Here is a 137854-nt window from a genome sequence, read left to right on the forward strand (position 1 = left end):
AAACACCCCGCACCAAGCACCCCCCCCCCCAACCCTGGGCCCCGGGGGCTGCAGATGGCATCTGCCAACTTCCACTTCCTGCGGCCATGGGCTGATCACGGACCTGGCCACCATTCTTTTCAGACAACAGCAACTTCAGAACTGTCTGAGGAAGGGCAGCCGTGTGTCAAGTGGTCATCATATTTATAACCATTTAGAAAAACCCAACTGTGGGAAATTCTTTACCACAATCACTGAAATGTCATGAGACAATGTTTTAGTGCAAAAAAGGGAAGCCCTTGAAAAAGGGCCATGACATTCAACGACCCTAAAAACCTGCTAGAATAAAAACCACAGCCAAGCCAAGGTATCCTCTTATCCACAAGATAAATACTCAGAAACCTAAGCATATACGTTCTTTTTTACAGGCAAAAGGAAAGAAACCATTATTTGTACAGTTGATCCTGGAAAATACATGAAGTTTGTATGATGCTGTCTTTTAAATGCCGTCTTTTAAAGGATAAAAAAAGGGACTCACTGAGGTCAGGGAATATGCTCAGGTCACAGCCCTGGTGAAGGCTTTGGGCAGGACTCAAATATCTAGGCCGCTGGAATCTGGTCCGTAGCCCTCTCCCAGACCTACTACGTGTCCCCTCTTGCTGGAGCTGAGTGGCCCACCCACACTTCCCCATACTTACCCTCGGGAGAAAACCGTCACCTGGCTGGTTCCACTGAGTCAGAGAAGCTGCGACAAACAGAGGGGTGTGGGACACCTCAAAGACTGCTGCAGCATGAAATAAACACGGACACCATTTTGTAATCAATGATTTTTTTATCTTTGAAAATGGAAGCAAGTGTTTGGACAGAATACTATGGCCGCTCTATAAGAGCCGATCTAGGAGTAATTCACTGGTTCTCCTCTGGGATAGCACGGCTTTAAAAAAAAAGAAGACAAAACAGGAAAAATAATCCACGATGCTTCAGGCGAGATGGAGCCTGGCGGGGCATCCATTCATTAAATAAGTCACAACGCTCACCAAGATCAGGATGGCCTCTCCTGCCCCCTCCTCTCTGAGCCACATTTCCTATGGTGTTGCACCACCATCAGCAACAACTTTGTTTAATTAATTTGACAACAGAACCTTAAAACATTTCTGAATCTTAAAAATGAAGGTCCTCAGCAGATTACAATGACAAAGAAACATGTACAGGTCTGAATACAAGTCACTGTAATTACTGTTTTATGTCCCGTTATCCATTTCAATATTAAAAATGCACACATACACATACACAAAACCACACCGAACATTCAGATGCCCTGAAATTATGGAGACAGCGATCCCAGTATCAGTTAAGAACACGGTACCTTTTCTATGCAGACATCACCCCCAGCTTGGCTGTGCATCTCAACCCACTGGCCACACTCTGCCCCATCCCAGTTCCCCGTGTTAGATGCTTCCAGCCAGGCCCATCCCCCCATCAGCACAAGCACGTGCAAACAAGTTCCCGTCATGGTCCCAATGGCACTAGACGTCGCACGTTCAATCACTGACACTTACTCCTTGCAAAACAGAGGCTCCTTAAATCTTGTTTCTCAAACATGCAGTATGACAAAATGGAAATGAGTTCTAGCTGGCCCTGGAATGGACAGGTGATCAGAGCTCAGGCTCCGGCTCCCCTGAGGCTGGGGAGCCTCTGTGCTTTGACAAAGCCTGGGTGCGAGCTGGAGGCAGAGCAGGTTAGTGTGCGTGGAAGGTGCAAAGGGACACATCTGTACACATTAAAGCTACAGCAGAGATCTGCGCTCCTGGTCTGGCTCCATTCTAGACCATTCTCTGTAGCCTCAGTCTTCAATAGCACCCTCTGGCCTCACCTTAGCCGAATGCAGTTAGGGCTGAAAGGCAGGAAGGAAAGAGGAATGGCTGGGGGAGCCCTGAGAGAGGTGGCTGCCTGGGTGAGGAAGAGGGAAGGCAGGAGCCTGGGTGGTGCAGGGAGAGCCACTTCTTCCTCCAGCACAGCACGGGGACAGCATGGGACATGCAGGAAAGCAGAGGATCACGCGGGGCCGACACTCCCCTCCGAGTTCCCTTGTTTTTAGTCCCTCACTGCACTTGGGAGCTAGGCAAGCTGCTGAAATGGGCAAGAAGGAACACTCCACAGTACGTGTGTCTTCTTGTCCCCGGCACCCTTGTCAAGTATTGACTGAAACCTGATGTTTAGTGATGAATGCAACCGAGTCTGCGTATACAACAGAACTGCAGGAGCACATGCTAGTTTAGGTTAGAGTATAATCATCTGAAGCACAGGACACCCAAGAAGCAAAACTCCATCCTGGTACAACCACCCAATTCCTACAAAAGGGAAAGGAAGGAAGGGAAGGGTACGGTGAGCATTTCTGATCAGAAGACTCAATGAAATGGGGGAGGGGGGGGATACGAATCCACGTGATTTTTCAAGTCTCCTTGTGCACAGTCATTACGATGACCAGGTTTGTGCTGCAAATGAGCCAGCACAATGTGGCTACTGCTCTGATTGTTCTCAGATGAATGTTTATACAAAATAACATCTTATTTTCATTTAGATTATAAACATACACAGTGCTGTCCCTTTCGAATTAAGGAGAAAAAAAACAACAAAAAAAACCCCACACACAAATACTGCAAAGTAGCAAAATACAAAGGAAAAATAAAAGCTACTTTTGGTTTTGGCAACATTAAAAAAAGAAATATAAAAAGCAATGTGGCATTGGTCCCTATTTGTTAAAAAAAGGTACTTGGGCACGACACTGAATTAGAATTGGTTGGTTTTCTAAAATTCAGAGTATCTTGGATTTTAAAAGTAGCACTTTTGTCTTAAAAGTTCAACAAGTCACATATAACACTTAAAACATCAAAAAAGCTTTCTGATAAAAAGCTCTGCTTTTAAATCACATTTTGTTTCTGCAAATTTGGGAGCCGAATTGCGTTCTGACTGGAATGTGGCCTATCGCTGGTGGACAAACCTGAAATGAATGTCTCCAAATGGCAGTGCCTCCCTCTCGCCCTCCCTGGGACCACACCAACAACCAGCTACCAAGCCCGAGTTCTTGCTCCCATTTTGGGGGTGGGGGGGACCTTCAGGCGGCTATCTTCGCCATCTGCTGTTCTAACTTGGAAATACGCTCATCTTGATTGAAGATTGTGTCTTTTATAGATTTAATCTCTTTTAAAATCTCATCCAACTTGGCTTCATTTTGCTAAGGAAACAAAAAGAGGAGGAAGGAGAGTCTTACAAATAGTGTGTGTCATCTTCACTGAAAGCCCCCCTGTCCACATCTGGGACAGCACTGGCCAGTGCCCAGGACCGGAAGGAGCTTTCTAGAGGCCCAGGCCCGAGCCAGCCACACACACCCTCAACCTCCTGCGGTCCTTACCACGCTGGTCGTGTCTGCAGTCTTCTTAGGGACGCTGATCAGGTCACACTTCTTGTTTGCAGGGGGCTTGCTATCCAGAATGTTCTTCTTGACCACCTTGAGGTCCCTGTTTTTGCCTGGGATATAGCCGTGCTTCAAGGAGATGAGGACTGGATCTGCGTTCTTCCCCTCAAACCACTCTTCTGCCTCCAGCGCTGCTTCGGGCCCCGCTGTGTCAGGATACAGGTCATCTTGGAAAAGGTCCGACTACAAGAGACAGTTTTGGGAAACCCTCAGGTGAAGAATCACAAAGGTTGGGGATCTGAGACACAGAGTACTTCGAAAACTGGGCACTTACCTTCCTGGGAACAGTCATGATAATAGGCTCACACTTTCTCTCATGAAGTTTGAAGAATCTTCAAAAAGGAAATAAAGGCAAAGTTGCATTAAGTAAAATAGGAGGCCAAGTAACAGGCTCAATAGCAACCACTTTTCTACAATGCTATAAGGGATCTGAAATGCTCCTCCCGCCACCGCAGCTGCCCCACCCTGAGGAGTGGGCAGAACTTAGCATTCCCAGTTTACAGGTGGGAAAGCAGAAGCCGCGAGCAGCTACACTAGGAAAAGGTGCTTGGGAGACAAGACCCAGGAGTAGATCTATGCAGGAAGGTGACAGTCAAATCCCAACTATCTGGGGGCAGACCCACTGTGGTAGAAATGGTAACACCACCAACAATGATTCATTTGTGTAAAGTTACCAGGTCAACAGACAGGAGAGAACGAACAATTACCTATCAGTATCTATGACTTAGATGACAGGTCTTCTGCCAACCTGAGGTGGTAAAACATTTATAAGTATAAAAATGATTGTTTAAAGGGAAAACAATACATTCCTAGGAATTAAAATTTTGGCATCCAAGCAAACCACAATATACTTAACATTTAAAAATTTAAAATCATCCCAAACGTGGAAAGCAGGAAACCTCTCCAGCCAGTAGAGTGGAGAAAGAGATGACCTGGGTTTGACTTCCAGCTCAACTACTGCACAGCCTGAGTGTGTGCCCACCTCACCCAGCCTCAAGTTCCTCATCCTTCCAGTGGAGGTAAAACAACACCTGCCTCACAGGGTTGCTCTGAGAGGTAGGAGGTGACCATGCAACGGGCTATGCAGAGCCTGACATATATGATAAGTGCTCAAGAAACAATAACTAGGAGGGGTCCTGAACGATCTCATGGCCTTTAAAACTTTTAGGCGACAATGAAATAAATGTGTTCCCAAATACTGAATGTAATATTAAATTCAAATTCAATATATTTTGAAGCACGTTTCGATTGGTGTGGTTTCAACCACAATCTTAAATTAGCTGAGACAGCTTTCTTCATTACTCCAGCTATAGAGTTAAATGTATTTAAAAACAAAACAAACAAACAAAAAACCCCATACTGGCTGATATAACAAAGGGCTTAAAATTTTATTTTTAAAGATGTGTTGATTATTTGACAAGTGAGTGACCAGAACAGCATACTTAGACAAATGTCCACAGAAACAGAGCGTCACATAACGTGGGCCAGGACCTTAGCCTGACAACACAGTGCTACTTGTTCTGTTGTTTAAAATGGCCAGTGGTGAGTCTCCTGAGTATCTTATGTTGACTAGTATGAGAAAAGAGTCTTCTCCCTAGGAAGCCCACTAGCATTATATATATATATATATTTGTAAACGTATCTTTATTGATTTCAGAGAGAGGAAAGGAAGGGGGAGAGAAAGAGAGAGAAACATCAATGATGAGAGAGTCATTGATCGGCTGCCTAGCCCGCAACCTGGGCATGTGCCCTGACCAGGAATCAAACCCCAATCTCCTGGATCCTAGGTCAATGCATAACCACTGAGCCACGCCTGGCCAGGCCCCACTAGCATATTATGGAATAGAATTTTTTAAAAATCCAGAGTAGTACAGAGAGGCAGGAGTTCTATAACACTTCCCAAATCAAGCCACGCCAACTCAAGACTCCACTGTAGGTCTCTGGTTTCCCTAGTTTAGGATCCGTGGGGTCCACAATCCACTTTGGAACCTAGTTCATCCCCTCAAAGGGTAGGAAAAGCATTCCTTATTTCCATCCCAGGGACAGGCTCTCCCCTGCTTGCCTCCCAGGGGAGGCTGGCCACAGCCTCAGCCTGAATACAAGAGATGATGGTTTCGCTCTTCAAATATGAGTCCAATACACACAGGCTGCACTTCAAGTTATAAAATCTGAAGAACAGAGAGGGGCACAGGTAGAGTAAATGATTTTGAAAGGTACCTCCCTGCTCTAAACTCCATGTCTCTAAGTGCGGGCAGGAAATGAGACACTATTCTATACCACACACAAGGGTAGAAAGACCCGGGCAGCACAGAATTACGTGGTGGTGTGTTCCTCTTGTAGAACATAGTCAGTATAAACAATTTCAATACTTTACAATGCTGCTTCTTTACCTGGCAATCTCACACTTGTTAACATCCAGTCCCCTCTTGGGCATGTAACCCATCCCTCTCTGAGGCTCCTTGCTGCTGAACGTGTTGAGGTAGTGGACATACGGGGATTCATCAGTGATCTCAAAATAGCGGATACTGCTGTCACCCTACAAGAGATCGGAGACAAGTTTGTGTTTACTATTAAGTGAAATATCTGAGTTAAGTGGGTGTCTCTTTCCCCTATAAATCCAGCATTAATTAGGACTCCAATACAGTGGCTGATTTTTCTTCCTCTTAAGAGGCCTGCCTAAAGCACATGATGGTTTCTCCTCCTGGCAGAGTAAGCCCTCACCAATCAAACACTAGCATGCCCTTTAAAGTCTCCTCGGCCCCCCCTGAAGCCTAGACACCAAGTCAGAGTCAGAGTCGGTCAGAGTCAGGGCAAAAATGTTACTGCCTCTGCCAAACAACTGCACTGCAATTCAACCTCAAGGACAAATGAAAGACCAGGAGGACTGTTGAGAAGGCAACTATTGATCTGAGTTATTTGTTCATTGGCATACAGCAGTGTCCTTCAGAGACCTGAGAGCACCAACACCAGACAATCTACATAACAATAAAAACAAAGACTTCCCTCATTAAGAGGCTGTAGTTTTAGTGACATCCTTGAATGCCACAAGGTTTGCTATCTCATTGCAATGTATAAATGCTGTAATAATCTTGCTTAGAATGGTCAGATTTTTTTGGAGATCTGAAACATATGCTAGTCTAAGTATAAATAATTGCCATGCAGTTATACCAACCTGAACAATGAAGGCAATAGGCAATTCTGCCTCATAGAAGATATAAATATAGGCATATATATATATCAGTGGGGACACACATGTGCACACGTATGAACACATAAATAGCTAGGCAGTATCAGACCCTCACAAACCTCTATCTTCACAATTTCCCTTTGTTTCAATCATATAAATAAAAATCTAAAGCAATGGAAAAGAGGCTAAACACATACTACTTGTTTTCTGCATACTAAAGATAATTTTCCACCTAGCGTTAACAACCTCTGAGTAACATTTCCTTTGGTCTGTTTTGATGCACTCCATGGCAGCTGTTAACATCAGAAGCAAAATGACTTTCAAGGAAACAGACAAGATCTCAGTTTCTAAGCGACTGACCTATAAAATGTAAAGCAGCCCTGCAGTGGTTCAGTGAACCACGAGGAGAAGTAAAACAGCATCCGGGCTTTGCCCAGAGAGGGGCATCCTACCAGATCCGAGGGACAACGTTACTCTACTTTTAGTAATTCATTTATTTCAACTACACAAATTTCTAAGGAAAAGTGAACCTACAAAAGAATAATACTGAGGTTACCACCTACTAAAATGAAATAATAATAATAGAGCCACCAGAAGTTTAGTTAGGCAGAGATTGATAGGTAGGAGGAGAGTCTTTTTATTTCAGTGTGGGGCCTTCCTATAACAACTGTCACCTCATGAAACTTGAATCAGGCCACATGGTTTCCAGCCCAGGGCCCTACCAATGAACTCCAGGAACAAGAACCTTCTGGAGAGTCCCTGAGGCCCTAAAGGCTCACATCCCCAAAACACCATCCTCCTTGGGAGTGCATGGCATGCAGCAGTAAGTACTAAATACCAGTCTAGAATTGCCCAGCAGACTTCAGCATGACAGGTGGAGAACTGGTCATTCATCCCCGATACCAATTAAGAGAAATCTGCAATCACCAACCACATAGCACCACCATGTAAAAGTCAATCAATAATAAATTTAAAACAAACAAAAGATCAAAAAACCAAAAACTTAAATGAAAAAATAAAACAAAACACCAGCATGTACTCTTTATCTCTCTGGAGTGCCAGAGCAGATTTTCCTGCCACATCTGCCCCAACCCTAGCCCAATCCCGCCTTCCATGAAAAGTACCGAACCCAGTATGTTATTACCACACAACTGGCAAGTTAGAAACAGTCCAGTCTCACCCCAAACATAACAAAATCATCCGTCCTTATTTTAGCTTAAGACACAGCACATGTCAAATTAATTAAAATGACACAATGCACTGTCTATCTACTAAATCTCTGAAGGATATACTTTCCTCCCACAGGATTAAATTTAATATTAAACATCAAAATGACTGCTTACCTTTCCACATAAGTAAATGATACTGGTGTCAGGGTCATAGAAAGGTAGCAACACCCCATTGCTAGTGTCCATTTCATGAAGAGCAATTGGTTCCTGCATATTTTTCTGAAAAAAAATTATACACACACACACTTTAAGGATAAATTTTTGTAACCTTACTATGCATTCTTTTATCCCTAATGAAGTTAGCCATCTCCCTACAATAATGAAAATTTGAACAATGCACATATAACACTCATACATGTAAACACCACTAGGGATACTAAAATGGCACCCAATTGACTGAAAATCATGTTGATTTGACCACTTAATTAATCACACATGTGTGATTCTATGACAAAGATGAGAGAGTGCCCTTCCCCTTTGTGACTTTTCTCTTTAAAAAGTACTTTTTTCCTATTATAAAATAAATATAAGTTCTTTAAAAAGTTACAAGGAACAACATAAAGATCATGCCATATGCCATCATCCTACAGCCCACTGTGGCAGAAACCATGACCATTTTGGTCTATTTCTTCCCAACACATGTACACATACAAATTGGGATCATACCATATGTGCAGGTTAGTATTTTTTCCACCTATGTGATTATAAACATTTCCCCAAGCATGACTACTCTGATTTAGACATTTGATCATATTCTTTATAAAATATAACTAAGTTTAGAAATCATTTCCCAAGTCTGGATTGCTCACGCATTCTTTTATAAAAATACAGTAAACACAGACTCTTGAGAGTACCACAAATACATATTTGGAAGACATTTAGCACTGAGTCTCTAGTGAGAATGAGAACTTCACATCCAATTTAAGACAAGTGGGAGTTCAGAAAACCATACTAAGAACCCCGTAATCTATGTAGCAACCCAAGACCCATTCGGAAAAGGGGGAGAGCTTGGGTGTAAGCTGGCGGGCAGGCGGGAAGGCGCGTACCGGGTTCCAGAGGGCCAGCTGCCGCTCACTCATGCGGCTGAAGCCCGTGGTGAAGACGTTGCCGTCAGCCAGGAAGATGGCTCTCATGGGCCGCGCGCCTTCATGCGCCTTCTCCTTCTCCTGCAGGCGGGAGCGGGGCACATCACACACATTCCAACTGCAAAAAGGGGGCCCACACCCCCAACCCGGCCACACCCCGCGTGCCGTGCATGTTAACCAGGTGTGTGTGTGTGTGTGTGTGTGTGTGTGTGAGATTAATAACCACCTCCTCTCCCCAGACAAGGAAACAAAGTGACACTACATGATTTGGTCAAGTTCCCTCAGCTCAGGTTAGCAAGTGTCACTCCTTCCACCATGCCCTGCTGCCAACCCAAGTCCATGCACTGCAAAAACAAGACACCTGGGAGGGCTCTGCCAGCTGTTTCTCTCCCAAGAGGATGATAACCTAAAGGAGAGTAGCCTGCTACATCTTTGTGAGACACTTTAACAGTCATTTTTGGAGCAGGGTGGAAATCAATTAATCAATTTTCAGTACTAAGCCAGGAATGCAGTTAACTTGGGTAGCTGATCTAGACTTGTCAACTCTTAAAGACTCTAGCAAACTGACAAAAACTTTGTTTCTTTGTGAAAATGGGTCACCAAGTGGGAGATAAGACTTGGGTAAAGCTGGAAATGCACAGCTCTGAAGAGAAGCTGGCTGGGAGGCAGTCAGAGCCTGTCCTGCCTTCTCCTGCACACAGCCGGGGCTCTGGCCAGAGGCATGGTCCGTCAGGAGACGCAGACCGCTCACTCCCTGGGGACTGAAGAATACTCACAGCAACGACCTCTGGTCCCCTGGGGTCGATCACTCTCACTTTCTTGTCTTTGGAAGCCGTGCAGATCAAGCTGCCGTTCCGGTTCCAGCTGACATTGTAAATCATGTCTGAATGCATGTCGTCCAATGTTATCAGGGCTTCCCCTGTGCCCACGTTCCAGATGATGATGGCATTGTCACAGCCTATGGGCAAACACAACCACGCCCCAGGTATTAGAAATACCTGGACAACGACACATTTGTTGCACTGAAAGGAAGGTGCTGACAAGAGGCCCTACTTACTGGGGGTTAAAAACTGAAGTGACAAAGAAAAAAGACATTTGCATAAGAGAAATCAATGTTAAAGTAAAAATACAGCTTGTTAAGTTTTGGTTCGTATGAAACAAACAAAAACAACCACCAAACCAAACAAAGAACTACAAGAAAATAAAATCCTATGTTTTTGTTTGTTTGTATGAATCCTCACCCGAGGATGTTTTCATTACTTTAGAGAGAGGAAGGGAGAGAGAGAGAAACATCCGTCAGTTGCCTCACATACACACCCCAAATGGGAACTGACCCCGCAACCTAGGTGTGTGCCCTGACAGGGAACTGAACCCGCAACCTCCTGGTGTATGGAATGATGCTCCAACCAACTGAGCCGCCCGGTCGAGGCCTACGTTTTCTTTTCCTTAAACATTTTTTTATTGATTTCTTAGAGAGAGGGGAAGGGAGGAAAAAGAGAGAGAAACATCCATGAGGAACATCAACCACCCCTATCAGGGATGAAGCCCACAACCCAGGCACACGCCCTGAGGGGAACTGAACTAGCAACCTATGGTGCATGAGACAATGCCCAACCAACCGAGCCACACCGCCAGAGCAAGGCCTATGTTTTTTTAAAAGTTAACCGGGCTGGTGGACCCCAAGTAATTGTCAATTTTCTTTTCTAGTAAAACAAGCATCAGAATGAATATAGCTCACTTCTTTTCCAGTGGAGCTAAAAATAAAGACCTTTAAAAAAACTGTTTAGGACACTCAACAAAGATGGTAGATGGCAGGCTATGCAAATCAACGATGCTGTACTATATGGTCTTGGATTAAAGTGCAGCTGATTACGGTAAGTGGAAAGGAAATGCAAGGACTGGCCTAACTGGCTCACAACAGATCTTTATCTTTAAAGGGGGAGAAAAAATAGGCCAAGACTGGCCTGATTTGAGAAGCCCAAGTTGTTATCACGTAGGCATGTGGATTCAGAAACTGTCCCCAAAGAGGCCACACTGTTGACTCGGCCACAACTGATCAAAACCCTTCCTTTGAGGGTCTGCCCCAAGTCCCCAAGTCTCCTTTAAAAAGAACATCATTTGTTGCTTCCAGAACATAATTTCAAGTATAAAAAAAAATAAAGGAGTGGACAGATATTCTGAAAGTGGATTCTTGCCAATAAGCCAATTTTGCAAGCATTTCAGAAGACTTAGTCACTAATATCCAGAACACCTAAGTACCTAAGAGTGAGAAGTAGGAAATGGGTGGAAAAACTGCACAACAGAAGAAAAGTTGGAGAGGAACTCTGGGCTGGAGACTTGACCCTTCCTCTGCCTCGTTTATCACAGGCAAATAGGTAACTTCAGCCACTGAGGATGGGTCGTATAGTCTTAAAATATGCAAAACACGGCAACCAAGCAGGGGGTATGCAGGAGGCAGCCAATCAATGACTCATCATTGATGTTTCTCTCTCCTTCTTCCTTCCTCTCTCTGAAATCAATAAAGATATATTTAAAAATAATAAAATAAATAAAAATAAAAAACCAGAATCCTATGTAATGTCTTTTTTGAAGAGTAATCAGTTCTTGACTTCAATAGGTTCCTGGCATTAAACTTTTTATTTAACTCACTATATCATAAATGTCCTTTATTCCCAGCTAAAAACTGAACTTACCTCCCCCTCGTCCTTTCCACTGGTGAAGAGAAAGATCTTTAAAATTCTAGGACTAACATTAGTATTCCTTTTCTCAGGAATTAAGGTATAATTTACATACAACACAATGCACTCATTTGAAGAATACACTCATAGAGTTTTGACAAATATATATATTCATGTAGCCACCATCACAATCAAGATATAGAACATTCCTGCCCGGCCCTCATGACTCAGCAATTGAGGATCGACCTTTGATCAGGAGATCAAGGTTTGATTCCTGGTTGTGGGCTCAGTCCCCAGTGGGGGCATGCAGGAGACAGCCAATCAACAACTCTCTCACCATTGATGCTTCTATCTCTCTCTCTCCCTCTCCCTTCCTCTCTCTGAAATCAATAAAAAAATTAAAAAAAAAAAAAAGATATAGGACATTCCTATCACTCCGCGAAGCTTCTTTTTGCCCTTTCTATTGCTTCTATAAAAGAAGATAAAATCTCAAATTTTAAACAAAGGAACTGAGTTTTTTAAGATGAAACTTGGAATTTAAAGTGGTTTAACAATGAGAAATCAGAAACAGCATCAATGTCCAGAAATAAGGGGCTGCTTTAAACAACTGAGGTTTAAATAGTCCAGACAATGGATTATTAATGGAGTCATTAAAAATATCATAGGGAGAATGGCCCATGAAAAAGAGCACACGTGCAAAGCCTCTGAGCCCATCGTCATGTTTAAAATCCTTGATGTGTGTGCACAGAAACATCTTCTGGAAAGAGACACCAAAATGGTAATGATGTTCCCTCCGGAAGGTCGGATTTCAAGTGATTTTTCTTTTCCTCCTTTTGTTCATATGTAACCTCCATAATACACACGTACTACTTGTATAAGGAGACCAAAATGAAAGTATTCCTTAACAGGATCGCCCTAAAGGTGGCCACAACACCAGAGCTGGGGCCCAGGGCTCCTGGTTCCCATCTTCTGTGTTCCTCTTACTACATTAAGGATAACTGAAACTCGCCCATGGAGGGCCCCAGCAGGAACCATGAATCTGCTGAAATTATAGGCCAACAGGTAAGCATCTGTTCATTTTTCTAAGCAGGAAGTCTTTATCTCCCACCAGACTGTCAAAGTAGCCTTAACACATGTGCACATATGGGTTGGGGAACCACTGCATCTCAGCACCTCATCATGGATTCCTAATGATCTGCTTCAAAACTGTTTAGCACACAGTCAAATGCATTTGCTGCTCCCCTCCACAAAAAGGGCTGCAAGAAGCAATGACGAGAGGAAAAGAGAAGACTGCTTAGCTCCTACCTGCACTAAGAAGCACGTTGCGGGCTGTTGGGTGCCAGGCCACAATGCCAACTCTCTTTGAGTGGCCTTCTAAAATCACCACAGGTTCAGTCAGGGAAAGGGTGAGTCCATTTTCTGGAATCTGCCATACCTGTTGGGAAAGGAAGAGAAAGACGACCCATCTTTCATTGTCACATTTACTGTGATCATCCAGTCTGAATACTTGTTCTGCATAAACAGAACATACAATGGTCTTTGGATAAAATGCAGAATAATACGAAACAACTGTGAACAGTTGTTTTTAAAATGTAATAAGGATTAAAGATCAAAATACCCACAAGGCCTGCAAAATGTTACCTCCCCATTTGCAGCACTGAGGTGAGATCCCCTAGCCAAGTCCAAGGCTTCTGAGGAAAGAGCAACTCCACCCACCAACGGCTCTTTGGGGATGGTGCATTTTCAAAAACATCATATTTTCTATAACTTTACATTTGGAAAATAAAAATATACCTAATAGTTTTGTAATATGTACCATAGAAAATAAATCTTACAAAAGTAAAATAAAGAGAACCTCATCAAAATCAAAAACTTTTGTGTTTCAAAGGATACTATCAAGAAAGTAAAAGACCAGCCAGAGATGGGAGAAAGTCATCTGCAAGTCATACATCTGATAAGGGCCTTTTATCTAGAACATACAGAGAACTTCTACAACTCAATAAAAGGAAAATAATCCCAATTTTTTGAATGGGCAAGGAATCTAGACAAGCATTTCAAGGAAGGTATTCAAATGTCGAAAGAACACAAGAAAAGCTGCTCGATATGTTTAATCATTAGGGAAGTGGGAACCAAAACCACAGTAACACATCACCTCACATCCACCAGGAGGCTGGAATGGAAAAGACAGATAACAAGGGCTGGCGAGGATGTGGATGAACCAGAAAGTCCTCAGACACCGGGGCGGAAGGTCGCAGGCTGCAGCACTGCACAGACAGCCTCGGAGCTCCTCAAATGACAGAGCATAATTACCACGCAGCCCTGCAATGCTGCTCCTAGGTCTCTACCCAAAGGAGACGAAAATATATGCCCATGCAAAACTTGTACATGGATGTTCACAGCAGCGGCATCTGTAACAGCCAAAAGGCAAAAGCAATCCAAATGTCCAGCAACTGACAAAAGCATAAACAAAATGCAATGCCTCTTCAGGCAATGGAATACTATTTAGCCATAAAAAGGAACGAAGTACTGATACACGCTACAACATGGACAGAGCTTCTAAGTATTATGCTAAAGTAAAAGATGCCAGTCACAAAAGACCACATATGGTAGGATTCCACGTATATGAAAGGTCCGGAACAGGAGAAGCTATAGAGAAGAAAGTAGACTGGTGGTGGTTTAAGCTAAGGAGTTGGGGGGACGGTGATAGCGCAAAGGTATGGGGTTTCTTTTGAAGGTGGTGAAAATATTCTAAAATTGTCTATGGTTGTACATATCTGCAAATATACTAAAAGACATTGAATTGTACACTTTAAATGGGTGAACTATATGTAAATTATATCTCAATAAAGCTGTTTTAAAGTTCCTCTTGCTGGGTGAAAACTCAGAAGATTTGCCATATCCTAACTGGGGACATGCCTGAGCAGCAGGGAGAGAAAGGCACAGAAAAGCATCAGAATGTGAGAAACAAGAAACTTTATGTTTAACAATGGGAGGCCTGGGTTTCCAAAGACTTACGAACCACCCTCCGAGAAGAAAGGGTCTGAGTCACAGATAAGCTGAATGGCGCCAACAGCCCTGTAGAAAACCAGATATTAATACTTAAGTTTGTGAAAGGGCTCAAATTTAAAGTAACTGTCTTCTTACATATGAAGATTAAAATAAGTAATCTAGCAGCAAAAAAGATTTTAAGGAACTAGTTCATGAAAAATTTAGAACTTGCCAATAAAAAGTCATGCTCAACAGTGCAACAAGTGAGAAACGGAATTTTCCTTTGTTGGGGATTTTTAAGAAGGAGACAAATGACTATCTGTTTTGAATTGCTTAGTGGAAGTCAGAGATCTGGATTTGAGGAGTGTTTAGGGTTCAACTCAGTTCTGTTGTCCTGAGAGAAATTAGAACAAAAAGTTTGCCATCCTAAAGAGTGGGAAAAAGTCACGAGTTAGGCCACCATTCATTTTTACAGCTAAATTCTGCCCCAGCTAAATACAACCCCTTATGCAAATCATGGCGAAATAAATATGGCTTTTGAAGGCCCAAGTTTAGGATGTCACCTATTTCTGCTGAACACTCATCATTCAGCAAAATTTAAACAAGGCAGGTACAGACACACATAGCAGGCAAACGAAACCTGCCTTGTCTCTCTCTGTCCCTCACCCAGACCACAGCCTCTCCCGTGGGAGACTGTGGGTTTCCGCTCCCCTTCCCCACCTGCCCAGCACTACATAATGCTTTCATCCTGACATGCACTATTTTTATTAAAGGGCTTATGATTAGTAAAACAGCTCCAAATTCAACTTGGCTATCTGAATATAAAGGGGAGCTAAAAATTTGAACAGAGAACAGAAAATGACTACTAATTTGACCAAAGTGTGAAGTCAACAGAGAAACAAATGAAATGAGACTTGAGTGACTCAACAGGAAATGCATCCTGACAACTGAAAGAGTGGTGATACCACCTGCTATCTCCAGATGGCACCATAACCAAGGGCTGCTGGGTTTTCTTGCAAGGATTGCAAAACCTCTGTGCCTGAGTGAACACGATGAAATAAACAGTGCGTTTTCCAAGTCCCTAAATGAAGGGAAGTGATGGGAGGCTGTGGCGAGAATCGGCATTTCCAGCTTAAATATTAGGGCATAAGCGGAGCTTATCAGGGAAAGTCACCTTTCCCTTTCTCTAGCTTCTTCATCCATCTTCTCTCCTTGGATTGTGAAGAAATTTTAATGATGAAGCAAAACATTTATTATATAATTTGCAGAATAAAGAAACTCCATTTCTTCTATATGTCACTTCTGGGAGATTCAATGGTTCCTTCAACTAGGTTTATGCAGTTAATATAGGTACCTAACCCATTTTACTACCTCACACATTCATGCAACACATTTCTTTCTTTCTTTTTCCATTAAAAGGGACTCTTATCCTTTGCGACAGCATGGATGGAATGGAGAGTATTATGCTAAGCAAAATAAGCCAGTCAGAGAAAGACAAATACCATACGATCTCACTAATATGTGGCATCTAATGAACAAAATAACCTGATGAACAAAACAGATCCAGAGGCCTGAACACCTGGAACAGACTGACAAATGTCAGGGGGGATGGGGGTGAGAAGGACTGAATAAAGGGAGGTGAAGGGATTAGCTAAAGACCATATATGCATAGCGCATGGACACAGACAACAGTGTGGGGAGGGCCAATGGAAAGGGGGTCTGAGTGGAGGTGGGCAACACATTTCTTGAGTAGCCACCATGAGGCAGTCCACTACCAGGTAATGTGGGAAGGGATGAGGAAAGAGGAGACTTCCAGGGGACTGAAAACCAAAGACGGCAAAGGCAAGGGGTGTGACGCAGAGGGTTAGGGCGTGGGCTCTGGGGCCAAAGAGATCCCGGTTCAAATCCTGCCCAGGCCGCTTACTGTGAGGGTCCTGGGCAAACAACTCAGCACCACTGTGCACAGAGGCAACAGCAGTGCCTACACTTCCTCGGGCTGCTGTAAGTATTCAATGGGTTAATAAGGCCCTTAGAACAGTGCCTGGCATACAATCAGTGCCCCAAAAATGTAGAGACAGTATAGAGGAGTGGTTAAGAACACAGGCTCCAGAACTAGAACAGACTGTTCAAGTCCTGATTCGGCTACATATCAGCTGTATGACCATGGGGACCCTCACTAACCTGTCTGGGCCTTAAGTCTCCTCACCTATTAAATGGGAGTAATAATAAACCTGCCCTCACTGGGTTGTTTTGAGGACCAATGTGGTAATATGACCCTAAAGCGTTTAGAACAACCCGGCTGGGTGTGGCTCAGGGGTTGAGGATCACAGGAGGTCAGGGCACATGCCCAGGCTGCAGGCTCAATCCCCAGTGGGGGGCATGCAGGAGGCAGCAGATCAATGACTCTCTCATCATTGATGTTTCTCTCTCTCTCTCTCTCTCCCCCCCCTTCCTCTCTGTGAAATCAATAAAGATAAATTTTTAAAAAATAAAGCGTTCAGAATGATGCACGTGTTATTACAAGGAAACCAGTGTATGTAACCAAGGCTACGCTGGTATAAGCCAAGTGCTGAACGAAAATACAAGTGTCATGAGGTATATCCAGGAAGGCTCCATAGGGAGATGACCTGACAATAAAAGGAGTTAGGTGACAGGAGGAAGGAAAGAAGGAAGGGGATGATGAAGGAAGGAAATCAAGTACCCAGTTTCCAAATAAAACGCACAGACGCATAGAGCAATTTTCTAAAAAGTGAATGCACCAAGGAGGCTGGCTGAGTGGCTGACAGGAAAAAGGCCAGAGTAACAGCACAGGCATGAGGATTTACAGTGGGAGGGGAAGGTGACTGGAAAAGCCTGTAAAACTAAATGAAAAGACCATGGAACCTTTGCCTCCACTGGTAAAGGTGGTGGTGGTCTCCACTGTGGACTGTGGAAAGAGCCTGCAGAGCGGTCAGTCTCTCCACACGAGGCATGCACCCCCTTGGTTGGTGCCCGCTGGCCCTACTCAAAGGCCTGTCACTATGCACTCTCTGCCCTCTTAGGACTGTCTGCTGATCCGGGCACTGGCCTTGCAGTTTGGCCTGAAGAGGTCTTGCTGTCCGCAGCACCAGGACAACAAAGCAAAAATGCCACTTGGTACATCGTCAGGATTTGTGTGCACGATCTGGGACACAGCCTGGCATGGAAGGGTGCTGGCCTAAATGTCAGCAGATATACGGCTCTGTCAGAGCTGGGACACTAACTGGCCATGTTTCATTAAAAAGGGAACTTCGCTTCTTAGAGCCCCGATTTCCTTGTTTGACACTGGGGACAGCATCAGCTCTGCTTCCTCACGGGTTACTGGAAGGGTCAAGTGAGCTAAAACATTTTGCATACCCAAGCACTACCTTAATATGAAATACTCAAATAGGGTGACCTTTGACAAAACTGTCACTCCCTGGGCCTGTGTTTCCCGAGTTGTAAAATGGGAGAGATTTCCGCCTGACTTTGCTGGTGCAATGATTCACTGTAATCATGCATGTAAAGGCTTAAAAACAGTGCTTGGCAAGAAACAGTCCCTACTATATGTTCATGATTATTTTTCTTGCTGTTACTATGACCACCGTGAATTTTTAAGTCTGAACATCATAATTTCTTAGAATGAGTCTTATCTTCAAGTTAATTCAGCACTGTGCCCAACAGTCTAATTTATATCCAAAATACCACGTGTATGAAGGCTCAAGTTCACCTAGGCCACTTAGCACAGATGAGGACAACTCTGATCTCTAGGCAGGTCCCTTAGCTTTGCTCTGCTCCAGGGATACAGGCTCTAATACCCAGCAGCTTTTTCAAAACCATGTAATGGGTAGAGAGGAAAAGGTATCACACATCCCCCACTGTGCCAAGTGGGCATCTCAGCCCAGCAGGGACTGGCAGCTCTATCCCCCTCCATTTGGCTTTTCATTTTTGTTTTTTAAATAATAATGTGTGTTCCTGAAATTTTCTATTTGGACGACACATTACTATGGCAGTGTTTTGTTTTGTTTTGAAAGAAAGGGAAAAACACAATCAGTCCCAAGGGCTTCCAGATGAAAAAGTGAATCAACCAGTGAAAACCCATCGTGGTTCTGGAAAAAACAACTTTAAGCACATGTTCAGGAACTGCTGTGTCACCGGCATCTCCTTCACATGTGAAATTCTGAGTACGGAAAAGGGGCAGCTCAAGAAAACACTTCCCACAATCAACACGGAAAATTAAGAAAGAGGTTTCTCACAAGTAGTAATTTTATTTTATTTTATTTGCAAGTAATAATTTTAAAGTGCAGTTTGCTTGATGGCTTTATTTCTCAAACACGGTGCAAATTTAAAGTGGACACAAAGTGTTTCCAGACACTGCTCCCCAACGTTAAACACCCATCATGAACTTGCTACTGGGCTAGGCACTAGAGTTACAGCCATAAAAAGGGCTATTTCTCCCAAAGGCCCTATTTTTTAAATGCTAAGGAAACCAATTCCAAAGGGAAAATGAAGGAAAAGATGATCTTAAGAGACAGGAAGAGACTTACAGATTCTGTAGCAGCTGCAGAGCAGCATAATCCCCTACAGATCCACTAACCCCACGGGGCAGGAGGCACAGTCACGACATTCATAAATGAACCATGACATTAAAACAACATTAGTTTTGGGAAAATCAAGAGCTGGGAGCTGGGGTCTGATTTGCCAAGGCTATAATACCTACTGGCAAATGGCCCAGATGTAATCTGTACAAAAAGGAAATGACATGAAGCCCTGCTGAAGCACTGAGAGGGACAGGATCCTGAGGAACGCGCTCTCACCACCAACTACAGCAGCACTTCCATTTTTACTTGAGGACAAAAACTGTATGAGGAAAATTTACAACAGAAGCAAAAATGTGTAAAATAGGGAGTTTGTTTTTGTGTGAGGCTAATTTGGGAGAATGGAAAAGTGTCCCTTTAAACTTGATTATTGGGACTATTCAGACCACCTAGCTGCAGACAGATAAGACACTTACTCTGCCTTCAATCTTCCCTTCTCCCAGACTCTGCAAGAAACAATTATGCAACTGTGCTGAATTAGCCATTTTTAAAATTCGTGTTTGATTACTACCCTGCAGGTAAGGGACAATGTTGAATCAATACCATCCACAAAACTCAAGTTGGCTGCTCTTTGTATTATTTAAAGCACAGTTCTTTTCTTGGAGCTAAAATTTTCCCAAGTACAATACCAGTAGCCAGATTCTCGAAAACTCTCTATGAGAAGATACTGGAGAAAAAACCCTCACAGTACCAAAAATATGGAAAACCGAGGAGTGAAGCACAGTTTCCAGGAGGAAGGTTCATGAAATTGCACTTGCTGGGATAGAACATCACTTGAAATAGCAGTTGCATTGAAAGCAGTACCTTACATGCATCTGAGATTAGTGTGTGCATACTGTCAAAGAGCCGATGAGCTAGATCAGGATGGTCTAGTCATCCTTGGAGTCCTTGAGAACCAGGGTTCTTAGTGTGGAAGAAAGGCTAAAGAGATATGATATTAAAGAGCTTACATAAAAACTCTATAGCCCTGAATTTTAATTGGAAATATTAAAATGAAGTCATAAGAATTACATCTTTAAACATATATGTATATTCTGGCTCCATTTACTACAGTCTTTTAAAAAAATTTTTTTGTTTTTCAATTGCAGTTGACATTCAATATTAGTTTCAGGTGTACAGCATGGTGGTTAGACATTTATATAACTTATGAAGTGAGCCCCCCTCCCCATCAGTCTAGTACACAACTGACATCATACATAGTTATTACAATGTCTTAAAAACAATGATCACCATGTAACAATGAGCATCCCTAGCACCCAGACTGTGACCTAGAAATACCATTTTCTATTAAAAGAAACCAAAGTTTCTGAGAGAAATGGCTAATTTGAGGCGTGGGGCAAAAGATGCCCAGGATGAGCCCAGGACATCTTAGCATCCCAAACAGTAAGGGAGTGATCAAGACCAGGCAGGGTAGTCCCTTTGTAATAAACCACTGAACTCATTTAACTCACTTCACTGGACTCACTAAACTTTAGTGTGTTTTATAATAAAAATATGTTTTTTAAAGGGGCAACATGACCAATAATCTGGAGGCAGAAAGAGATGCATCAAACCTGCTTCTTCCAGAGAGGTCAAGACTCTCAGTCAGTTTAAGATTTTGGCATTAGGTCGAAATACTGTTCCTCTGCCTAACCAAAATGCGTCTGCGGCCATGAAAATGACCAATTTAGCAAGGCACATTAAACGGAACAATTCCTTTTAACAACAGCATATTTCTTTAATACACTCTGGCTGCCAACATTATGAGATCACAGGAGGAGTTATCCTCAGCCAAACGTCCATGAGGAAAAATGAGTAGATGTTTCAATGACACAGTTTAGGAATTAACTTGTTTACGTAAAATATTTTAATTAATAAAGGCTTCCAAACGATGTTTCTAAGTCTGGTTCAGTCCCCAGGAAATGGAGAGGGAAATAAAAGCAGCGGTCCCCTTGGCTCCTCACCTGACGAATGAGGGACTGCCTGCAACTTAATGACTACACCTGCTTCAGCACTTGTTTTGGGTCTCCCCATCTGCGCCAGCTTAACCTTTTCTACACATGTTGGACTAAGATTAAAAATTGATCCAAACCAGTAATTACTAAGACTAAGAAGAACATGATCAAGAAGAAGCAGCATTACATTAAAAAGTACCCCAGCCCTGGCCGGGTGGCTCAGTTGGTTGGAGCATCTTCCCATGCACCAAAGGGTCGTGGGTTCAATTCTCAGTCAGGGCACATACCTAAGTTGTAGGTTTAATCCCCAGTGGTTGGGGGCACATTCAGGAGGCAACCAATTGATGTTTCTCTCTCACATCAGTGTTTCTCTCCTCCCTCCCCTCTCTCTCAAATCAATAAAAACACATACACCAAAAAAAATTAAAAAAAAAAAAAGGTTACCCCAAAGCCTGATTTCATATGTAACCTACTTTTGGAATCCAAATGAGGGACTATAAAGAAGTTACTTTAAAAATCTTTCAAAATGTTTGTACAGTTGCACAAAAAGGACTTTCTTAACCAGGGTCCATGAGACAGAACACATCTTCTGACATTAGCTTGGAAAGAAGTACTTGCAAAAACTCTTTACTATCTCTCAGTTCTGTCACATATTCCATTTTATCTGTATAACCTTTGGGATCTTATTTCACTGCAAAGTACAATTCTTAGCAGTGTTTTCTTTCTTTTTTAAGGGGAGAGGACGGGGCACATCATCCAATGGCATTCACAGAATTACTGGAAAGTCATTTCAGCTTCTCTAAAATCTTCCCACAGAACTGTCAAGCACATACAAACACACACTCATACAAAAGAAGAAAAAAGAAACATAGTACTTTCATGTCATTAAATCTTGTATAACCCAATGGGCAATCAAAACTGCTACAATTTTGTGCTTTTCAAGCCTCCACACACACACACAAACACTCTCTCTCTCTCTCTTTCTGGAAGCAGGAGGTGAGTCTCACTGGTCTGTGTGCATGCTACTTCCTGGGAGCTTACCATAACCGTGCAGTCCTCTGAACCGCTGGCAATGACCTGATCGTTATGTGGGCACCAATCTATGTCAAGCACTGGTCCTGTGTGGCCACATACCGTAGGGTAGGATTTGTCGATTCGACCAGTCTGAAAGTAGGGAGAAACAAATTTACTATGTAACATCAATACCAGAGTTTGTTTTCTTAGACCCATTCCTCCTTTATCACCTCCACCCAAAACTCTCAATGGTCTACACAGGATGACCTGCATATCAGTGTCAACTAGTAAGAACTGTTAATTTTCATTTCTAAAAATAGTTACTACTAAGGACACTCCACCAAATTAAAGATCCAAATTTCTAGTACCACAAAGAATTTAATCAACTGCATTAATAGACATAGCAAGAGAGAATACAAGTCTTTTACCAAAGTATTTTTCTATGATAGCCAAATTATAAATTATACATGTATTTCTGCTATAAAAAAGAAACATGGTATTATTCAAAATGCAAAATATAACTTTTAATATAATAAGTTAATATTCTTGAATACACAAAATAAGTTCTGGAAATGAAAGCACTGTGAGCAAGCAAAGTTAAGGTAATAAAAAGAAACGCTTTGACTATTGCTTAGGGACTAAAGGACATACTATGTTTTAATGTCTGTCTCTCAGCCGTCTTCAATCAACAGAAATGCCAGCCAGACAGCATAATTAAATTAACATCAGCTTAGATCTCATCCATTATCCAGTTCCACATCTCATTAAAAATACTATTTTTAATGTTGGTCATAAGTAGCCAATCACAATTTGTTCATAGTACACATTTAAATCAAACAAGCTGACTTGGCTTAGACCATTTTTTGTGTTAACCAGGACAAATGCTGTTTTAACAACAGGTGTACAAAAGGTACTTCCTTTTCAAACAGGTTAATGCCAGTCCATGCTGAGGCTCTACCTGTCCTAACAGCAGGTCAACAACAAAAAGGAATCACTGAAACACAAAACTGAACTCCTTTTTTGTTATTGTTGCACTCTTGTTATGGCAAGAAATCACAACACTGGGGCAGGATTCTTGGCAATATTTCAAGATCAATAAATTCTATGATTTCTCCACTTTGACGTAGCTACGGAAATCTCCAGAGAAGCAGTATGCTAAAGTGCAAAGGCCATCAGCTCCAGAGTCAAACAACTATGGTTCCAATGCAGGTTGTACTGCTTAAACAGTGGGTGGCCTTAGGCAAGTCACGAAATTTCTCTGAACTTCAGATCATCATCTGTAAAATGAGTAACAATAATACTTATTTCCTAGGATTACTGTGAGGATTAAATAAGAGAATGTTTTTAGATAAATCATAACTTAGTATTACAATTATCTGTACAAGGGATGTAAAATCTAAGTATAGTACCTAGAATAAAGTAAATACTTAATAAAAAAAAAACTACTGTCACTTACTATTAGTTCTTCAAGCATAGTATGTTAATTTACTCCATTCTTAAGAATTAAAAATATTTGCTACCTGTGCATTTTTAGGGGCCAAACAGTGTGCTGAGTGTTGCAGATATAGAAGTGAACAGGACAGCCCTATCCCGGCTAAGCATGGAGTGCAGGGAGAGGAGAGAAGACATTTAAACCAACAATTAAAGTGCATCATGAGACATGCCCCACCAGAACAGGAACAAGGGTGGCAGGAACACAGAAGGGCAAGGGCATTCAGGCTTGTGGGGGTCATGGTCTTTGGGGTTGTTTCCTGCAGAGAAAAGTTAGTTCTAAGTTGAGTTGCAAAGATGAATGGGCCTGTCTACAGACCTATGGCCTGAGTTATTTTACATGTTTTCCCCTTTTTCTTGCAAAACTAATTAACTCTACTTCGGCTCTCCTGAATTACATCCCCCAAAAGGGGAGATAAAAGAAAACGCCAATGAACAAACACAATATTATACAGAATCTAGGTGTTGTAAGAGAAGCCACATGGGTCATTTACAGGCAGCAAAGCACCAATGGTTCAGAACCAGACTGTCTGGGCTGGAGTTATGGCCAAAACAACAGTGAACAAAATACCTGGTAAATGTAAATAGGCATTGACTATAAAACAGTAGTAATAACGACTAATTGAGATACAGATAAAACAAGGCAGACTAAAATATTAGGCAATAACATGTAAGATAGAAAGAGATACGACCAGAGTTCAAAGGTTTCAGGGTCTTTCTCTAAAGAAAGGCAGAAAAATTGACTAGTTTTAGACTTTGAGCCATGTAAGCATGGAAATTAAGGGTAAACGCTAAAGGGAAAGAAAATTTTAAATTCATATATAAGTGGACCCATGCAATTCAAGCCTGTGTTGTTCAAGGGTCAACTATTTTCAATCTGAGGTTAAGAATCCGAGTATGTGGTGGGCCAACTAGTAGTTATGGGCAAATGTTTTTTTACTGCAAGGGAGGTTGGATCAACAGTACATAATTTCCAAAAGGTGTGCAGAGTGGGAGGGAGGTTGGTGAAATAAAACAACATATTCAATCCAAAGGAAAGAGGAAAAAAAATTTTAAAGGCAAGAAAAAGCGTGAAAACTAGAAAGCACAAAATAAGATGATAGAAATAAAACTAACTATAAATCATGAATTGTGGTAAATACAAATGGCTTAAATTTACCAGCTAGGGTGTCTCAGATTAGATTAAAACCAGTTACAAGACACATGTTTAAAATGATGACACCAAAGGCAACTAAAGGAGAGGCTATAAAAATATATACTAGATAGTTATACTAGAACAAACAGACTTTAAGATAAAATACATTATTAAGAATTAATGTCACATTTTAACATTTAAATAAACAATTTACAGGGAAGGTATAATCACTATGAACTTTAAACTCATCTGACTACATAGCTTTCAAATTTATTAAAGCACAGAAATAGACAGGGCTTGCCTTAAGGAAAAGATTCTTTTACTAGGGAAGTTATAGGCCTCAGGCTCGACTACCCACTATGACCTGTGCAGTTAGGAATTATGATCAGATCACCCTGTGAGGTTATCTTTAGTTAGATTTATTACAGAGCCCCTTTTTGTCCACAAGAACTACAAGAAGGAATGACAATGCTATAATCTTAAGAGATTTTAATAAATGTTTAGGAGATCAGGCAGACAGACGAAATTAGTATAAATATAAAAGACAAAAGTAACAAGCTTGATCTAATGCATATACACAACCTTATAGCCAACATTTAAAACACACATTTGTTTCAAGCAAACATTAAACATTTTTTAAATGATTAGGACACCACAAAGCAAATCTCGAAAAATACCAAGGAATCAATATCCTATAAAGCATGTTCTGAGTACAATGCAATACAATTAAAAACAGAAAAATATAAACCAAAACTCACCAATGCATCTAAAAAATTTTTAATTTACTAAATAATTCACATAGAAAATTATAATGCCCAATAGAAATTTAAACTGATCAATAAATACATGACTGCGATATGGTGATTTATAAGATAGTTTGGTCTTCACCTATAGTTCCTCTTCACAGCTCCCAAAACCCTTAAAATTTCCGGTGTTGAAAGTAATAAAGGTGCCTTTTGCTATGCTAATGAGGTGACTTTTGGATCCCATCCAAGGGTGGGGGCGAGTCTTCGGGAGATCCAACCATGTGATTAGAGGTTTGGAACTTTCAGTCCCATCCCCTTACCTCTGGGGAGGGCAGAGGGACTAGAGATTGAGTTCAACTGCCAATGGCCAATGACTTAGTCAATCATAATATGTAATAAGCCTCCATAAAAACCCAGGAAGACAGATGGCTGGTGTCTTAGGGAGCACTTCCCATGCCACTATGCCGGCCCCAAGCTCCACGGGATAGAAGCCCTTTGATGGGACCTCACCCTATGTATCTCTTCATCTGGCTGCTGATTCTTATTCTTTAATATCCTTTGTAATAAATCAGTAATCTGGCGAGTAAAGGAGTTTTCCTGTGTTCTGTGAGCCATTCTAGCAAATTAATCAAGCCCTTGGAACATCCAATTTGTGAGTCAGAAGCACAGGTACTAGTGACTAGCATCTGAAGCATGTGTTGGGGGAGGGGACAGTCTTCTAGGACTGAACCTTTAACCTGCAGAATGTGATGCTATCTCTGGGAAGACAGTGTGGGAATTGGAATGAATTCTCCAACACCCAGCTGGTGTCTGAGAATTGCTCGCTGGTGTGGAGAAGCTTCCATGCACACAGAGAAATTGAGTCTGGGAACCCTTTTCAATGACATATTAAAAGATGGGATATAGCTAAAACAGATCTTAGGGAAAATTTTATAGCCTTAAATGCATATATGAGAAAAGACTGAAAATTAATGAGTTAAGCACCTAACAGGAGAAGTTAGAAAATAAACAGAGTAAACCCAAAGAACATAAAATTATGAGAAGAAATTAACATGAAAGAAAATAAATAATAAACTAAATCAACAAAATTAGATATGGAAGACAGAAGGCTTATACAAACACCAAAAATTTAAAAAGGGACATAATACAAATATGGTAGAAATTTAAATGATATGAAAACACTGGAAATAACATTTGATAATAAATTTGAAAAGTCCAGATGAATTAAGCAATCTCCTAGATAAAAATCTAACTTATCAAAATTTTTTCAATAAAGAGAAAACCTAAATAGACCTATAACCATATAAGAACCAGTTAAGTATCATTCCAGACAGCCCCATAAGTCAAAAGCAGTCATTAAATACCAAAAATCACTAGGCCCAGGTGGTTTCACAGGTGAACTTTACCAAACATGCAAACAAATGGTCCCAGAAAATAGAAAAAAAATAGGAGCACCATTAAACTCATCACATAAGGAATGTACATCTTGATACGAAGGATGGTATAAAGAGAAACATAAGTCTATGAGACTTACAAATATTGATGCAAACTTCCCTAAAAAAAAAAAAAAGTAAGCCAAATTCAGCAGTGTGGGCTGTTCTCAAAACCCATAAGCAAGTGGAAAGACAAGCTACAGAGAGAAGATATGTATGCAACATGCAGTCCTGACAAAGTCAACAGCACCCTAGCAGAATCATGGGCAAGTGATTTGAGTGGAGAATCCACAGGGAAGGAAACCTGAACAGCCAACAGACGTATGAAAAGATAATCTCATTGTAATCAGGGAACTGCAAATTAAAACAATGAGGTAACATTTTATACCTATTAAAACTGGCAACAATTTAGAAGTCTAAATACAAGTGCTGGCAAGCATGTTGGGAAAGAGGAACTCATAAAAACTGATCACCGGAGAGACTATCCTACTCCAATGCCCTTTTGAGAGCAATCTGGAAATAGCTGGAGGTGAGGATGCCACCCCTCAGCAGTCCCGCTTCTAGGTGGTCTGTGAGAGGAAAGCCCCATATTCTGCACAAGGAGGATATTAATTGCAGCACTGTTGGGAATCGTGGAAAAAAAAAGACACACAAAACCAGAAGCAATTTAACTATCCTTCAGTATAGGAATAAATACCTTATAAAAATTTAACACAAAAAATAATAGTCTGTTTAGATATAAACACATGTAATAGAAGTACAAAAATATGATACATACCCACTTTGAGGAAACGATTACCTCTGGGGGAGGGAGAAGTAAAGGAGAATGGTATTTTAGCTACATCTGTTATACTTTATTGTTTTTCAAAAAAAAGATATGAAACAGACATGGCAAAACATCTGTTTCATCTTGTGGGTGAGTACACGAGTGTCCTATTATTTTATCTTTTGTTTGGTTTCCAAATTTAAAAAAAATAATAATACAATAAAGTTGAGAAACACATCAATGTCTTGTTACTAACTTAAACAATCTTTACTCTCAAGGAAAACAGTTTTCTATCTAAATTGTTTTATTTTATCCCAGGGTCTTTTCAGTCTTAGGCTTTCCCCAGCAAACCACGTCTGGCATCCTTAATGGCAAAGTACTGAATTCTGAACTTTCAAGGACACCAAATAATTTTTTTCAATTTGAGCTAAGAAGAGCTTTTGCTCAAACATAAAACAATGCTGAGGTTGATCTGGAAGTGCTAATACGAGTTCTTCTTAATTACATACTGAGAAGCTTTACTAAATGACTTTTTTAGGTTAAAATTAAGCAACCCTGGCTAAAAGTTAATAGCTATTAACCAGTATTTGTCAGTCAAATAAGATTTTTAATAATAATAATAAAGCATTTCTGCCAGTCTCAACAGCCCTGACAAGGCTACAGTATTAAAGCTCTAAAGAGTCCAATGTTTTTGTAGGAATTTGAATGTCATTTAAAGGGCAACTACCATATATTTCCCTCCTTTCTGTGAAAAACAAATAACAATAACAACTAACACTTCTAGAGTGTTTGTGTTACACGTTAGGAGCTGTTTAAAAGCCCTTATATCTTCACTCTCACAAGTACCTTTATGATATAGGTACTTTTTTAACCCCATTTTCTAAATAGAGAAACTGAGGTATAGGAAAAGTCAAGAGGCAGAGATCTAAAATATCACTAGATTTCTATAGGGAAAGAATTTCCACTAAGCCATGGGAATGTGAAAAAGGCATAAAAGTAATGCTGAAATTACCGGTAGCTGCTTATCAGAAACAAGGAGTTAATAAAAAATTATATCCTACAAACAGCTGCTGCCTCTGGTTGTGACATCATCATAAATCCTTACAACAAATAAAACAGGGAAAGTAGCATCATATCGCAGCACAACAGAAAGGGAACTGACTAAATGTCTGATAGTGATAAAGGAACAAAAAAAGATGAAAATGTGAGAAAACTGACATTTTAAATGCATACCGATCGTTTTACATACAGGATGTTGACAACACTCAGCCACGTATCAACTATCTCCATCTTTTCTTACCCATAAAAAAAATCAATTAAATAAAAAAAAAAGCACAACATAGTTCACCCAATGAGTATACATTATTAAAAGGGTGAAGCTGGACAATTATAAACAGCTGAGAGCTCAAGTACATGGAGACTGAAGGAAACCATACAATAATGGCCTTATATGGTAAAGAGGACACATCATTTCTGAAAGACATTTTGCGCCGAGATCTAAATAAGAATGCATTTCTCATTCATATCCAAGACACATCCTCATTTATCATCCAGTGAATAAACTAAGGAATCCATGTCTATTTGCTCGACTGTGAGGGACCATTCAGAAAGACATCCACTGAAGTCATGGTAACAGCTTACCTGCACCTCTGAGCAGCAAATCTAAATGAATGCTGAGACTGGAAGGAAGATTTATAAGAATTTAATGCCTGCCTTTAAGTGTCTTTCCTCCCCCAACTAAATGGTGATTTATTTTAAGAATTACTCATCAATTTTCCACAGCTTATCTACAGAATAATTTCATTTACTAACAAATCAGTCCCCTCTTTCATTAGGGATGTGTCACCTCAGCTGCATCTCCAGAATAGTACCACTTTTCTAGTATAGAATTGAACATTTAACTGAGAATAGTCACTCAGCCATTTAGACCTGCCACTTTAAACAAGGTTTATTTATTGATTATTTATTAGTCCCAATCACATGCCATAGAGGACCTTTTATTGTACTTCTTTAAGCTAAAATTCCAAATGGTAAGAAATACCATCAAGTCAACTCAAATGGTAAGAATGACCAACACACCAAGGTCCCCAAAAGCTCTTGCCCAGACTCCAATTCAAAATTTGTGGGACATTAGTGAAATAGGTCAGGGCACTAGCTTACCGACATTATCTAAAAGATCCAGTGGCCCGCCAGGGGCCAAGCAACATGAGCCCCAGGGAAAATTCCGCCTTCAGAGTGTGTGTACAGCTGGCACAAGAGAGGTGTGACAGCACAGTTTCCATGTGGCTGGCCCGAGCTGAAGCTGATGGCTTTGACTTGTTCCAGCCAGCAACCCTCACAGTGGCAGAAAACCTCCTATATACCAGCACTATCATTCGCTTTAGGTTTGGGGAAAGTCCTCAAACATTTCAAAGCAGAAAAAACAACAACAACTCAGCAGAGCTCCTGGAGACTGACGCTTCAACTAAACTCACAGTTAGGCAACACTTTCCACCAATGGGCATTTTTTTTAAGGGGGAAAGAGAGTGTAAAATAAAAATGTAAGCATCAGTTAATACATAACTTTATCTAACTGCTCTAAGGAGGAATGTCTGTAATTTTAAATAACTACAAAAACACTCCTCCTTAAGCATACAATATTCAACATAAGTCTCATGAAATATATCTAGTTGTAAGGATATTTGCCATCAATTTCAATGGAAAACCACCACTGCTTCCTCTTACGTGTAACAGTGCGTCTTATTTCTCACACCTTATTTCAAAATAGAATCAATACTTAAGAAGTGTATTCATCCTACATGCTGAAGCCAGTACTACACAATCAACACATTGTAAATACATACTAACAAACACATACATAAATCTCACAGATATGTTTCTGTAAAGAAGTTCCACTCTGGGATGTGGTTTTAAAGGAACTAATGGTGTATTACAAGGTGTACCCACAGATATTACAACGTTATCAAACTCTCAAAATTCAAAGCTAGATGCTTCCAATATGACCTATGTATTATATAAAAGATCATTCAGAATGATTATTTCTTAATATAAGAGTGGCCCTCACATGATAAATTGTTTTTGATCCACACTTTAGCTTTCTTCAGTATTAGGCTGAAGATGCTAACAAACTGGTACTAAGGAAAATCAACCTAATAACTACTGGTTCCTTCAAAATATAACATGTTAAAGTCACACAACACTACCCAGCCAGCTTACGCTAACTAACATGTTTTCATAAAGCTAATAAACTCCCTTGGTGATAAAGGTGACACACATTAATTTTATCAGTCAAATCAAATAATTCCCTTTAAGATGCTCAAGGTATTCCACATACCATTTCTTTCTAGCTTACATTCTGGAGTTCAATCATAAACCCCAAGCCCTTCTAGGGTGCTGAGTCCTGATTGCTTTCTATATGGTCTCCCTTATCTAGTCCAGCACAGGCAGCTTTCCAGTACTTTTCCAACTTCTAATCTACAGTCATCTTATTATCCAGCCATTTTATAATCCATTATTATAATCTGTGCTTACTATCCAGACTGGTTATACCACCCTCTGATGTAAGGGCCTAAACAGCCCTGCCCCAACCTGATGCAAGGAACAAAGTATAAAGATTTTCCAAACTGTTCATCCCCACTTTATATTCATGAAAGTTTTTGTTTTAGGAAAAAATGCCAATGAAAATCATTTTATGTGCCCAAATTTCAAAAACATTATCATACTGTCCCTAAATTAAAAGATCTTTTCAAAGGCATTGATAATAACTCATTACTGGCCTTGAAGTTATAAAGTAAGAATTTCTAAACTCCCAGTAAGGAGAATGGTAAATCAAACATGTGCTCGGAAGCAAAGGAAAAGTTTCCAGCCCAGGCATAAGGGCTCCATTCACACTGTGCAGAGTTCAAAGGAGTCAAAAAGGATGTCTATTGAAGTGGGTTTTCCTTTTTATTCAACTTCCTTTTTTTGGTAACAGTATTATTTATGTGGATACGTGTTCTGTTGAAAACTCTTAAGGCCTTGTTGTCCCACAGGGAGGAGATATAGTGACTGTGGTGGTCAGACAGGGGATAAGTAGCCCAGACGAGACCGGGCTTCTGCAGCAGACCATAAAGACTGATGCACGCAATATATGACTTGTTGACAGGTTGGTCACTGGAAGCAACAGCTCACAGCCCAGGAATAAAACATTCTGAGGAGGTTTTACTTTAAATGAACCAGAAATACCAACCTAAGAGAGAAAGTGCTCTGAAATAAAACACACAGATTGGGTTACCCAGACCTATAAGTGTAAGGTAAGCTAAGCACTAAAGCGGCCAGGGAGGGGCAGTGTGGTTCTGCAGAGACTTCACCTGCCTGTGAGTGAAAAAAGAGTCTTTATGGGCACAGTGAAAATGCCAAGCAAATCATTTTGCCATCAAGGGTCCTCTTTACAATTGGCTTCAGTGTCGAACAGACCATTTTTTAAAACCTGAGGGAAGTTACTCTAAAACTATGGATATTTTATTATCAGGAAGCAAAAAAGTGGAAGAGTTAACATCCTGAATCACACCTAAAGTCACAATAGCGACCAGAGAAGCTATACTTCCTAACTTCCTGGCTTTTATTAATAAAAAATGTATGAAGTGAAAAACCTCATCATTGCAGACAAATAATTTCATATGATACTTCTGGTCTGAGAACAAACAAAAACTAGAAGCCCAAGATGAGGTAGAACCAAGTTAAAATAAAATTCAGCTTCAAAGCAAAAGCTGAAATGCAAAAGATCAATGTAAGTACAAATATAGGAAATTAAAACGAAGCATCCGGTGTCAAATTAGAAAGGGGAGTAACTGGTTACCTCGCCCCTTGCACTGAGCAAATGATACTGGAGATAATCTCCCTGGGACCCTCTGAGAATGATGAAGGGCTGCAGGGCTGCTCCCCCTTCCATTCCCAGCTCTGCACTGGTTTGCCCACAAGCCTCAGAATAAAAATCCACCCTCCTTGAAATGGGGATGAAAGACAGAAAAAAAATTACAACTATTTTAGGTAAAAGCTTTGGGCTCCAGGACCAAGGCAGTTCACATCTTGTGGCGGTTATAAACAAGCAAGAGGACAGGAGTTGAGACCCAATTCAGTAGCCTGTATCATTTACTCAAGACTTAAAGCTCAGCCAGAAAAGAAACCCAAGTCACCACTCCTCTGAGAGTGCCAACACGTGCTCCATCACTTGTCCTCCCAGCTCAGCCTTCCCTGTACTCAACTCAGGTCCCACCCCTAACCAGCACTGATCTTCAACTTGGTACAAACAGAAAATTTGCTACCTATGATTATAAGGTGCTTCTGGACAAATCGGGACTAGAGAAATCTGTCCATAAAACCTGAGTCTATTTTAGAGTAGTCTGTACTCAAGAACCTTTTCTTCACTGCTTTCCCAGACTTGGGCTATCATGGTTATACGCTGAGGGCTTCTGCTAGCAGCACTCGCCTGTGTGCTCAGAACAGACTCGGGCTCCAAATAACCAGGAAAGAGTTAAACGTTCTTTGCACTTGACTCAGTGGCTTCCCTTCACCACACACTCCCAGATCCCACCATTCTCTGAGCCTCTGTGCAGCCAATCAAAGCAAAGGAAGGAAATTATCCTGGCTGGCTGACAGCCCCAGAGCTCTGATGGCCATATATGGTAAAAACCACTGTCAGAGCCCTGTCAAGCCTGCAGGCCGGCTGCTGTGGACATATCAGTGAACTGCAGCAGCTCTAGGAGCTGGCCAAGGAAACGCACAAAGGACAGGCGGCTGCTCATCTCCAGGGGAGGAGGGAGGGGAAGGGAGGGCGAAAGCCGTCATCTGCCAGGGCATAGTCTGAGTCACAGTCACTCACTGTAATCAAAAATAGCCTTAGGGTACATTGTGAGGTTCCTTCTGCCAAGACTTTGTACTCCATTGTTAAGCGAGGTTGAGTAGAGTATCCCCCACCCCACCCCTCCACAGCAAGACTATGGAAAACAGTCACTGGGAGAACATGAAAAGGCCCTTCTGTGGCACTTCATGTGATAATGAGGCTGTGCGAGGTTCACTCGTGTGGCTGGCAGCTCGTGACATAATTTGGAAGTCATTGTTCTGCACCTGGTGCCCTCCCCCTGCATCCTCCAACAGTCCCCAACACACACAAACACACCCCCAGCCTCCCAGCCTTTCAGGGCCCCCATACAATTGACAGTTTAAGGTGCTCAGGGCATTAGACAGTATCTATTTCAGGAGGCAGTGAACAGGCATTCCAGGACACATCAGGACACTGACAATGAATCCCCTGCCCATAACACAAAAGCCACCATGGGCAAAAAAATCCACATCTGTACAAAGGGCTACTTGCATTGCTACCCTTGTCCAAATGGAGTACTGCTATTTGTAGGAATGGAAATTGCCTGTCAGCAGTGTAGAGTAAGGGGGGGAGGAAAGGATGCAGCCAATGCAAATCCAGCAGGTGCTGGTTAAAAGCACCATCAGGGAGACTGCCACTCCTTTTGAACTAGTCCATGAAAAAAGACACCTATCAGCATAGCGCCTGGCACTTAAAGCAGCCCTCAAAAATGTGAACTGCTGCAATTTCATCATTGTCGCTGTTTCTGAACAAGGCATGGTATAGACAAAGTACTTTCCAAACCTAAAGACAATTTTCCAAGCTGACAGAATCAAAGCCCTGACAAGCCAGTGTTTTTGTTATTAAGTCTCTAATCCTAGAGAACGATGTAAAGGATTAAGTGTCAATTAGACGGCAGTTTCTATACCCCCTCATCCTCCCACAAAAAAAATCGAAAGACCCACAGCTCTGGGCAATCACTCAATCTGAGCTTCAATTTCTGCAACTGAAGAACAGAGGTATGACAGCAGTCCTACAATGTGCAAAAACAGACTCCTTTTAGGTAGGGGACCCTCCAAGCATATGATGTCATTTTGGAGTCTCATTTTTAAGACTATGGCACGAAGTCACCGCCTTTTCCTGAAGCTGATACAGAGGAAACATGCAATGTTGTTCCAGTTACAACAATAATCCAAAAAATGTTCAACATTGCTTATTCTGGTTCTCCTCCATAAAATGATCACGGAAAAACACCAATTTTGCACTATTTACAATGAAAGAGAAGGGGGGAAAGAGCCAAGAACTGTGACTTTTCTATCAAAAAGCTAACCGTCAGCCCTCTTAATCCCCCTCCAATTAAATACCCCATTTCTCCAATACTAGCGAAGTCCATCTGAAGTCCCAGAGACCCAGGGATCTGAAGGAGGAATGTGCCCCCCTTATTCTGTGCCCTCCCAGGACAGAGTAGTTCTTCTAATTCACTTCAGTGAGCTGGCTGGGCTCCTCTTCTGTTTCACCGCTAGCTCCTACACACAGGAAAACCTGGATTCCAACAGAATCCCTCTGTGATGTCTTCCTTGACTTCTGAGCCTCAGCTGGAACTCACCTCCCATCGCTGTGTCAGGGCACTTTATGCACACACAGCCCCCATTGGAGAAATCAAGGTCAACTCTTACCAAAGCTTGTTAAGAGCAAGAACCCAACACAGGTCATGGCACAGAGCAGGCTCTCAATTGTCTAATGAATGAGTATGTGAATGAATGTGTGGTTTTTTAAAGTACTATTTCAGATTTCACTAAAACCTTACAATTAGCTCTTTATATATGCTCTGGTACTATTACAGACAATATTTTTAAAAATAATCTTTACATGTAATAAGTTCACTGTAAAGCATTTTGAAAAAAGTACAGGTAAAGCATCTTTACACCCACCATCAATGTTAACTTTCCAGACTGCTTCAAATGTAACTTGAAGTTACGTATAAGATAGTGACTATGACCTTACAACACACTTTTTAGGTTACATGACAGTATCATGGAACATGAGGATCTTGCCATGTAACATAACTTTCTCTTGCTACTGCACAGAATCCCCCAATTATTCATAAGATTTAAGAATGTTATGTATCTATATGTATTTATACATCTACATAGATTTTTTTTTTAAAGTAAGTGAAAAGAGTGCTTAAAACTATGAAATGGCTTTTTAGGTCATTGTGAAGTACTCATTTATTTATGCATTATGTGACTAACATGAATCAAGCACCAGATTCTGAGAATACATTTATGAGTTATAAATTGCTGCTTAACCCTAAAACTCAGCTACTTAAAACAGTAATCACTTATTACCTCAGTTTCTCAGGGTCAGGAGTTCAAAAGCCACACTTATCTGGGTGGTTCTGGCTGTGGGTTCTCATGAGTCAAGGTGTCAGCCAGGGCTGCAGGATCCACTTTCAAGATGGTTCACTCATGTTTGTTAAGTTGGCGTTGGCTGTTGGTGAGAAGTCCTACAGACCCCTTCACAGAGCTGCTTGGAACACGGAGGCCCCAAAAGAGACGAAGTGGAAGTCAATATGCTTTATGACCAAGCCTCAGTCACACTGCACCAACTCCACCATGTCCTGGTGGTTATACAGTCAGCTCTATTCAGCGTGGGAGGGCACCACACAGAGCATGAACACAAGGAGGTAAGGATCACTGGAGGCCATCTGAAAGGCTGTTCCCACAACAGATTGAAGCCAGATTTTGGAGAACCTGTTATCAAGAGCTACCACTCAAACAGCCATCCAGTGTGCATCCTCCATCCAACTGAATGTCAGAGATCAAGAGCACATAATTCTAACCGCCCCCCCTAACTGTTAAGTAATGAAGAAAATAATTATGATACAATGTGATAATGAGGTCTGTGGTACCAGTAGCATAGACAAGAAGCTAAGAGAACCCAAAGAATGATTTCCAGTCCCAGCAAATTAGAGGTAACGTGAATTAGATAGTGACAGTTAGAAGAGACACTCAGAATACTGACTGAAATGAATCAAGATTTCTTCCTTGATAAATATGGCAGAAAAACACTCTAAAGCAGCCCCTGTCAACCCAAGTTCTATGAGGGAAGTAAGTCCTAATGCCCTAAGGCAGCTACTGTAGGTAATGAATTAATTTCTTTCCTATGCATCTAGAAGGCATAGCCATGCCCCATCCTTGAGAGAACTAAGAAATATTCATTGAAGTGATTTTCCGTAGGGCTGAATTTTTTCACAAAACCCTAGTTGAGAAAGAGCACAAAATGAATTGAAAAGATAGTTCACAGACATAAATACAGCAAGATCGCAAATATTCCCAGACACAGTTTCTAAAACAAATGGCAGAAATGTAACTGTACATAAGGTACTATAAAGCTATGCCAAAGGAGCCAGAAGCAGAGAGGAGATAGTGGCCCAAAAGGCTAACAGAGACTTGGCCACACCCATCCCCCTGGGCCCAGAGCAGAGCTGCTCCCCAAGGCAATGAAAGGGAGGCTGAAATCGCCTGCACTGCCATAGGAGTGGGCAGGAGAGGAAGAGAGAGAGTGATTAGGCAAGACAGTAGCCCTGCAATTTGCACCCTCCACCCAAGTGAGTATTATGAAATCAAGAGCAGAGGATTCTAACCAACCCCCCTCGCCCTTATTTGCTGAAGTTAGGGTTTAGTTTCCCTGCTATCTGACGTTTTGATGCATGTGTGCACGTGTACCTAACCACAAACACTGGTGTGTCTGAATGTCCCACATGGTTCACAACTCGGATGAGAATGCTTCAGTCTCACATCACGAGTGTGGCTACTCCACACAGGAGAGGCTTGTTCATGCCCACATGGTAGAGTGCACAAGGGACTGGAACTGGCACAAGGCAGCTTATGCATCTGGGGGGGGGGATCTCTATAGCCAAAACCACAAAGCCAACTTCTGTTCAGCAAGATTGCTATTTTTCTGCCTCTGAAAGACCAAAGAATAAGAAAATGTACTAAGCCACACCTTGAAAAGTGCTGACAGAATGGCATGCCATAGCTTGAAGAAAGCATTACAAAAGAGAACCTGAATGAATCACGTGTGCCAATCTAAATCACCCCACCTCAAGGCTGAGTACTTTCCATACTCCTCTGGCAGTGACCTCTTCAATTCCCACTCTGTAATAAAACCTTCCTAACAAATACCTCATCAGCCATATAGTTAAACATACATTCATTCCTAAGCTTACCTCTTGCTGGGTGTGTTTTTATGTATTTGTCCCTACTACTCACTCCATTTTTAATTTACGTCCTGGAAGACAGAGACCATGAATCTCCCAGAACCTAACCACAAGCCTCATGAGGCTGCAATAATAAACCCTATTTACTACTAACACTAACTAGCTTTGAAGAGAAATTCATGGCAGACAATATTTTTAAATAGGAGCCTTTCTGAAAGTGTCACAATACATCTTAAGATCAATACATGCATATTTAATATTAATATGCACAGAAAGCCCCCACAGCATCACCAAAACCAACCTGCCTGTCTATAGCTTAAAATAAATAAAAAAAGTAGGGGGGAAATATTACCAGAAGTCTGAGATAGTTATTGAAAACAATACCCCTAATTGAAAAATAAAATAAAATAAATAAACATACCCATCTAAAGTTAATGTTTATAGTAATCCCAGATGGCTATCAACACATACTGGAGCCCAATACACAACTAGAGCATCATTTCCTGCGATCTTGATTTCAAGCATCACTTCATATTATATGTGTGAATTTGGTTTTTCTTTACTTTTAAATAAAAGCAGCCCCTTATTATAAAACTATTTCAAAGTTGCTAAAATACTGAAGTTGTAGCAGTCTCTTTTCCAGGGCAGAGCTCTGCATTAGAATTAATGGGTTCCCCATCTACTTGGGGTCCCCACCATATTTATCATTCAAGGCTGCTAAGAGAAGACAAACACCTCAGTACCAGCAATCTTCTGGAGGAAATCAGGAAACTGGCCACAATGAAAACTAGATGCAAATGTTCCTAGAGGGCAGAGATGCTGGCAACGAGGAGACACTCAGTTTGGAGGCGGTCAACAAACTTGAACACGTCTAAATAGTCAGAGACAACAAAAAACTCAGTATTGTATAAAAATCCATAAAAATGTAAAACTTATGACCCTTATTCAAGTATTCATTATTATATCAAAATTATAAGGTAGAAAGGTATCAAGAGGGCAATCAGCAGATAGAAAGGTAGTAGGTTTCAACAATGTGGAACATAGTTCTATTTTCCAGCAGCTAGTGATGCCCAGCTGAGGTAATAACTAGTCAGGGAGACTGGGTCTTAGGAAGAAAAGAAAAGGGAGTGTCACCTGACACTTCAGGGCTTATAGGCTAAGCCCTGCCACCATAGCAGATCCTTCCAAGAGCTGAGAACCATAGGAGAGGCACTTCTGAGATTATCTAGAATTTCCAAGGCAGAAAATCACTTTTATATAACCCCTTCATGTTACAGACAGAGAAATGGAAGAGCAGAAAGACGGAGTGGCATATCCATGTCCCAGTACAAGTTAGTGACTAAGCCAGGAATGAACCCCCCCACTTCAACTCCCCAATTCCTAGACCCATGTTCTTTCCTCTATACCATACTGACCCCAAGGGTGAAATACACACTTTAATACACAAAAATCCACATAGTACATGTAAACCCATAGACTGTAAAAGTCAATAACCCCAAGTATTGACCTTAGTTCCAATGGCTATCACTGGGCTTAGTTTACACCAATGTCACCTCCTTCAAAACTAATATTTAAGGAGCAAAGCCACACAGATAGTATTATAGCCTGGAAATAAAGACCCTTGAGGCTCCTCCAAAAACCAACACTTCATCAAAACATGATTTTTTTTTTTTTAACCCTCACCTGAGGATATATTTACTGATTTTAAAGAAAGAAAGGGAGAGAAAGGCACATCAATGCAAGAGAGAAACATAGATCGGCTGCCTCCCAGATGCGCCCGACCAGGGACTGAACCTGCAACTAGCTAAACCTGTAACCTTCTGGTGCACGGGACAACGCTCCAACCGAGTTACCAGGCCAGGGCCAAATATCATCATTTTTAAAACAATCTATTCTATCCTAATCTCTATACAGCTGGTTAAAGAACAAAATACTAAAATCTATTTATTAAGTGTAGGCCACTTAATGCAAGTGAAAACCAAACTGTAAGATCCAGTTAGCTTAGGTACTGTATACAGGCCTCATAAATATGAAAATCACAGTTCCCATGGTCTGTAAAAGCAAAGGACTCACGGAGCCTTTTGAGGATATGGAACTTGAAGAGAACTGTCTGAATGCAAAGGAAGATTAGTCATTTAAAAGTTTACTCTGGGCTTCTTAATTGGCTTGTTCTATTTCTTCGAAGCAAAAAAAAGTCTTAAATTTATCGCTTAGTCTATAAAAGATGAAATAAAATCTCTTAACTCCCAAACAGATCATGGTACACCAATGCCTTATCTTGGTTGACAAAGCTGAACCGTCTCCTCAACTGGTCACCTTAAAACTCACCACTAAAAAGTCAGGTTTGCCTGGCCGGGTGTGGCTCAGCGGTTGAGCATTCACCTAGGATCCAGATCGCGGTTCAATTCCCAGTCAGGGCACATGCCCAGGTTGTAGGCTCAATACCCAGTCGGGACCGTGCAGGAGGCAGCCAATCAATGACTCTCATCATTGATGCCTCTCTTTCTCCCCTCTCCCTTCCTCTCTCTGAAATCAATAAAGACATATATATATTTTAAAAAAAAAAGGGTCAGGTTTCCTGATGCTCCTTGCTACTGGTGAACAAATAAACTTAAAAGTTGTGGAGACCCACTATAACTGGTATTAAATTCAAACTCCTACTCCAAAATCAGTTATAAGATTGTCATGTATTATTTGCCACTAAAACAGCAATGTTCTCCACAGAAATAAAAGTATTCAAGTAGAAATTTAAGTTTAATGAAAAAATTGTCCTTTAAAATATCAATGACTCTGTCAATAAGAAGATACATTTGAAAACACCTATCAAATGTGTTCCCCAAAGGCATCCATCCCATTTCTATAGTGAAATGGTCCTATTGTGTAATACCACATCAATTCAGTCACTAAAGTAAAAATCAGATGTTAAAATAAAACAAGTTAGTCATAAGCATCTGAGAGGGGGGAAAAAAGTACAAGAGAATTGGAAGTTTTCCCAGTGAGAGCTTTTCCTAAGGAAAAAACACCGAAATGGGAAACAATACTTTGACAGAAAACCACTTTATTGTAAGCATTTTCAGAATCACATGGTCTATAATGATGAGACGGACCCCTCAGAGGCATGGCTCAGACCCAGGGAGACCCACTGTTCTCAGCAGGGTGGAAACAGCTGTAACGTGACCCAGCACCTGCATCCTTACCAGCACTGAGCCTTTATCACTAGAGCTCAGGACTCACCAAAAGCTAACTAGCAAATGACTCTCTCCAGGCTCTCTCTCATCATAGCAACACCCCACCACCGCCACCACCAATTATTTGTGATTCTGAAATTTCCTGTTAAAACAAGTACAGATTTTTATCTACAATATTCGAGACGAGTCAGAAAAATCACGAATCTCCTATCTTCTCCTCAGTACCAGCGACAGCTCCCAGCATGGAGAAGGGAGTACTGGGAACTCCCTGAGGTAGGTCACATGAAGCCCCTTTCTGTAAAGATCCTTTCTTTCTACCACTTGTTAACACTGTTTAGATCCTATGCTGAAACTTACTATTATCCAGGCTTGAAATCTGCATTGTTGGGGACCTTTTCTTGAGCTCTCATCCCACTTATCATTCAAAAAACCAACAAGTCTCAGTCCTCATGACTTCACACAAACAAAGATGATCTTACAAATTTCTGCCCATTTAAAAACAAATGTTTTTAAACTACACAGTTTGTGAAAAGTAGATGACTACTAACCAAATCATAAACCTCCTTGCCTGCCCATGCTCAGAGCATCATTATAATAATCTTTTTCATCCACAGAGAGCACGCCCAGAACAGAGGTCACCATTCTGTTTAATGATTCTCTATTAGAGAAAAACTGATGTGGCTGTAAACTGCAAGGAATGAAATCTCAATTACATCAGAGTCTAATGGTCTGGGGTGTTTAATAGAAAGCAAAGTCAGCTTACTTACCTTGTGCAAAGGGAGCACAAGGAACGCGCCTCCCCCACTCGCTTCTATGATTATGGCAACAAATCTGGGATTAACAGCACAAAAGGAACTATCCCAGGTCACTCGAGAAACCCGGATGTCATCATAACACTGGTCATTTTTCACAGCTTGTCCAAATACATGCCGAAATTTGCTCTGTCGTACCACTCGCCTCATTTTGTCTGTAGAAGAACAAAAATTATGTTAAAATCATGCACGCAACTGAAAATTTTACTTTTACAAATGCAAAGTTCAAGTAGAAAAAACCAGAATGGTATGGCATTTTGTCTCCTCTCCTAAAAAGTAGCCAAAGGGCAAATTCAAAATTTCTTTAGCAGCAGATACCCAGAGAAAACTGGAAAATGCGTCAGGGAAAGAATTACAAAGAAATGAAAAATTCCTAATTCAAGATCCAGAAACTGCTCATCAGTTTTAATTTCAGGAAATGTATCAAGGTAAAGAATGAAGAAAAATTAGCCTTTCAGGATTGGGTGGAAACAGAAAGATAAGTAACTCCAATCCTCCCCTTTTGTAGATAAGAAAACTCCAAAGTTAAGTTATGTGGTAGATTTGAAGCTCAAGAAACCCTACTCCCCCTAAAAGCTATGATATTGTGGCTTTTTCCTCAGTCTGCCAAGGTAATTTTTCAGTCTTAAGCATTTTCCCCAGACATCAGCACTCTGCTGTCTGAGAACTCTGCCCGCTCACAAGTGTTTCCACAAGACCAACTATGTGTAGTGGAGAATTCAAGAAATATAAGCAACCGCCCTTGTCTTCAAGAGCCTTCCAACACAGGCATAATAATCAGAGCAATTCGGAACCAAACTCCTGGTGTTGAGTGCTATCAGGGATCTGACTAAGGCAGCTGATAGGTGAAAAGCCAGGTCTCGGAAAAGAGTAGCAAGGATTTAAATGGAGAGTGATGTGATAAAATGACGTTTAGGGTGACAAGAGCTCTGACAGTGGCATACTAGACATTTTAGACAGGAAGGAGCTAAAAGCAAAGTGCTAGGCTAAGCGCTGTGACAATAAACCAGGCCTGGAAAGGCCTGGAATAACTGTGGCAGTAGCAGTTGGACAGCGGAAAGGCAAACCTCAGGGAGAGGAAAGGGAAACCAGGATGGATTTTCACATCAGAGTTGATCATTCACCTGGAGGAGGGGTAGTATTCCTGGGCTTCCTCATAGGTCATTTAGACTCCAAATTCCACTGGGTTGTCTGATAGACACATGCACTGAAAGCTTCCTGCTTTAAGATCACCAGGCCCCACCTGGTGAGGTTTCCTAGACTGCATCCAATGTAATTATCCTACCTGCTAATGTGCAACATTCTGTTCACATTGGCTAGGATAGAAGGGGCCTGGAGAAAACATAAGTGGAACTGGAATATGGTCAAACCTTGACAACTCAGCTGAAAATCAGTCATCCTGACCCCCATGTACAGAGGAGGGCTAACACCTGTTCACTCATGCCAAATGGGACACATGGTGGGCTGTTGCTAATTCCTTCCCTCTAATTCCCTTTCTCATGGCTCTGGGCCCACTGCTAAATGCAGAGGGCGAGGATTTATTTTTACCAGAGCCTCTTTCTACCCTTCCATGGCATGTGCAAAAGTTGCCTCTCTCCAAACCTGGGGCATGTGGCTGGGCTGAGGCAACAGACCCTTGGCAAGCAGTTGAGAACCCACGTTCCTCCACCCAGCTGTTGCCAGACCTTTCCAGCTCACTACCAGGACCATACATTTAGAGTACTTGGTAGAGGAGATGGCCAATTATTTCCTTCCACTTGGCCAGGGTACTTCATTTGTGAAACAGTGTGAATAATTCTCAAGCATGAAGCGATAAAGAGCTTCCATGAGGTGGTGAAAGCCAGAAGAAAAGCACATCCATACAAAAGCCAATGTACAGCCAGCTGGTTTCAGGATCCAATTCCCTACACAATCATCTGTACAAGTTAGCAGAAACTCAAATCCCCACCAGTACCTTCCAGCAAGTGTTTCAAAAGTAAGTTAACACAGAACAAAGAATTGCACCATATGTCAGAGTTAATATCCTTCATATATAAAGTTTTTACAAATTCAAAACATAAAAATCCCAATAGAAAATTACACAAAGGCCATGAAGAGGTAATTTACAAAAGAAATACAAATGGCATTTATCTCCACTCCTTCCTGAAATCCTAATAAAATGACAGTCAAGGAATAAAAGCAGGTATAAACACCAGAAGACAAAAGAAAGAACACTGGAAAGGAGCCTAAGAAGAGAGCAAATGTGACAACAAAAGCTGACTGAAGTGTGAATGTTCTCCGCTCAGCTGAGTGTCCCAGGAGGAGAGGCTCAGAAAAGAACACCAAGGCCCACTGGAAACCCCAGAGCACTCAGAAGAGAAATTGTGAGTCTCCAAAGACAGGGATGTGGGAGAGGGGCTGCAAAGAAAACTGAAACCTAAATCAGCAGCAGCTAAACGCCCAGATCACCTTCTCCACTGCAGCACAATCAGAGGACTTCCCCGCACCCACTCCAGCAGAAGCCAGGCTGCATGTCCTGGGCAGGACGATGTGTAGCTCAGGTGAGCACAGGTATGAACAGGTGCCACACTGACAACGTGGTTCTGTACAGTGGAGCCTCCCTTGTTGCTGGGGCTCACAGAACACTGGCCGCCAGGTCTAGATACCACCCACCCCATTTTGTAGGAGATCAGGTCTCACCACCCACTGTGAGGCCCACCACTCAACCATTCCCTCCGCTCACACTGGCATGAGGCGGCTTTGTGTGCCTCCCTTTTAAATGTGAATGGACATTTGAGGAGGGCCTCTAACTTGAGAAATAAGAGACAACTTTTCCTCTTCACTCAGATAAGCTAGATATCATGTAAGCTCACCAACAATATAAACATTAATAAATATTAATATACATATTGAAATTCTTCAAATGTGTTCATTGAAAGATATTACACAAATCTGCTGGCTGACTTACATACTAAAACACTTTTAAAAGCTATTTCTGTATTACACAGAGTGACAACTTATTTTCATCCTAATTACATGGAGTCAGAACGATATGCAGGTTCTTTTGCTACAACTATGGATTAGAGTGTTAGCTACAGAGCAGAGACAGTGAGAAAAGTCAGTGCTTCCACAGTGCTGCGCTGACTGAGCCAGGCATGTCCACATGGAGCTTGAAGGGCATCGTGAACCCATTCACATACAAGGTTCAACCTGATCTGGGCTCAGCTGTCCACATGTGGCACAGCTGCTTTTGCTATACGTAACAAAGAAAAGCAATTAAGAGGGCAGGCTCCAGAGTCAAACAGCCTTGTGAGTGAGAAGCACAGCTGTACCATTTACTCCTGGCCATGGTTCAGTAGGGCAAGTCAATGAATCTCCTTAAGTATCAGATTCTCTATCTGAAAATGGGTACAATACATACAAGGTTGAAGGATCATTAAATGAGCACTTGGTGATGGGAGTGTAGCAGGAGATTATGTTAGTGCACCTTGTATGGTCTGACACACATATCTAATCACACAAAGTGTCTGCTCTTGCTATCACCCTAGGACTTTACATAAGGTAATCCAGATGCAAATCCTAGCTCTGCGTCGTATTAGTAAATTACTTAACCTTTCTGAGCCTCAGTTTCCTGAAGTCTATCAAACATTTAAAGAATACCAACTCTTTACAAAATTTTCCAGAGAATAGAAGAGGAAGAAATGCTTCTAAACTAATTTTATGAGGTCAGTATCACTGATACCAATATCAGACAAAGACATGACCAAAAAAAAAAAACAGACAAATATGTCTTATGAATATAGACACAAAAATTCTCAACAAAATACTAGCAGACCAAATCTAGCAATACATAAAATACACTCTACAACATGACCAAGTGGGACTTACCCTGGGAATGCAAGGTTGGTTCAACATTTGAAAATCAATGTAACATATATCAATCGAATAAAAAACAAAAATCACATAATCATCTCACACAGAAAGAAAAGCATTTGATAAAATCCAACACTCTAGCATGATAAAAACAACGAACTAGGAACAGAAGGAAACTTCCTCAAACTGATTTTTAAAAACCACAGCTAACAATATCCAATGGTGAAAGATGCTTTCTCCCTAAGATCAGGAACCAGACAAGATGTCCACTTTTGCCATTTCTGTTCAGCAATGTACTACAGGTTCTAGCCTGGGTAATTAGGCAAGAAAAAACAAAACAGAAAAACAAATAAAAGTCACTCAGACTGGAAAGGAAGAAGTAAAACTGTCTCCAAATGCAGATGACATTATCTTACATATAGAAAATCCACCAGCAAAAAGACTACGACTCGCTTTATTGCCACACTCACCTTATTGTATTGGTAAACCTGCAATACCTCTGAGATATGCTTGTACTAAAAACTGCAAAACTTTACAGCTGAAAGAAATTAAAGACACAATTAAATGTAAAGACATCTTGTGTTCATGGATCAGAAGACTTAACATTAAAATGACAATACTTAAACTGAGCTACAGATTCAATGCAATCCCTATCAGAATCCCAGCTAACTCTTTCATGAAAACTGATAAACTGATTCTAAAATTCATATGGAACTGCAAGGGACTCAAGAGTAGCCAAAACAACCTTGAAAGACAAGAACAAATTAGGATGATTCATACTTCCTGATTATAAAACTTACTACAAAGCAATGGAAATCAAGACACTGAGGTATTAGAACAAGAACAGGCATATATATATCAATGGAATAGAATTGGAAGTCCAGAAATAAATTCAGGTATCTTTAGTGAAGTGACTTTTGACAAGGTACCAAAACCATTCAGTGGGGAAAGATTAGTCTTTCTAACAAATGGTACTGGGATCACTAGATAACCACATACAAAATAAGTTGGACCCTGACTTCACACCATATAAAATAATTAACTCAAAGTGCACCAAAGACATAACTATTAACAGCTATAAAAACATAGGAGTAAATCTTCATGACCTTAGATCTGGAACTGCCAAGTCAAGTTATACACAGAAAATTTATTTCATAGACCATACATAAGAAATGTGTTGGGTGTTAGGAGGAAAAAATATATACAAGACAGGGTGTTCATAACACTCAAAACACCTGAGCAAATGTTACCACATTTTCTCTATTCTATCTACTTCCATCAATCTCAAAAAAATGACCACAATTTTGACGTTTCCTTGTTTATTGAGAAGTTATCTGTTTAAAGATCCCAGCAGATGTACTTCTATGGTTCATATGAAAGGAAACACATCCTGCTAGGAACACATATAGGAAAACCCCTACTAGTAGCAAAATCCTGCTCGGCGCATTTGCTGAGACCATTCCAGAGCACCAATTACTCAAGTGCTCACTAGACACAAGGTTCCCTAGCCAGGACCATAGGAAAACTCCAGAATATCCCAATGGGAGAAGAACACGTTCCCCCCAAGCTGCTGCTTTCATGGCAGGCACTTTTTAATGTGAAAGAGATTAGATACATTATTTAATAGAACATGGCAAGTAAACTAACCAATGGGGCAACAAATGTGCTAAACTCAGCTATTTAAATGGCAATCCAGCCCGGCTGGGGGTGGCTCAGCAGTTGAGCATCGACCTAGGATCCAGGAGATCAAGGTTCGATTCCCAATGACTCTCTCATCATTGATATTTCTGTCTGTCTCTCTCTCCCTCTCCTTTCCTGTCTCTGAAATCAATAAAGATATATTTAAAAATACTAATAAAAAATAATAAATGGCAATCCATACAGCAAAAAATTCCTTTTAACAAGTTAGAAATGTAAGCCTACACAGAATACACATTCACAAAAGAGCAGACACTCAAAGCAAATATGGGAGGTACTATGATTAAATACAAAAATTCAACATTCATCATTTCTGGATGTGATTTGTCTGAGCTTTACTGAATTTTCTTAAACAAAACCTACAAGTGACATTTGAAGAATTCACCTTAACAAGTCATTTTCGCTGCATCCATTTCCTTAATTAACAGATTCATACAACACATTCCAAGAAAAAAAATGCCTAATTTACCTACTTTAATAGAAGTTGTCTTAAAAAGGAAAAAAAAAAGACCACAATGCAGTTTCTGGTAAAAACACAGCAGAAAAGTCAGACATGCAACAGACCTCATATACAACAGCTATGGCTGAAAAGGATTTGCACTCCATTGATGACATTGAGGTGTTGGGGGAAAAATGTTTTTTCTTAGAAAACTGCTGACCACTTAAGACAACTGACTGCAAGTATTGAACAGCCTTGACGTTGTTTCAATTTATCATGACACCAAGAATGGTAAGAACAAATGGGGGGGAGGGGGGGAAAGACAAGTTTAAAAAAAAGAAGGCGGAAAATTCCAAAGAGTATCATCCCATTATGCATCCAGGTAATAGGTAAGATGCCAATAATGAGACATACCAATTATAAATGCCCTTTGTTTCAACTTAATAACCCAATACCTTTTTTTTTTTAAATGTTTCTAGGAACAAAAGACAAGCAAATGCAAGTAAGATCTACCATAAAGCATCCAGGCTGAGTCCTCACAGAAGCCTGGAGTGGAAAGGGTTCTAAAACTCATCAATTCAAGACCTTTCATTTTCAGCCCAGAGACATTATGTGACTTGCCAAAGATAAAGGACTTCTGAGAGAGACACAATGATCTCGAACCACAAAGTAAAGGACAGTTCAATTTCCCACCCTCTGAACTTTCATAGTTTTTCAATGATAAACTCCCTGTCATACCTACAATTTGGCGTTCCCACATCAGCCAAGAGTGCCACTCAGAGCTCTTTCATGGGGGTGCTGCCTCAACAATTCACGGTTCTGCTCAGCCTGTTTGTGCAATTTTTAAACATGAAATTGCATTTTGCTCACAAAAAACATGGAAAAATCAAAACACAGAAGCTGGCTGTAAGTATTCAAATATACTGAGACAAACAACAGAGAGCATTAGGCAGGCCAAACCTACTCTGATTGAAAACCCTTAGGCCTATGTACTCAACTATCCAAAACAACAACATGAAAGGACATGCATAAAACTCTGGAAATATATAATCAATGACAGTTTCTAAAAGGAGAGGTAGAATGATGATGTTTATACTTTTTAAAGCTTTCTAAGAAGAGAACCCCAACTTCTACATTTTACAATTTTATACTCATTTTAGGAACTTGTTACAAAGAAAAGCTGGGGACCACCTGACATCAACGTAAACACTGAATAGAATGTGAAGCTATGAAAAATGACCGCTAAAAATGAAGTCTGACAAGAAATGAAATGAGCTATATACATATATCCAATTACCATGATATACACTTTAAACACCTCAATAAAGCTGAAATTTTAAAAAAATTAAATGAGCAGGACTGAAGAAACCTCCATCACAGAGACAGAGGTAGACACTATCTGCCCAGAGAACACTGTGGAACTGTGTATATTCATCTGAGATTGCAGTCATCTCCGTAAAGTGCACCACAGGAGACTAGACTCAGAAGCTGAACTCCGCCTCTCTCTTCAAAGAGACAAATTAATCCCAAGAGTTCTCATACCAACTGCAGAACTTTTACAGACATGACTGACACAGTAATCTCACTTAAAAATTAATGATGAATGTGTTTCAAAATACTCTCTATACTGATGACCTACTTTTCTTATCAATGACTGGTAAAAAGCACACTGTATATGACTGTTCAAACTTGCTAAGTCTGTTTCCACTACTTAATCAGATGGAGTTTCTCTTGGAATAAAAGTTTAATACTTTGGCAATAGTCTTATACCAGGAAATGAAATTACTGGACTCCCAGGTCTTTTTGTTGTTGTTGTTTTAAGGCATTTTTATAAAGACACTCATAAGGCTAATCATAGGCAAAACTAGCAAAGTCAAAAGCAAAGTAACTTCACCTGAAGAATTTCAGTCTTCCCTTTTTAATACCTTATACTGTGGGCAAACTGATTAAATAAACACATACTCTTGACAACGCTTCAAGGGAATGGTAAGGTACAGTAGGAAAAACTCTGGCTTGAATGTCAGACACAAGTTTGTCCTGACACAAACACCTACCCACTGAATCACTTTGGTCCCATGATTGTTGGTTTCTCTATAAAATGGGAGAACTAAAATATAAATAACTTCTAAGCCCAAAGACCTATAGGGCATGCTTCTTTCACTGGGATCCAATCCACATCCCCCTGATAAAACACACAATTCACTGAGAACCGAATTAGCTACTAGCACCCATAGGGTTATACATATAACATGTACACTCATCTGTGAATGCTGAAGAGGTCTTTAATCCCAATCATTCATTACTCATTTACTGAACATTCAATTATTTGAGCTTTGACCGCGTACCTGGCATTATACTCTACACTGAAGACACAATGGGGAGCAAGAAGGCCTGGCCCTTGCTCTCACAGAGCTCACAGTCTACTGGAGGAGACATACCATAGTCAAATATTCACACAAACATTCATGTGTGGCTGGGACAAATGTTGGAACGATAAAGTACATGGGGAGAGAATCAATAATCTGGGAAAAGAACCACTACTGTGAGTGCCAAAGAGCCTTCTCTTTACAAGTAGGTGTCTGAAAAAGAGTAAAAACATAGGTGAAATATTTAAATTACTTATTGTACCTTTTCAGATTAATAACTAGATCTGTGGCCTAAAAATTAAGGAAGTTTGCCAAGCAAGATGCCTGGAGCTTAAAGGTAAACATATTGAGCATGCTGTTTGAAAATGAAACTAACACTGTTTAAAATAAAAATCTCCCTATGTTTCCAGAATTTTCAGACATCCTACAGAAACAGGAAAGTATACCTCTTAAAATGTTACTGCAACTTAGGACAAATCATTTTGTCTGTCTGATCCTTTTTGATAACATCACAAACTATTTCCTTATCAACAAATCTTTCTTTTAAAGGGGGAAAAATACCAAGAAACCACAGAATATCGGTATCTACAACACAATGCAAGAAACTGTAAGAATGTAATTCACTGGGGAAAATGTAGTTACAACCAAATAAATACTTTTTGTAATATCTAAAACTACCAGAAAGCCCTGGCTAGTATGGCTCAGTTGGTAGGAGTCGTCCTGTGCACTGAAAGGTTGCCAGTTCGACTCCCAGTTAGGGCACATGCACGGGTTGCGGGCTTAATCCCCGATGGGGGGCATGCAGGAGGCAGCTGATCGATGTGTCCCTCTCACATCAATGTTTCTCTCTCTCCCTCTCTTCCCTCTTTTCTCTCTAAAAATCAATAAAAATTAAAATAAAATAATAAAAACTACCAGAAATAAAGCATACACACAAACACACAATTACAAAAACAATTCTTTTTTTGTGATCACTTATCACAACATCAATCACTAACATGATTTAAACCAAAACCTGTCATTTTTGAAATTTTAATAAGTGCACAAATAAATTCCTCAATGATGAGACCATTCAGCAACTGAAACGGTGCACAAGTAATCCATCCTATTTTAACTTACTCAGTTCTTTTCAATTTCTCAAGTCAAAATCAATCCAATCATACTGAATCCTTGGAGCTCCAGGAGCCACCCAAATGACCTGAGACCTGCCCTTTGATTCCTCTGGTGTTGGCCCTAGAGCCCCCTCAGGACAAACCATCAAGTGGGACAATGACACTTTCCAGTCCGTCAAGGCATTAAAAGATGAGAAACTGAAGAGGAGGAGAAAGATGGTAAAGGGAAACTCCGCTGTTCAATGGCTACTTTAACTTTAAATTCTCATCTTGATAAAAAGTATGGTTCTCCCCCTATCTACTTTGACAAAAACTCTCAGGATGAAAGCATGCTTCCACTAGGATGTGGCTTCACTGATTCTTTCTAAAGTCAAAGTTGCTAACTGGACTATAATATCAAAGCCCTAAGAAACTCCATGCTACCAACATTTTCAATTTATTCAAGAAGTCAGTTAAGTAAATTTGCAATTAAGCAACAAAATGTAACATCACTCAGTTTTTCATCAGAATTCACGCTTTAAATAATCAGAACTCCAAAATTTGCTTTGCAAATAAAACGCTTCAATAAAGAAATGTGTACATACACATTTTGCTAATATCTATTTATAATGAAAATTATGATGTTAGCTTACCACAAAAAAATTTAATAAGCAAATGTTTACAATTAGCAGTCCTACACCATCGAAAACTTTGTTTTTATTCCCTTCATCTTCTAGGAAAATGGAAGACTGACAATCTCTACCACAACTGGATCATGTAAAACTGAAATTTAATTATTCAACTAACATTTACTGAGCACTGACTGTGTGCCAAGCACTGTTCTAGGAGCTGGAAATACAGCAGTGAACAAAACACACCCTGCTCCCAAGATCCAGAATCCCATTATCACCATGTTTAACACTTTCAAATGCTGTGCTGTGAATGAAACAGATTTCTTCAGTGGAGGCTGAGAACTGACTCACCACTTGTAATACTGAATCTACACCAAAAGATGCCATCTGAGTTCCAAATAACTGAGTTAGTCTTTGGATCATAACCCAATCCTGGGTTGGGGGCTGAATGTACACACCGCCTCCAAAACAGAAACTGCATCTAGGTTCTTCAACTGTACACTTTTAGAAAACCACATGGTTCACAACTATCCTTTGCAGGTAAGATGCATCATTTGTTCCACTTGACAGTGTAACTCAGCCCAGTGCACGCAAGATATCTCTATATTGCGTAAGATCAAACCAGGTAAAAAAAAGCCCACTAAACTTCCAATTTACCTTCTCCTATAGTAGCACTGTAAAGCAACAGTGGCCCACATAAGAGAAAGAGCCTAAGGGAAGATTACTTCTACAACAGACAACACACATCTTATTAACTGTCACCCCTAAAGAGCCATGGCTAGCACTCGCTGGCTCCAAGCTCTCTCTTGCTTGCCAAGAAAAACTAAGATGACAATGTTACGCTAAAGACACTACTAACCACAAAATTAATTCACCATCTAGCTTGTAAAGTGACTAGTCTCCTAATAAATCCTCTGCTTAATGGAGATGATAGCTCAAGTTTATATGTGTTTCTCAGTCACCACTCAGGCAGCATTTGAGTTTTTATATTAATAAATCAGCCTCAATTCTTTAAGTTCCTAAGAATGAAAGGAATTAGAATCTTTAACTAGAAAAGAATGCTTGACCATTATGAAAAGGAATTTAAGTGTCTTTCATATGAAGTAAGTAAATAATAGTGATTAAACATTTGTCTTAAGGAAGGGGTGCTTGTGAATTTTGTCAAGAACCCCCACAGTGTCAGTAGAAAATACACCCCCAAAGGTTTCCCTCTCCCAACACTTCCTTTCCCAAGTGTGCTATGGCCTTTCACGAAACTGAAAACCCACGGCTTTGTTAAGCCAGGATAAAGATCTCAGCAGCTGTCAGAACATGTGGACACACATCTGATTCCACAATGGGTCAAAAAGGCTCTTACCCCAAACTGCCACGTGCCTGGATTCCCAGTCTGTCTTGGTCCCACAGAGACAGAATGACCACACTGTAAAGCAATGATCAACTTCAGCTAATCCTGAGGGATTTTCATTATGTCTGTTACAATCGGTGCAGTTTATTTAGTAATGGACCTATGTTGTTCCTGTCAAACTTCGTGCTTGCATATACAAATGACCTCATGATGCCAATTATTCTGGCAACACACAATGCAGTGGCTTCTCTGCAATATTAATTGGTCTCTGAAACAGTTTAGATAAGTCCTTACAACCACCGCTTACTAATAGTAAGATTATAAGACTGAAGAAAGGGAAAGCCAATATCAAGTTCACACTGTAAAAAAAAACAAAAATAAAAAAAAGGTTTTTAATCCACACTATACTATAAACCCAAATTACCAACTATAAAAACAAATTCACACTGCTCATGGAAACAAGGTAGAGGGAGGCTCGGGGAGAGGGGAAGGGACAGTTAAGTTCCTGATCTTGAGCAAGTTTCTCAAGCTTCTGTGACCAGAGTCCCTTTAACTGTAAGACCAGATAGGTACTTCCCACTCTAGCTGTGATTCAGAGTCACCAAGGAGCTCGAGCCCAGGCAGCTATATCTATAAAGGTCTACAGATGATCGTCACAGAGCTTCAAGAACCTCTAGACCTGAGAAATAATCTCCCAACCCCTCTAAAATGATATATTTTTTAAAAGATGGTTGAGATACTGGTACTAAAATATAATTCGTTACTCATATTTTAAAAAAAGAAAAAAAAAAAAGAAATGTAGATAACTGCATGAACAAAGGGGGAAAATAAACATGTTGTACTGTGAAATTATTGCCTTCAGTCCTACAAAATACAAGCTTCCTACTCCCATTTATATTCCAGTTTCTCTCTCTCTGTGCATCAATTTGATTTAATTTTTCTTTACTGTGGCAAACAGGAGAACTGCCTTTGTTATTAATGTAAGATTCAAATGACAGGCTTAATTTAACATCTAATGAAACTACTACAGTGGCCTTTTCCCCACACAGAATATTACACTTTATCGCAATGCTGTCATTTACATTATAACTAGATGAGTATCTCATACACTGTAGTGCAATCTCCTTTCACACCCTAAGATGCATGGTTTGCCAGGAACTAAAGTTTTTCCCTTAAAATAGATAGACAAACACAGACATACTGAACACAAGCACAGGCCTGAATAAGAGAGGCTTGTCTGTACAGACATTTCCAATTCAGATAGATGGCAAAACACTACGTCATTTTTACCACCTTCCTTCCTATCCTAAAATTAGACACTTTTTTCCCCTCTTAAGTGATTCAACGTTGATTCAAGGTCTAAAATGCTGAGGTGGGAGTGGGAAGCCATACACAAATAGCTTAACATCAGAAATAAAATGTATGAAACCCACTCTATTAGACGCTCCACAGTTCCATTCACTAACAGACATTTATGAGTGAAGCGCGAGGGAACACAAGTTTATTCAGTGCTGCTCATTCTTAGGCACTTTACACACTTTTCCTCATTTAATGTTGACAATGACCCAGCAAGATAGCCATTAACATCCCCATATTGCAAAAGAGGAAACTAAGGCTCAGGGAGGTGAGGTAACTGGCAGAGTCCCAGTTAACTAAGAAATGGAGCCCAGCCCTGGCCTGCGTGGCTCAGTTGGTTGGGCATCTTCCCGTGCACAGGAAGGTCGACTGTTCCATTCCAACTGGGTCAGAGCACATGCCCAGGTGGTGAGCTTGAGCCCCAGTAGGGGGCCTGCAGGAGGCAGCTAAAGGATGTCCCAAATCACTGTTTCCCTCTCTCCACTCCATTCCTTTCTCCATAAAAATCAATGTAAAAAATATTTTTTCAAAAGGGAGGGAGGGAGGGAAGAGTAAAACCCAGCTCAGTCTGGTTCTGAAGGCCTGTACTCCTCGTTGCCTCAGTTTCTCTAAATACAAAACTCTCTTAGAGCAAGAAACTATATAAGGTATTTTTCTTCTCTTCTTTACTACCTTGCCACAATCCAACTACTTCAATGAACCTAAAGCAGAAAATATACCCCAAATGGCCAACTAGTTTCTCCTAATTCTCAGGAAGAAATTAAGTATTTTTAATTAAAGTAATAAAAGTGAACATAACACAAAATATATCTAAAGACTACTACTTGAGTCAGATGCTCTGGGAGAAGCGAGAGTATGAACAAAAGAATGAAAAGGAGGAAAGTACGTGTCCTTACAACCCAGTTTACACAACCTTTATCAGGCTGCAGGGGTAGTTCCAGCAGACAACTCGATACCATCAGGGCTGGCCTGCAGTGTTTGGTGTGGCTGAACGTACCAAACTAAATGTGTCCCCTGGCCATCTGCCCTACTGAGAACAGGCTGTGGGCCAGTCATTTCTGTTCATTAGAGGGAAAGAACCTGGACGATAATGTTTTGCCCTCAGGAAAATGTTTCAAACACTCAGTTTTACAACCTGAGCAAACTAGACTTGGATGCCAGAAAGGCAGAGGGGAATTACCTCTGCCCTTTGTGTTGCTCTAACACAGGCAACAAAGCCATGAATAAGAACCAGCGAAACCCACTGGCCGCGAGATCTTTCCAGTTAACTTTATTCAATAATCATTCGCTCAGCGCATACCCAGCAGGCCCTGGAGACTGAGCTGTGAGCAAGAGAATCTGGTCTGCCTTCCACATGAACCTCTCTCGCGCGTTCCACCTTCTATGAGAAGGCACCTCTCAAGACTGTAAGCTGGAGTTCAGGTCTAGATCCTTATAGAAGACAGGAGTGATGAACGTATGATGCACGAGGGCAGGGGCAATGTCTGCCTGTGAGAACAAGTAAGGTTTCACAGAGGATCCCAAAGGATAAGTGGGATTTGGCAAGTGGAAAGGCGGCAGAATAGTAAGCGCTTCCCAAGAAGATCTGAAGGCTGGGATGTTTCAGGGAGTAGCAGCAGGGATAAAAACCTAAGGGGAGTAGTGAGGGATAAGGCAGGCTGAAAGCACAGATGCCTCAACCCATAGCCACAATAAGAAGTCTGAACTTTAATCATAGACAAAGGGGCGAGAGATGACTAAAGGACTTAAACAGCAGAATGACACTGTTCCCTGATGTACTCTTTCTAGGACTAATTCAAATCTTTCCCTAACCCTTTCACCTTTGGCTTTTAATTTAAATAATCAAAACATTGATAAGAATATGATTTAAGGTCTAAATAATTCCTAACTGCATTAGTATCAATTTTGAGTCCATTATGCATAAATTGGACTTCACCAAAATTAAAAACTTTTGTGCTTCAAAGGACACCATTAAGAAGGTGAAAAGAAATGTTACATTGCTCTGGCCGGTGTGGCTCAGTTGGCTGGGGACAGTCCTGTATGCTGAAAGGTTGCCAGTTTGATTCCCAGTAAGGGCACATGCCCCAGTTGCTGGCTTAATCCGTGCAGGAGGCAGCCGATACATCAATCTCACATCAATGTTTCTCTCTCTCTCCCTCTCCCTTCCTCTCTCTCTAAAAATCAATTTTTTTAATCTTGAAAAGATAACCCAATTTTAAAATGAGGAAAGCATCTGAATAGACATATCGCAAAAAAATATATAGGAATGCCCACTAATCACATAAGGTGCTGGACACATCATAAGGCTGGAGCCATCAGGGAAATGCAAATCAAAACCACAATGAGTCCACAGGGTGTGGCTCAGCAGGTGAGCATTGACCTATGGTCCAGGAGACCACAGTTCAATTCCCAGTCAAGGCATATGCTTGGGTTGTGGGCTCAATCCTCAGTAGGGGATATGCAGGAGGCAGCAGATCAATGGCTCTCTCATCACTGATGTTTCTATCTCTTTCTCTCCCTCCCTCTCTCTGAAATCAATAAAGATATATTTAAAAAAAAAAAAAAAAAAGCACAAAAAAGAACAATGAGATACCACTTCGCACCCAGGAGGATGGCCAAAACCAAAAAGTCAGAGAATAACAAGTGTTAGCAAGGATGTAGAAAAACTGAAGCCTTTATATACTGCTGGTGAGATTGTAAAACGGTGTAGCTGCTTTGGAAAACAGTCTGGCAGTTCCTCTAACAGTTAAACATAGAGTGGCCAACATGACACAGCAATTCCCAAGAAAAATGAAAACGTATGTCCATACAGAAACCTGTAAATGAATGTTCATAGCAACATTATTCGTAATAACCAAAAAAGGGGAATCACCCAATGTCCATCAGCTGATGAATGGATAAACAAAATACGGTATATCCATACAGTGTAATGTCATTCAATCACAGAAAAAAAGTGAAGTACTGATAGATGCTACTACACAGATAAACCTTGAAAACATTATGCTTAATAAAAGACAGACACAAAAGACCCCACATCATATGATTCCACTTATATGAAATGTCCAAAATAAGCAAATCCAGAGACAAAAAGTAGATTAGTGGTTGCCTAGAGGAGGGAAGGGAGGAGAATAAGGCAGGGGGACTGCTAATGGGTATGGGGCTTCTTTTTGGGCTGATGAAAATATTCTACAATTGTAGTGATGAATGCACAACTCTGTGAGTATTCTAAAAACCAATGAATTGTACACTTTAAATGGGTGAATTGTATGGTATATGAATTATATCTCAACAAGCGGTTATAAAACAAAAAAGATTCCATTATGCACTGTTAAAATACAAAATAAGGTCTCAAAGAGGAGTATATAATCTTGTTCACTCACTTTAAAGGATCTGAACTAGGGCAATGAAAACCCAGAGAGATTCTATTACTTAACATTCTAGGTACTAGGTCATACTGAAATATTCATGACGATTTCCATGTTTTAATACAGAAAGGGCATCTTAAGTTTAAAAAGACATACAAGTGTCAGAAAAAAGTTCATAACTCAGGATAACACAAGGAACTCATCAAATGGATATAAAGCACTTGAATTTGTACCCTAAATATGGAAGAGGTACCCAAATTTACTACTGTTTTACCTCTGAAATAGAAGTCAAAGATAAAACAGCCCAGTTAATAGTATGTTTCTATAACACCAGTTTGAGGCAAATCAAAGTATTTAGAAATAATTTGCCACCATAAAAAATTGAATCTCCCATTCCCAGTTACATAACTAAGAACTGATCATTTATCCCCTTGAACATTCCATTCCATAGGCATGAGTGATGCTCCTCCTCCTGTTTGAAGTGGGTCCCAAAAGTGGCAGATGCATTAAGCATTAAACTTAAATAAGAAAAATAACCCAACAGTGTCTTAAAACTGTTATTTCTAGCCCTGGCCAGTGTGGCTCAGTTGACCGGGTTCGATTCCCAGTCAGGGCACATACTCAGGTTGCAGGTTCCATCCCCCAGTTGGGGTTCATGCAGGAGTCGACCAATCATCGATGGATCCATGTTTCCCTCTCTCTCTCTCTCTCTCAAATCAGTAAAAACATAGCCTCAGAAAAGGATTAAAAAATACATAAATAAAGAAGTAAATAAAAAGTGCTATTTCTCAACCCTAAATCTAATCCTAAACTATATATAAAGTAATAGACATAAATGCTGATTTGTGCAATCTGCAGGTAAACTAACAAATGATCATGAAAAATCCAATGCTGTGTGCAGTGATATCTCATTCATGTCTATTAAAATTCATCATGCTTTACTGTACCTTCCACAAATAATCAAAAACAAATACACACAGGGCGCATTCCAGATTTGTCCAAAACGTGTGTACCCGACCTTTATACCAATCTTTGTTCAATCCTCAGTACACAGGACTATCGCCTACCACAAAATACTGCCTGCCCTTCAAGACCTACATAAAACACAATTTCCAGTTTTATTCTACTTTCCCCCCTATTTATTTATGCAATCTCTCGGACCCAAAGGTTACTATATCCAAACACTTGCGACTCTGAAATTTACCTCCAAGCCAAAAAAATTAGTTTCCTTAAATTACTTTTCTGAAATACACAGAATTAAGTCCAAAATATATTTTTCCAATTCCTTCAGTTTTACAGGGAATGCAGAAAAAGAAGTACTATAAACATATATCTATTTGCCTTCACAACTGAACAGGCGGTACAAAGCAACTGCTTACACTTAATGACGTCTCTGACTATTCTAGCAGGCCCTGGTGTCAGGAGAGAGTTCTGCCAGATAAGGACAATGAAATGCATTATTATACAGAATGACTAAGATCCCAACAAGTGCAGTTTTAGAATATAAAGCCCGGCAGGAAGGCCCAGTAAGAGAGCCTAATATTTTGTGATGACTATTTCCAAAAGCGCTATATTCGCCGCCCGGGACCAATTTAAATAAACACGCACTATGTTCAATTCTTTCTCAATGTCTTAGAGGTAAGAAGGGCCTTTTTATCTTGCTGTCCTGGAGGAGACGAACAACTTGCAATTTGCTTCTCACACCAAATCCCACGTTTGCAACATGTAGAGCGAGGACTTCAGACACCACAAAACAAGGGCAGCCTACATTAAGGCCAAATATAGGATGTGATTCTAAACGGCCGCGCAGTAAAGCCCTACGTTTCCTTTTCCAGCCATCAAAAACCCTTTGAACACTCCCAAAAAAGGATGGCAGGGCCAGCGCCTCTCTCCGAGAGGAAGCCCCTTTCTTCTCAGCTCCCCGCAGCCGGCCACTTCCCCCAACGCATTCAGATCGTCTGAGCGGCCGAGAGCCGAGGTGCGGGCGCCGGTGCAGACGGGCGGGAGACCTCGGTTCCTGCGCTTCCACCCTCCACGGCTGACCTCATCCTCGGTCACCTAAGCGCAGCGGAGCCCCACCTGCACCTCGCTCCTTTCCACCGCGTCCCTCGCCAGTGGCTCTAGCTGCTCCGCTATTGGGGGCGCACAGCTCGGAATCACCCCGTTCACTCAGACGCTCCAGGCCCCCGACCCTGCAGCATTCCCGCTTCATTCTTCCTCTCTGCCCCCCTCCCCCCCCCCGCCACCCCGCCGCCAGTCCCAGCCCTCGGCTCCCACCTCTGGGCTCATCCTCTTCCCAAACCGCCCCCACCCACATTACTCCAGCTCTGGCCTGTTCCGCCCTTCCCGACCCCTAACCCAGATCTTCAGAGCCCAGAGCTAGCCTCTCACCCCAAGCCAGGCAACCCCCAGGCCGGAGAGTCACCCCCGCCCCTCTCAGGCTGGGCCCGGCTCGCCCCGGCCACACTGGAACCCGGACCCTGCCTACCCCCCACCCGCTCGCTCCCAAGGGCCGCTCGAAGTCCGCCTCCAGCCCCGGAGCCCCCGGGCTCTGCGCCCTAGCCTCCAGCAGGCCCTCCCCACCCAAGACCCCACCCAACCAGACGGGTGCCTGACCCCCGACAACCTTCCTCCGCCAGCCCAGTCCCCACTCGGCCCGCGGCTCCTCACCCGGCCAGGTGGGCTCCGGCCCCCAAAAAGCCTCCCCTAGACTGTCTCCTCCCCACAGGGACCAGGGTTCACTCTCCCCAGGCCAAGCGATTCTGTCCCCAACTCCCTCTTCCCAGGCCCCGAGCCTCGGGCAGCAGCCCCGACCCCAACGCCCTGCACACTGGCCAGGGCGAGCCCCCGGCCCAGAGACCCGCACCCCGCGCGCACGCCCCAGCCCACCCCCCCTACGCCCGGCCCTTCCCCACGCCCCGCCGGCTCCTGTCAGCCGACGCCGCACGCGCTGAGAGAACAGGTCCGCCCGCCTCGCTCCCAAGCGGCCCCGCCGAGCGCGCGCTGCTCACCAGGACCGAGGTGCCTGAGGCGCCGCCGCCGCCGAAGTCCCCGCTGCACAGCCCGGCGAAGCTTCCAACCGCTGTCGCCTGCCGCCTGGCACTGAGCGCCGCGCGGGGGAGGGGCACGGGCAGCCGCCACGGCCCCCGCCGCCGCACGCAGGCTCCGCCCCCGCGACGGGCCGCGCCCAACCAGAGTCGCCGGGCTGCGGCGAGCCACGCCCACTTCCGGCTGGGAAGTGCGCTTCCCACCGTCCGAGCCGCGCCGGGCTCTCCCTAACGCCCCCTCCGGTCGCGCCGAGCGATGCAGGTGAGCCCGCGGAGCACCACCGCCCACTGGTTATCTCAGCGCCCAGAGCGCCACACCCACGGGCGCCCCCGAGCCACGCCCACCGCTCCTCATAACCCGGGGCGGTGTTCTTAGAGTCCGCCCACTGACCTGCTGGGCTCCGCGGGGGCTACATCCCCGCCCCTCAGAGAGTCCCCGGGGAGCCCCTTAAAACCGGAACGGCAGCTCCCCTGAGCCCCGCCCACTACCCGTCCCAGCCCTCGGCCGCCCTCCTGGCTCCGAGCCCGGCCCCCGCCCACTGCTTCGGGACTGACCTATCGGCACCACAAAGCCCCGCCTCGCCCTGGAAGCCCCGCCCACAGCTAGCCACCCTATTCGCCGCATCCACCTCAAGCCCCGCCCACTCACCTGAATGCCGGAGCCTCCAAGCCCCGCCCCAAACCCTGGAATCCCCGCCTCTGGTTTCCGAAGCCCCGCCTCCGCTCCCGACATCCCCTCCCCCCCACCTCTGGGGACTCCCGGGGCTCTGGCCCTCCCCCCACTTCCATTGTCTTATTCCTAGTACCGGGCGGCTGACCCTGGGCTGAGCCACGCCCCTGTGCCCCTCCACCGGCCCAGGGAGGGCGCGTCTTGACCCCATTTCGCAGGTGAGAAAATAAAGGATGCACGGACCCTCCCTTCCTTTTCCTGGACCAAGCCCCCCACCCGTTTGCTCAATAACTAGACGGCCCCGGCCTAAAAGTCCCTCTTCCGCTGTCAGACTGTCCTGGGGCAGTTTCCTTCACCTCTATATGCCTGAATTTCCTTATCTTTAGCGTAATCAAGTTGTCCTATAAATAATAGCCAGAGTCCCTTTCTAAAAATGCCAAGTTCTGAAGAATCAGGATTTGGGGACATGGGCAAAGCTGAGGGGCAGGGCTATTTACTTCCCAAAGCAAGGCATCTTTGCAATTGCACAAGGGGATTTTTCCTTGTAAGCATCAGCCTCAGAAACGTGCGCTGTGTAAATCAATGTCCACCTGGACCAGAACAGCTCTGGCAGCAAATTATTTATCCCTCCTAAGCGTCAGTTTCTTTATCAGTGAAACAGCGAGTCTGTGGTACCAGCCCCTCCCTGAAGGATTCCGAGAGCTCGCTGGGAGCGATGCACTTAGCAGGGTGCCTGACTCGCAGTCAGCCTTCTTTCCAGGGTACCTGCTGCTCCACCGCAGGGCTTCAAGAAGGAGGGATGCATTTCTTTCTGCCACTGACCACAGGAGAGGAGGGACCGAGCACCCTCCCCGCATAGCAAGACTTGGCTGCTCACTCCACTTAAACGAGATGAAGGTGGCCGTGCGCCTAGTGCAGCGCCTGGCATTTGGTGGTGCACAAAAATGATGGGCCGTTATCAGGATGCCTGTCTTTAAATGGAGCGAGGGCACTGATGGCAGGTGAGTTCCGAGTGGTTCTAGGAAAACAAAGATTGATAAAAGCACCCTGAGATGGAACTGGAAACCAAACCGGCTTACTCTTTGAAAACAGATTACTGCTAACATTTTCCATCGCTTATACGAGCCGGGCATTTTCTGTGTGATTTAAATGCAAAATCTTCTGATATCCCCTCAGCAATACAATGGCTCCAAAGCAATTCTTAATACCCATCTATATAGGTGAGGAAAATGAGAAGTTAAACTACTTGTCCAAGGTCATGAGCTTGAACCCCGGAGGGGAGCTAATGATAGAACTGACATTCCTTTAATTGCAGAGTCTTCACTCTTAGCCAGCTAGTCATTACATTAAACAACCTCTATGGTAGCATAGACTTTGGATTCTGAGAGACTTGGCTCTAAATTCACTCTTCATTACTTACTAGTTGTGTCACCTTGAGCAAGTGACTTACCTCTGAGCCCTACTCTAGGTAGTGTTGCTCATTCAAATGCTTACCTCATCGAGTGGTTTTGAAGATTGAACAGTTTGGATTCCATGAATTAAGACATGGCAAAGCATCCAGCATAGTGCCCAGCACAAAGTAGGTGTTTAAAGTTTAAAACATATTGATTCCCTCCTCCCAGTTCTTTAAATGATGAAATTAGAAGTAAAATTTTCCATGACACCAATTCCCCCCAATGACATCACCATAGAACAGCCACAGAATACGCTGTGAAAGAAAGATCCCAAGGCCTTTGCCTTCCATCTGCCTGTTTCAGCTCCTAGTTTTATCCCTGGTTTGAGGGAGGTAATTCTTACGCAGGAAGCATCTAAAGCCAGAAGCTGCCACCTCACCACCCCACCTCACACCTGCTCCAAACATGGTCAGCCAAGAGCTGCTGTTCCCAGAAGCAGCAGGAAAATTGCAAAACCCTGTCCTTGCTGGGAGAGAACCTCCATCATCTCACTGTTCTTGAAGCCATAGCAACCCCTTTATGGGCCCTGAGGAAACCTTGGCTCTGTCCAAGCTGGCCCTGAATGGAGGGATTCAGGTCCAGGTAAGATACCGTATTTGAGAGTCTTTCCCTGCTCCCAAAAGGTGGCGATTTCCAAGAGGCCTAAGATAGATGCTAGATGGCGATGAATCTAATGATCAGGAAAAACAAGAGTGATTCCAAACCACTCATGTATGAGGAAGAAAGAATTGTGGGACGTGCATTCGGAGGCTCCTAAGCAAATCATTTTTCCAGTTTCTCTTAGTAGCAAATGGGGGACATTATTCTTAGGTTGCCAGGGCAACCTGGAAGCTCAGCGAATTACCCTGTGGAAACATTAACAAATAATAATGATATTAAAGAAATGAGAGTAGGATCCCCTGGAGTAATCTCAGTAGACAAGACCCCTCAGTGAGTGACAGAAGAAGACAAAACTTGGAGAACATTAACATTCACTCTACATGGATAAATCTTGATTGTCACTGCTTTCTGCAAATAAAAGCTGAAAATGGTAGACTGGCTACAGAAGGATGTATTTTTTAATTAAATTTTTTATTTTGAGAGAATTGTAGATTCACATGCAGGTGTAAGAAATAATACAAAGAGACCACATGTACCCCTTACCCAGTTTCCCCCTATGGTAGCATCTTGCAAAACCATAGTACAATATAACAACCCAGGTATTGACCTTGATACAGTCAAGATACAGAACTTTTCCATCACCACAAGGACTCCTCACATTGCCCCTTTAGAGACACAACTATTTCCCTCCTGCCCTGACCCCTTCCTTTATCCTTAGCAAACATTCATCTGCTCTCAATTTCTATAATTTCGTTATTTCATTAGTGACAAGTCATAGAGTATGCAACCTGTTGGTACTGGCTTTTTTCACTCAGTATAAATCTTTAGAGATGTGTCCAGATTGTTGCATGTATGAATAGTTTGTTCCTTATTATTGCTAAGTAGTATTCCAAGGTATGGATGTATCCGTTTGTTTAACCCATTGAAGGAAACCTGGGTTGATTCCAGTCTGGAGCAGTTTATTATTTTTAAAAAGTTGCTATAAACATTATAAACATTCATGTACAGGTTTTTGTGTGAACACAAGTTTTAATTTCTCTGTGAAAAATGCCCAGGAGTGTAATTGCTGGGTCATTATGGTAGTTGTGTGTTTAGTATTTTAAGGAACTGCCAAACTACTCTCCAGCATAACTGTATCATTTCACATCCCCACCCACTAGCAAGCTATGAGTGATCCAGTTTCTCTGCATTTTCACCAGCATTTCGTGCTGTCACTATTTTTCATTTTAGCCATTCTAATAGGTATATAGAATGCCCTTCTCTGGTAATTTTCTTTGCTCTAAAATATACTTTATCTAATATTAACATAGCCATTCCTGCATTCTTTTTATTTTTTTTTATTTATTTATTTATTTATTTATTTATTTATTTATTTATTTATTTATTTATTTTTAATATATCTTTATTGATTTCAGAGAGAGGAAGGAAGAAGGAGAGAGAGAGATAGAAGCATCAGCGATGAGAGAGTCATTAATCGGCTGCCTCCTGCACGTCCCCTACTAGGGACTGAGCCCAAAACCCAGGCATGTGCCCTGACCGGGAATCTAACCACAATCTCCTAAATCGTAGGTCAGTGCTCAACCACTGAGCCACACTGGCTGGGCCCTGTGTTCTTTTTTATTAAAATCTGCATGATATATCTTTTTCCATCCTTTTACTATCATCCTACCTATATCAGCATATTTGAAGTAAGATAACATACTTGATTGGTTCACGATTTTTAATGCACTCCGCCAATCTCTGCCTTTTAATTGGTATGTTTAGACCTCTTACATTTAAGGTAATTGTTGATACGTTAGAGCTTAAGTCTGCCATTTTGTTTTGTGCTTTATGTTCTTTCCGTTTTTCATTTGTTTTCTGCTTTCTGCTTACTTGTGGGTTACTTGAAAACGTTCTGGAATTCTATTTTGAGTTACCTACAGTGTTTTTGAGTGTATCTCTTTGTATAGCTTTTGTTGTGGCTGCTCTAAGTATTACATTATAGATGTGGAGAAGTCTGTATCTATAGATACATTCACAGTCTACTGGCATCATTTTACCACTTTAACTGTAGTGTAGAGCTCTTACCTCCCTTCTTGTTCTTCACCGTCTTCCATTTGTAACATACTTGTCTTAAAGATTTCCTCTATAAACATCTAGACAGTGATATACTGTTTGCTTTGCGTGTCAGTCATTAGCATCCTCAGATGTCCTCCGACACCGCACTAGAGCAAAGAGAGAGGAGCATGTCATTTCTGTCGGGCGGGGGTGGAAATCCAGACTCCTCCTGTGGTTTCCACTGGCACCAGTGGGGGAGGGCCTCACGACCACGGGTGGGGACTGAAGTCCCTGCTGCCCACTCAGCCTTCTCTGACACCACCTCATGGTGCTGTGGGAGTATCCATGAGAAAGTTTGCATGTGGCACACTTTGGCTCAGGGCCCTCCACATGCTGGGGGCTGAGATTATGTGTGTGAGAGCTCCTGCCACAGATCCTTAATGCAACCACGACTGTAATGGAGCTGGTACGTACTAAGCTCTTACCGATCACCTGGCCCAGTATTACCAACTTGCCAGGCACTAACTCACTGAGTCTTCCTACTAAGCTGATGAAAAATAATATGGCTTTTAAATCCCCATTTTGCAGAGGAGGAAACTGAGATTGCTTACCCAGCGAGATCTGATACAAACTCAAAAGACCTCAGAAGAGATATTCTACTTGTGCTCAGTAATTCCATTCTCAGACATTTATCCTAAGGCAATGCTCATGGTCACATGCAGAGATACAGTCAATTCTTACTATTTGCTGTAGTTATATCCTGTCAATCACCAGGAACACTGAATTAGCCAATACTGAATCACTGCTCCTGGAGGAAACACAGGGTCAGTTAGTTTCCTGGAAGCCAGTGATTCATTCACATTGAACTCATGGCCAAGAGAACCATAACTCCTGCCTGAGTGGAACTTATCTAACCCATGCATTTTCTCCCTGAGTCACACCGCAGCCTCCTTGTGCTTGGGAACACTAGACAGCACTACACTTGGGGGCCATTTTAAATAGCAAAATCATGCCCCAAAAAAGCACATGAATGCTAAAAATACGGCACTAAATATGCTGCGAAAGGACACTTGCTACAGGGAGAGAGCTGAGGCGAGCGGGCCGAGCCTTGCCTTGTTTGACCTCAGCTGGCAATGTGCAAATCGGGTGACTCAAATTTTCGCTACTCTGTGCATGTGCATGCACATGCCCACAAAGGACTGCAAAAACACCGCAAGCGTCGCTTTGGGCGGTACAAATACAATTTTACGAGTAAGTGAATTCCTGAAGGAGTCCACAAATTTACAAATATAGCTTCAAGTGTGGGTGTGTAAGGATGCTTTTCACACCACCGTTTCCTAAGGAAACAGCCCCGATGGAAGCCACAAGAAATACATTCTAGCGCAGTAATTGCAGAGAATGCTATCATGGAGAGAGCCCATGAGGACACCCCGAGGCTCGGCACTGGCGAGAATGGACCGCAGCCCAAAAGTCTGCACCTCATGCTGGGGGCAAAAGTGGGTTCCCAGAACCCAGCCTCGACCCTCTGGCTTCAGGTCTGTGGTCTCCGGCTCCACTTGTCCAGGTAACGCCCGCAGAGGACTGCAGCTCAACACAAACAATGGGGTGCAGCCTCGCCTGTCCCCCTGGGGAGCCTAATTATCCCCGGGCCACCAGGAGCCGCAGGAGGTTCTTAAGCAGGAAAAATAAAAGAATTTTGTGGAAGAATACCTGTTGCTTAATGATATGTAAAGGTGTTCCAGATGTGCTGTTAGATGAAAAAGGCAGGCCAGAAAACAGTATGTCCCATTGTCATAAAACACACACACACACACATATTTCAATAGAAATTATCTCCAAGTGACAGGATTCGAGTTATGGGTGAGTTTCCTTTCCACATGTCTTGTTCTGTATTTTGTAATTTTCCTTCAAAGCGCATTCAATGGCTTGAAATTTTTAAAAAGTTGGGGTTTTTTTTGTCCTAGCCAGTTTTGCTCAGTGGTTAGAGCGTCGGCCTGCAGACTGAAGGGTCCTGGGTTCGATTCCATCCAAGGGCACGTACCTTGGGCAAGTGTGGGAGGCAACCAATTGATGTGTCCCTCTCACATTGATGTTTTTCTCTCTTTCTCTCTCTGATAAAGCAATGGAAGAAAATATCAGGTGAGGGTTTCAAAAAAAAAGTTGTCTTTTTGAAAGAGGAGAAGGAATTTTGTAAATTCAAGGTGTCATCTCAAGACCCCCAAGCCCAATGTCACTCTGATGATCTCGGCAGAACCCCAGTTGGAAGAATTTCCAGACAGACAATGCTCCTGTGAAGATTTTTCAAAATTTAAACATAAATCTCGGCACACAAAGGGCTCACTCATCCGCGTAAATCTCGTTATTGAGGTAATAAACCTTGTAACTGCCTGTGTCGTCTGCAGTGGCAGGAGCTACAGCTTCCAAAGCCCAGCCTGGCCCGCGGACCCCTCGCCAATCGGATGCCTCAGCCTCACGTATAAAGGGAATTACTGTTCATTGATAACAATAAAAGCTTAGATCAGTGGTTCTCAGCTGGGGATAATTTGCTCCCTCCTCTCCCACCTCCCACCCAGGTAACATTTGGCAATATCTGGGTGCTACTAAATATCCTGCAAAGCACAGGGCAGCTTCCGTCCTGCCCCACAACAAAGAAGTATTAGACCCCAGATGTCCATAGTAGCGACATTGAAAAACCCTGGCTCAGACACAGGGAGCTTATTCAGCCTTCCTGGGCTAGGGGCTTTACAGGACAGATCTCATTGAATCTTCACAGCAGCCTAGGAAATGGGCTTATTACCATGCCCATTTCACAGAAAAGGAAAACTGAGGCTTCAAGAGGAGAAGGAGCTTGAGATTATAGAGCTCTGTCCTGCAGAATCAGGAGTCACATAGGGTTTCTGACTTCAGAGCCTGCACTGCCCACCCCATCCCCTGTGCCCAAATCGCTGTTATTGCCATTTGTTCTTTTTTTCCACCCTTACCCGAGGACGTGCTTATTGATTTTAGAGAAAGGGGAAGAGAGAGAGACACACATGGATGTGAGAGAGAGACATCGATCAGCCGCCTTCCCATGAGTGCCCCGACTGGGGTCACACCTGCAACCCTTCAGTGAGCCGGGTGCAGCTCCAACCAACGGAGCCTTTCAGATATAAACAAAAGCAAAGGAACCAGGGGGCCTATTCTCCAGTGTCGGGGCTGCACCTGGGACTTTAAGGACCTCATGCTTCTCCTGAAGACTCGAGACCCTGAACACGCCCAGAAAAACCGCACCAGGCCTGGGCCCTGGTTTGGAATCTGTTCCCTTTCCCTTTACAGGTTTTGATCATAGCCCCCATTGGCTGTTGCCTTTCCCAGCAGAAGTCTTAGGTGTCAGATCATCTGTTTTCTCCCCAAGGAAGTGTCCCCTCCTTTTCTGAGAGGGGAGAAAATGGCTCCCCCCCAAGGAGAGCTGAGCTGGGGGAACATATGCTCTGAGACACAGACACTCTTGCCCCAAATCGTTAGCAGCAGGGAGGAACTACTGCGATGTGGGAGCCAAGCAGCTCTCCCTCTGCCTCCATGTGTACATAAATCCTCGTGGGAACCAGTGGCAATATCTTTTATTCAAACAAGTGCTTTCCGGTTTCTACTTTGCACCAGGTTTGACTGCACTCAATCCAGAACTACAAATGACAAGCAATCGTCAGTGGCCTCTTTCAAATGAGCCGGACCCTCATGGTGGGATGAGTTTATAAACCAGGTACAGGCTCCTGTTAGTCCCTTTTAATGCTTAAACTGAATCACATGAGCTGGGAAAGCAGCACAAGGAACAGCTATGAACGTGAGCTTTGGAGTCAGACAGCCCTGGGTTCAGAGTCCAGCTGTTTCACTGATTAGCTGTGTGACTCTAGGTAAGTTATCAACCTCTCTGAACCACAGTTCTCTCACTTGGAAAATGAGGATTGTTCATTCACTCTGTTTTCTATTATCTTAATTAATGATTTCTATTCCCTTAATTACTACCTAAAAGCCTATCATGTTTTATTCTTCCCAGTATCTCCGCCAGGGACACTGAGGTGGATTGCAATAATGGCCTCAGATGGTTCACCTCCGTCTAGCCATGCCCTGTGGAGTTGCTCTCCACTCCGACTCTGGCCTTAACTATGTGACTGGCCTTGGCCAGTGGGACATCAGCAAACATGACACTCGCGAAGACTTAAAAGCTGCGTGCTAGAGAACTGCTCTGTCTTGCTGCACCCAGCACCACGTGAGAGAGCCCGGGCTCTCCTGCTGGATGATGACTGTCGTAGCCCAGTAGCACCTCATCGCCCCAGCCAGCAGCCCCCGACCACCAGATACGTGAGTGAAGCCATCCTAGACCTCCCCGCCGACCACAGGTGCAGAGCAAACACGCAGCCAAGCCAGCCCCCACAGACGGGAGCTCAGTAATGTGTGTGGTTTGAAACCACTAATACTTTGGGGTGTCTGTCACATGGCACTAGATGAATGAAACACAGCCTTTACCTCCCACTCGACGGGCGAAGACACTGAAGCTCAGAGAAGCTGGCAGAGGCCATGGAGCCACGCGGTGAGGCCCCCTCTGCCAACCCCAGCACCCTGAAGCTTTGGAGCACATAAACCAGAGAAACAGAAGCCGACTTTGTCACATCCCTCATTCTGGTTGTATGGCCTCTAATGAAATATTCTTTCAGCAGCCAGGCGTTCTGGCTTATACTCCTTTAAAAGCTTGAGAATCCATAGAAAGAAGCAATTAACCTACAGAAGGCTGGGCTTACTGTGGTGCCCGGCTTGGGCTGTCAGAGGGTTTAGCTGGGCACCAGAAACAAGCTGTGTACCCCCTTCTCCAGAAGTGCCCATGGCCACAAATCAAAAACCAATCTCTGTGGGAACAGCGTGGGAAGGGCTGTTGGTCACGCATGGGGCTTTCCAAATGTATTCCATACCCCAGAGCTGATAGGAGGCCCTGTCAGGAGGTCATCTCAGATCACGCAGGCCAACGAACAGCCAAAGTACCAGCTGACTGTCTGGCAACGTGAAAAAGAGAGGAAAAAAATGCATCTCCATCATGAGTCTTCAAAGTGCTCTGGTCTTCCATCCGGGATATTAGTGGCCTACAGCTGTGAAACACACCACCCAAAACGTATTGGCTTAAAGCAGCGAAATCATCTCTCCTCCCTGGAGCATAGGCCAGCAGTGTGGTTCTGGCTCAGGGCTCCTCGTGGGGCTGCGGTCAGCGACAGGCCTGACTGAAGGCCACTGCCCCTTCCAGAGGGGGTCACCCACATGGCTGACAAGCTGATGTGGTTGTTGGCGGGAGGCTTCAGTTCCTTGTCAGGCGGGCATCTCTGTGTCCTCATGTCATGGCAGTTGGCTTCCCCAGATTGAGAGATTGAAGACACCAAGCAATGCCTTTTTTTTTTTTTTTTTAAATATTCACCTGGGGACATGCTTACGGAGGAAGGAAGAGACAGAGAGACAGAGAAACATCAATCAGTTGCCTTCCAAATGCTGCCTGACTGGGGGGATCAAAGCTGCAACCCAGGTACGTGCCCCGACGGGGAATTGAACCAGCAACCTTCCAGCGCACAGGGTGACGCTCAACCAACTGAGCCACTCCGGCCAGGCTGCAGTGCCTTTTATGAGTTAGCCTTGAAAGTCACTCACTGTCACTTCTGTCATATTTTATTGCCCACTTAGGCTAGCCCTGATTCAGTATGAAAGGCGACTACATAAAGGCATGAATATTAGGAGGTGTGGATCGCTGGGGGGGGAGAAGGGGGGAGGCTTGGAGGGAGGCTGTCACTTCTGAGAATCTGGCCTAAGGAAAGATGGCAAGTGCTACAAATGCTTTAGGCACAAAGATGTTCATCACAGCATTGCTTACAATAGTAAGAAATCCTGAACAACCTGGGCGGGGCGTCCTCCGTAGGAGACTGGCCGAGTCGTCTCTAGCACAGCTGCACAATTCAATAAGGAATATATATGTGTAAATGCAGATGCTCTGGGAAGACACCGTCACACTTCGAGCAATGGTTATTTCTGTGGGTGGCAGGCATGTCACTGAGTAGTATGGGTAGGGTCAGGGTGCCCCGAGGTGGGACCAGGAAGGAAGAAAAGAAGTTGGGCCCGGCCGGCGTGGCTCAGCGGTTGAGCATTGGCCTATGAACCACGAGGTTGCTGGTTCGATTCCTGGTCAGGGCACATGCCCGGGTTGCGGGCTCGATCCCCAGTTGGGGGGGATACGGGGGGCAGCCGATCAATGACTCTCTCTCATCATTGATGTTTCTCTCTCTCCCTCTCCCTTCCTCTCTCTGAAATCAATAAAAACATTTTAAAAAATGAAAGTAAAGAAGTTGGTTCTTCATGTAAAAATCCATCCTGCTGGGCATTTTGTACTCAAGAGCTGAGCATTTTGGTTTCCGAGTACCCACGTGGCTGCAACCCCCCTTTAACCAGCTGCCTATAGGGTTTGAGTCCTGCCAGTAGGTAGCCCAGCTAGATGGCAGGGATCAGCCCTCATCCAGCTCCCTGATCCCCTCTGTTACCTCCAATTAGGACACTGAGTCCTCTCTAGCTCACAGGGCAAGGAAGGGCCACAGGGATCCTGCTTCTCTTGTTAATTAGAAACAGACGTTCCTCCCTTGCCCCCTTCCCCTCCAGCAGTTCAGTGGGAAACGACCAGCCTTTTTCTCAATCCCAACACATTAATTATCCAGGGATTGCAAAGAAAATGAGTTCATTTCTCAACAAACTCTATGGCCCCATCTGCTCCTATTTCCCTAAGGCTCCCAGGTCTCAAAGGGCTTTCAGTGGCTGCAAATACAGGTTTTTTCCAACCAGGCTGTTGCAGTCTCCCTGCAGATCAAACCCAGCCCTTTCCCACCCCTGAGGGAGAGGAAAGGGCTGATCCGGTGAGAGACTCTTCTCCAAGCCAGACCTGACAGAGAAAAACTACAAGCTTTTCTGCTATAATTTTAACATCAGTGACACAGTTTGGCAGATGAGCACAGGCTTTGCGATGAAGAGACCCCGTTTTGATTTCCAGAGACATGCTGTGTGGCCTCAGGCAAGTTACTTTGCCTCTCTGGGCCTCCAGTTCCTCACTTTAAAAAGGGGAAGGTAATAGGCCCTACCTCTCCTGGTTGCTGTGCATCGTAAACGGCTGTCAGATTCACAAGATAGCGTATTCAGGAGTGAGGTGACGATAGGATACACAGTTGTACATTTGGAAGTGCCAGCAGTAATGTGAGTGGTATCCTTTACTCCCTTTTCTCGCTGGCTAAATTATTCCCACTTGGGGACTATGGGCCTTGTTTTTTTCCCCCCCCCCTTAATGACTTTGTGGTTTGTTTATCCCAGAAGGTGGAAAAGTGTGGGGGATGCACCTGGGAGTCAGAGCCGGAGTTGGACTCAAGACCAGGTCTTGCTGGCCTAGATGGAGACTTTGTGAAATTAGGACAAGGTGCCCAGGGTGACTGTGGACAAATCGCTGAACCACTCTGAACCTCAGTTTCCGCATCTCTGAAATGGGCATAAACAAGACATACCCACCTCACTGGGATGTTCAGAAGATCAGCTGTTGGGTGTGGTGTAGTCAGCCAAGCAGGTTTTAAACCCCACTCATTGGACCTCCCTGAATTAACTCCTGCTCTCTCCCTCGGTCCTCAGCCCCCCCGTTTCCCCCTAACCTGTGAGCAGGCTCAGGTGTTGCCCATCTCAAGGGAGACATTCCCTTCCCTACCCTGCATCTCCCCTCAGCAGCAGCCTTAACCCTTTCGCCAACGTTTGTCAAGAATCGTAGCCACTTGCTGCCCCTGCCTCGCCAGATGTCATCCGGCTTCTCCCTCCCCACCCCGAGCCTTCTCTTTCCAAGGTCACCAGCCACTCCCGGGGCTGCATCCAGGGCTTTCCGGTCCTGGCTGACAGGTCCGCCTGGTGATCGTGGCACTTCTCACGCTGCTCACTCCTGGCTTTGCTCCTGTTCCTCCGGCCACCTCTCCAATGTCAGCATCCCCCTGCGTGTCCCCTTCTTCTTGTACCTGCACCCTCGCCTGGGCCTGCCCACCTGTTCCCAGATCTCCGCCTGGCCCACACCTCTGCCGGCCTCCAGGCCCAAAGATCCAGTGGCTTCCTGGGCTTCTCCATGTGGCTCCTCCGCAGGCAACCCAGACACAAGCTGGCCCTCATGCCCCTTTCCCATCGCCCCCTCCCCAGGTTCCCACCTTAGGCAATGGCCCCACCATCCACGCACCTGCTCGTGCCAGAACCTATGCCAGTCCCCACGGCCTAGCCCTTCAGCCTCCTGCTGTGCTCCTGAGACCATCCTCCCACGTCCATCCCATCACCTCACTCTCTGCCAGGCCATTCGTTTGTTCAATGAACATTTACTGAGCACGCACTGTGTTCTAGGCACTGTGCTAGGCTCTGGCCACTAGCATCTGTCACTGGATCCCTGGCACCCAGTGGGCATCTTTGCTGGTCTCCTCCAAAAACCTTTTCCACCCGGAACCCTGAGTGATCTTTCCAGCGCAATGATGCCCACAGAACTTTCTGCAGCGCTGGAAATGTTCTAAATCTGCATTGTCCAATAAGGTAGCCACGTGTAGGTACTGAACACTGGACGTGTGGCTAGTCCAACTGAGGAACTGACTTTTTAATTTAATTTTAATGAACCACACGTGTATTAGTCAGCTCATGCTGGGTGGCTTAAACAAGAGAGATTTATTTTCTCACAGTTCCCGAGGCTGAGAAGTCCAAGATCAAGGTGCCAGCCAATTCACTTCCCAGGGAGAGCTCTACCTGGCTTGTGGACTGCTTCCTCACATGGCAGAGAGAGAGAGACAGAGACACAGAGAGAGACACAGAGAGAGACAGAGAGAGACAGAGGCAGAGAGAGACATGGAGAGCGAGCCCTGGTGTTACTTTCTGTTCCTATAGCATTAGGGCCCCACTCTTATGACCTCATTTAACCTTTATTACCTCCTCACAGGCGCTATCTCTAAATAAAATCATGCTGTGCGTTGTGGCTGCGACATATGATTTGGGGGCATGAGGTCACAAACGTTCAGTCCCAAACAATGTGACCAGTGGCTACCAAATTAGGCAGTGTGGCGCTAGAGGGAAAGCTGACCACATTCCTGCCCAATTGCAGCCTCTCCACGGCTCCCCTGCAACCTCAGGCTCAAGCCCATGACCATGGCCTGACCATGGCCTACAAGGCCCTGCAGGGTCTGGGCCCCAGGCCTCATTTTACCCGTTAAACGGATTACTGAGAGTTTGTGGAAACTTGAGCGCCGGCCTTCACCCCTGGGTCTTTGCACCAACGCTTCCCTCTGCCTGAAACACTTTTCACCTCCAGCTCCCCACACAACCAATTCTTCACCTCACTCTGTCTCCCAAATCATGGTCTCTGGTGGATTTCTATGAGGGGTCCTCCCTTTTGTGTGGAAGCTTTGGGTCATGGGTTTAGGCCAGAGATGCAGTGTCTGGATGGGCTGCCCCACCCCCAAGGACAGGGCAGGAGCAGAGCGATGGTGACTAGTAATAAGAGGGAGGACCCCTTGCCATTGGCTGGGAATCCGGCCCCTGTGGGGTCAAGGAGACATGTGAGGAGGCGTTTTTAGTGGAAGGGTCATGGGCTTTGAAGTCGGACAGGCCTGGGGGCACCCTTTCATGCACATATTTTGAATGAGAGGTCTGAGGCCCAGCGTCTGGCTCCTACACCACGAGTGCAGCTCTTGCCACTCCTCTAGATCATGTGAGTTTGTTACAATGACTGTGTTTTTTGTGTGTGTGTTTTTTATTTTTTTTTTAAATTCTCACCCAAGGATATTTTTCCCATTGCTTTTCAGAGACAGTGGAAGGGAGAGAGAGAAACATCGATTCGAGAGAGACACATTGATTGGTTGCCTCCCGCACATGCCTCGACTAGGGCCGGGGATGGAGCCTGCAACCGAGGCACGTGTCCTGGGTTGGAATCGAACCCGGGACCCTTCAGTCCCCAGGCCGACGCTCTAACCACTGAGCCCAAACGGCTAGAGCACAATGACTGTGTTTTACTTTCTAATCAGGAAAAACGGTATCGGGAAAGCGAATTCCATCTTGGGAGTGGGATGGGGCCTCGGCGGCTCCGGGGGCCTGGTTGTGAGCAGGACCAGGACAAAAATCCAGGAGGGCCCAGTCCTGCCAGGGCTGCGCATTTGGGATCTTCTCCCGGGACCTCCAGGAAGAAAGTCAAGAATTAGGGACTCTTTCCTGTGGGAAGTCTGCCTGTCCTGGAAGGCCAGCCCGCGTGTATGTGTGTGTGTGCCATGTACGTGTGCTCGTGTGTGCGCGTGTTCGGGGGGATGGGTGGTTCCTTCCCAGGCTCCAGTCTTGTCGGGTCTTGTGCCCCTCCAGCCCTGCCTCCCCTGCCTGTCCAGGCCCTCACCCGTCCTCGCCCCGCTGCCAGCCGCCGTCTGTTGTGGCAGATGTTTGGCTGTGCCATGGCAACGCCAGAACAGGATGTGCCTCTGGATCGCAGTGGGGATAAGCCCACGCTCCCAGGCCGCCCTCGAGTTCCCCTCCCTACAGCCTTGTTGGGCAGAACTGCTGGGGTCCAGGTCGGGGACAAATGGTGTTTATGCGGGAGAGAGGCAGAGCCAGCGTGGTCCTGGGGTCAGTGGCGGGGGAGGGGGAGGACACGTGCACATCCCAGCTGTTCCTCCCAGTCCAGGGAGCTTGATTTGCTCCTTTCTGTCCTTCAAAGCGATTTTAAGGGAGCGGGGTGGGAAGAGAGGCTGGCAGGGTGCACGGTTGGCCTGGGGGTGGTGACCTGTGTCTTCCCCACTTTTATAGTGACTACTCAGGGAGGGATTGCTCTGGGCCAGGACCTTGTGCTAAGTACTTTATAAGGCAAATAATATATCATTTCAGGGATATTTACTTTGTGCTAATTACAGTGCTAATCTTTACAGCACCCCTTTGGGGTTATTCTTGCCTTTCGAATGAGGAAACTGAGGCACAGAGAGGTTAAGTCGCTTGCTCCAGGTCACAGAGTGGGTGAGTTAGGGAGCAAGACCCAGGGCTGTCTTGCTCCAAAGCCCTCGATGAGTGCAGTGACCGTGCCAGGACCAGCTATGTAATTTGCAGGGCCCGGTGCAAAATGAAAAGGCCTGGCCCTCGTTAAAGAATTGAGCCTGGCCTGTGTGGCTCAGCAGTTGTGTATCAACCTACGATCCAGGAGATTGAGGCCCAATACCCAGCACGGGGTGTGCAAGAGGCAGCCAATCAATGGCTCTCTCATCATTGATGTTTCTCTCTCTCTCCCCCCTTCTTCTCTCTGAAATCAATAAAACTGTATATTTTTTAAAAGAATTATTAGAAATATTAAGACAGGAACAGCAGAGCATTAGACCAACTGCAGGATCTTGTAAGTGTGGAGTCCTGTGCAACTGCCCACGAAGGCAGCCCTGGACACTACGCTTTCACCACGCCATGTGGTTCCACTGCCAGCCCCTCAGATGCTCAGAGTGGGCACAAGCAGCCTGGAGAAGCTTACAGCCCCCGACTGTGAGCCTGCCCGGCACCCCTGAGCCACAGAGATGAGAGCAGAGGGGAGAAAGACCCTCCCCCCACATGCCTGGGAGCTTAGAGTGCACATTTAGCTCCATACAAAACGCTCCTTTTATGAAATCTTTACATTTCCCTTTTTTTTATTATTATAAAAGTAACACGATTCTGGTGCAGAGACTTTGGGATAGAACGAGGAAAAGACATAAACCTCCGTTCCTACTTAACCCCACCGCTGTTAGCAGGTGGTGTGTGTTTTCTTTTGTCTTTTATAGAAGGGCTTTCCATCAGGGCCCCAGGGATGAAACAGGTGCCTCCACTTTGTCCCCAGAGCCCGGCACATGGCAGGGGCATCATGAATGGGGTGGGGGTGGGGGGTTGGAATGGATGGATGTTATAAAGTAACTTGGCTTGGATGACCTTTCAGAGTCTTCTGGACTCTGAGAAACTCAGGATTCTTTGATTCATAGCAAATTCCTGGCACTGACCTGGGTTTTATTCAGTCCAACATGCCAAGAGCTCTTGCTGGGGTCCTGGAGGGGTCAGGGACACAGCCTCTGCCCTGGGGGGACTTGGGTTAGGCAGTCGTGGGTGTTCCCCAACTTTCCAAGCCTTGGTGAATAAAACTGGGACTCATTTTCACAGCATTATTTCATTCATTCACTCAATTCACTCGTTCACTCTCATCAAATCTTTATTAAGCACCTACTACATGCTAATTACTGCACTAAGTATATTAAGGGCTATTTGGGGAAAAGACAATGAGGTGGAAGGCGGATGAATTTGGAGTCAGGCACCCTGGGTCTCTGACCCTTCCTGGCTGTGTGGCCGTGACCTGTTACCTAACCTCTCTGAGCTTCCAACTTTTTGTAAAACAGGGTCGTATCTGCTGTGAGGATCAACCCGGTGACATACGTGGAAGACGCTCGGTGTAGGCTGCTTCCTTCCTCCTCCCTCCCCTCCATCCCTGCCGCAGTACCGACGAGAGCAGCCACCACGGACTCCGTGTAAGGCGTGCCAGGCAGAAGGGGGTTTGCGTACGTTATTAGCTAATTCTCAAATTACTGGCCCCACGAGACAGGCAGCATCATCACCAACCCCGTTTGCTACCCAGTTTAAAAACCAGAGGGAGCTCCCCACCTCCAACAAGCCACTTACGGGAGAAATTGTCTCTTCAGGTCAGAGACCCCACACACCCTCTGTGCTGTGGGAGGCTGCTCATGCAAATGCCAATATTTTATTTGCTGAAACAGTTTACAAAAAAAAAAGAAAAAAAAGAATTTCAGGCTGAAATGGGGTCCTTTGCAGTATATTTGAGGATACATGGGCGGTTTCCCTTTAAAAGGCAAAACACGGTATAAACTGGGGGAGGGAAACACCTTGTGTGGCCCAGTGCGCCTTTGGAGCAGGGACGTGGGTCAGATTTCCCAGGGGCTGGAGGCTTCATTTCAGGCTCCTGTGAGATCAAGATGCGGTTTCAGCTTGCTTCTTGCTACTTCTGGGCTGGGGGACAGCTCTGGACAAAGGTTCAGGTGGGGAAGGAGCAATACCTGTCCAGCTTTACCACTTCCGAGATGTAACCTTGGGCAAATGACGGGCGCCCCGCAGGCCTGTTTCTTCACCCGTAAACTGAGGACAGTGTCAATAAGAGGTTTCAACGGACAGGAATCTCTTATGTGCAGTGCTGGGCGTACAGCAGGTGCAGCGGTGTATCCGGCTCCCTTGCGTTAGGGTGTATGACAAGGGCGTGGTGTTTGCTGGGCAGGCCTCACTTTGGGCACTGTTGGTGGACATCCCCTTTGGAAAGGGCTTTCCCACCATGAAGAAAATCCTCCTAAAATGCAGTCATCCTGCCCTGCCTGCTTAGCTCAGGTGGTTCGAGTGTCATCCCCATATGCCAAGGTTGTGGGTTCAATCCCCAGTCAGGGCACATACAAGAATCAACCAATGAATGCATCAATAAGTGAAACAACAAATGGATGTTTCTCTCTCTCTCGAATCAATAAAAAAATTTTTTTCAATGCAGGCATCCTCCAAGATCTTCCTGTTGGAGCCTCTTCTAAGCATCTTGCCAAGAGGGGCTTCCCCAGGCGTCAACACAAGGGAGCCCGCACTCCCTGCAAAATGACCCCTGCGGGAGGTGTGACCTGGGATTGCTCGCTCCAACCTCAGGACTGCTCCTCTGCGGGCGAAACCAGGGTAAAAACAGTTCTGGGAACATTCTCCTAGGGCGCAGGGGAAATGAGTATCTGACGAGTTTTGGGAACACCCATATTCTGCGAGGGTGATGTGGGTGTTGTCTCCAGAAAGCATGAGTGGAATGTGATTGTAGCTAGCGAAGTGGAAGCCTGCAGGATTGCATCACCTTTTTCTTTCCATGGCCTCTAAACTCGGCCAACAGAACTCCCAGGGACCCCACTGGAAACACAGTGCTGGGCCCCATCCCTGGGCTCTGATTCATGTTCGGAGCCCGAAGAGAATTTACTAGGTGTGTCCAGCTTTGCTGAGGAAGAGTGTCCAGAACCACAACCCTCAGGTTGTTTCGAACACATCCTACAGAGGAGGCTGCGTTTCAGCTCCACAACACTCACCATCAGAATCAATCCGCTGGCCAGTTCATTTCGTACTCAGGAAGCAATGCCTGGCCATAATTTGACTTCACGTGGAGATTTATCTAGAAGGGCTCAATGTGCTAATTGGCAAGTGAGAGTAATCTGGCCTGCTCCGCAGCTATAATTCTTGTTGTAAAGCACAAAACTTGCATTTCAGTTTATCCATCAATCTCCTGAGTTCAGGTAACAGACAGAGCAAGCCCAGGTAAAGTATTTTCTGGACCCGCAGGCACTGGAATGCAGTGGTCACACCGAGGTCCTGGTGGCGGACAGTTAGTGCTCACCAGGCCTATATGCACCTTTTATCTCCCAGCCCCCGCAGTTGGGCTGGGGCCAGGTCACAGGTCTCACCCGCTGGAACATGAGTAGACATGATGTACCACAGCCAGACAAAGGCAGTTAAGCGTGAATGCGAGTCCCCATGCTCCTTCCCCTCACTGCACGGCTAGAAGCAAAGAACTCCAAAGCAGGGTTTTAAATGCAAGCAGCCGGCTTTGCTAGTCACCAGGGGAGGAGAGCTGCCAAGAGGTCCTGACCTGCGGTGGACTGTGACCTGAGTGTGAAATAAGCCTTAGCCATGTTCAGTGATGGGGACTCTCCTGGAGTCCTGCCCTGGACACCAGGAGTAACCATCTCCACAGTCCCCTCTCCCACAAAGTGCGGTCCCCGAGCTTAGGTGGTCCTCTGCAGCACACCTTGAGCTTTACATTTCCTGTTTGTGCAGGAAGAGACATCACCCAAAGTCCCAGCCCCACTCCGCTGGGAGACATTTTTTTTTTTTTTGGTATACAAATGACTACCCACAAGTGGGTCTGCTCTTCCTCACTGGCAAAACCAGGGGAAAAGACAATTCCTGGAGGAGCTATTTCTTCCCTTGTATCTAAACTGTCCAGGATTTAGACACAAGGGGAAAAGACAATTCCTGGAGGAGCTATTTCTTCCCGTATCTAAACTGTCCAGCATGGGGCCTAGCACACAGTAGGTGTTCAGTAAAGACTGGCCATCATGGCTATGAAGATGTGTCCAGCTATCTCAGCAGGGCCTGAAGAGGCAGTTTCCTTTTGCACGAGGTTATAGGTCATCAGGCGTTTATAAAGAAAATGTTTATTTTCATCACAAGAAGCACACGAACTATATACAGTACACACCAACAGAAGTAAAAAAAAGTGCATTATGCATCTTCTACTGCAAATTCACAGTACAAAAGATACTGCCTTTTAAATATATACTATAAAAAAAAAACACAAGAAAAACCCCCAATATGATTAAAAAAAATAACTGATATCATTACACAACACACTGGAACCCACTGGCAGCTTTTGAGAACCAAAGGGCAGCCCATCCTGTGGAGCTCCTGATTCCGGGGGGGGGGGGGGGGGGGGGTGTCTGTACCTGCATTTTGTTGCAAAGAGCTCAGGACACCAACAGAGAAGAAAACAGGGTGGCCTAGGTGGTAATAAAAATTTCTATCAAAGAAGAGTACAGCTGTGTGACGGGGGGAATGGGTGAAGCTGCAGTCAGCACCCCTCAGCTTGCGAGCACACCAAGTTCTAGTCTCTCCTCGCTGTGGGCCAGTGCGAGCCAGTGCCTCCCGGAGCCGTTCCTAGCGTGCTGACTGGACGGGTGCGGGTGCGCGCGCAGGACTGCACAGCACAGGAGCACAAGCACAGGACGGGGCAGCCCCAGCCCTACCACCACCACGGACAATCACAGAAGGTGAGGGCTTAGCAGTTTCCCATAAATACACAGTATTTGTAAACTATTATTAAGGCACTCAATTGTAAAACAATAATTACAGTGTCAGAAAAGAGGGAGGAAGCAGCCACCTTCTCGTGCGGTAGGGCCGACGGAAAGGACAGCAGAGGACTGGTGGTCTGGTTAGAAAGACTCCTGTTTAAGAGACTGATGGAAGCAGTGCCGTAGCGCCTCCTCCAAGACCAAAACAAGGCAGTCTGTCCAGAGCTACTGAGGGTCACACTGCACAGCGTCCCTCCAGATCACTCCAGGTGATCTGCTTCACAGCTTGGGGACAGCGTGTGTGAATGACGGTATGATTCAAGTTATGTATATATATTCAAATATATATATGCAGAGTGAACACAAACACACAGGTATTCAACTGTAGAGCTGACAATAAAAAGACCAACTAGCTGAGCGTGGGGGTCAATCAACTGCCTTTGTTTCGCATCCAGCGTCAGCAAGAACCTGCAGGGTGGGACCAGGGCAGGTGACCCTGCACCATGCTGCCCAGATGTCATAATTTTCCCAGTCTCCCTGGCTCTCTGGCCAGACGCACTGTGTGCATCTGGGGCGCCCTGCTAGGTGGCAAGCCAGAGCAGGGTTGGGTGAATGTATTCTGGCACCAAGCACTTATTTCCGGCCAATAGAGAGCAAGTCCCTCTTCTGAGAACTTGGGGGAGGTTACTTCTATGATCTTGACTAAATGATGCAGCTTTTGTTCCCAGTGGAGAGAAATGGCCCTAGGGGAGCAGGGGGATTCATCAATCTTCCAGAATCGGGCCTGTGCAGAGGGCGGGGGGGAGTAGAAGGGGGTTGGACAGTGCAGCCACATGAGGACCCGGTGAGTGATCTGCATGCCAGAGGGACAGGGTGTCACTACCTGGCAGAGAGCTGTCACCAGCCCAGAGGTCTAAGACCAAGGAGGCAGGAATTCCAAGAGTCAGGACCTTGTTCTTAAGAAGCTCATGCTAGGACAGACATTGCTCCGAAACAGAGAAATGGAAATCGACATTGTCAGAGCATGGCCAGAGGGCAGCACAGTTTCTCCTGGCTCCAGGATCACTTTCCCCCTTACACTTAACAAAACTTGCCAAGATGACCTCTCTGTACCAAGCAACATGATCTACTTCAGTCTTAACTTTTGACATAAAAGTGAGGGGAAGGTGAAGTGGGAGATGAAATGCAGCTGTACCAAGCTGAGAAAATTTTTGTTTCCTCCTAATGCGACAGGCATTCCACGAACATGGCAGTCACAGGTATCAATGACTTCCAGGGCACACACCCCAGCCTCACTTGTGCCACTCGTCTTAGGAATTCCCTCCATTGGCTAAGATTACAAGTAGAACACTGGTCAGGACGTGGCATACCTTATGGAGCAAACCTCCCTTTCAGAGCGTGGCATGAACCTGGGGCCCTAAGCCTGGCAGAACGCTCCAGCCAGTGTGTTTCAAGCAGCGACCTGCCACGTGCTAACGCCGCTGGCCCAGGTGTGGGAGAAAGCCTCTCCCCTCTCCCCCAGGCGACCCAGCACGCCGAGAAGGCTTCTTTGCTGTGCTCTGATGATGGATGGGGCCCTGGGCCCTGGGCCCTGGTCTGTTTCTATGTTAATATACAAATTGTGCTTCTGGAAACGCACAGATGATTTTGACAAAAGCCAAAAAACCCACTCAGATCTGTCAGCCTCCTCCCATCCTTTAACTGGGTAAGAAAAAAATCATGGCTTTCAAAATTAAAGTTTTCAAAAATATATCATACACATGATTTAAAAACAGACTGTCATCACCAAACCTAAAGGATTATTTTGACACAAAAATTGATCCACCACATGAAATTGAATTTGGCAAGACATACTGAACTTGATTTTTTTTGTTGGCTGAGAGAGAGAAAAACCTAACAGGGTTTTTGGGAAAAGTGAATAATCACCTCTTAAGGTGATTTCAATTAATAGCGGTGGGAAAACAAATTCCTATGAAGTAAAATAACATATTTTTAAAAATTAAAAGGATAAGGCCAGGAAGAAAAAATTCCTGGAGAGGTTTTTGCAAAAACCTCTCGCACTAATTGAAATGCGGACTAGCCTTGCTCCTGAAGACCCTGCCTGGTGCTCTCTAGAAATGTTGGAGGCCGGGGTCCCATTCTGACCAATGTCAGATGGCAACTCATTCAGCCACTTTCTAAATCTGGCTGGTCCTTGAAGGCTTTCTGGTTTCATGGAATTAGTCTGGCTGACCCACCTGAGGACAAGCTGCAACTGCGGGTAAGCTTCAGCCAGGGATGTTCTGCCTCGAACACAGCTGCCCACCCTGAAGGAGACACGCTGGGGGTGGGCTGGCAAGGGCTGGGGTGGGGTGGGAGACGGATTTGGCCTGAGGTGTCAAGAGGCAGGGGAGGCTTCACATTTGCCCAGTTTCTTCCAAGAGGGCCCTGGGAAGCCCTATGCTGTCCAATAAAACCAGGGGGTCAGCGAACTTTTTTCTATAGAGGGCCTGCTAATAAGTATCTTAGGCTTTGCAGGCGATGCGGTCTTTGTTGCTTATTAGTTCATTTTTTAGAACCCCTGAAAAATGTAAAAACCATTCTTAGCTCATGGGACCATATGCTACAGTTTGCTGACCCCTGAATTAAACCTTTCTAATCAAGCCCCTTTTCTCTTCTCAAAATATTTTAATGTCCCATCTTGTTGACTGACACCAGGCGACCCTCCACTCCAGCCCAGAGCTGGAGCGGCTTGATGTGTTGAGCTCCCGAGTCTAATGGGGTTGCCCAGAGCCCAGGCTGGGACCGCAGGCCCTCCCGCGCCCCTGGGAACAGCCAGAGGGGAGCAGGCAGCGGGACCCCCTGCGCAGGACAGGTGACTGTAAACATCTGCAGAGCTTTCCGACAGTCTCGTTTCTTTCAGAGGGGTTGCTGCTGAGTTGCTCTTAGAGAGGAAGCGATCGTTTCTCACTGCTGGATTCTCCTCTTCCTCCCCAAACACGAGCAGATGTGACCGAGTGAACCTGAGTGCCAGGGCTCCTGGCATGACGGTCTGCACCTCAGGACCGCCACCCCACCAGGTACTTTCAACACCTCTTCACAACCACTGGGCTCGACAGCAGAGCAGACTCAGCAACGCTTCATGGGCCTTCTCCCCAGGTAGGGCGCAATTCAAAATCCACCATAAGTGACAACTGGGGACATCATATACATTTTCCCACCTGACCCCAGTGTGATACACCAGGACCGAGCAGTCAACTGCACAGATGGTCATGCACCATGGAGTTGGTTCAACAACATCTGACACCTTACCTAGCAGTACTTGGTGGAGTCCAGCTAAAAATTCTAACACTTTTTTGGGGTCCCAAGCAAAAAAAAAAAAAAAAAAAATTCCTTTTTGGAAACCCTTTTGCTGACACAGCAGTATTCCCTGGAACGAGCCTTTGTCATCACTGTATTTTAAAAATACGAAGCACAGCAAGAGCAGAGGTAGGACTTATATTGCCATCCAAGACTTTTCCCACAAGGGCCTGAATGAGCTAGGAACGTGTGCCGCAGTGACGAGACCATCATCACAGCTGCTTTCTGGCATGTCGCAGACGGAGTACTTTTGACGTGTGTGCATATCTCTATATGCCCTTAAGACACGATTCTTCTGGAAAACATGTGACCTGGGCTCAGAGTCTGCTGGCCGACAGCCTCTGGTTCTAGCCACACAGCCGACACTCCCCTTTCTTCCTGGGCCACGTGTGTCTTAAACGCCATTGTTTAAGGGAAATGAAGACATGAGGGGCTGACCAAAATCCAGTGAAACTAAGGGGAGGGTCATGTGATCAACTAAAGGTGGGTCAGCTTTTGCTCAGCCACTTGGGGCTTTTCAAGTTTTCTGGGGCAGATTTCCCTGATGGTTTAGAGGTGGAAGCTGGGTTCCTGGGGGTTCCCTGGGGCTCATGCAAGAAGGAAGCCTCGCTCAACTTGGCATCCTGGGAGTCGGCGACGGTGGACATGTCAGCCTCACTGGTCAGGTCTTCTGTTGAGAAGTCAAGACTTCCGAGCTTGGCAAGAGAGTGTGAGCGCTTGAGTGGGGATGAGACGGTGAGGCCCGCCAGCCGGAGCCGAGTCTCGATCTCCTGCGTGCGCTGCTTCACCAGCCCCGGCTTCCCGCGGACGCTGTGGATGCTGTCGCTGCTGGAGCTCCTGGTCAGGTTGGAGCTCATGGATGATGAGGTGGGAGTGTAGCAGATGGTCTTCAGGAAGTCTTTCGAGAAATGACTGGTGTGGTCCAGGCGGCAGAGGAGCGGCGTGGGGCTCTTCAGCGAGGCTCCTTCTGACGGAACGGGCGTGGCCTCTGACTTCTCGTCACTCGCCCCTGGCGGGGGGACAGGAGCCAGGTCCTGGCTCTCCTCTGGTATGCTGGCCTCCAGCCTGCTGGGGGTGCCATCCCTGAGGGGAGACGCCGGGTCTGCGGGTGTGCCCTTTAGCCTCTCAAGTTCTTTGGTGTGCTTGCGGACCAAGCCTGCCTTCTGCAGCTGGATGATGGACTCCTGGTGCTGCATCAGGTAGCTGTGTGTGGTCGGCTTCTCGGCTTCTTTGCTGAACAGAAGTCGCAGGTCCTTGGCCGGCTTCATGTCTTTCCTGGGTGGCGATTCCTCCTTCACTACTTCCATGCTGGGAGTGGTCTTATCACAGTGAGAATTCTTCAAAAGGAAGGACTTTGGCAGGACTTTTTGGGTCTCCCTGGAAGGTTCCAAAAGGCCAGCTGGTAGTTCTGGGGCAGCCCTAGCCCCAGAGCCACCAGTGTCCAGCCTCCGTGGGCCTGCTGGTGGTAGGAATGGGGGCGTTTCAGTTGGGCCGGAGGCCAGCTTCTCCAGCACTCGGGACCTGATGGACGTGGGGGCGACAGGGGAAGAGGCGAGGTGGGGCAGGAAGGTTGGCTGGGTGCAGATGGCGGGAGCCCCAGGGCTCTCATGTTGCTCCCCAAAGGCCTCGGAAGGCCCACTGGCTGCAGGATACATGCAGTCGGCGCAGGATTTGTAGGGAGGCTTCACTTTGTTGAGAATCCCAAATACAGCATCATGCTGGAAGGGGACACAACGTCGTGAGTGTGCAGCACGAGCCAAAGACCACAAAACACGGCGGGGGGCAGTGAGTGCAGGAGGAGACGCCTTTCAGAACCCACTCGGCCATGACTGATGCAGGTTAGAGACGCTGAATCAAACTTGCCAGAAGCTACGTGCCCACGGTCCTGGGCAAACCCTTGGCCACATGGCAGGCAGGGTCACCAGGCTCCCTTCTCAGCCCTGACTCTGCCACCTGCACCAAATGACCCTTTTCTGAGCCTTGGTCTCATCTTGAAAACAGGGTGACTGTGACCTCACGGCCCTGTGAGAATTAGTGGAATATTTCCTGTCCAGTGGGTGCCTCTTCTTCTCTTTCCCTTTCAGAAATGACCTGCATTTGGGAAACCTGTAGTCTGACAACTAAACACTTCCCTTCTAGCACGAAGTATGGCTCCAAAGATCAACCATCTAGCTGTGCTCTGAACAGAGAGGTGGCAAAAGGTAAGAACAGTTTTGGAAAGACACTAATTCAGACCCAAACATGGGTGCCCACAGCCTCAGTGAGGGAACCAGGCTGAGGTGGCTTTTATATACCAACGTAAAATATGCTGCCATTGTTTCCAGAGGAATATCACCTGCCTCTATACCCGTTCATGTCCCTCCTGTACCCATCGAGAGGCACCAGTGCTGCTCTTCTGAGCTGAGATGGAGTTGAGAACAGCAAACGTGGAAATAGGGGGAAGCAACCCTCTTCCCTTGAGAGCTGTTTAGCTGTTGAGATTCCTAAGCTAGTTCCTGGCAAAGGGCAGACGTTGCAAGTTTCTCCTGCTGGGCAAAGCTTGGAGTGCCCCCTGCCATGACTGTCAGAGGTTAATACCATCCTGTGTGGCAGACCGAGGTCCTCCTCCACGAAACCAGCCTCCACTTAAAACAACTGATGAATTCAATAAATAAATTGGGGTGTAAAGTGGGGCGACTCAGAGGAGGGAAAAGGCTGGATGATTCATGGTTTTCTGAGTCTGCCTGCAAGGCTGAGGCTAAAACCTCGCTGCTGATAACCCACCGAGTATGACAGCCGCAAGGGACTAATGGAGTTTAGCATCAGAATCTGAATACAAATCCAGGCATTTGAGGATGTTGGGAAATTACTGTCAATTTATCTTAGAGGTGGGAAAGGTATTGTGCTTATGTTACAATTACAAACTGAAGCATTTGTGAATGAAATAATGTATCTGGATGTCTCAAAACTAGGGTGTGAGAAAGTGGGCGGGGTCTGCACGCACAATGAGAAACATTAAAGCTGGGTGACAGGTGTGTATTTTACATTTAACATAAGGAAAAAGAAAGAGGGCTTGGAGGGATTAGTGCTGTCCCCTGTAGGTTCCCGATACCCTGTATGTCTAAATTCCCAATGAGACTGCAGAATCCCTCTCTGAAGCAAACCCACGGGTCGCTGGGGGTGAGAACTGCTGAGCTGGCAGAATGAAGGAGCAGAGGGGCTGGAGGGGCTGCTCTGCGGGGCAAGACAGAAGTGATGTGGTCTGCCACCCCGACATGCTGGTCCCACACCTACCTCAAAGTCATCCGGACAGCTCCTCTTGCTGTTGTTATTATTTAGGTTTTCCCGGTTGAGCAGGTTCTTATCAAGTTGGGTTGGGGACCTCCCCCACCTCCCTATTCCTGGGGCCTCTTCCCTTTCCATCTCCTCCACCTGTGGCAAGGGGCCACTCTGGGTTTTCAGGCTCCCAAACTCTGGTTTCTTCCTCACTTCCTTCTCAGAGAGTCCGGGGCCTTCCTGGGGAGGTCTGGCTGGCTTGTGCGTCTCTGCTGGCTGAGCCGCTTCCTCCAACAGAGCATCCTTCTCCAGAGCCTCCAGCTGGACCAGGCTGCCTGTTTCGTCGCTGGGGGAATGCAGGAGAGGGTCTGAGAGCCGCCGGAAGCAGCAGGAGAGAGAGGGTCCTCCTCTTCCAGGGGCCCTGCTGCCTGGGAGCCCAGGCTGGGTAGTATTGTCCAAGCAGGGCAGCCGGGATTCTGGGGTGTCATCCAGGGTCTCTGGCAAGAAGTCCCCAGACCCCGTGAGGTCATCCACAGGCTGCTGGAGGCAGCTCTCAGTCTGCTGGCGCCACAGCTTGTTGTGCCTTTGTTTGCTGGGGGAGGAAGGGCAGAGGAAGGTCATCAGAGGCCAGTGCTGAGGTTCCTGGGAAGAGGGGTAGGGGTGAGCCAGCAAGGGGCAGCCCAGGCTCTGGTGGACGCTGGGGGCTCATTATGTAAAGCCTTTCTCTGTTCATTTGTCCCCAAGAAATGAAAGGATGAGAGAAACAGCACCAGAACCCAAAATCGTTGTGGCCCTCACAAGAAGCCTTAAAAGATTTTGTCACATGACAACAACGTGGAAAGTACACGAGGGCGTCTAGAACTGAAATGCTAGCATGATCCTAATGTCCCATCTCATCTGGTCATGCCACTTAATGTCACTTAATGTTCCACCTCTCAATTTCTCCATCTGTCAATATAAACATTTATAGCATTGTAAGCACATAATGCATATGAATAAAGTTGGGAAGATTCCAGAAAATTGTAAGTATTTGTCTAGGTCAGAGAGATTACAGGTCTATTTAAAAAACATGTCTTCTAATGCTATGGTGTTATTTTTGTAATGCATTTTTGTAACATAAAGGTAAAAATAAAAGAGAAAGGCTTAAAGTGAAATAAGGTAAAGAAGTCACCTCCAAGGGCCTTAGAGCAACCCCGACATCATGGGGTTGTGAGGGTTAAGACAAGAGAGCGCTAATTGTAAATTAACGACCTGCTGTTGTCAGTCAATTCGAGAGTGTCACCATCACTCTACTGTTTGCTTCCTGTGCACACATTTTGGGTGAGGCCATGGGGGCCCTCAGATGGGGCTGTGATTCAAGGTCAATACCACGCAGTTACGAACCCAGCCTGGAAACCCCAGGACAGGCTACAAAGGGCACTGATGGGAGTGAGTGACTGAAGGGCTGAGGGACGCAGACTTCACCTCCTCAGCCCTGCCTGAGGATCTGTCCAGCTGCTCTCTGGTTGACAATGCAGGTGTCTGGAGCTGTCCTCTGGACCCTGTTCAAGCCTGCTTCCCCAAACACAGTCAAGAGGCCAAGACTCAGCCTATGGCTCCCTCACAATACCCATCAGAAATAACCCAGGGAGGCCTCCTACAGACTGAACAGAAAGTGACAAGAGACAGTGAGTCCAGGAGTACAGCAGGGATCCTCCTGGGGTGGCTAGAGGATCCCTCTCTGTGGGGGCAGGAGAACCTCAGGGCCTCCCTGCCTTAGAGGCCAACAGACCTAGGTATGTGCTCCCTTCTGCCGTCCACTGGCTGTGTGATGTGGGACAAGTTAACCTCCTGCGTCAGTTCCTTACGCCCCAGACCTTTTTCAGGTGGGGGTTAGAAATTTATAAAAACTACATCACTGTTTACTATGAGCCAGGTTTAGCAAAGCCTCTGTAAAGGTGAGCCTGTGTGGAACTCATGTTTATTTCCCAACAACCCTACCAGGTGGGTGTTGATTCTTTACTTAGAAAGAGACAGCTGAGGCTGGGGAGACTGACGAGCTCACCGAGTTGCCCAGCTCGTCAGTGGGGGAACCAGGTCAGCCTCTGCAGTCCTTGGGACTGCCCTGCGGTAAAGCCTGGCACAGCCCTCAGCCCCAGAAGATGCTGAGAAAACGGCATCCACATGCTCGTGCCGCACACGAAGTCGTGCTTTAGATTAGAAGTCAGGCACCGTTCCCTCCTGCAGCAAAATAGCTGTGTGTGCCAACAAAATCAGAACAGATCCCTCCTGGAAACCATTTATCAAACGCCAAACAATAGCTGTTTCTCTCCAACCAGCCCCCCCGCCCCCGAGTCAGGGTTTTGGCTGCGGAGGCCACTGCTCAATGCGACGGCAGCTTCTCGAGCTCAGTCCTGCCAATCCTCTGCAGACGGTCACCCACCTCGCGTCCAAGATGCCTTCATACTCAGACAGCTGCCTCATAAAGCCTGCGTTGGGACGGGTAATGCTGCGCTTTTGCTTCACGTAGTTGTACGCTTTCTCCAGGGGCCAGCCGAATTCCTTCATCGCGTAGGCGATGACCGTGGAGGCAGATCGACTGACGCCCATTTTGCAATGTACCAGGCACTTGGAATGGTTCCTCCTGGCGGGGGGAGGAAGGGAAAGTTTTTTAAAAACTTAATTTCGTTCTCTTGGGTTTTACACAGCAGACCATTTTAAACCTAAAGTTATGTCATTGACCAAATCCTCCCAGTCCTGATTTTTACACAGCATATGTCCACACACCCGCTAAAGGAAACCAAGTCACTGCGAAATCAATGAGCACACAATGGGAAACCAAGATCAATCTGTCCTTGCCCAACAAGTTTTGCAGGGAGGGTTCCAAAATCGGGCAGACTTCAGAGACAAAGTGGGTATCTTCCCACATGGCTGGGACAGACTAGGAGACCAAAAACCCTTTTGCGGGAAACAAATGGGCACTGAAAGAGAGATCTGCGAGAGCTACTCAACAGCTAGGAGTAGCTAGGAGAGAAGGAATGGGTTATACAGAGAAATGGGGTCAGAGAACCGAAAGCCGCAGGGCCCTTGGGAGACAGGAGGGTCACGGAGCCAGGGCGCGAGGGCAGCAGCACCAGACTTGGCCAGGGCAGAAAAAGGCCAGGAGAGGACGGGGCCCAACGTTGTGAGGAGGCAGTGCTGGCCCAGGCATGTCTGATTTAACGGATGCAGCCAGGCCAGACATAGTGTTTCTCTAGGGATCACTTGCTCGAGAATGTGAGGGAGCACCAGGCTGGAAAGGGCAGCACCTGGCAAACTTTATTTGTACAGGAGGGGAGCCCACCTGCCGGCCTGTTTATGTTAGAGGGAGACAGCCTGTCAGGTGCGAGCAGACTCATGTCTCCTACCTCAGGCTTAATAAAATTCATCCCCAAATCTCAGTGTTTTCTTTCTTTCTTTTTTTTTTTTTTAGACTGCTGGTTTGAAGTCTGTCCCTGGGGAAAGCAAACAAACTATGAGGAAACATTGGTAAGAACAGTCGGTTATGTAGCTTTGACCTGGAGGGGTGCAAAGCAGAAGATGGGGTCTCAGAGGGTCATGTCCTTCTGTCCCTGAGTGCAGTATGACAGGGTTGTTCTGCAGAACAGGGTGAGGAGAAAAGCTGCGTGAGACCAGTGACAGGCTCACGATCCGCCCCATTCTGCTGGGAGAGGAAAACCGCACTGACTCCGGCCAAGGCGGCTGCAGCTCAGGGCACCTGCCTGAGTGCACTTCTCTCAGGAAGCACCCCCAAAGGTGCTCTAAGTCCACGCACAACCCGGCCCTCCCTTCTTTCACCGTTGGCTCAGTGTCCCTGTGGTGCTGGGTTCTTAGAAGGAGCCAGTGCTGATGATGAAACTGGGGTCAAAGGTCACAACACATGCTAGGTGGGCAGAACAAGCTCATTTGGGCCCCCACCTGGAAGTCAATAGCTTTGCCCCTGTGATGCTAGGGGCCTGGTGGTCTGAAACGAGAGGTCAATCAGACACCCGAGGCCCCCTAAGGCAGCAGATGTCTGTGCCTGGGATTGTCAATAGTTTCTGCCCACCCAGCACCTGCTAATGTCTCCCTCAGACCAGTGTCTTCTCTGCCCACTTACTTTGCTTTGTTTATGAAATGGTACGCCTCGTTCCAGTGGGCAAGAAGGTCTGTGGTCTCTTCATCATAGACTCGGATGTTATGATATGCAAATAAGCCAGGAAAAAAATTATCTATTTCTCTAGTGACATTTAAAATGTAGTCAACACTGCAATGAGAAAGAAAAAAAACAAAACACAAATTTGGAGACCCAGAATGAAGAACTACAAAAAACAAAGTAACAAAAACTTGCACAGAGGAAAAAAAATAAAATATACATTAATAAAGGGTATATGTTTTTATGGTAGGAATTCTGCTTTTTCTTAATAGTAATTTTTTTTTTGGTATTTTCTAAATGCCCTCTTTATGATGAGAATGTATTATATTTATAATAAAAAACAAACTTCTTTACAAAAAACTTATAAAAAGAAAACAGTTCAAAGCACTGCTAAGCAATGTTAACTCTGGAAGGTAGATACATGTATCTACCTTAAACATATTTTTAAACTCAAAATGTCAAAATTCATAACTATTACAAGCATACAGAGGCTTTAAGAAAAAACAAAGTTTCCACTTTTAAATAGTCAAAAAGCAGAATATGTCTGTCCATTATTTATGTTCTTGGGAATTACTTCACATCCTTTTTGAAACAGGCAGGCTATAAATAAATAAACAGGTGAGAGGATCTGCTAACCAGGTTCTGTAGGTCTCTAAATTTAATATTTATATTCCTCGAAGACCAAAATAATTTCAGGAGTTTGAAAATACCTCAAACAGATTTCAAAAGTGAATACTTATAAATGCTTTAAAAAATACCTTTGAAATAATTCTCTTATTCCCAGCAAAACAGAAAGCATAGACAGTATTGCCCTACATTTTAAGGATACTTTCTGTTGAAAGCACACATCTTAACCAGTAGTTCTAAAGATATATTTTAAGATTTGTTTAGTCTTGATTTTTAAATGCAGTAATTCAAGGATGCCATCATGTCAGACCCACAGGATGGTGATTTTGTGGCTGTGTTGTTTTTTAAAAAAATGTCCAGACATCTGTTCTTGAAGGTCTAGATTTAAACATTTTTTATTCCTGCTGCTGGGCGTTTCTCAGACTGAGACAGGCATGTATTTCTGCCCGATGCTGAGTAGTTAGCTGCAAGGTTCCCTCCAGGTCCAAAAGTATATGCTTAGATAGAAGCAGCAGTGGTCCAGGGATCAGAAGTGCTGACTGGCCCAGCAGATAGGTATGCCTACACCAGGACTCTCAGCAGCTCTGTGGGGCAGTGGGGTGGTAGGAGGGGGCTCGTGGCCCTTCCAGCATCCAGGCTGTCTATACCACTGGACTGTGATTTAGGACCATTCTCTGGGACACACACCATCACACAAACCCCAGGAAAATCTAAAACCCGTGAGTTATTCAGGAGTGGCATTCTGAAGCACATCTGTTAGCTATGCAAATCAGCCTGCCTACTGGGATGCAGGCAATTATAGGCACAGGCAGGTAACACAGGGCTGGACCTGACCTTGGCAGCAGGGCAGAGGGCTTCTAAGCTGCCTAGAAGGACAAGGGAAAACAAGGGGAGCAGACTCACCCTGAGCCCTGCAGCTCCTCCAGATTGGATGCATTCCATTCAGAGCCCTGGGGGACAGATCACACAAACCCCTGTGAGTGTCACATGTTGGCCTCAGACTGCTTACGGGATACGGGGATGCTAGCCCTGACGGTGATGGTGATTTCACTGGCGCCTGGCCTCAGAGAACAGAGGTATCAAAGCAGGTCCCCGAGGCATTCACAGAATTGTCAGCCCAACAGGGGAAGGGCAAGTTCAGGAAAACCTGCTCCCCTCTCACCAATTCCTTTCCTGAGACTCCAGCAGGGTCTTCTCATCAGAGGCAGTGACCTTTGACCTCCCACTCGGGAGAGGGCATTTTCACATACCTCTAATTAAAGCAGGAACCCATCTACCTTTTCTGGGAAGTATTCTGGCAATGTTACAAACGTTCCCACCCACTGACCTGGAAATTCCCCTTACAAAAAGCTACCAGGAGGAAGTACCCAGAATTTGCAGAGATTTATGTACGAGGATATTTAAAGTTATTTATAACAACAAAGTAGTGGAAACAACCCAAAGGTCCAACAAGGAGATATTAGTAAAATAAATGATGATGGATCCACATGATGGGGACATTAAAATAACTCATACTTTTGGAGGGTATTTAATGACACAGGGAAACACCACATAATGACACACACAAACATTAGACATAAACAGTATGGTTCTTTCCTTTTTTTTGTTTTAAAAAGTTATATATGTATTAAAAAACCCCAGAAGATTAAAAAATAAGTATACCAAAATGTTAACTGTGACTACCTCTAGATTTGTAAAATTGGTAAGTCCTTTAATTTTGTTCTTTAGACTTACTTACATTTACTAACTTTCTATAATGTGTTTTCATACTTTAAAAATTATATTAAAAAAAGCAAACCCTCCATTTCTGAGCATGCAAAGAACATGGAAGAAAAAACAAAGAAAAAAACATCACTTTGCTCTTAGGAAATGCAAGTAACAGAGTCACAAAGAGCAAAAAAACCTGGGGTAGTCTCTCTGTAAACTTCCTTTTCCAGGGGACAGACCCCTCAGGAGGCAGGGGCTTCAGGGACCCTGAAGAGGCTGGCCATGTGTGGGTGCTAGCTGGATGTTCATATTGGAGGGAAAGGCTCAAACACAAAAATTCCTTTGGTATCTCTCATGGAAAAAGTGACATAAGGCACAACCACATTGAAAAATAGCGCTTCGCTAAGGCTGAATGTCCTCTTGCTGTGATCGCCACCTGGTGGAGGGATGGGCAGAGGTGCCTCGTGTGCTGTCTCCACCAGGGAAAACCAACTCCTCAGGGAGGTTAGAGCCCAGCGCTGCCACATAGCTTTCAAGATATAGGCTTCAAACCCACACACTTATATGCACTTTAACATATACATTAAGTGTGTGTGTGTATATATATATATATATATATATATATACACACACACACACACACATATATATAGACTGATATCTATAAACAGATTAAATATATATTTAATAATCAAGACATATACGTTTGGAGGACTATTAATTACTTCCTACAGGCAGAGAACAAAATTGTTACACCTTCCAAACCAAACACACACCTCCTCAACTTTCCCTGGAAGTGACTTCTGCTCTAACGATGGTTACCATTTATTAGTGCCTACAGAAAATGCACTTGATGCCTGAAATCTGCACTTTACTGAATCCTCATAATCATTCCACAAGGTACAGGGTGAAGAAAAAAAAAAGGCAGAGAGACTTGTTCCAGTCACATGGCTGGTCAGGCTGGGGAGTGGGAACTTGGCCTGGTGGGGCTGACTTTCACTACTATGCTGTGCTGCCTCTAATTTTAGTAACGTGCCGTCCTCTACAGTCTCTCTGACTTTGAAAACTTGCCAGTTGCCTTCTATGGAGATTTACAGCTTTAAGAAAATCTGAGCGGGAGATGAAGCTGCATCACCAGGGCCTGTTCCTTCAATGGGCTCTGGGGGCAGTGCACAGAATGGCTGCATTTCAGGTGTCTGTCTAGTTTGCTTTCCATTCTGTTTCTCATGTCTCGGGATTCCTAGGCATGATTCTGGGGTTTGGCAAGCATGCTCTCTTTAGTAACTGGGGGCTTTTAGCCCACAAAGCACTTGGAGGTATCTGGATGGGGCCTGTGTGTTAGTGCCTGAAGAAGGCAAAGGGTGGTAAGACTCAGAAAAACAGTTGCCAGTGGACTATGCCAAAGAGCTTTCACACAACTCCCCACAGCCCAGCAAGGAGCCACATCGCAAGCATCTGGCTGGAGAGCAAACCACGAGGCTGTAGGCCAGAGGAGGGGAGTTCCCGTAAAAGCCAGGATCGAGGCTCCAGTAACTCAAGTTTTCCCCTCTCTGACTTGCTCTAAACAATCCAGGTCAGATTTATATTCCCCAAGCCAGACCCTGACATGTGCTATGACTCTTACGAGATAAAGATGATCGAAGATGAGGGAGGGCTTGTCCATCTGTCCCAAGATAAGTAGCATCTCGTTGTCTATGAATTCCTTGAATTCTTTCAAGTTGCAGTTCATCTGTTTCTCCAATTCATTACGGATCTGTGGAGTGGCAAACATTAGGAAAAGTGACTTGTTAAAGAAAACAGTTGTCACCCTCCAAAGAAGTCAAGTCACAAAGCAAACCGAAGCTGTTTTCAAAAAAGGTGTTTTTTTGCACTTAGAAACACGTGGCACAGAGGCATAGGTGGCAGGAATACAGGCTACCTAGCCTCAAAGTAAATCTAATGTGTGTGGGGGGGTAGTTTATTATTTCTGATTCCCATGGGATCTTTTCTGAGTTTAAAGCACTTATACTTTTACAATTAAATATCAAACACATCACAGTGAAAACCCAAAATCAGTTTCTTCTTGCTTTGGAAGGTATTACAATATGATGTTGTACACGTACTAATAAATAAAAAGATTATATATAACTTTTAAAAATGGCCACTTCAACCTCTTAGATCTACCTGGTTTAAGCTGTTATTAAAATTCATCGCATTCCTTGAACAAAAGCAACTGGGGGAAAAAAAGTGGTACAGAGACTTACTGGTAAGGCGATGTGGGGCAAAGAGGGTGCTAAGAGGAACTGCTTCTTGGTGCAATCTATAGGCCTCATGGAATTCTCGCTAAAGGTCTTACAGGTTCAGAGAGCCCAGGAAATCTGCCCAAGCCTCATAGCTGGCATGTGGCAGGGCAAGGTTCAAACTAGAGTCTGAGTCTAAGGCCTGCGCTCTTTTTGCTAAGTCCTGCAAGAAAAAGCCTTTGAGAGCTGCCGCACTGATCTTGGTAAAGGAGACAGGGTTTGGGCAACACGACAAAGGATGCCACACAACCGCTGGCCTGCTAAGGGAAGAGCTCTCTTACTTCTTTGGAGGTCACATTTTCTAGGTCCTGGCTCATCATGATGCTCCGGAGTTTGGCTTTGATGAGGCGCTCAGTCCTTTCCCCTTCCGTTGGCCTGGAGAGAAATTAGGTTAAGTGCAGAGCTGTAGGAAGCCCAAGGTTGGAGTTTACAGAAACAGCCGGTGTTCCTGGGCTAAACTGAACGTGGCTTGGGTTTGCAGAGACCACCCATAGGACACAAGTTAGGGGCCTCTGCTTGAAAGGCCAGTTCTTGGGGAGGTGGCCTCAATCAGAGGAGTACAGAGGAGGTGTGACATTGTGCAGACAGAGTCGGGAGAAGGGTAGAGGTGGGAGTGGGTCAGGAGGTGCCGCACTCACGTGTCGACATACAGGGCCGGGGAGTCGGGCCGCGTCGACTCCAGGTCCTGCATGGCGTTCCACTCGTTGATGCAGCTCTGCTCAGAGCTGATGCAGCTCTCGTAGTAGGTGGCCCAGATGAGGGCCACGCCCCCCGGGAAGTAGTTGTGCCTTCGTGCCAGTTCACAGGCCTTGTGAAGGACCTGCAGGGCAGACCTGGGGTGAAGAGGGGAGAGAGTCAGGCCTGGGAAGCAGAAGGAGTGTTGGGTTCTTCCCTGGACAAGGGCTTTTTAAATGACAAAGGGAAAGGCAGTTCATAAAGGACTGGCTACTGAGGACTCCCAGCCGCCAGGTAATACGGCTCCTCTCCGTGACAGACTGAACATCCTTCACCATTCCCAACAAGAAAACAAAAAAACTTCATAATTCTCTCCATCGGGCTGGTTCACATGTCATTTTATAGTGCAGCGATTAACTCCCAAGGACTAAGATTTACTTCTGAGGCTGTGGGCGTCTTAAACATAGGAGTTATAATGAAACCTCACCGTTGGAAGGAAAGAGTCATTGTTATGCAGCAGAGACATTTTACTGCATTCCAATAACTTGATTTCTAACCCCCTCCCATCAATGTGAAAACAGCTTAGATTTCCTATGGAAATGAGTTCTAGAAAGTCATCTTAATACAGAAACCAACTAAAGAGGCGGTTTGGGAAGGTGGTGGGACAGAAGGAACAACATTAAAAATGTGTGTCACAATGGTCAATTTAGTCATTCATGTTTTACTTCTTTTAACAGAAATATAGGCTGAACATCTCTCTGTGAATGGGGTGCATTAGGTGTCAATAAGGGAGGAAGAGTGCAGCCTGGGGTAGAGGGAGAATTATCAGAGAATGGCTCAACAATGATATAAAAACCATTGCCATCCCCATCACTTTGCCCAATGATACATATTTGTCTGCTCTTAGGCACAAACTTGAGCTGAATATTTACTAAATTTAGTTCTGGTTCTGAAATTTTGGAAAAGCACATGGGCCTATTTTTTACTTGCCTGTAGAGCTGCTGTTGAAAGAGATTAAAAAAAAAAAAAAAATCACCCAGGGACACAGAAAAATATCTGGGACATCTAGAGAATTATGGTTTCATGATTTTCTCCCAAAGTGATCCTGAACTAACTAAAGAGATAAAAATGAAGCCATGGGAGACTTCTGCATAACTCTTGCTGTCCTGGAAAGAAGAGTAATTCTTTTGAAACACTGGGCAGAAGTCTTCCAATAAGGCACCATCAGCTTTCTCCCGAGTCTTTTCCAGATTATTCGAGAGAGGCTGTGAGTTTGCTGCATGAGTGGGTTGTGCAACCCTCCGAGGACGAGGGAGGCTCTAAGATACATGTGCCGAGACCAGAGAGGCTCTGGGTGTGACTGATTTTGCCCAATGCAGCCTTGATCCACAGCAATCTGATCCTTACAGCAGAATGTCCCAGGAGGCCCAACCCCAACCCAGGCCCCTGCATGCTGGAGAAAGTATCCCACAGCCCAGCACCCTGTGAGAATGTCCTCCCAGGACCCCTCAGTGTAACACGTGACTTTGTTTTATGTTTATGGCCACCTCCCTCTACAGAATTTAATCTCCACGCCGACAGCAATTATGCCCATTTTATGTCTCTCAAGATGCTCAGTGCCTAATCAAGCGCCCATCCGTTCATGGAGCAATGCCTACTGTGTGCCAGGTACAATGAGCAAGTGAATTTATGCTGGGGTGGCATTTGTCAGGAGGGACTGTACATATGCAAAAACAACACACCTTCCACAACAGAAATCAACCAAATTAAAAAGTCGCCAAAACACAAAATAGATATTTCTTCAAAGAAGATATACAAATGGCCAATAAGCACATCAAATGATGCTCAACATTAATAATTAGGGAAATGCAAACCCAAACCATCATGAGGTACCACTTCACATCCACTGGTATGGCTATTATGAAAGGAAGGCAGAAAATAACAAGCGTTGACTGGAATGTGGAGAAACTGGAATTCTTGCGCATTGCTGGTGGAATTGTAAAATGGTACAGCTGCTGTGGAAAAGTTCAATGGTTCCTCAAAAAATTAAACATAAAATTACCACGTGATCCAGAAATGCCACTCCTAGGTATAGATCCAAAAGAAATGAAGGCAGGGACTCAAACAGCTACTTGTTCATCAATGTTCACAGCAGCTCTATTCCCAATAGCCAAATGGCGGTAACAACTAGAAAGTCCATCAACAAATGAATGGGTAAACAAAATGTGGTATATCCACATCAGGGAATATTACTCAGCCTTAAAAAGGAAGGAAGTTCTGGCACATGCTACAGCAAGGATGAACCCTGTAAGCATTACGCTAAGTGAAAGACGCCAGACACAGGAGGGCAAAATGATTCCACTTACATGAGGGACCTAGACCAGGCAATTAGAGAGAGTAGGACAGAGGTTACCAGGGGCCTGGGGGAAGGGGGATAGAGAGTCAGAGTTTAATGGGTACAGAGTTTATGTTTGGGATGAAGGAAAAGTTTTGGAGATGGATGGTGGTGATGGCTGCACAACACTGTGAATGTATTTAATGTCACTGAATTATACACTTGAAAATGGTTAAAATGAATAGTTTGTCAGACACACAAAATAAATGTACCTAAATGGGCATCTGAGTAGAAGGGGTTTTTCTAGTCATGCTGTCAGCTAGGAAACTATTTCCAGGGAGTTAAAAGTCCCTAAAACCACACTTACCACATGGCCTGGACAGACACGGGCTTGAAGACGTGCATCCTCCCTGCTGTGCTGACGCTGAAGCCACTGACAGTGAAAAACAAAGAGATACCTCGGTGACAAACCAGACCCTCTAACCACACCACTGCGAGATGATGGGGCAGGCCCGCCGGGGACACTATGAGGACAAGTGTGTCTCTCTCATGCCGCCTGATGAGGGACTACAGGCCGGCTGCATCAGACAAGGGCAAAGCAGGAAAAAAAAAAAGATAGGCTCTCAGTTCCGGCAGACTTGTTTTTAGCCCAGCAATGCGAGGTCTACCAAAAACCAAAATCCCAGCAGAGGGTGCAAGGCAATGACAGCATTTGACACGGTCTTATTTACACTCCTGCAATAGCCCAACCCATCTGCTACATTCCGCCTCAAGTATCCTATCAATATATTTTTGCAATTGCATGGAAAATATATTAATGGAAAGTCTTAGAAAAGGAAAAATATTACCATAATCCTATGTCTCCAAAAAATCAAGTTTTTATTTCTCTCTCCCAGTGCTATCTATGAGGCAGCGTAACTTCTACTGTTGGAATCCTAGTAGGGACAACTTCCCATTCTGCTTTTCACACATCAAAACCATGTGTTTCCCCTGGAGGCAAACGCATGAAGAACCCAATCTAGGTAAGTGAATGACTGTTTGTGTACTGCTGTTCTTGAACTTCACACAGCAGTGATCTCCAGTATGCTTCCATTGCTACTTCATGACTCAAACTCCCTCACATAATGTCCAGAATGTCCCTTTCCTTGTGTGGCTCACTGGAGGGCAACATTACTTCTCCTGATGTAATAGACACATCACATGATTCTGTTTCTAATGATTACCCAGTGATGCCCAAACTCTGACACTCATGTTTCAGAGTTTACAGTAGTTAAAAGAATCTTTTAAAGACATCTGCTTACCCGTCGCCATCAAGGTGGATTTTCGTGTCACTCCACAGTCGGAGAACCATCCCAATGGTACAGCTTTTACTATGTGGGAGGAAAGAGAAGACATCTACAATCAGAGTTCTCCTGCTTACGCACACACTTCTGTGTATCTTCACCCAGCTCGTCTAGCTCAGAGGGAACCAGCCCCTGACATGGGTCTGGCCGCTGGGTGTGTATCTGGGAGAAGCTTTCAGGCTGTCTGTAGGGACTGCTCGCCACTGCATTCTAGAAGACATGGATCTGAGGTGGCCCCACTGGAGGGAGTTGCCAGTGACCCTGCTTGGAGATAGTCAGGGTACTGACCCCACTGCTTGGTGTGGCTGCAGCTCCATAAACACCAGGTCTCAGCTGCAGCTCTCAGGGGACAAGGAGCAACCAGCTGACCACAGGACCTCAGTGCAGCAGGGGTGACGCCATCATGGGCTGGCGCACTCCTGGCACAAGGCCACACGCACTCCAGGGGACACAGGCGAGCAGCGCAGCCAAGCCAGCCTCCTGTACTGGGGTGAAGGGAGGGGCGTCGTACCAACACCCTCACTGGAGTTCAGTTCTAGACCTCTGCTTCTGTGCCTTTTGTGCAGCTCCTGTTTTAACAGCTAGCTTAATCTGCTTTTGTTTTGCCCATCCTAACAGTGAAATGATACTTTAGAGACTGGCGCCGCTGAAACACACAGAGGGAATGAAAGGGCTTTATCGGAGGGGCTCCTCAGACTGCTATGAACATTCTTCAGGAATTCAAAAGAGTCGGCTCGTGAGAAAGTGCTGTAACTGTGCCAAGGCCAGCTCCAACAACCTCCAGGGATCTCCAGCTTACATCTCTGCTGCCACTTAACAGCCCACCCGGGGAGTAATGTTACGAGCATGCAACTGTGCAGACAAGGAGCTCTGGGCTCACAGAGCAGCTCCTCCTCAGAGCATCTGTGGCCACACCGGACTCCTCCACTCTCTGCTTCTGAATCTGCAGGAAAGGTAGTTTCAAGCCTTCATGTAAAATCAGACTAAGCCTTTTGTGTTTGGCCAATTCTCTGGTCCCACCTTGCAGTCCTACCCATTCTTGATGGGCTAATTATAGTTCCTTTGCAGAGCTACAAAATAAAACTTGTGTTGAGACTCAGAGCTCCTGGAGCTTCTTGGCTGTCAGTGCTAGGATGAGGCAAATAGGGCACCCTCAGAGCCCTAAACTGAGGTGTCCCTACTTCTGAACTTGCCCCACTGCCCGTCCTTTAAGACTTGGCTTAGCCACCGCATGCTCCAGAGGCCTTTGGCATGGCCCCTCCACGCCACCCCTCTCCTGTGCTCCCACAATCCACTGTACATCTCTGCATCACTGAGCCTGTCGCCGCAGCATCTGACTGTGGCTCATCTTCACTAAGCTTACAGGCTTTCTGAAGTCAAGAACTGTGTGTACGGTTGCTTCTTTGTTTACCTGGCCCTCGCCTATTGCCTCATACACAGGAGAATGCAAATAAACTGCTTGCTTAATGAATGAATAGATTAATGGAGATGACTAAGGAGAGTCCATTTAATCTAGTTTTAACAAATCCAGGCTTTGCAATGATCTCACATGTATTAACTTATCCTAGATGTAAGGAGAGCCGTTCGCCTTCATTTCACACAAATAATTGGGTCTATGATATAACAAACTTGGCCTCTGGTTATTGGGAAATTCCAAACCTCTCTAAGCCTCTGACCCAGGACCATCTCCAAGTACTTGGGAATCCATGGGAAAGCGATACTGGATAAGGCAGGCGCTCAACATGATGCCTATCAAGCACATACTTCTTATGTGGGTCCGTCTACCTGGAAGGTGTCCTCCCTGCTTCACTGGGCTGGCTCCTGCTTTACTTGAGTGTTCACCACAGCCATCATCTCCTTTAGGAAGCCCTCCTGGCTAAGGTGCCCTCTTCTAGAGCACCCCCAATAGCATCCAGTGTTAGACCTCTAAGCACGGTGTAACTTTCTATCCTCTTGGGAGACCGTGAGCTCTGAAAGCAGAGACTGGATCTAGTGCAGCAGCCGCACACAGGAGCTGAAATGCAGTGCTCTACTGTTCCTGGTAACCCCGTCACCTACCATCATGCATCCCACCTTCACCTCCCAAGGATATGTGGTCATGGAAATCTTTTTCCAGCAGCAACTCTTGTCCCCATCACAGAAGAGAACCACTGTCCCATCAGACTCACCTTTCCTTACTGGAAAAGTCGACTCCCAGCAAGATACTCTCCTCTGTGTCCTGCCGCCCGCTGCTGTCCACCACCACCATGTACCGGACCCGTTCCGCCCAGGCGCTCTCCAGGCGCACGGCCTACACGGGCAGAGGTACTTTTACTGGCCGGCCCTTCCAGGTCGTGCCCCTTCCTCCACCCAACCAATGTCAAGGATGTCTGTTTTCTACTTTTCCCTTGGAGGTTTAGGAATTAAGGTGAGATTCTCAGGCACAGGGGCCACATCTCATTTATACCCCTGACACAAGGGTCAGTCCCTGGCTCAGGGGAGACCCCCTCCCCAAGTTCATTAAATGGGTGAATAACAAAATCCAGAGAATGAAGATGCCATCTTAGCACAGAGATCCGATCCGCCCTTTCTCTGGAACTTCTGGGTACTGAGGACAGACTCCACTTGGGCTTTTGTGAACAATTTGGGAGAATTTTCTAAAAGGTAAAAACTCATCCCCCCACCACCACCACACCTGCTGCTCATGAGTAATTCCCTACCAAATTTCCCAATTAAAAATTAAAACTTGCCACTCTCGTCTCTTCTTACCAGTTTGATTCTATCCTCACAACGCAGAAGATTGATCATTACTTGAAGATGTTGGGGCAAATCACCTATTGGACCAATGAAGAAAGTTTTAAAAGGTCACTCACTTACTTTCCAGGCAGAAACCTCTGGGAGGCTAATTTTAAGAGCATGGGAGAGGATCTAGACGTTAAATTTCTCTACCAGCCCCACAGGAGAAACATTGCAAAACATAAAGCCTCGATCTCTCACTCCACCCCTAAAATACATAATGAGGACAAGTGAGATACAGCTTTCTGCTATGTTTTAAAAACTTGCTTTTATTTTTTGAAATATTTGCTATGTGGGTTTTAAATACAAAATCTGGCAAATACAGCGAAGCCTAGAGGAGAAATACTGTTAAATTCAAGCAAACGTTATTTTGCAGGGTGGGGTAGCAGGAACCACGGACAGGGCTGAAGTAGGAGATTTGCTAGGAGCTGGTCTGAAAGAAAAGGGACTGGGTGTCACTTTTCCTCTCTAAACTCTTCAGCATTTTCCATAAGAGACAGATAAGACTTCCGTGACCAGGAAGGAAATGCCCCGTGACTGTAGCCAGCAGGTACGGGTTGAGTGCCCAGACGAATAATCTGAGCAGACAGCAACCTGTCATTTTTTCTCCTCTTGCTAAAACTGACACACTCTTTTCCACCCCCTTGGTTATTTAAAAGAGGCAGTACTGTGGGGCCCAGTTTCAAACCTCTCTGAGTGGTCCCCGTGTCCAGCAAGTGCCTCTGGGCTGGAGTGAGGGGAGGAACATTTCTCAGAGGTGTTGAGTCTCCATGGCCACGCAGGACCAACCTAACAGGAGAAGAGCGTCCCAGGCTGAGGGGCTCCAACACTGAGCTTTCTAAGTAGTACGCAGCTATGACTCTAAGGCCACTTTTCTCCTAGCTTTTATACATTAAAAATATGTTTGCTACGCAGCAAGTGTGACTCTAAAGCCACTTCTCTCCTAGCTTATACATTAAAAATATGTTTGCTACGCAGCAAGTGTGACTCTAAGACCATTTCTCTCCTAGCTTATGCATTAAATATATGTTTGCATGGGTTTCTTTTGGAAGAAAAGGTTCATCTGTGAAGATGCTGATGTAGAAAAGTGGAAGGAATAACTCACAGAAAAATCTGTACTAATTACGATTTGTTCCACACCCCGAGGCAGCAACTTTCAACCTTTGTCATCTCGTGGCACACATAAATTACTAAAATTCTGCAGCACACCAAAAAATGTATTTTTTGCTGCTCTGACAAAAAAACAAAAAAAAACAAAACCAGGTATAATTCTGATTCATCCACACTGAACAACTATTGCTGTATTGGCTGTTGTCATTTTTTATTTGACAAACTAAGGGAAAAGAGGTCAGTGCCTCTGACTAGTCAGGTATTGCATGTTTTAAAAATTCTTGCGGTATCGTGGCACACGGGTTGAAAATTGCTGCCCTAAGGAAACAGAATTATCATTTTTTTAAAAGTACCCTGTAGAGCACAATGAGAACCCCAGGAGGATTAGTACATTGGATTCATTCCTTTTGCAAAAGCATCGTTTAAATTTTAGGGCAGATTGACATATGACGTCCAAATTGTACTTTCTACCTCAGAGCAATCAGGTCGTTGGAAAATTGCCCCTCACAAAATAAACCGACAAACAAATAGAAACAGACTCACAGACACAGAGAACAGACTGACAGCTGTTAGAGGGGAGGGGTTGGTTGTGAAGGGATTAAGCAGTACAAACTGGCAGTTGTAGAAGAGCACAGAGCTGCAGTTTACAGCACAGGGAACACAGTCAATGACATCAAGATAGATATGTATGGGGCCAGGTGGGTACTTGAAGCAGGGGGAAAGTAACTCTGTAAAGTATACGATTTTCTAACCACTCTGCTGTACATCTGAAACTAATACAAAATAATACTGAATGTAAACTGTAATTGGGGAAAACATTTTAAACAGGCAAGTTGCCCCTCCTGTCTGCACTCTCCATCACAGGGTTCCACAGTGTACAACACCCTACATTGGCACCACTTTCTGTAAGAAATGACTTGGAGGTCAGGATTCACGTTAAAGGACACAGAGCTTCCTGTCCCTTCCTCTACCTAACAGCACCCTCACCTGTCATGTCACCAACGCCATGATGGTTCACAACCACCACGGTTGGTTCCTGGCTTGCCTGGGCCCCACCACCACCCAACTCTGAGTCACAGAAGCACACAGATGAAAGCAAAAACCAGCCCCTTGTCAGATGGGCATCTCAATGAAAGGGACATTCTGCATACAGATAGACTCCTTTCAGGGGGATTGCTTGTGGAGAGTGGAATGGCTGACAGACAGACATCCCAACCCCACACACAGTCTCTATATGTTCACGTGTTCACTAAGTACTTGCAAAAAAATCAGAGCATATAAACATATAGTATAGGCCCTAGAAGAGTCTCAGATGGATGGGACTGGCTGAACTGAACTACTTTTACATGGACAGAATTAACCCTCAACTGTACTCAGTTCTACATGGTGATTACTGAAGGGACTGTGGTCATCCAGGGAATTTGACTGTAAATCTAGAAGAGAAGGAATTGACAGAAAGTCTAGTATGTGACTGCCCCAGGGTCATTTACTGAAAGTCCTTGGACAGTCAGCAGTCCATCTGCCTTCTGAGCTCAGCAGTCATTCCAGGCCCTAAGGGCAGAAGAGCTGACAAGCCAGAGGCTTTCTTCCTCCTCTCACGTACACTCAAGAAACGCATGATCCAGTTTGACTTAGGGCTCTTGCAAAACAGTTTTGTACTTACTTCCTTAAGCATGCACACAGTATGAAAACACTGTCTGACCGAGAGGAAGGAGACATTTTATACGGAGTGAACAAACTGAACATTTGCTTTGCTGTATATGTTATGGCTAAGACATAAACAATGGTTAAATTCCTAACAGGGCAAAATCTTAGCAAATTCAACAATAAAGGTTCTGTTTATAGCTTTACTGTACTAGAAGTCACCATAGTAATCATTATAGCTACCGAATTCTGAGTACCTATGAGTAGGTAAATATGTCACCTGCATAAATTTAAAATTCCATATTCTCTGAGGTACTGGTATTTGATGCCCATTGTAAAGATCAGGAAACTGAGGCTCAGAGGTTGACCATAGCAGCACAGTAAGCTGCAAACTGGGATCAGAAACCAGGTCTGTTTGGCTCCCAAGCATGTCCTTTCCCCAAACCGTACTGCCTCCTTGTGCAGGACAATTGTTTTCTTGGCTTAAAATAGACTTAAATCTTGATGATAAATATCATTCTGTGAAAATACTGATTGAGTCTTGGTGTTTGCCATAAACTGTAAGATATGAAATTCTAACCTTGGCACTCAGATCCAAAATGAGGCTGAGTGACTTGAGGTTAGACAAACAAAATGATCAAAGTGAAAAGAATCCTGGCCCCAACTGCTAGTTGCTTTCACCTGCTGTCTTGAGAGTCCGAGGCCTTTCCAGCTCCCATTCAGATGTGTGCTGCCCACCCAAGAAGTACCTGGAGTGTGACCCACCTATTACAAAGATTAACTTGTACACAAATGTTTTCTGAAGTCTTCTTTTCAAACTGCCTTTGGTTTCAGATTCACCAAAGAATACCAGTCTTTTTACTTTATAGGCATTCCTTATTTATTTGCTTTTGCACCTACATTAATACTAGATTTGATCCCTACTTTACCACTTCCCTATTTCTCCAAACCAAATCCACCATTAAAAAATAAAGACTTCCCATCTCAATGCGTGCAAAAGGCTCATAAAGAAATTCCCCTAATGAGGTTGGCTGGAGCTCTCTGCATTGTAAAAGTAATACATCCTGTTGTAGAAAATTTGGAAACTAGAATTTAAAAACTTTATCACCCATAAGCCCAACACCCAGAGACAATCAGTGTTATGACTTTGTCCTATTTGAAGGCCAGTTAAGAATCTTGCTCTCTGTTGGCACTGGGGTTCCCTCTGCCCCTGGTTAAATAAATGAGGATTCCATTCATTCTATCTCTGGGTATCCTCTTTTCCCAGCCATGGGGTGGGAGAAAGGGGGGAAGGATACATAGATGGGATGCATGTTGCTTAACAAAGGTAGGCAGGCTATCAGCTGCTCAAGTCAGATGTGTCACTAATTTTGTTTCTTTCTAGATGATCTTGGCAAAGTGTAATGATTCTTGTTTTCTCACTCCACTGCCTTTTATAAAAACAGGTTTTTTTTCTTTTTGTATTAACTGTTGAGGAATAGTGATTGGGGGGGGGGGGAGAAATTCTCCAAATGAGAGTTTTCCAAATGCTCAGAGAAATGACAGCATCCCCAGACTAGGTATAGAGCACCTCAAGGTGTCAGTTTTCAAGGGGACGATATCTGGCTATAACGTGTTCTGGTGCATTTGTTAAAAAAGTCATAATACAACTTAAAATATGCAGTTAACTGATGAACTGTGAGTAGAAAATCTTTACATCCACACTGAATGCTGCTGACTGCCTTGTTAGGCAGATATGAATGCTCAAAAGGGTCGCTTGTTCCCAGAAAGGGTCGCTTGACCTGCCTGCTCAAGAAAGGGCTCCTACCTGTACCAGTTGTTACAAACCTGGTCCCACTATTTCTCTGGCCTTGAAAACCAACAAATAGCTCACCCGCAGTAATGGAAGGTTCCTCTAATGGCACAGAAAATGAGTTACAATGTGAGAAGGTCAACTTACCTGCATGCTTGTGGGGATGCTGAAGACTTCGCTGGCCTTGGGGGCTGCTTCCCTGTTGTAAGAAGAGGGCTGCTCCTTTCACCATGAAAAAGCTCTCACTTAAGCTGGAAGAGTAAAATCAGAGCACAGTTAGGCTGGAACTCAGAGAGGAAAACGGGCAAAGACATGCTACAGAGTTGAAAAGGTGAGGTGCGGACAAACAGCACGTAGAATTCAAATGCGATAAAATAGCCTTTAGAAAAATTTCACGAAAGTCTTCCCAGGTCTTTGCTACAAACTTGCTGCTGGAGAGAGTGCATCATGAAACAATGCTTCTGTTAAAACACCCAAGGTTCTACGTGGGCTCTGCTGGGGCCAAGAGCACCTTCCTGCAGGACACTGTAAGGGCATCTCACAGTAATACAACATCTTCTAAAAACAGGGACTGACTCTCTGGTTAGGACAGGGGGTAAATTTTTTGTACTCTTACTGTTGATTTCTGTTTCTAACTCCAGGACTTTTAACAACTTCACTGCTTCTTGGTGCCCTTCCTTGATGGGACACAAGGAAGAGGAAAGTACACTTTCACTGTTTGTTTGCATCTTAAGAAAAGTGAGTGGCTATTGATCTGTGATTTAACTTAGTCAAGGCTGCTGCGCCCACTATTGCTGAGGAAATCCTCAAGCTGACCCAATGAATTTCTCAGCAGAATGAACCTTTGGTCTTCTGTTATTTTAACTACCAATAACATCTACATTCAACCTGTAACTTAAAAATGTGCAATTAAAGTTTTTCAAGATTTCCAAATGCTCAAAAAAAATCACCTTTAGCTTATGCAGAAATTAAAACTGTATAAAGTGAGAGACTGTATTATCTATTAATTACTACCAATTATTCAAAAATACCATCAACTCTGAAAATTACCCATAAGATACACCAAAATTATTGTTTTTTCAGGGGTTGAACTATGATTACCTTCTTTCTGCCTCTTAGTATTTTCCAAATCTTCTACACTGAGCAAATATTAACTTTTTTAAATGATTATTTTTGTTTGATTTTCAAAGGAATAGAAAACATGCACTACGTGTTATAATGGAAAAGAACATTTAATTTTTTATTAATTTTGTGAATGAAGATCACAGTTTAAATTCTAGGAAACTAAAAATCATTCATTCTCTCTTGAGCAACCAATTAACATATAAATGATTTGAAGGGAAAATTCTCTAAGAAAATGTAGCACTTTTTTTGTTTTAACAAAGAGCAGATCAATTCCTGATAGAAACACAATGTCTTCTGTAACATAAAAAAGCAAGATCACCTTCGTCCCAGACATCTAATGTGAGTAAATGTTCTAATCCTGGATTCAAGAAACTCCGCTAAGTCTAATGTGTAACTAAAACTCACCACACAAACTAGCAAGTCAGTCAGTAGATCCTGGTTATCTTCTAGAATGTAAGTCCACAATCAAATCTGTTCCTTTTCCTGGTTGAATTCCCATGCTAAAAATAGGGACTGCTCAAATATCAAATAATAAGTCTGAGTTCTGCCTTTGAATTACTGATAACTGGCTTTACAGATGTCACGATAGCAATACTTTACATCTGTACAACGCTTCTTTATTATGATCACGAATGTACTGCCAAGCCATCCTTCCCACTTAGTCACATAGTTGTGCTGCAAGTTACAAGTGCAGAGGAGCCCAGGGTTATAAATAATGGAAGAAATGAGAAACATCCTTTCTTTGCTGTCTCACTCTCACCCAGGGAAGGCAAGAAGCTTTCTAGTGCCCATCTGGCCACTCTGAAATCCAGGTTGTCTTATTTTAGCAGGCAACAGAATCACCCAAGACGCTTCGACCCTTGTTGCCCTCTCCTTCCTTAAAATTTCACAACTAAGTTTGTTTTCAGAACTATTCTGTTTTAGACACAGATCGCTTACTACTTATTCTCAGTGAAATCTGGAAGGAGCTGCCCAAGGGACTCCAAAACCCATGAAACTTAACAACTAGTCCATCGAAGCAGCTGGGGCAAATTTTTGCAAGGCAACATCAGCCTCTTTTGTTCATGAGTTTTTAAAAAAAAAAAAAAAAAAAGAAAAACAAAAAGCCATACTGACCAGAAACCCAAGCACTCTGGAAACAGCCAGTCATTAACGATGACCTTTGCCTTGGAAATCATGGGAGAAAATTCCCCTTGGTTTCCCTTACGCTTCCTTTGGAAAAACAGGGGAACAATGCAAAGGAACAGGCTGATTTTATCCTGTGATCGCTGACAAGGCCAGTTGTTCCTCAGGGTTCCTGGGACTGATAAAGAATGAGGGCCTCCCGTCTACCCATGAAGTTGGGGGCTGCATGATGGGGCCCTGGGACACTTTGCCTCTGCCCTCCTCCCGGCAATCAGTCACAGGCGCTTACTGGAAAGAGAACACATTATCGCAAGCCTGTGCCATCGTCCTGTGCCTGGGGAGAGAGTGAGGATGTAGCACGAGGGTGACCACACAAGATGACTCTCGGGACCAAAAGGCTGCAGAGCAGGGGCAGTCACAGGATTCCAAAAACCAGATGCAGACGTTCTCCGTGACCCTGTTTCCCGTGTTCTGTTCCGAGCTCACTGCAGGCCCAGAGCCTCATGTGCCCTCTGGGTGGCTGATGTGAACACTATTTCCCACTGCCAGGCTTCTAATACCCAGCGGGACTGTATCCCGATTCATCGGTCTCAAGGCATCCCTTTGGGGAAGGAGGCCCTTTAACAAATCCACTTTGGCAATGGCACACACTCTCCTAGGTACACAAATCCACAAACCACCCATCCCCCAGCTCCAGAAAACCAGTCATCTCCTCAAAGATGCTGGTGTCCTCAAAAGAGCTACTCAAGTTCCAGAAGGTCAAACGCAGACAAACAAAACTGAACTGCTTCCTCCATCACTGTTAAGAAAAAATCTTGAATTAAAAACAGTAAGCCCCTGTCCTCCCGACCCCCATCCTCAACGCTGTTAACTCCACAGGACAAACGTATTCTCAGACACTGGCTCCTGCTATTCTAGATGACGACGTGAGATTAAAGTTTCTAAGAGGCTTGAAGACAGAGGAAAAAACCTCAATTGCTGCTCCTCAAAAAAGCCCCAGCCCTCAGAGCGTGAACAGCCAGTCATGTAGACACCGAGACAGGGGAGGAAAACAGAAACCAGTGGTGGGTGATACGTACTAATTCAGGCTGGAAACCTCTGAAGAACAAGTAAGGAGGTGGCTGAAGGGAGATGCAGAAGTCGGCAAAATAAACAAGGTTCGTGGCTGCCGTGATCACATGGTCAGCGACCCCGGCTCCTGCCCTCCACTCCCCTGGGGGAAGCCGGGAGGTGGGGAGGAGGCTGAAGTCCTTCGGCGAGGAGCCCTTGGCCTTGGACGATGCTTCCACACGGAGAGCAAATGGCTCTTGTGGAACTCTCGTCTTCGCCTGATATTTGGGTTGAAAAAGGCCCTTGTCCCTGCACATCCTGATGAAAGAGGGCTATTCAGAGGGAGCGAAGCAGCTGAAGTTCCTCTAATCACTTTCCTCCCACGGCTGTTTTGTAGGCCTCAGCAAAAGGCAAGAGGGGGTGTATTAGGAACTGGGAGGGAAAACAGCTGGCCGCCCGGACGCAGATCCCGAGCAGCCAGGACCCCATGCTTGCTGCCACTGACACACTGAAGGATTTCTATTTCTTTCAGAGCCATCCATTCACCCCACAGTGACTGTGGGCAGCTGCCACAGTTACTTGGAACTTTCAAAAGCAAGTTTACATTCTGGAAATTCTTCAGCCATGCTAACTGCTACTTGAGGAGGCAAGTCTGGAGAGGGGGCATTCCAGGAAGGGGGGACCTCACGTGCGCACGTGAGGAGCTTTGAGAATGGCACGCAAGGTGCTGCGCAGGTAAAGCAGGCCCAGGACCCCGAAATCTACCCAGCAGGAGCCAGCTGGGAGCTATGTTTTTAGAGCTTTTTTCAGCTGGTGAAATAAATTAAGGATATGAATAACCATAATGCAGGGCAGGACGGGATACGTATCCTAAGAAAGGAACTTGGGAAGGTTTTATCTGGAAGGTTCCCCCGGTTCCCAAGTCCTCACAAAAGGATTAGGTGAAATACATACTACAATTACTCTTATTTTGCAGCTGAGGATACAGCTTGCCTAGAAGCACACATCTCTACAAGATGGGACTAGACCCAAGTATGTTTCTCCCATGCCTACCTTCTTAACCCCTGGATGCCCGTTGTCCCTACTCGTCCAGATGGCTAACTGCAGTATGGCTGCTTTGGTCCCACTAAAGCACACACTACTGCAAAGTCAGAACACGGACTCATCTTCAGTGCCTGTTCCCAGCACATGGAAGCTTCGTTTGCAGGAAACAGAGAAAAGGAATCACTCAGGGAAATGGGACCTCAGAAAGAGAAGCCTCAGCGTTAGAGTTCCTCCACCAGCCCTGGGGACAAGCAGAAGGCTTGGGGGACAACCCCATTCACCCTGCCCACAGCCACCTACATAGGACACATCATTCGATCCTTCCGGACTGCATGGGAATCCTGAAGAATTCTGTGGGTGGCACGGCCACACTGGCCAAGCTGCTTCTCATCAGCAGTGCTGTCATTACTGAGCACCTGCCACATGGTGGGGACTGTACAGGGCACTTAGCTGTGCCACAGCGTCCAGCTCCCACAGCTCTGGCGGAAGGAATGATTTTCTTCCTATGACAACTGCAGGAAGCCGGTCAAACTCCTGAAACAGTCTCCAGAGAGAGCCAGGGCAACCTCGTGTTTCACCAACTCCCTTAGTGAGTCTGGTGCACATCGAAGTTTAAGAAAATAAAATACACTGGTCTGGGCTGTGATTTATGTTCTACTATATGTATGTTCTGATATTCACTTACTGGGTTCTGTTCATTCATTCAAATAGCAAATATGTGCAGACTAAGAAGTACAGTGTTAGGCCAAGCCTGCCCAAGTGTACACAGGGCAAAGGTAATGATCCTCTTTAAGGGATAGACATGTGTTTGGGTGGTTTGGGTGTGTGCCAGGCCACTTAGAAACTTAATTCCTTGAAAAATAAAAATACGAAGTATAGCAACACCACTCTACAGAATATTATGCTAATGCCCCGATTTCAACTTCTGGCTATCCATCTGAAGAACCCACGAAACTTCTAAAACATATTCATGCCCAGTTCTACCCTTAACTGATCCTAATTCAAAAGGTCTGCAGAAAGTCTGAGCACCTGCTTTCTACAAGTTCCAGAAGTGTTCCTGACACACAGACAGGGTTAAGAACCCCCGAATTTCACAGTAACAGAAGACAAAACTGGTTTCTCCCATGAAAATACCTTACACATAGTAGGTGCATAGTAAATGTTTTCATGAAAATACCTTACACATAGTAGGTGCACAATAAATGCTTTTTGCTGGTGAAAAACACCACCACTAAAAACACATGTTCCTCTAAGGAGAGTAATACAACAATGACCGGAGGTCATGCCAGGTCAAAAAACAAAATAATACCCTCCCTGGAAGCAGCAGAACAGGTTGGCAGGTAAGTGCGCGTGTCCATCTCCTACCAAATACTTTCAGAATCACAAGTGTCCCTGCCCTTGAAAGGCAGCCCTGCATTACAGTGATATGAAATGACAACAATGACAGATCAGACCTCTGATAAGCCTTGCTGTTGACAAAGCACTAGAGCTAATGTCAACTGATCTGATCTTCTAGAAACTCTTCCAAGCAGACCGAGGAGGTATTATTGTGCTCATTCTATAGATGAGGAAACAGGAAGTTACTTCAATGGTATGATTTTAGGATTTCTGACACTACATCTCACACAAAATCAGAGAATATGAGCCTAAAATACAGGCTCTGAAAAGATTCCAAACTGACTGGAACTAACTGGTTGAAACTAACTGAACTGCTTCTTCATGGACAGAATTAACCCTCAATTGCATTTGGCTCTGCACGGTGATTACTGAGTGGACTGTGGTTTGTCTAGCCAGTGTGATGACAATTCCAGAAAAAAAGGGAACAAATGTAAAGGTGGGTACCACTGAACACCCAAGAGGAGGTTCTGCTAATTCCATTGAGATTCACAAATATCTACTGTGTCTGGTCAGCACTAAGCCCTGAGCATTCAGAAATAAAACAGACATGGTTCCTGCCCTGGAGCAACGTTACATTCTAGTGGGTCAGAGAGACACAGGACAGTAACTGCAATGCAATGCAGCAGGCTGCACACTAGAGGAACATAGACGGTGTTTCAGGTGCACACATACATGCATGTACGCACACACATACACATACACATACACACACATGCACACACAGGAGGGACGCCCAGCCCTGACTGGGGGTCCCAGGAGATTTTCCTGGAAGAAATAACCCCAATCTGAGCCTCGAAGGATCAACAAATAAAGAAGAGGGGAGCAGAAAAGTTGGAAGATTATGTTACACTTCCCCTATAGTGAACAGAGAAGGATTTGTAAAAGGTCTGGCTATGAACTCATAAATATCTATTCTGGTTTATAAGTCAGTTTCCTATCAATTTGGTTAGTACAAGTTGGTCCTCGGAACTTGATCATCCCTGAGTGTGGTAGTAAATTCGAGTTTCAGAATGTGCAAAGCTAAGAACCAAACCTTGGGCTTCTGGTTGAGCCACTAGACTGTCAACCTAAGAAGTTCTCAGCACCCGAATGCCTGGTATGCCATAGGCACTTGATGAGTTTAGTTTTCAGTAAGTAAACAAAACCTTCCATCTGAATGGTGCTTTATAGCTTACAGAGGGCTTGCCCCTACATATCTGCTCTTAATTCTCAGGACAATGAGTTTTTTCATTCTCGTAATGAAAGAACAAAGACGGAGATGATAAACGACCTATGTGCGGTCACATGGCTACGAAGGGGCAGAACTGAACCGAGAGGCTCCAAGGTCAGTGGTCTTCCTGCAGAATCCCTAGGTAATGGGGCAGGATGGTCAGACCTGCAGCAACAGTAGTAGCAGGCAAAGTTGGACGGGCACAGATCTACCTCAAAACCATGCCTAATAATGGTTTAGACAAATCCAGAACCCCATTCCTAGCCAAATGAGGTGAATGAAGAGGTAAAGGATGGAAGACTTACTGTTTAGGGAAGGCTAAGAAGATTGCAGGTGGAGACAGAGGATTCTTTCCATTGCTCTCGAACAGGATCTCCCCTCATTATGAATTCATGTTAGAGTCGCAAAGGCCCTGCATTGTACCAAGACCTCGCTGTTCTTATTTTGTGCTCCATAGTATAGTTTGGCAGGGCCTTGCTCCAAACACCATTCCTTGGAGTGTAAGAAAACAAGCAACTCACTTGACACACCTATCAGTTGAACTCCCAAACTGTTCCCTGGAACACATAATGTTCAGCATAGGGACATTCCGGCTCTGCAGGGCATTCTACTTAGGGAACAGGGTCACGGGCAAGAAATGCTGGCAGGGCCCATTACAAATGTCTTTGCTGCTGGGCCATGTATTGTTTGGCTGGAAGGCGTAGGCTTCTCTCAGACAGAAGGAATGTCCAGAAGTATTTCAGACAGCAAGAGACATTCTCTAAAGTCAGCTACCCAGCTCTCCTTCATACCAACAGGCAGGAGCAAGCAGTTGAATATACTAGTGAGCTCGCAAAAGCAGGATTTCCCCCTGCTGCATAAACAAGACAGCAAGTGATGTGCCTTGAGTTGGCTGGATAAACCTTAGAATAGTTTCTTGAGGGCACCACCCCCCAAGCACCCTCAGGCCCTGTCTATAGAAGCCAGTCTATAGAAGTAAATATAGATGGAAAAGAGTGTGAGTGTGTGTGTGTGTGTGTGTGTACACACACGCATATTCCCTCATTCTGCCCCTGAAACAGCCTAAGAATAGCACCCCTCCAATAGTAATCAACACACCGACCTCCACTTCTAAATTCCATTTTCCACTCAGGAACCAGGGCTCCTTGGAGAAACGATTGATTCCAGAGATGTGGGAAAGACAGTGCAAGAAGAGGCCTGAAGCATCTGGTGTCAGAAAGCAAGGGAGTGCCTCAAGGGTGCTGTAGACATGTAAAGTGCCAGGGAAGCCAGCCTGAAGGTGACCCGAGTGGCCAAATTGGGTATGATTTGAACTTTGAAGGCAGTAATACAGTTAACTGGTTATAAACTACCAAATAAAAGACAATGAGTCCATACAGATAAAAATAAATGAAAAAGTAGACGGGGGACAGGATATTAACATAATTTCAAAGTATCGTCCAAGAAATACATCTTAATGATAAATAGAAGAGAGTCATTGTTCGGTAGAGAAGTCAGGGAAAACCCACCTCAGTGGCCAAAGTGACCACCACCAGTGACGGAACAAACTGAAATCAGGTGCCATTCGGTGGGATTCTATGAGAAGGACACAGCCCCATTCCTGTGTTACTCCTGCTTGGCCCGAATCTAATTATGAGGGAACGTCAGACAAACCTAAACTAAGGGACAGTCTACAAAATGATGTCCCCTTCAGAAGTGTCCAGGTCATGGGAGTCAAAGAAAAACTGAGGAATGTCCAGGACTGAAGGAGACTCAAGAGACAGGACAACAGGCAACAGGTGATGCTGAACTGCACGTTTCCACTACAGAGGATATTACCGAGTCCAGTGGTGGCCCCTGAATGGGGTCTGAGGATTAGATGGCAGTAATGTTTCAGGGCCAGTGGTCCCTGGTCTTTGGTCAAAGGTCTGCTCTACAGGGCATCAGGTTGGCAACTTATTCTCAAAGCAGTTCCAAAAAAAGGTCTTTGTACTGTACTTGTAACTTTTCTGTTAGTTTTGTTTCAAAATGTTAAAGATTACTTTTTTAAGTTCCAGTTAATTATATTCTGGTAAAGCACCTGCATTGGCAGGTGATAAGAGCTTAAGGCCATTTTACCCACTGGTTATTGTTACTGGCATACTTCTTGGCTTTCTCCTTCTGTCTTGGATACTTCCTCCCTCCCCATAGGAGATCTCTCACAGCCCTAGGACCATTTTCCCTCTTGCGTTTTCCAGATGACAGCAGCCTCGATGTGTGCGCTAGGCAGTGGAACACGATGGGAGGCCCTGCTTTCCCAGTCCCTCTTGGTCCATGTGTGTCCAGGTTTTGTAGACTCACACACACACAGCCCCGGCCCATATAAGACCTAATTTTAACATTTTCCTGCCCTGAGACCATGCTTTGGAACAGTGAGGGGCCAACGTGCCCATGCGAGCCTTCCATTGTGAAGGGCACGCAAAGTCAGGATGCTGCAGGCCTGCAGGATGTGACTCAGCATCCTGTTTTCAATGTCTGGGGCGACCAGCAGCTTTGGAGCCAAGCACTGCAGCTGACTTCACCTCGCAGGACCACAAATACCCAGGTTAATTAGTGGGATGGGCACACAGCATCAGCTCAGGGCCTACACCCTGGCTGTCCACCCCTCACACTGGGTTTCCTTATAACACCCACTACTTACTAGGATTATCTTAGCAGGGTATCTGTCAGGAATTGTTCTTCAGGGGAACTGACCTGGCGGTGCTTTAAGGACACCACGAATCAGGCAACTGATCTTGTTTCTCCCTTTGTCTGGACTCCTAGGAAGCTCCAAGTCAGACAGGTAGCCAAACTTTGGTAACTGTAGCAACATTATACCATATAGTCCACATAAAAACCTTCCTATGACCTCATCTTCCCCCCCCCCCCACTTTTCTAATTTTAAATTACATTGTTTCTATGAATTTTCTAAGCTGTTTCAAATCCCCTTCCCACAGAGCTATGGCAGACACAGCACACAGGTCACCTCCAGAGGGTAGATTCTTTTTCTAACTTAACATGGAATCCCCCTATTCAGCACAGAACCCATCACATACACTGGTTAAGTTGATAAATAAGGCAGACAGTTAAGTAAAACCTGCTTCCATTACTAGGTTGCTTCTCAAGAGTCACTGCTCCTCTCTACTGCATGTGGCAGGGCCTGCAAAGGGGTGCCCAGGGCTTGGGGAGCAGGTGCCTTAGGGGGCCCTCTTGCATCAAGTTTAGGGGACTCAACCCCAGCCCTAAAGAGCCCACTCCCAAACTTTACTCGCAATAGAACCGGCACAGAACAGGTGGGTCTGGACATTTGGGAAGTGACAAGTGATTTCCAGAGGTGGCAGCTGTCCTGGTTTCCTCCAGACCATACCTACTGTCCCTCCCTTATGGGAATTCTGACTGGGCCCAGATTTGGGGAAATGCCTTAAGAACTCTTGGCAAGCATGTGCCAATCCCTGACTGGGAATTCCTTCTGCTGGTGCAGGGTGGCCCCCACCAGGAGAGCACCAGACCTTTCCTAACAGGACTTCCCACAACATTCTTTGAAACAATGTCTTTTTAAAAATAGCTTTGAAAGTAGCCATTGACGAAAAAAAGAGAGAAAAAAATCTGTAAAAATAAAAGCATACAAGACATGATGAAAGTCTGGTACAGAGTTCAGTAGAACTTGGAGGGAAAATAGGTCAAGTATTGGTTGTTTTTCCTTTTAGCTTGCACTTGGTTGACCTTTTGATCTTCGTGGGGAACTGGCCTTGAGTCCATCTATGGAGGGGAGGGTGGTCAGGAAGGGCAACAGGAGGGGCCCTCACTACCACCAATGAAAATAACATACAGTACCCTGTGTCAGGCGGTATCAGGCAAGGACAAGGCACTAAACACAATACAAGCCTCACTAAGCCTCACAAAGACTCTCAATTTCAGGGAGGGCAGGTGGCTGGCCCAAGGTCACAGTCATGCAGGTAGGTGGTCAGGTGGCAGGGCTTATTCCCATCCAAAGGTCCTGCTCTGTCCAGGCACAGGCTGGCCTGTGTGACTCTGTAATTCACACAGCTGCCTGGCCCATCATACTGCGATGCCCGCGGCCACACCACAAGGCAGGCCAGCTTGGTTTTCTAATCAGCGTATCACTTCCACCATGCGAACCACTGACAGCACTTACCATCACTCCCAACAAGTGGGAGCCCCACAGGCCAGACTCACAGTCTTGCCCCCATCCCTGGCCTGATCACTCAGCACATCTTGAAGATGACGCCTCCTTATCTTGATTAATCCTATTTTGATTAATCTTGTTTTCTTACTGCAGCATTCCTTAAAGTAGAACCACCTTGTTTGGATGTTCTCCTAGCCCTAGGAATTTTCTAATAAGCTGTCCAAATCCAGAGGTATGACCGCAGCATAACGTATGCCAACAATAAGATCTGAGGGCAAAGTCCCTTGTTTCTAAATGGCCACCATTATGCATGTGGCCCTGCTACTGAGGGCAAGGCCTGCCTGACAAGGTGGGTCCACGCAGAAGGTCCACTTCTCAGTGGTCAACTTGTTTGCTCTGTCTCAGGGTCAGACCATAACAATGACCTGGCCAGATGCCCCACAAATGTCTGACCTTGCTGTTAGTGTGGGGAAAAAGGAGAAACTCTTGACTGTATGTTACAAATCTACCACAGATGATTAGAAGCACAATGTAACACGGAACTAGACTGGTGGTTCTGAGGACTCTTATTCTTGGATTTAGAAGCCATCATCTAATCTGTCCCTTCACTTTACAAAGGAGGAAATGGGGGCCCAGAGACGTTTAGCAACTTGCCTAAGGATGCACAGCAGATGACATATCTTGGAACAGAACCAAGGCTTCCTGACTCCTCTCCCAGCTTTCTTCCATTTACCAGGAGGGTGATCACTGCATCACTGTCTCCTATGAAGAGCTGGCACAAGCATTCTATTGTGTGCACACCTTCCTATGGTGTGCCAAGCATGTGGGGAAAATGAGACAGGAGCCCTGTGGCACTCTTCTGAAGTCTAAGTATTAGTATTTGGAAAGTTTAATGAAACCTACTACTCTAAGCAAAATTCATTTTAGGTTAACCTTAATAATAAAGTTAATTAAGTTCCAACAGAATCAAATTAACTCTTCACCTCTGTTCTCATTTGTTCCCCCTTTAGGACGAGTTTTCCAATAACAAAAATATTTAACGCATACTGAAGGCCAATTCTGACTTTAAAATCAAATGTTCTACCAAACTATCAGGAATAATACTTGAGTTAAACCAAAAGGAACAGCAAAACTGTATAACGGCCCCAGAATTTTAAAAGTCTGTGTGATCCAATATTATTTTTATAATTTATCTTATTGTTGAAAGAATTACAGATGTCTCCCTTTTCCCCCACTGACTCCTTCCACCCAGCACCCATCCCCTGCCCCAGGTCTTCACCACACTACTGTCCGTGTCCATGGGTTATGCATTCATGCATATAAATTCTTTCCAATATTTAAAATTTGGAGTCAATGGGAGGCCGCTGCCTATGAAGCCATGGAGTTGAGAACAGGAAAGGATATGATGAACACTAATTTGCAGGTCTCCTGTGAGGAGTCAGATCAGAAAGGAAGGGGCATGGGTGTTTGAGTCACAGTGACCTGTGTTTAAACCCTGGCTCTGGTCTGTCACCGGCCTCCCTAAGCTGCAGTTTCCTCAAATGAGGCAGGCACCCACTTTCCAGGCATGTGGTAAACACAAAACGAGGTCAAGTGCACCAAGTTCCAAACCCAGTGTTTGCACTTATGGGTACCCAATAAACAACTAGCATTATTATTCCCAGGGTGCTCTTCCCAGGTGACCATATGGGAACAGGATATATTACTCTAAGGGTATATCTTGGTCTAAGTAGAGGTCAGAGAGGTCACGTGACAGGACGTGCCTAAAGCACACAGCTCACAGTGGGACCGTCCACTGGGGTTCAAGCAGAATGGGCTGCATCTTTGGGATGAACTCATGAACTCCACGCTGCCCCCTGGTGAGAGATCTGAAACTGGGAGTTGGGTTGGTAGAGATGGCTCTTGAATGGTGGGATTAAGAGAACAGGTTTTGGAGTCCAAGACATGTAGAGCATGAACGTCTTGGCTCTGCCACTTCCTACTAAATTAAATTAGGCCAGTTATCTCTCTGAGGCTCTGTCTTCTCATCCAGAAAATGGGAACGAAAGTGGTGCCTTCCTTACAGGATTTTGCATGGACTGAATGAAGTGATGCACATAAGGCAACACACAAAGCAGGGTGCTGGAAGTGTTCACTTCCATGTCCTCAGATCCTGCTTTTCTTTTCTCCTTAGCACCTCCTAACACACTTAATGTACTTGTTTATCTTACTGTCTTGGCTCCCCCAACAGAATGCCAGCCACCAGGGCAGGGTTTGTTTTGTTCACTGCTGTATTTCCAGCTCCTAGAAAAGTGCTTGGCACACAGTAGGTGCTCAATAAATGTTTCCTGAATGAATGGCTCATAAGCAGACAAACTAGGACAGAGAAGTATTGCGCCTGATCTAACAGTGCCAAACCGCATGGGGAAACTGCAGGAAAAAAATCTCTTGTCCTCTGTTCCCATGTTGTCCAAGACCATTTTGAGCTCAACATGAAACAGAGCACAGACAACTCAATTTATGAGGCCTCGATGGCCCATTCAGAGCACGCCAGGTGCTATGAGGGTAGAGGCCAGGAAGACCCTGTTCTTAGGGTGGGCATGTGGTCCAGTGGGCACGTGCCCTTAATACTACAAAACAAGGACCAAGTCCCAAAGAAATACTAGAGAGAGAAAAAAGCCTGTGGGAAGAAAAGAGAAGTCATGACTCACCACCTACAGAAGCTGGCCCGGAAGAAGGTGCAGAGAGGGGCCTGCTGAGTGTCTACTGTGAGAGAAGAGATTCACGCAATGATCACATTTAATTCTGACGGTAACCTACGAGTGCTCTATGATTTTGCCCATTGGAAACTGAGGACTGCCTGAGGTCATGTAACAGCAGCTGAGGTGACAGATGACAGAGGCTGGAGCTAAACCCAAGTCTATTTCCCCCTAAGACCAAAGCTCAGGGAAAAAATATAAAAGGGTCAGTGGAGATGGTATTTCAGAGGCCAAAATATTCAAAGTAAATGAGAATCCACCAGATGCCATGCCTCCAGATGCGGACAAGGATGCGGGTGCTGAGTAGAGAACACCGTTGTCACCAGTGTGGTGGTCAGTTCCCGTGGGGTCCCGAAGCTCCTGGCCTCTCCTCATGAGCACTGAGCATCCCTGAATTGGCATCCCCTTTACATAATACATACCTGCTACTTCTATGACACTGAATGGGAAGCCACTCAGGCCCTGGCTGGTTTGGCTCAGCGGCTGGAGTGTTGACTCTTGGACTGAAGGATCTGGCCAAGGGTATGCACCTCAGTTGCAGGCTCAATCCCCGGCTCCAGGTGTGTGTGGGAGGCAACCAATCGATGTCTCTCTCTCACATCGATATCTCTCTCTCTCTCCCCCTTCCACTCTCTCTGAAAAGCAATGGAGAAAACATCCTTGGATGAAGATTTAAAAAAAAAAAAGAAACCTACTCGGTTACAGGACTGCTTTCTCTACATGGGATGGGGGCATCTCAGGAACTCCCCCAGACTGAGACTGGTGGGCAGAATTCCAAGGTAGCCCAAGACCCTGGCCCCTGGTGCAGGCACCCCGAGTGAGACCCTATCCTGACTATTGTGGGACCAGGGGACAGGATGGGACTCCCTTAATTGGGTGCCCCTCTCTGGGGAAGGTGATGGATGGTCACTCACACAATGGCATTCAGTGCCAGGACCCCATGGCAGCAGCTCTCCTGTGGCCTTGAAGCAGCAGCCATGGCATCGACAGCAGAAAGAAAACGAATTCTGACAAGAACCAGTGTGACTTTGGAAGAGGACCCAAGCCACGGACAGACCCCAGGACCGGCCAACACATCCTGACTGCCGCACGTGAGGCTCCAAACAGAGGACCCAGCTACACTGTGTCCTGATTCCTGACCCGTGGAAATGGCAAGATAAAAACGAAGCACTATTTTGGACCCCAGAGCTTGCAGTAACTTGTTACACAGCAACAGCTAGCTGAAACAGCGACCCGCTGCAAAGAGCCTGGATGCAGCGGACACCTGACACCTCCAGGCAGAACCTAACTGGGCAGATTATCATCAGGGATGATCAAGTTCAGGCTGGGAAACCACCAAAGCAGGAAGGGACCTCAAAGAATGGACAGGTGTCAATGAAGAGGTGCTGAGTGGAGATGAGGAAGTGTGGTCTGTGGAGGGAGAAGATACCAACCCCCACCCCATGAGATAGGGCAGGAAGAGAAGGCCCAGCCACACTTCAAAAGGTTAGACAAAGAATGGGGGCCTCTGGGGAATTCCAGGTCAACACCAAAAGGGGAAAGGAGCAGAGAGGGAAAGGCAGAGGTATAAGGGACTTTACAGTTTACCACTGAAACCAGATAAAATAAAGAAGACGAAATCCTGCTGCTCTGGCCCAAACATTTGCTTAGGCGGGCAAGAAAAAAATGAAAAGAACTTTCTGAACATTTTCATGCGCTTGATTTGGAAACACAGAAAAAAAACATTCACTCCTGATCCACACGCTGGAGACGACACAAGCATATTCTCTCCTGGGGCCCTGCCTGGCACACAATCACTTCCATCTCATGCCAGGCTGAGGCAGCTCCCAGGATGGCGAGGGAGCCAGGAGCTGCTGCCAGCAGGGCCATCTGCTCACCAATTCCCACAGTCTGAACAGCACAGTTTCCAAAAGGGTATTGCCGGAGGCCGGCAGCAGTCTGCACACGCAGAGAGCTGGGGAGAGGGGTGAGAGAGCAGGATCTATACTGTGCTGCGTCAACTCCATTCTGGGCAGGAGATGATCAGTTCCCAAGACATTTTCCAGACGGCCTTCGGAGAAACAGTCTGAATAACAACATTGATGCAGCCAGTGTGCATTGCTATCTGCTTCTTATAGGGATACAGCCAGGCAAAGGATGCAGGCTGCTCTAGGTCATAGAGCACGCACTGGTGGCCCACTCAGGGCTGGCCAGGTGTGACACAGCAGACACAATACCTGTAGGGGGTCAGCCCCTCTAATTCAATACTGTGAACTAACAGTGATATGAGCAACATCTTATGAAGGCCAAACGCAGCAACCGCTCTCCAAGCCCACCATGGACTGACTCTGTGAGAGGAGCCCCATTCAAACTACTGACAACCCTGAAAGGTCAGAGTTTATTTCTATCTTACAGATGAACAACTAACTGGGAGGTGCAGTAACACACAAAGGTAAAGGAACTCAGTTGGTAGTGCAGGAGCCAGATCCCGAACCTGCATCTGCCTTACCCCAAACCCCACGTCTTTCCTCTACTGCTCTTTCTCATACATGTACACAATTTACCGCAGGCTCAAAACTAAGTTAATATATTTAAACTGTTGAAATGTTACATGCAGGCAGGGAACTAAGGCCCTATCACCAAGGGAAGCACCAAGAGTTAGGGACAACACGAAAGCACATGTACCTGTCCCATCAGGCAGGTGTGGTACCTGGAAAAGATGGAGAAACCAAGAGCGACCTGTTTCCTCTGCAGAGAGGGGAGTGGCAGACCTTTGGGGTAGGAGCACCTGGACCTGGCTGTGAGGACTGTGGCCAACAGAAAAAGGAATTGGCTTAGAGAGAGAGCATGGTAAGGGAGCAGGAAGGACTGAAAAACAGCATGTGCAAGAGGGGGTGATCCCATAGATGAACCCATCAATTAAGGGTAGACAAAGGGGAGAGAAGGGGAGAGAGGAATATCCTGTTGTCCCCAGTTTTCCTCCCTCACCAACATACTTTAGAAACAAAATCATGTCAGTTTACCTTCAGAATCAATTTGAAGCAAAGAGAAATTGGTTCTCCCTAACTTCTGCCCCTCAAACAAGCAAACCAACCGACTATTCCATTCATTTTTTTTTTTTTTTCCTCTAGGAGAGGCTTAGAGAGAAAAAGCCTGAAGACGCAAAGTAATACCCGGATGTGAAGGAGTTTCAGTCACAGCTTAAACCAGGACACCAGAACTTTTCTTGTCTGGCTAGAGGGTTAGAAAGCAGGCTGGTGTCCTCTGCCTAAATGGGGGAGTGAAATGTCAAAGTGAGTGAAGAGGGACTGAAAAAGGGAACTGCGAGGACAAGCTCAGAACCAGGCCAGGCCCCCAACTCCAGCCCAGGGTCTCCCAGAGCTCACAATGGCGTTGGGGACCCGCTGAGAGCAGTGAAGAGGAACTCAGAGTGGTCAGCAGAGTGATCTGACATCCTGGGAGGCACTGCCACAGGTTAGTGGTGGCCCTCGGTTCTGGCCTTGGTGCTGCCTCTAACCACCTGGGTGACCTTAGGCAAATCCCGTCACCTGTACATCCGAGACAGCTGATTCAACTGAACAAGTGAACTGGTCCCAAAAGGCAGAGCAGCATGATAAACTCAGGTGTTAGAGGCACCAGAGGCCTCACTTAGAATACAGTAGGTTCCCAAGTACAATCTTGGGCCTCAGGTTCCTCACCTGTGAACTGGGAAAATCACACACACACCCCTGCCCCCATAGGACTGTTGTGGGATTAAATATGGCAACATAGAGAGCTGCCATCATGGTACTTCCTTTCCTTGTAAGGTCCTCTCCAGCTCTAAGCTGTGAAGGGAAAGGGGTCTTTTATTGAGCCAATACATATTTTCATATCACAGCTGTTTGTAAGTTCTTAATTGAAAATATTTCAAAACACTATGCTGTCAGCAATTAAGGGCAATTAAAGAAAACCAAAAATAGTTCTTTGCCCTAAAGACAATCTAAGTGAGAGATCTTCTTCCTTGGCCAGAGCCCTGAAGGAAAGAAATGGGGAGTCAAGGGGCAGAAGAGATTCCGACTCCACGTAAGGGCTAGAGGGAGGCTGGGGCAGGGACATGGGCTCCTGCAGCTGCTCTGAGGGCCCCACACAGTGCTCACAGTGATGAGCCCTTTTCCCAGTTCTGCCCCCACACAGCCTCCAAGGAGCACACGTCCACTCCTCCCCTCCCTGCCTCCAAGCAGAGAGCCCTGTGCCAGTGTGCTCTGCAACACTGCCAGAGGCTGCCCCAACTTGGGAATCTGGCTGATTCCAGCCTTCCAGCCCTGACCAAGACCCTGAGCTACCAAAAACACCAGGTGAAAAAGTCAATATGTCATCAGCACTGCTCCTTCCTTGAGTATAACATGAAAATGAGGCCCCAGCAATTGAAATAGGACATCTCTTTGATTTTTGCAGGCTATTTCCCTACACACACATGATCTTTAGAAATTATGTGTGCAAGCAATAAAAGTATTTTCCCTCCCTTCACGCAAACACACAGAAACTTCAAAAACAGGTTAAGTAGATTCCTACCACTTCTGCATACAGCATTGGAGTTTAACCAGGGGAACATCCTGCTCTCCATAATGAATGCCTGACCCCCGTTTCTGAACACATATTTCCTTTTCCAATTAATCTGCCTCCTCCTCCTCACAAGATGAAACAGACATTTTTTTTTTTTTAAAAAAAGGACAATGTCCCTGAAACTGTTTACTTTTTTAAGCTGTAAGAGTCAGAGTTTAAGAATGGTTCCTTGGCAAGAAGGAATACATTATATAATGAAGCGCTAAATCTTCTGTAAACCAACAAAATACCCAAAGGGAAAGCCTTAATTTTGGGCAAAGAAAAGCAAAAATGCTTTTGGTGTCTACTATTGAGTATTGCTACTGAGGACTACAGATAGCTTCAGGAATTTTTTTAATGAACATAGCTAAAGATTTCTCACAAGCACCAAAAAAACCCCCACAAAAACCCAAAGCCCCACCTTGAATTAATAAACTTAGGGAGTTGAATGTCTGTTTTAAATCAGCAATGTCCTTACCACAAAAGACATTTCTTACCAAAAGCAGGATAGAAATGTGAGAGCATATTACATGATTCTTTTTTTAAAAAGCAAAAGGTAAAATCTGGAAGAAAGTATATAAAGGTAAAGCAGGGCAGCAATGTTCCCTTCTTTTCTAAACATTATATGATGTTATAAAACTTCTATAGTTACACATGTAATGTTTCAGGCACTACTAAAAAATTGGTGTATTCTTCTCTGAGGATTTTCTCTTTGGAAAGAAGCAAGAGTATGTCTTACCTGCTTGGAAGAAAGACTTCAGAACAAAAATTAAAAGCCTGCTCACCTGAGGTTTAACTTCCGATCTTCATCGCTGCCAGCCTCCAGCTACAGAGAAAGAGAGAGAATGTCACACCAAGGCGGCACTAGCAATAAGCCTCCGACACGAGTCTCCCGTTTTCTGCTCTGGTGTCTGAAGAAGATACAGAAGTCCAGGAAACCTGGCTATTTCTAAACAGCCGCGCCCTTTCCTTGCCAAGCTTGCTCCGCAGTTCCTTGGGGTCATTCCCTTGGAGGAACTTAGGAGTTTCCCAATGTTTACCCACATTCCTTCCGCAGTATCCTGGATCGATATCTGGACATTGCTATCTGGCATTGTTGCTCAACACACCCGTTCAGCCCTCTGGTCTCAACTTTCCAGAGGGGTTTTGGGTCTTATCCTGTTTTTCTTTTTTAAGGGGAGGGGGCTTTGTTTTAAGAGAATGCATTTTCCCCTTCAAGTTAGGCCACAGCTGAGTGATCAACACCATTCTAAGCCTCAACAGCCAGGTTTAAAAAACAAACAAACAAAAAAACCCCACTCCAGGCAAGTCTTTCACAATGGAAGGTGGCCAAGATCAGGCTGTCTGTGGGTATGAAAAACTCTTGGTGACTCTGAAAAAGGCTTAAATGTTGAATATAAAACTTTCTAGGCAATTGGTTTATTTATATAAATGAAAGAAAAGGGATTTAATATTTTCTAAAAGTTAAAAGGCCAAGCGGGGAGGCTCTAAAAGTAACCATGACTTAAGCCCTGGCTGTAATTTTTCTCCCCCTCCCCCCCCTTCAAGGAGAAAGCTGAAATGAGAATACACAGCACCCCCACCCCACCCCAAACAACTGCACCACTGGGACTTGGCGTGTTTTGTATGTTACACAGAGGAGCCCATTGAATGGGAAAGAGAAACCTGGAAAGCAGTGATGGCTGGGAGAGATGCACGGCTGATCGAGGACAGAAACCTGACAGCGATGGGAAAAGGGAACACAGCTAACGTAGGGAGGGGCCTGGGTAGCAAGGGACACATGCCAGAGGGTACTGGGGTCCCTTAATTTTACTAGGATAATGTATGTACAGAATTATGCAGAGGCATGCACGGGTGGCCAGTTAGTTCTCACACTCTCTACCCCATACTGAAGAAATGGAAAAATTAAGGAGGGCTTTGCTGGCCACAGGGCCGTGAGATTTGGTCCTGAAGTGAAACATACACAAAACCACTCACACCAGCACCACCACAACAAACTTCAAAGAGAATGTTGGGTCTAACCTAGTGGTTCTCACCCAGTGGCAATTTTTCTCAGAAGGGGACACTGGGCAATGCCTGGAGCCCTTTTTTGGAGGGTGCTACTGGCATCTAGTGGGTAAAGGACAGAGTGCTACTAAACAGCCTACAATACACAAGACAGCCCCCCCCAACCAAGAATGTTCAGGCCCCAATGCCCGCAGTGCCGAGGTTCAGAAACCCTGATCCAAACCCACCCCTGCAAATGGACTGGAGATCTGCCCATGAAAATTAGTCATCTTGAATGTCTGTCAAAAATAACAATGTGATGGTCCATTCCTGAAGGTTATTGATTTATCAATTCTCGTGCTCTCTACCTGTTCTCACAAAGGAATGAGATAAGGTTAACCGTAAAATGACGTGAGTGGGATAATTAGATTGGGTGGGGTGGGGTGGGGGGAGAGAAAACATTTAAAGGAGCAAGAAGCATTGTTTTGCTGGCCAGGCTGTGACTTCCCTCAGTTCCCACGCCATGCGGCAGGACAGTCTGGGTCAGGAAGCAGCTGCCCTAAGTATCCCTCACTCCAAGAAGAATTTTGACAAATGAGGAAGTGATCTGGGGGCAGATACTTGGAGACCATTTAATTCTTGGTCACTCTCTGTGATTCTCAGGATGAAAGGCAATGGAAGGTCAGTTATATTCCAAAGAAACAAACCACCTATGTCAAAGAACATGCAGCAGAGGGAACTTGGCCGTTCTGAACGAGCAGAGGCCCAGAGAGGAGAAGTAGCCTGAGGAAGGTCAGGCCCGAGGCAGAGCAGCCTAGCCGGGTCTCTTGCCTGCACCCACGCGTGCTGTCTGCTGGGTCCTCCTTCTTTCATGCCTCATCCCATCTGGAAGCCCTGCCTTCCAGGAAACATCCCTGCCTCTGCGGGCTCGCTCACTGGGCAACTTGTGCTCTTGGTTTGCTCAAGTCAAATAAAAGCTGACTGAGTTCGATTCTATGTTTATCAGGACACCAGCACCTTGTGAAAATGATGCTTCATATAATCATTTAAAACATCTCCAGTGGAAAAAATCCAAATATCCAACAAAATGTGGTACAGTCATACAACGGAAATAAAAAGGAATGAAGTACTGACACATGGTACAACGTGGGGAGCTTTGAAAACATGATTTAAGTGATAGAAGCCAGAAATGAAAGACCACATAGTAATGTTAGCCCATGTATACGAAATGCCCAGAATAGGCAAATCCATAGAGATGGAAAGTACATTAGTGGTTTCATAGAGTTGGTGAGAGCAGCTCAGGGGTTGGGGGTGGGAGGAGGAAGGCTCTGGGTGATGGCTAAGGGGTGTGGGGCTTCTTTCTGGGGTGATGAAAATATTCTGGAATTAGACAGTGGTGATGATACACAACCTCATGAATATCCTAAAAACCACTGAATTATACACTTTAAATGGTGAATTTATGGTATGTGAATTATAGCTCTGCTAAAAAAATAATAAAAAATTTTAAATGTCTGAGGTAGGAATAGATCAGGCATAAGAAAAACAGGGAACGTGGGGTTTAGAAGCAGAGACCCAGGTTGAAAGGCCCTTCCTCAAGCTGAAATCTTCACTCATCTCACACAGTTTTCGAGAAGGAAACATGAGATTAAGTGCATAGAAGTCACACAGTTTTGGGGAAGGAAACATGAGATTAAGTGCATAGAAGTACTTTGTCAACTGCAAGACAGCAATGAGAGGAGAACAGATGTCTCTGTGGGGAAGACAGAAGCTACTGCAGCCCGACTTCTAGGTTTCAGGCAACTGGCCACCAATGTTCTTTCTTAGCATGTAGAGAAGGAACTACCAGAATCTTCCGTCTGTAGATAAGATAATTCATTATCTGCCTCTCCTCATGAGGAGAGGGCAGCCACTCTGAAAATGTTCCTGCCAGTCCCGGCAAAACAGGCCAAAGAGCTACCCGGCCAGGAGCCGGTGGGACAGACAGGGCTGCTAAACCAAATACAGGCTCTCATCTCTGTGTCTCTCACAGATGCACACAAACCTTTCAGTGCTATCAGTCAACTTCCCCCACAGAAAAGGGGCCTGAATGGCTCAGATGCTGGCAAGGCCACTTCCTGGGCCTGCAGCAGGGCTCCTCCTCCTCCAGCCTTCTCCAAACAGTGCACCGTCTCCAACTCCAGCTGCTCTGTCTTCAAGCCAACACTCAGGCTTGCCATGGACATGAGTTTAGAGGCCTTAACCAGTTCTCCAAGAGAAGGTGAGCAAGAGTAGGGACAAGAGGGTTGGCCCTGCAGCTGCAGCAGTGACCTGCTCAGAGGGCTGAAGCCCCAGCGTAGCACAGTCCAGCCTGACTTGGAGGACCCATATCCCAATCCACCCCAGAACAAGGAGCCAGCCACACATAGGCCAGGTCCCACAGTCCCACAGAACCCTGTGCAGGACAACCATGCATCCCCAGAATGCATCCGTGCAACCAGGGAAACCCTAGAATCAGCCTCTGGCACACAGCCAGGTGCATGTAAACATGCAGCCCCAGTGATATTACAAAAAGGAAAAACCCAGACCCAGCTGCACACAATGGCAGGAGACACACAGTCGGACGGCACCCTGAGCTTACTCGGTCACTGACACTGACACAGGTACAGCCACGGACACCAAGAGCCAGAGCTCCAGGGGCGTGCAATCAGGGACGCAATCTCACACACTCACAGGGCACCCTGGTGGCCTCTCTCACAGCATCAGGCAGGCGCAGTTTCCTGAACACAGGCCACAGAGTCACATGCACTGAAAGTCACACAGTCTCACGTACACACGGCCAGGCACTCAGGTAAAGGGCCTAGACCAGTCACAGGGTCACAAATCTCAGAACCCGCGTCTCACACAGCCACCTAAGTAGGTGTCCCTGTCGCACATCCAGTCACCCCCAGACGGGAGTCACTGTCACACACACAGTCTGCACAGTCACCCTAGGCAGGGGTCACGGCCAGTTTCAATGCTGTGGGTCACACCCGCACATAGTCACCCCCAGACAGGAGTCACCCGCACACACAGTCACCCCTCAGACGGGAGTCACACCCGCACATACAGTCACCCCCAGACAGGAGTCACACCTGCACATACAGCCACAAGACTGGAGTCACCCGCATACACAGTCACCCCCAGATGGGAGTCACACCCGCACATACAGTCACCACAAGACTGGAGTCACCAGCATACACAGTCACCCCCAGACGGGAGTCTCACCCGCATACACAGTCACCCCCAGACGGGAGTCTCACCCGCATACACAGTCACCCTCAGACTGGAGTCACCAGCATACACAGTCACCCCCAGACTGGAGTCACCAGCATACACAGTCATCCCCAGACGGGAGTCACACCCGCACACACAGTCACCCTCAGACACAGTCACCCCCAGACGGGAGTCTCACCCGCATACACAGTCACCCCCAGAAGGGAGTCACACCCGCACACACAGTCACCCTCAGACACAGTCACCCCCAGACGGGAGTCACCCCCGCACAGTGTCCGCAGTCCCCTCAGACTGGAGTCACAACTTCACAGCCTCCCACAGTCACCCGGGCCCGGCTGTCCATGCGGGGTCGTCCAGCGGCGTCCCCGCCGGCCCCGGGCCGCTCGCAGCAGCCCCCTCACCGCCCCGGCGCCCTGCACCCCGCACTCGCGGCCCAGGCCTGGCGCGGAGGCTACTCGGCCGGGCCGGGGCCGCGGGCCCGGGGCTCACCTCGCTGTTGCTGGCGGAGGAGGCGGCGCTGGGCGTGGGCGAGCGCTGCAGGGTCACCAGGGCCATGGCTGTGGCGCGGCGCGCGGGTCACCGAGGCCTCGGGCTGGAGCCGCCGCCGCCGCCGCCGCCGGGGCCGGGCCCGGGGCGCTCCAGGAGCCGCGCACGGGCGGCCGGGCCGAGCCGCGCGGGGCCGGGCCCGCCCCTCCCCTCAGCGTCCGCCGCCCCCGCCCCCCGCCTCCCGCCCCCCGCCTCCCGCGCCGGCGCGCGCCGGACCTGGACGCCGGCGGGGGCGGGCCGGGGCGGGGCGTCGGGCGGCGCGCGTGCGCGTGCGCGGGAGGCACGGCGACGTCGGAGGCCCCGGCGGGCCCGCCAGTCACGCTCGGCTCGGGGGGCGCGGCTGCGCGCTCCCGGCATCGCGTCCGGCTCCCAAGTCCCGCCCCCTCGCTGCACAGGCGGGGAAACTGAGGCCGGGCGGCGGCGCGGCCGGGATGCCCGGGAGCGGGTTGGGGAGGAGCGGGGGCCAAGGAAACGACAACCTCCCCGGTCCGGGCGCAGAGCCCCTCAGGCGGTCTTTGCAGAAATTCATTCATTCCCTCCTGGCCCATTCGCTCCTGCGCCTGGTCATTCATCTATGAAATCTTTATTGAGCACCTACTGCGGGGGAGGGAACAGTGAGCAAAATAGCTCCGGAGAGCCCTCAGGGGCTTTTACAAAAGTGAGTCACATGGCGGTGGTCCTTCCTTACCTGAAGTTTTGCTTTTCCTGGTTTCAGTTACCCGGCCCGAAAATATTAAGTGGAAAATTTCAGAAATGAACCATTTATACGTTTTAAATTGTACACCCGTCTGAGTATCCTGATGCCATCTCAGACCATCCCGCTCAGTCCTGCCAGGACATGAATCATCCCTTTGTCCAGTGTCGCTCCCGGCCTGTTAGTTACTCAGTAGCCGGTTATCAGATCGACCGTTCCAGTGTCACAGTGCTGCTGTTGAAGTAACCCTTATTTTACTTAATAATGGCCCCAACGCGCCCGGATAGTGACGGTGACCATTTGGACATGCCACGGTGAAGCCGTAAAGGTGCTTCCCTTGAGTGACAAAGCCAAAAGTTCTCTACCAAAGGAAGGGAAAAAATTGCATGCTGAGGTTTCTAAGACCTACGGTGAGAACGACTCTCCTAGCCATGAAACTGTGAAGAAAGAAGGAGAAATTCATGCTGGTTTTATTGTCGCACCTCATACCGCAAAGTTAGAGCCACAGTGTGTGATAAGTGCTTAGTTAAGGTGGAAAAGGCATTAAATTTGAGGGGGGGGCGGGGCATGAACAGAAAACGTGTTGTGCCTGAAAGCGTTAACCCTCTAGTAAGACTTCAGCAAGGGACCTCTGAAATGAGTCACATCAAACCATTTACTGCAAGTAAGAGACGGTGGCTTCAGGAATAGCTTTGGCATTTTACCATCTCACATCATTACATGAAAAGGAAGGGTGAGCGCAGTACATAAGATATTTCGAGAGAGAGGCCACATTCACAAATCTTTTATTACAGTATATGGTTATAATTATTCTATTTCATTATTAGTTATTGTTGTTACTCTCTTACTGTGCCTGATTTATAAATTAAACTTTATCATAGGTATGTAGGTATAGGAAAAATTGTAGTATGTATAGGGTTTGGTACTATTCAGTTTCAGACATCCACTGGGGGGTCTTGGAACATACCCCCCCACACAGATAAGGGGGGTCTACTATGCTAGGCATATTTTTAAAAAATTATTTTGCTAATCTTTTTATATGTGTCCAGAAACCCAGTGTCAACTGAGCAAAAGTGAATCAGGAGACTTTGGCTAGAAATAAATGATAAAGATTTATTCAAGGGTCTTAGGGTTTGCAAACTGGAAACACAGCTAGGGAAAAAACCAAAAATATTCCAAAGATGAAGGTTAAGACTTCTTACATTCTTGAGAACACTCAGTCCTGCATTCTTAGCCCTAGGATTGGTCCAGGACCATTATCAGATGAGAGGGAGTCTGGTTGATGGATGCCAGGTGGTGTGGATATGTGAGTCCTTCCGGCAATCGGTAGTCGCTGGGTAATCTGGAGGCACAGTGGAGTCAAGATGAAGACCACAAGGGGGAAGAGTCTAGCCTGGGAAAAGGCCTGGATTGGATAAGGGACGGGAACCTGGAAGATCCAGGAAAGAGACTGGATAGCGGGAAGGCCCAGCACAAGCCTGTCAAGAGCCGAGAAAGAGATTGGTTAGTTTGAAAGAAAGCCTGTTCTTTCCCAAGCCAGAGATAATATAAGCAGAGTTTAACAAAGGCCTGATGTTCATTCCTTAGTATGTTCTGTGGTTTGTGGCAGCAGTGAAGGCCCAAGCACCAGCCCGAGTGCTGCATCGGTCATGGCCCAAGTGCAGCCTCGGCAGTGAACATGCAGATGGGGAAATGAGACACAGGGAAGTTTTGCATCTCTGGGCCCCTGCCCTCCTGATAGGCCCGAGTGCGGGCCTGCAGCCCCAGAGGCTGGACTTCCGCAGCCTAATGGAACTGAGCCACCTGGTTGTGGATGAGACACCTGGGGACAGTCCTTTGTTTTCACTCCAATAAATCTTAACCCCGTTGCTCACATCCTCCTATGCGTGGGTTCCTGGAATACTTTTCTTGCAACTCCTCATAAGAACTCTTTTCTCACCGGCCACACTTAGAAGGCATCCAGGCAAGTGGGGAACAGAGTCAAACATTATAAGCAAAATATATTTACTATAACATATGCAATATATTTAATTTTTGTATTTAAATGAATTAATATTGGTAAAGTTCTTAGAACAAGACAGGCACAGATTCAAATAAATAAAATATGATGTCGAGCAGTAGAAAGGGCTTGGGAGAAAAACAAAGCAGGCTAAGGGGACAGGGTGAGGAGGGGGCTTTGTAGGCAAGTGGTCAGGGTACCCTCCGGACAAGGTGACATTTGAGCGGAGGAATCACAGGACAACCCCACCGGGTTGGTGTGAAGACCCTGAGATCTGGCCCTAACCGGTTTGGCTCAGTGGTTAGAGCGTCAGGCCACAGACCGAAGAGTCTTGGTTTCTATTCCAACTAAGGGCCTGTACCTCGGTTGCAGGCTCCATCCCTGGCCCCCGTCAGGACACATGGGGGAGGCTGCCAATCAATGTGTCTTTCTCACATCTATGTTTCTCTTTCCCTCTCTCTCTCTATCTCTCCTTTCCACTCTCTCTGAAAAGCAATGGAAAAAATATCCTTGGGTGAGAATTAAAATTTTTAAAAAGACCCTGAGATCTGCGTGCTTCAAACTGGCCTTCAAAGTTGGGAGCCAGGGCAGGCACTTCCTTCATCTGAGGCTTACTTCCTTCTTTTATGAAGGGGTAAGAATGATAGTTCTTATTTCATGGGTTGGTTGAGAGCCTGAATGCTGAAGTTTTAACCATCCACAACCTGTGAATGTGACCTTATTTGGAAATAGGGTCTATGCAGATGTCATTAAGTTAAGATGAGGTCATTAGGGCGGGCCCCAGTCCAATATGACTATGTCCTTACGAAAAGGGGAAATTTGGACACAAAGACAGAGACACAGAGTAACCGCCATGTGGAGGTTGGAGTTTTCCTGCTACAAGCCGAGGAACAGCCTAGGTTGCCAGCAAACCCTAGAAACCAGGAGAGAAACATGGAACAGATTCTCACAGCCCTCAGAAGGAATCAGCCCTGGCCTCCAGATCGGCGAGGCAACAAATTCCTGTTGTTTTTAACCCCCCAGTTTATAGTACTTTGTTAAAGCAGCCCTAGGAGACAAATACACCTAATATTTTCATTTCCATGGACTCAGAAACTGAGGCTCTGAGCAGGGCTGGGAATTGAACCCAGGCCAACCAGGCCTCAGAGCCCATGCACAGGTTCCTGGCCTTTCTTGCCCAGGAGGTGACAGTTTGGATGTGCACCTGTGTTCAGGGAATGATGTTCTGGGACTCGAAGCCTTGGCCACTTGGCCCATGGCGTCCAGGTATTACTGGTATCCAGGGCTCCTGCCAAGGCGTCTCTCTGGACAGGTTGATGGGCTCCAGCAAGCTTGTGGGCATAGTGATTCTATTTTTAGGAATTGACCCCAAGGAAATAATTAGGCAAGTGCGCCAAGAGACACACCCAGGATATTTGTTTGTCATATAAAAAAAATTTGCAGGGACAGTCCCCATAGGGGCTGACTTTAGAGATTGCGATGTCCGTATTCAGTGGCCCTGTGAAAGGATGTCACTGTTTATTAGTCGAGTGGAAACATGTTCAGGACGTACCATATCGATAAGCGAACCGGGGGTTGAAACAGCGTGTACCATGTGATCCCATTTCTGTCACACGAAGGGGTGTGTTTATGTTCATGTTTGGGGATAATTACCCAACATGTGAATGGCCCCTCTTTCCTGGTGCTGGGATTGGTTACAGGGGATTAGTACCTCCTTCTTTCTGCCTTCCGTATGGTATAAATTACAGAGGTTATGATTATCTTAATACTCAGAGAAGTTATAATAAAGCTGATTTTGTCTGAGAGAGTGTGTGTGTGGGGGGGTTAACTTGTTAATCTACGACTTCATGTGGCCCCCACAGAGTTCTGCCTCCTAGTGAATGACCCTTTTACCCTGGCCTGAGTGTATTTCAGAGCTGCTAGGAGGCCACGTTGTTTTTCAATCAGCCAGTGGGTCAGAAGGATCCTTCATTCCTAACACTCCAGCCAAATAAACAAAAAAATGCTTCCAAAGGTCCTTTGGGGCCTCCTAGCACAATCAGTGAACTCTGGACTTCAGAATAGTTTCTCAAGGGCCTTGCAATCACCGAGCGAGCCACATACCCCTGGGGGCCTGAGGGCACATACCTTCCTCTCTTTGGGCCTCAGTTAACCCAGCTGTAAAAGGGGCAGATTCAACCAGTTCAGTTTATTTAAAAAAAAAAAAAAAAAAGTTCATGCGCTCTTCATCACGACAAAGATGAAAACTGCACATTCCTACTGGGGGATATCTTCTACTTAATCCAGTAGCCAAGACTAT

The 137854-nt window shown here is 45.2% G+C and overlaps 2 protein-coding genes across 3 annotated transcripts; both read right to left on the minus strand.

Moving 5' to 3' along the window:
* Positions 1 to 791: 791 nt before the first annotated feature.
* Positions 792 to 60990, minus strand: CORO1C (coronin 1C). Of its 2 annotated transcripts, none has more exons than XM_087828745.1 (11): positions 60952 to 60990; positions 41752 to 41951; positions 22192 to 22314; positions 12939 to 13068; positions 9732 to 9913; positions 8917 to 9036; positions 7985 to 8089; positions 5845 to 5990; positions 3729 to 3786; positions 3392 to 3637; positions 792 to 3214 (listed from the first exon to the last, which is right to left on the minus strand). In XM_087828745.1, the coding sequence occupies exons 2-11, from the start codon at positions 41944 to 41946 to the stop codon at positions 3095 to 3097; spliced, it is 1425 nt and encodes a 474-aa protein (XP_087684871.1). In that variant the 5' UTR covers positions 41947 to 41951; positions 60952 to 60990; the 3' UTR covers positions 792 to 3094. The 2 variants fall into 2 exon arrangements, with proteins under 2 accessions (XP_087684871.1, XP_016064229.2); XM_016208743.2 differs by lacking the exon at positions 60952 to 60990 and adding an exon at positions 42921 to 42975.
* Positions 60991 to 84487: 23497 nt separating this feature from the next.
* SSH1 (slingshot protein phosphatase 1) lies at positions 84488 to 132888 on the minus strand. Its single transcript, XM_087828598.1, has 15 exons — positions 132806 to 132888; positions 127861 to 127901; positions 108829 to 108932; positions 104109 to 104173; positions 103529 to 103650; positions 101319 to 101387; positions 100385 to 100450; positions 97646 to 97840; positions 97289 to 97382; positions 96353 to 96481; positions 93925 to 93971; positions 92359 to 92505; positions 90664 to 90864; positions 88260 to 88833; positions 84488 to 86704 (listed from the first exon to the last, which is right to left on the minus strand). Exons 1-15 carry the CDS (start codon positions 132869 to 132871, stop codon positions 85475 to 85477), a joined length of 3150 nt encoding a protein of 1049 aa, XP_087684724.1. The 5' UTR covers positions 132872 to 132888; the 3' UTR covers positions 84488 to 85474.
* Positions 132889 to 137854: the final 4966 nt, after the last annotated feature.

The sequence above is a fragment of the Miniopterus natalensis genome, chromosome 20 (genome assembly GCF_054644295.1).
Source record: "Miniopterus natalensis isolate mMinNat1 chromosome 20, mMinNat1.hap1, whole genome shotgun sequence".
Lineage (NCBI taxonomy): Eukaryota > Metazoa > Chordata > Mammalia > Chiroptera > Miniopteridae > Miniopterus > Miniopterus natalensis.

Excerpts from the sequence above, each read along its gene's own strand:
- CORO1C (XM_016208743.2), bottom strand. The coding sequence starts at position 42,954 with ATGAGGAAGCCCAGGAATACTACCCCTCCTCCAG. Across the intron at positions 8,090-8,916 it reads AGCTGGCCCTCTGGAACCCG|AAAAATATGCAGGAACCAAT; the intron begins GTACGCGCCTTC and ends ATTTTTTTTCAG. Across the intron at positions 5,991-7,984 it reads TCATTTACTTATGTGGAAAG|GGTGACAGCAGTATCCGCTA; the intron begins GTAAGCAGTCAT and ends GATCTCTTGTAG.
- SSH1 (XM_087828598.1), bottom strand. The coding sequence starts at position 132,871 with ATGGCCCTGGTGACCCTGCAGCGCTCGCCCACGCCCAGCGCCGCCTCC. Across the intron at positions 101,388-103,528 it reads GACTTTTCCAGTAAGGAAAG|TAAAAGCTGTACCATTGGGA; the intron begins GTGAGTCTGATG and ends CCTCCCACATAG. Across the intron at positions 97,841-100,384 it reads GTGTCTGTCCAGGCCATGTG|GTCTGCCCTGCAGGTCCTTC; the intron begins GTAAGTGTGGTT and ends TCTTCACCCCAG.